At 45.4% G+C, this 141,772-nt stretch overlaps 3 protein-coding genes and 2 long non-coding RNA genes across 12 annotated transcripts; 4 read left to right on the forward strand and 1 right to left on the reverse strand.

Annotated features, from left to right (window-relative positions):
* Positions 1-22,623: 22,623 nt before the first annotated feature.
* Positions 22,624-60,823, forward strand: CPEB4 (cytoplasmic polyadenylation element binding protein 4). Of its 8 annotated transcripts, XM_077186359.1 has the most exons (10): positions 25,297-25,431; positions 27,759-27,884; positions 34,199-34,280; positions 48,702-48,725; positions 50,595-50,768; positions 51,768-51,857; positions 52,308-52,426; positions 53,237-53,351; positions 53,616-53,797; positions 56,439-60,823. In XM_077186359.1, the coding sequence occupies exons 2-10, from the start codon at positions 27,864-27,866 to the stop codon at positions 56,664-56,666; spliced, it is 1,035 nt and encodes a 344-aa protein (XP_077042474.1). In that variant the 5' UTR covers positions 25,297-25,431; positions 27,759-27,863; the 3' UTR covers positions 56,667-60,823. The 8 variants fall into 8 exon arrangements, 7 of the variants coding, with proteins under 7 accessions (XP_077042471.1, XP_077042472.1, XP_077042473.1 ...); XM_077186356.1 differs by lacking the exon at positions 27,759-27,884 and having other exon boundaries at positions 22,625-25,431; positions 53,889-56,581; XM_077186355.1 differs by lacking the exon at positions 27,759-27,884 and having other exon boundaries at positions 22,628-25,431.
* Positions 27,892-31,414, forward strand: LOC143695261 (uncharacterized). Its single transcript, XR_013184363.1, has 2 exons — positions 27,892-28,429; positions 29,838-31,414. It is a non-coding gene; the product is annotated as an uncharacterized LOC143695261 (long non-coding RNA).
* Positions 60,824-68,056: 7,233 nt separating the features above from the next.
* Positions 68,057-68,848, reverse strand: LOC143695264 (uncharacterized). Its single transcript, XR_013184367.1, has 2 exons — positions 68,338-68,848; positions 68,057-68,218 (listed from the first exon to the last, which is right to left on the reverse strand). It is a non-coding gene; the product is annotated as an uncharacterized LOC143695264 (long non-coding RNA).
* A 220-nt stretch (positions 68,849-69,068) lies between these two features.
* On the forward strand, positions 69,069-75,099 carry C15H5orf47 (chromosome 15 C5orf47 homolog). The gene is made up of 5 exons (XM_054643250.2): positions 69,069-69,511; positions 70,097-70,185; positions 71,612-71,714; positions 73,827-73,873; positions 74,253-75,099. The coding sequence occupies exons 1-5, from the start codon at positions 69,238-69,240 to the stop codon at positions 74,277-74,279; spliced, it is 540 nt and encodes a 179-aa protein (XP_054499225.2). The 5' UTR covers positions 69,069-69,237; the 3' UTR covers positions 74,280-75,099.
* Positions 75,100-84,317: 9,218 nt separating this feature from the next.
* NSG2 (neuronal vesicle trafficking associated 2) lies at positions 84,318-116,389 on the forward strand. Its single transcript, XM_054642867.2, has 5 exons — positions 84,318-84,473; positions 85,172-85,322; positions 97,712-97,831; positions 112,161-112,271; positions 114,596-116,389. The coding sequence occupies exons 2-5, from the start codon at positions 85,194-85,196 to the stop codon at positions 114,785-114,787; spliced, it is 552 nt and encodes a 183-aa protein (XP_054498842.1). The 5' UTR covers positions 84,318-84,473; positions 85,172-85,193; the 3' UTR covers positions 114,788-116,389.
* The last annotated feature ends 25,383 nt before the right edge of the window (positions 116,390-141,772 follow it).

Genomic DNA, 141,772 nt, shown 5'->3' on the forward strand with positions numbered 1-141,772 from the left:
ATCTAGGAAAAAATGAAAGCTAAGACTTTTAGTTAATGAGAAGAGTCCAGCAGTTTAGACTTCATGAAAAACACCAAATTCCACAAGACTTGCAGGAAAACTGCTGGGGTGTGAACCCAGCCATGTCCTGGGGAGGGCTGTGAGGAAACACTGCCTGGGCTTCTGCTCCTATGAAGTGAGGGGGAACCAAGAGAAAGGGCTGTAGCACTGGGGCAGCGGTGCTGCCCAAACCTTGGTGCAAAGGAGGCTGAATTATTGATGTAGCCCATCCTAGCAGAGCTTCCCAGGCTGGCAAATGCCCAGGCAAACCTTCCAGGCCAGGCTGGACAGGGCTTGGAGCAGCCTGGGACAGTGGGAGGCGTCCCTGCCATGGCAGAGGTGGCACTGGATGGGGTTTAAGGTCCCTCCCAGCCCAAACCACTCCGTGATCCCAATTCATGGCACCACCTCCCTCCTGCACCTGCAGCCAGTGATCCTGTGCTCCCAGGGCAGGAATTTACAGCTCAGCCCTGCTCTGCTCAGGTGTTCAGCTGCTGGTTTCCATCCTCAGCATCTCCAGCCCCGTTTCCTGGATGGCACCAGAGCCAAGCTGCTCCCTCCCCAAGCTCCCAGGCCATTTCCAGAGCTCAGTGCCAGCTCCCCCAGGTGCCCCAGAGCCCTGCACACCCCGAGGCTGCCCAGGCTCAGGCAGGGATGTTCTGTGCCCAACGAGGGCTGTGCAGGCAGCTCCTCATTTCTATGGTAACGCTGCTCCTGCTCCTCGCTGTGCTCACACAGCCCCATGCACCATCCCCAGCCTCTGTGACTGCACCACTCCCAGTCCTCCACCACTCGGGCCAGGATTTAGAAATGTCCCCTCTCCTCAATTCCTGTAGCAAGGAGGAAACAGGAATGCCCAGGCTATGGGATTTATGTGAATTCTTAATTATCAGAGGTTTTCTGGCCAGGAGTAGGGCAAGCAGAGCATGGCTTCTCCTTGGGACTTTGCAGGAGGAAAGAAGGTGATGGCTCTGCTACAAATGGACTGGTTTAGCCAGCTTTGGATTGTTTTGGATACACTCAGGGATGCTGCAATGACTCAGAGAAAATTGCTGCTTTGTCTGAGAGACACGTTTACTTCTCAGGGTAATGAGTTGATCTCCTCTCTGATTAGATTTCTCTGCAGTGCTCCTCACCAGTGGGTGTTGGCAGCCATGGGAGTGGTGGAAGGTTTAACTCAAAGGAGACAGCAGAGAGGAACCTGCTCTGCAAAGGGATATTAAAATAATAATAATTTTTTTTTTTTTTTAAAAAGAGCTTTAATTGCAGCTGAAGCTGATCATACATAACAGCCACCTCCTCCCAGCTTGGTCAGCTTCTTCAGCCTGAAGCAGCCTGATCTCTGTCAGCTCTGAGATCAGCAGGAAGCTGAGGTGGTTCACAGCCCTACCAGCACTTCCTCCAGCTGGCAGACATGGGTGTCCCCAGGGCAGCTCAGTTCCCCACACAGAGGGTGCAGAGAGCTCCCAAGGTGGGCTGGGAGCTGCCTCTGAGCAGGGAAGGAGCTCAGGAAGGGCTCAAACCAAAGCACATCCAGCCCTGTGGAGCTCATCCCAAGCTCCAGCTGCTGGGGAATGTCACTGCTGAGTGTTCATCTTCAATATTATGATTCATTCCAGAGCACGGGAGAACTTTGTTTCAGGCAAACATGACATAAGAGTACAGCTGGCTGAATAATAGCAGTGACATTTTCTACAGCAATTAATTAGAACTGAAATTCCAGTCGGATCTGCCCCTCTTCAAAGGCCTTCTCCAGGCATTCCCACACAGGCACAGAGTGCTTGCACAGGTGGAAATGCTGAGCTCACGTAGGCAAGGGCTTGCAGAGGAACAAACTTGATTTGGGGAGTTTTTCAGCGAGGGAAAACTCCCCAGCAGTTTTATTTCTCACGTTACAGAGCGGGAATGAATTCCAGCTGACACCTGAATATCAAATAATAATAATCAGAGGGTGAAAAGTAAATAGCTTGTGAAATGGTTTTGAATAATAGACAAAAGCACTGCTTATGCAGGGGTTGTTTCAAATGGAGGGAGAAAAGGGCTTCTATGGCCACGTCTCACAGCCTGTGTGGGACAGGCCAGCAGCGTGGTTGCACTTTCAAGGCTTCCCTCTCCCTTTCCCCATTCTTCCTCAAATTCCTCCTCAGCCCAGCAGTGCCCTGGGAACCTCAGCAGTGGTTTGGCAGCTGCCATGTCACCTCTTCAGCAAGGCTTGTGATCTTTACAGGGAGCGGGATACAATGCTTTGCCTCCAGCCCAGTTGTTTCTTCTTGCAAGAAAATAAAATTTGGAAGGACAAGATTTTCCAAAAGACCATTTTGGCTTAATTTTGAAAAAGGCACAGAAATGTCCAGGCCATTTCAACTGACATTTCAAACACATCTTTTTTTCTTCTCTTTTTTTTTGGTTTGTTTTTAATCTTTGTTTTGATTCAGGCTGACTCTTCCTTTAAAAATGTTCTGGAGTTTGGTTATTACGAAGTCCAGCGGGAAACATTTTTTTGCCCAGTGCCAAGCTGCCTCTTTATAACTTCTAAAATATCAAACAGAATCACTCATTTGTGTTTACAGAATTGTCAGCCATCTGAAAACTCCCATGCCTGATCTGGCTGTACCCACTCCTCTCATCCATCCTTGCCACATTTTGGTTGGGAAGTGCTGAGGCACCACAGCTCAACGGAGCCTCCTTCATTCCAAGGCACATTGGGCTCTGTTTGTTACAATAATAATAATAATAATAATAATAATAATAATAATAAAGGATTTGATCCACTTCCCTGGGAAGCCAGGAGTTGTCCAGCATTGTGTCTCTTCCCATTTCAAGCTACACCATTAAAGGTCTGAGGAATTCTCACTTCCCTGCAGTTTTCCCCCCCTGTGCTGCCCCAGAGCTGAGTCCTGGCTGGGCAGAGACTCAGTGCCAGCCTGACAGGTGGAAATGCTTTCCAATCATTCTCTAGAGGGGTTTTCTGGGAGCAGGCAGAAATTTTAGTCTCATTTCAGTCTCTATGTGGTACCTCACAATCCCAAATCCTATTACTGGCTCTTCTGCACCAGCAGAAATTGCCTCTTCAGCATTTCAGAACACAACTAGTGAGTTCTAGCTCTGAGAAAGAAAACAAGAAGTTTCATCAGGGTTTTGTTTTTTATTTTATTTATCAGAGATGATCCCTTCCTCTCACAAAATGCATCCAAGTCAGGATGTTCCCCCAAGCTCATCCTGCTGGGATGAGAGCTGTGCCTTCAGCTGAGGGAATGCTCCTCGTGGTAGGAAAAATGTTTTCCTCCCTGTCCCCCTCTCTGTGCACGTTCTCCCTGTGCTCTGACAAACCCAAGAGCAGCGAGCAGTGTGTGAGCACAGGGGATGTGTTTGTTCTCCTGCAGGGGAACAAATCAGAGATTAATCAGCCTTCTGCTTCTTTCATTGCCCAAGGAAACCTGCAAACCTTAAATAGCATTTGTGGTCTTGTTCTTTACGTTCTGGAGGGGATTTTTACAAATTGCTGAGCGCTTTGCTTTGGTGGGCAGGTTAGTTCATGTTGCAGCATTGCTGGCTGGGGCTGTCAGGGCAAAGGATCAATAGCATTTTCCACTGGGAATGTGCCTCCCCTCCTTCTCCTCCAGTCCCCTCCAGCCTTTCTGACTTTGTGGATTCTGGCTCCAAGGCAAGCAGTTCCCTTTGCTTTGGGAAGCAGCATCTTCTCCCACATAAAGAAATCAGTTTAGCTTGGGATTTTCAGTGCAGCCTAAGATGTGTAGGTGCCCAAACCCCCAAATTAGATTAATCTAAATCCCAAAGCAGCTCTGAAACATCTCTGTCGAGATTCCTTTTATCACTAAGGGACTTAAAAGCAGAATAAGTTGATGATGACTTCGGGTGGCTGATTTAATGCCTAGAATGTGTTAGTTGCTTGTTTTTTATGTATTTCAGTGGGATGGATAGATGCCTCAGCAGCAAGTGGATTCACCACTTGGTCTGCAGGGCTCAGACCTTCTCTGGTGTGAGAGTTTGGGGGCACTGAGACTGATGTGGCAAAGGAACAGAGCTGGTGCAGAGCAGGCCAGTGGAGCTGCTGCTCTGAGGCACTGCCATGTCCACAGGTGACACTGAGGTGCCAGAGGTGGGCACAGACCCCAGTGGGGCAGACCTGCAGGCTGGGGCAGAGCAGGGTGCTCGGCACAGAGGTGCAAAGCACCAGGAGAGGTTTCAGGAAGGATGAAGGCATGAAAGCCACGTGGGCAGGGCCAGGGGCAGGTGGGGAGAGCCCTGCTTTCCCTGCAGGAGTGTTTTGACAGCTGTGGGAGCTGGGAACTGGCAGAGCAGGGAGAGCTCAGGGCTGTGCGGAGCTCGGGGCAGGAGCAGCGGTGCCTTGGCAGGGCTGAGGCAGCCCCTGAGGCCAGCAGAGCTGTGCTTCACTGCCCAAAGCTTCCTCTGCAACCCCCTCTGCTCACCCTGCATCTCCCACCTGCTTCTCCATCAGCACTGCATGCCCAGTGCCTGGGTGGGAGGCTGTGGAGCCACAGCAGGAACGGTGGGGAGGCTTTGAACAGGTAATTCTGGTGCTGCTGGGGCACAAAGGAGGGGCTGGCTGCAGGCAAGCCAGCAGGCAGTTTGTGTTTGGGAGTGTGGGAATAGAGGAAAGGCTGAGATGGAACATGTGGCAGGAGAAATGACGTGGATTCCACGCAAGGGTGAGTCAAAGACTGAGACAAGGAGGAAGCTGAGGCTCAGACTGGTAAAGAAGGGACATTAGTGCCTTCTGCAAAATAAAAACACACCAGGAGAGAAGGTGTGGGGGGGAGGAGTGAGAACATCCTTGGGTTCTTGGCCTCTGAGGACAGTTGTCCTGTGCTGTCACCCAGTGAGTGAGGCCTGGCTATCTCAGGGTAGGAGTTACCTGTATTGAGGTGGGTAAAACCCACCCCTGTCCTAATAAAAGACAGAGACAAACCCAGAACCTCCCCACTGAGCATCTCCTAAGGCAGTCACTCACAAAACACTTTGTGAAGAGCTCAGAAAGTCATTCCCAGAGGCAATATTCCTCAGGGGACTGTCACAGCACACTCACTCATGAATCTCTACACGTAATAACAGGTGAGGAATGCACAGAATAAAGCTTTTTCTAAAGACAGCTGAGAAAAGCTGAGTTGTTTCAATGTGGATCTGCAGCTTTTTCACTCAAATCAGCAAAGCCAGCAAGAGGGCCTGGATCAGGACCATCCTGTTTGGAAAGCAGGGCCCTGGGAATGGGAGCAGGAACAGGTACATAAGCAAAGTGGAAATCATTACACTACAGGCTTGCATGAGCATGGCTTAAAGAAGGCATTCAGGTCAGCCTCCACCCAGGAGGGATCCAAGCACACACTGTACTGGGAAGGGAAAAGTCTGAGCCAACTATGTAATCATTCTCCACCTTATCATTGCCCCAACATGACTAATGAGCCAGGGACAGACTGCAGGGAATGAGGAACGTGGAAGCAGCAGCAAAAACAAAGTAGGTGTTTGCAACACCTCTTATTCTGAGCAAGTGCACTGAAATCATTGCCACAAAGCAGGGGAAACGACCCTAAATCAGGTGTTTGGGTGGTTTTCTAACTTGTCCCCCAAACTGGTTTTTATCCCACTGGGAGGGTGTGAGGTGAGAATGAAGGAGCTGTTATTGTAAACTCAACTTTGATCATCTTGTCTCGAGCCTTGGTTTGAAGCCCTTGCAGCAGACCCCAGCAGTGGAGATGAGGTCAGCCTGACAGCAGGAGCTGCTGGTTCTGTGCACCAGGTGCTCAGCACATCCACCTGGCTGCTGCTCCTGGTTTGGAGCCAGGTCTGAGGCAGGCAGGGCTGGGAGACCCTGCAGGGCCAGGCTGTGCTGTGCCTGCCACTGCTGCTCATCTTTCTTTTCAAGTGCTGGATCCCACAGGTCAGGGGGGAGATCCTCATCTCCAGTTATTTATAAAGTGTCTTTTGACAGAGCTGTGAGTGAGGGAGGACTTGGCTGTACTGTCAGTGACCAGAGGTATAAAAAAAGCCCTGGCTTTCAGGAACACTAAATTAACTGCGAAATAAATAAATAAAATGAAGAGCTCACTCTCGTTATTGTGCTGCAGGCATCATTTATTAGATGCTGCTGTGCTGTGGAGTCCTTATCTCTCCCTCCAGATAGTGTAAATCAGAACTCCTGTTGCTGACACCCCGAGAGCATTCTCATCTGTCAGAGATTTAGCTGCCCTTTCCTCGTGTGTTTTCCTGCAGAGTGATTTTTTATTTTCACTTTAACCCTCGGCGCTCTCATCATTCATGGCTTACGCTCTCAGCAAATAAAGGGCTGGGGAGGGATGCTCCAAGGTCTTTTGTTGCTGTTGATGAACGTTTCTCTCTGTCCTCAGTGAGAGCATCTCTGTCACAGGCAGATGCTCCAGCCACGCTGAAAATGTGCTGCTTTATGCAGGGCAGCCCACAGGTTCCTCCCTCTCTTCCCAACCCAGCTGCAGCCATTGAGTTTTCCCCCTCCCTGCACTGTGCCTTTCAATATTATTCCTTTAATGGGCTTAATGATTTTTCCACTCCTGAAACATGAATCAAACATACAAATTACTCTTGAAGGTACTCGGGAAAAGCTGTGGTTTTATTGAACTCTCAGGGAGAATCAGCAGCACCTCAGCCAGAGGCAGGAGGAGCAGATCCCACGTGAGGGGTGATCCATCTCAGCCAGGCAGCAGATTTGGTGATTCATCACTGTTTACCACCTTTAAACACATTTTCCATTCATCCTGATGATTTACTGTGGCAATGGGGCTAAAAAATCTACTTTAAATGAGTGGCTCTCAGACTAGCTGGACTCTAGGAAAGATGTCAACTTCTCTCACAGTGCTAAGGCACTTTGTGCAAAGTCCTAGAGCATGGGCTGTAAGTGATAACTCTGCTTTTGCTGATATTATTTAAATACTTGTGTGTGTGCATACTTTTATGGCCTTTCTCATTTCTCTCTTGCCAGTGGGTGTCTTGGCTTTATTAAAATTTATGTGTTTCTCCAAAGTCAATCCAATCTTCCCTCCTTTTGCCATCACACTCATAACATTCATAACTCAGCTGTAAAAGCTGTCAATAAGGAAACAATTGAGTTTTAAAGGGAAAAAGGGCAGTGCCTTCTTGCCCATAAGACTATATGCAAACTATCTGGGTAAAAGCCCCCGATTTGGACTGCAGCAAAGAACTTTGTGCCTTCCTTTCAGCAAAGGTCCTGAGCAAACCAATTTTCTGGATCTAATTTCACCCATTTTTAATCTGTCTGTGAAACAGAGATGTCCTCAGGTTCTACTGTCCAACCAGAAGGACAGAAAGGGACTTTCTGAGGAACTCAGATTAAAAATTAGAGTAATGTGCTGAGAAACAATCTGAGTTGTGATTGAGACATTCAAAAGTGTAAATTGATATAATTTTGGTGACCAGGGACTATGAAAAATTAGGTTGTGCCTGGCTCTCTTGGGAGTCTTCTGACAGCTAAACCACACACCTGAATGCAAAACCAGATGTGTTTGTGTACTCTGTAAATATATTTATTTAAACCTGTGGCTTTAATGAAGATAGAAGTGTACATTGTGTGTGTGCTCCATACATTCTGCACTGAGATACTCAGCTCCCATCTTAGTGCAAACAATAGTGCCAAAGCCCATTTTTCATGCTTGAATCTTTCAGAGACAGATTCAAATAGTTGTTTTGTGCCCAGAAAATACTACTCTCAGGAGATGGTGGGTCACCAAATCCAATTCCCTTTTATGGTGATTCTGATCCAGCTGTATTTAGCTCCCAAAATTGCTTAAAAATCCAAACAAAGCAACCCATCATTGGAGGAGAACTTCAGAAAGCAGCTCTGAAGCCTCCCAGCAACAACTGCTCCATGCTCTGCAGGTTGGAGCTGCTGTTTTCAGCACAGGAGCACAATCCATCACCAATCCCAACACCCAGTGCTGCAATTCCCTGCCCAGCTGCTGGGGTTCAGCAGGGTTTGACTGTTGCAACACATTTTGCACAAAGAGCGAGAGTTTGGCCTGCAGATCTACAGAGCCTTGGATGAATTTCAGCCCACAGCCTGCAGTAGTAGGAGAAGCCTCAGGAAAGCTGCCAGAATTAAGTCAAGGTTGCACAAGAAGTGGGATTTTGCTGGCCCAGCAGGTCAGATGTAACATCTCTACTGTCCTGAAGAACCATTTATTAGGATCCCAAACCCTCAGTTTGTTATTTTGGGTGCCAGTAGATGACCTGGGGACACTTGAATTACTTTGCTGCAGATTTATTGGGTGAACTGTGTCCAAGTCAGTTGGGTCAAGGTAGTAAAAGATGTTTAGAGGCTTGAATACAGTTGATACCAAGACAGATTAAATTCCCAGTTCCTGCTGAGGTGCTCACCTAATCTCCCTCCACTCCAGCTTGTCAGATGTGTCCTGCTTCATTTCCTTGCTCGTTTTTCAGAGGTTGCCAGGGATAAAAGACCAAGAGGCACCTGCTGCAGGGGTAAACAGCCATTTAGAAGATGTGTGTACAAAAGTGATCTGATAGATCAGAACTGATACAGCAGGAGGTGATAAAACCACATGGCAAATTGGGCTGGCCTGTAACAGATTGGGATGTGGCTACTTTTCCTTACTAGTGGGTGGACTGTAGAATAATTTGGGGTTTTTTTTCTTTTTTTTCCTTTCTTTTAAGCTGATGCTTTTAATGCTGTGATTAAAAGATTGTTGTCAGAATGAAAATTAATTACATGCAGTGCACTTGACCCAGGTATGGTGAGAACTTGGAAAACATCTCAGAGACATGCCTTTGGAATAGAGAGTGTTCAAAAAGCACCAGGACACCAACCCCAAGTGCCCTTCAAGAGAGGACCTGCCTCCAAAATATAAAATTGTGTTGACACTGAAGCTTAGCAAAGGTATTTGCAAACCTGTCAGCACGGTCTGGCTCGTAGGATTAGCTGCCAGTCAGGTGTCCTGCTGCCAACTCGTTAAATTTACTGATAATTGTTGATTTCCCTATGTTTTGGAATTAGCTGCATTCTGAAAATGTGGATAAAAGTGAGGAATGAATCAGATGCAGGAAGTCAGCAGAGTCAGCTGTGGGTAACATAACCTGGAAACACAATAGAGCTCAGAAATGGCCCCAAGGATATAGATAGCAGCTTTTATCTCCCTCAGATATAGGCCAGAGCAGCAAAGTTCAGATCTAGTTTTGGATCACTGAACTAGTTCAATATCATCCAGCAGGAACCTGACCCCAGCAGATTCCCTGTTTGTCTTGGGAGGGTTTTGGATCTGCTTCCCTTGCAGCTCCATCAGACCTTGTTTCACCCATGGCAAGTGTAAAACTGGGTCCAGATCTGCCATCCACAGAACAGGAAACCCACAGAGAACATCTTCTGCCTTTTCAGGAGGTGGAGTTCAGTCTGCAGCAATGGAAAACTCAGTTCTGCTGCTCAAACATTCAATTATTGCATTTCTGCTTATTGCTAGAGGCGTTTGGGACATCAATATGTTGTGGGTTATGTACAAACACAGGGGAAGGAATATTCTGGAGAAAGCAGAGGGGAGAGAAGGGTTAGGATGAGCTGGAAGGTTCTCCAAGGTAGAAAAGCCACCATGGCATGTAGGATGATTTGTGTAAGGCAGCAATGCATGAAGCTGTGGCAGAGGACACTTCAAATTTCAAACCAGAACTGCAGATATTGGACATTTCATGTTCCTGGTGGTTTTTTTGGTCCTGTCCTTTGCATGGCACACCTTCCATTTATTTTTCAGAATTTCAATTGTAAGCTTCTAATTTTCCCCCTCACCCTGCCTTTCTCTTATTTACATCCCAGAGATTCTGTGTTTCCCTGAGGGCTGACATGCCCTGGCTTAAACTGGAGCTGCCCTGAGGACGATTTTATATTTAGTAGCTCCTTATGAGCTGCTCTCATTTGAAGCAGCCCAGACTGCCTGATACAATATTTACTGCAGAAATCTCTCTTGCCTCTCCTGATTGCAGTCTAATGATAAGGCTGAGCTTGAGAAGGGGCCAGGGCCTTGCCCAAAGTGTGCCAGGGCAGCAGAGCCTTGCAGGGCACAGTTCCTACCCCCTTTATGCCTTCAGAGTAACCCACAAGATCCATGGTAAGGGATGAAATTCTGTCCCACAAAAATTGCTGCCAGGAGAGCACAGCTCTCAGCTTCTGTCATTGTACATCCAGGAGAGGCCTAACCAAGTGCAACCTCTGATATTTTCCTCTCATACGCTGATATTTTTCTGCATTTATTACAGGTTGGCCTTTTTTAGAGTGGTGTATTGATTTAAAGGGTTTAAGAGAGAGATGTCTTGTGCAGCAGGGCTACAAACACAAAGTCACCTGGCTTCTCCCATCCTTGGGGTGCCAGCTTTTAACAGGGAGCTTTCTGTGTCTCAGTTTTCTACAAAGCTCCTGGTTGGAGTATCCAGGTGCTCTGATCTGACTCTGGCCAAATCCTGGTGATGGTGATGGGCTGAGCTCTGACCTGCAGCTCTCCTCTTTCCCAAGTCAGCACTGCAGGTTCACAGGACAGTGCAAGACCCTCAGCTCTCCCTCCAGAGATCCCCCTGGGCTGCAGGCTGCTGCAGACAGTCCAATCCCTTCTAAAATATTCCCAATTTTGAGCCTGTGATGCTTTTAAGCCTGTGAGCTTGTGGGGGGAGGTGATGCATCACACAGAGCATTGCCTCAGCTCTGACATCCCGAGCCTCTGGAATAAAGGAACAGCACAGCATTGCCTCTGTGGAGAGCTCCCTTCCTGGAACACTGAGTGGAGCAGCGAGGTGCTAACACAGCCTGCTCTCTCCTGATTGTGTTCCTGGAAAAGCTGCTCCATTATCAAGAAAGTTCGCACCGACAGCACCAAAAGCCAACGAGGCTCTTGCTGGCCTTTAGTCAGATCTTACTCAGCAGATGTTTCACTTCCAGCTCAGCAGAGTGGGCACTGCAGGCACACCAGCTGAAATACAATCTCTGTGCTGGACAGACAGACTGCCAGGCTGTTCTATTGCAGACTAGGAAGGAATACAGAGCTGACAGCCCGGGCACTCTGCTCTGCACAGCTCGAGCTGCCATCGTGCTCTTGGCACTGCCAGCTTCTCTTTCCTGCTGAGAACGTTTGGTCCTTGTTCATTGTTCACAGCTGCTCTTGGGTTCCTCCTCCCCCACTCACCACATCTGCTGGAAAGGAGGATTTCCCAATAAAGGTGAAGAGGAGGGACTGGTACTCACGTTCCAGATCTAAATCAATTTAGCCAGCACTGCTCCAGCTAGGAAATCTGCTGCTGTTCTGTGCATGGTATAGTGCTGACAGACAATGCAGGGAGGAGCATTAACCCCCTGTGTCCCTTGCAGGAGGTTTACTATTCCAAAAGACATTTTTTTTCATTAAAGAAAAACCTTTAAGCCTAAAAGTCTCTTTGAGATCTCAGGCTGTCCTGGGTTTGTCCTTGTGAATGTGCCCTACAGAATCAGCACCAAGTGGGAAGCAGAGTGAAGTTTTGGAGGACCCTCAGGTTTGGGCCAGAAGTTGAACTGTCACCTGAAATAAATGCATATGAAGGGTTCCTTTTTTAACCTGTATTGTTCGTAGACATTTCTGAGTGTCCTGGGTCTGCCATTCACCTTATTCATGGGATCACTGGCTGCCTGTGACATAAGGAGGCTAATGACTGAGGCTCATCAGAAAATGGGAAAGACTCTTGTGTCAGCAGATCTGAATGTCAGGCAGGGCTTCCCATCACTTTCAAAACGTGAGAGCTGAAACCTCCCAGAAATTCCAGTGTGTGCTGCAAAATCCAAACCTCACACCAGGGTCACACCTGGGGGAAGATGCCCCTGGCCCTGGGCTTTCACTGCAGCATTTCCATTTTGTCCAAGGCCTCTGCAGCCCCAGGAGCCGCAGGCACTCCCACCACCTGTGTGGGGGCTGGTCTTGCCCTCAGGTGTGGCAGCCAGGGGTCCCTGGGTGTTGAAGGAACCTGTCTGGGGTGCCCAGGTGCAGTGCCAGGTTCCAGCTCCTCTCCTGCTGCTCAGCTGGAGGTAGATGCAAACATTGGGTTGCCAGCGCTGCTGCGTCACTGATACAAACAATTTTCATCAGGGCAAAAGCCCGGATGAAACCACCATGGCAACCAATTTTAAATAGAAACAATAGCCCAGCTCCTTCTCTGAAATAAAGGCACAGGACCCAGGGATCTGGTTCCATATTCCTACGGCAGACAACGCCATTTTTTGAGCATTCATATTTTCTGGGTTTTTATTGCATCTTTCAGAGCATCTCAACGAGCTGTTTGCAAATTCTGTGCAATAAATTCTGATGGAATGAAGCCATCTCTGTGGGGCCAGCAGCAGTCAGAGAGCAGCATGGTGGATAAAGCAAGTTCTTGCCAACTCCTTTATCTTTCCAGTTCCAGGATCTCTAAGTCTCACACAGAGAAGTCAGTCCAGTTTTTCCCTTGAAGATCTGCAAAAAACAAACAACAAATCATTAAAACTGAAAAGATGAAATGCTGAATCATGCCTTCCACTCTTTGGAACCCTGTGTTCCACTGAGTCTAATTATTTCAGACTTGCTACCTAAATCTTTGAGCAGTCTCTCCCAAGAATATTCACTATGAGAGTTGGAAAAAAATAAGTTCTGATGAACAGTCTAACAGGGGGACAATAGTTCTGGTCAAACTCCCTGGAAATTAATGTTGGCTTATCTCATAAGAATGGGATTTTATTTGGCCCAAACAACCTCAAGCAAAGTTGAAATTGCACTGAGGGCAGTACAGTCAACGAGCAGCTGAATGAGCGAAGAGAAACTGCCAGGAAATGTCAAACATAATTTTAAGCATTTAAACCAGTGTCTTTTGAGTATCTGAAATGAGATGAAAATGCATTAAACTCCAACCAGATCCCTCTCTCTCCCTTGTTGCAGCCAAAACACCCTGAACAGAGTCAGTGGGTGCAGAAATAAGAAACTACATTTTGCTTTTGCTTACATAGTGGGGGTTTACTATTTAAAAAAAATCAAAATAAAAAATGCCTGACCTACAGCACATTCTGGAAGGGCACATATCAAATATCCTCAGCTCTTAATCTAAGAAGGAACTTCAGTGCTCTGGCATTGTTCTCCCCTGTGCCATTCTTATCTGACACGTAGTATCAGTTGCCAGAAACGCTGTGGGTTTATTCTGTACTTTGTATTCTAATATAAATGGAGCTGAATAGTTGTCATAGTCCTCTGGGCAGGGCTCCTTGCTGCTGCAGAGTTTAATATTGAGGTTGGCAGCACGAGGGTGGCTGATGTAATCCCTTCCATTACCGATATTTACGGCACACCACGCTACAATGCAAAGGTTTGCAGACTGGGAAGATGTGACAAGCCAAAACGCCAAACCATTCCAAACTGAGCCTGGCCCTGCAGGGGTCAATTCCCCTCACTGGATGTTCACTGAAATGTCTTTTAATGCCTTCAGGAGCATTTGTGATGCAGAATTCAGGCATAAAGCACTGGTGGCAAAGTCCCCATTGCACACCCCACATGTGACTGCAGGTCTGACTTTAGAAAGAGCCAGTGACTCAGGATCACCAGCAAGCGCTGTCCAGAGTCACTCCTGGGTTTCACCATTCTCTGGCCAAGCATCACAAGCCTTGGTGCATTGTAACCCAGGGGCCAGGGGCAGCACAGAGGAGGGTTTGTTCCTCTTCCAGCAAACTCCTTCTACTCCTGCAGCAGCCCAGGAGCTGATATAGTGACCTGCATGAGTCAGAAAACTACGTGCTGCCTATTTGTGCTTTCAAAGTCCAGGATAATTCCTTCCATTTCTTATTTACCTCCAAGTTTCATCAAACCTGCAATTTGTTCCTGAGGGGCAGAGCAATTTGTTCCTGAGGGGCAGAGCAGGGGCAGCTCTGATCTCTGCTCCCTGGGAGCCAGGGAAGGGCTGGGGCTGGGCCAGGGCAGGGTCAGGCTGGATTTTGGGAAAGGTTCTTCCCCAGAGGGTGCTGGCACTGCCCAGGCTCCCCAGGGAATGGGCACAGCCCCGAGGCTGCCAGAGCTCCAGGAGGGCTTGGACAGCGCTCCAGGGATGCCCAGGGTGGGATTTTGGGGCTGTGCAGGGACAGGAGATCCCTGGGATGATCCCTGTGAATCCCTTCCAGCTCAGGATATTCTGTGCTTCCACAAAACCTCCTCAAGCAGCTCTTTCAGGTTTGAGGGTGGCAGCTGAGTGACTCTCCACACGTTTAAGAGCCCACTTCTGTCCTAGAGCTCTCCTGGAGGATTTGCAGCATCTCTTCTGCAGAATCAGCACTTTTGTTGGTCTTAATGGAGCCACTTCTTGTGGAAGACACTGGAAAGGCTTCGTGTGGAAATGAGTAATTTCTATTCCAGAGAATACAGCCCACCCTGCCTGGTGCTTGTGATCTGATGTGAAAATAACTCTGCTGGTGTGCTGGGAATGCAGCATGGTGTTTCCCACACAGATGGGCCCAACCCAAGGGTTTTTTCCCGAAATTTCTTAAAGTTCAAAGGAGGTTAGAACCAAAGTGCTTCCCTGAACAGTATAATTTTGTGTTTTAGTTGCCATGGAAGTGGCAAAATTGACTTTATCAAACAAATGCTCTTTGCCATACCATCCAATCAGTTTCTTGCCATTTGCAATGACTTCCTTGTGCTGTTGGTAAAAATAATGTTGCTTTTCCAGTATGTCGTGTAAAGTGATTTCAGCTGTGTTTTTTCCACTCCTGACCTCTGCAATGCTTGCATTTCAGGCAATTTTATATATTTATTGATTACAGGAGGTACTGTTCTAATTTCTAGGAAGCAAGAACATAGCCCTTAAATCATCCAGACTCTGAAATGTTTTAATTTCCTCAAGTAAATAGAGCATATTTTGCCAGGAATCTTAAATGTATGATACATGGATTTGATTCCACTTTCACATAGGTCTTGTATAACTCTCTTCACTTCAGTGAAATTACTCCTGATTAGCATTGAGAAACAGGTCCAGAATATGGGGAGGGGAGTGGGTTAATGCCATTTTTTCTGACACTGAGTGCTCTAAAAGCACTCTGAGACTGTAAACCATTACCATTTCTCAGTAAATGCCCTCTGAGAGGACTGGGGAGGACTGAGGAGTTTTTAACCAGTAAATCACCTCTGTTCTTTCACAAAAGAGTAGAGATTTAGCCTTGTCCACCTCATGGCTGTCTGCTGATTACGTGGAGTCGGAAAACCGGTGTTCTTGTCATCTGCTGTGACCACACTGCTGCCAGTGGGTTAATTCCCTTCCTGGCAGCCTAGGTCTGGTCCTCTTCCCAGGCTTTGCAGGTTTTCCTGTCAACCAGGAAGGGAAGAGTTGTACAGAAGAGCTCTGCAGAGGTGGATGATGTGCCTGCCGCGCTCGTCGTGCCTCAGCGCCGCGGCACCAAGGATGTTACTCACCAACGGCGCCGTCAAACGCCCCCTCCTCGGTGACTGCTCCGAGTTATGAGCACTCCCAAAATAGGGCTGGATTTTCACAGTGATAATTGAGAGCCATAACTTTCCATCAGAGAGGCTCTGTAGGTGGGAGCAGCAGCACAGACAGCAGTATCAACAGAGTCAAGGCTTTTTGTCAGGATGTTATCTAATTTTGTGGCAGTATTTATCCCATGATCCCATCAAGGTAGAGCCTTTCTTTAAGGGGTGTCTCCTGTGCACAATTTTGGACCCATCTTTGACCTATGTGAGAAAAACCCTATGGGGAGCTAAAAAACCCCGACTTTATGATGGCCCTAAGCCTTGGTTCAGGAAAATGTTCATATTCAGGAAGGGGTTTAAGCTTTTTGAACATTGTTGAATAGTGCTGGCTCCAGTAAGCTGATGACTAGAAAAAAATGTTCATGCAGGGTTTTGTTTTGCTTCAAAAGAACTTCCACTGCTCAGGAAACCCACTCATTAGCTCACTTCTGATGCAAATATCAGATTATTTAAATGCCAGTTAATAGCAGAGCAATATTCTCAGTCACTGGAAAAAATAATTGTTCTTCTTTTGGAGCTACGTGGCCAGAAAGGCTGAATCAAAGAACATTTATGGGTCACATTCTTATCTGGTGCTCTGCCACCTCCATCAAATAACACCAGAGCAGCACTGCAGCAGTTGCTGTTGAGATCAGAATCTGCATATAGAAATTGTGTCTCTCAAGTTCTAAAAGTACTGTTACATTTGAAGTCAAAGGGAAAAGAGAGAACAAATAACACAATTTACTGCTGCAGATTATTTTTATGCCTGTGTGCTCCACTTAAGAGAATACTCTGTAAATGACTTATTATCAAGAAAAGTTATTTGTTTGCACTAATCAAGCCTTAAACTTGGAGGCATAATACGGAACTAATTATTTTTAACTAACTAATCAACATGTTTCATTCATAAGTTGGGATTTATCAATATAGCACATGAAAGGAGAGAACATATTATTATTTCAATTTAGATAATATGCAAAAAGCAGTGTGTTTGTAATGACCTGCTTTCACTGAATATAATCAAGCTCCAAAGCTCTATTACAGGCTGGAAATAGCAGCAGCTTACTTTAATGAGATTTCTGGCTCTGGGCCCCAGCTGTTCTACGCAAGGCTCTCCCTTTGCTCTATGACCTACCAATATGTGCTGTCACCAGTAATGAGACAGGACCTATTTCCTAACATGGGGAAAAATTGGAAAGCACGAGTTCATTCTATTCTGAGGAAACACACCCTGTTCCCCCTGCAAGGCACGAGGAGGGCAACACTGAATATGCAACATGCCCCCCTTCCCTCGCCAGCAGAAATGTGACAGGAAACCCATCAGGTAAGGAACTCCAAGGGAAAACTGGAAGTCTCTCCTGAACTGCTTCCCTCAGCACACAGAGACCCAATATTCATTAAATTTATCCAGAATATCTTTGTCCCCTTCAAGGACCCCAGCATGGACCTCCCATTACCTGCAAGGCACAGGAAGGGGGAACAGTGGCAGCCATGGGCTCTGAATCTTATGGATTTTGTGGAATTACGCTCATCTCAGGGCCGCGTTGGGAATGTGCCAGGAGCCAAAGAGCTGCACTTAATTTGCCTAAAATGGAGCAGATTACCACTGCTCTCCTGTTTAATCATGGAGATGCAGTCTGGAGACTACAAATTCCAGCAAGCAATGCTCCAGAAGGAGAAAGGAGATCCAGGGGCTGGAGGTACTCTGGCTCCCAGGTGGAAAACAAGGCCAACCTCATTTTGATCTCTCTGAATTGGACTCCTAATATTGTTCTTTTTGCTTTTTTTATTATTATATACCAGACTAGTCAGAAATTCTGTTCTAGAAAATGTTTGATTAGCTACCATTTGGGGGGAAGGGAGGGTTATGCTATTTTTATTCTTAAGCTGTCACTTGAGTTCATTAACACTTTGCACGTGAATCTGGGTTTTTTAGGACAAGAAGCCTGTGTTTTCTTCCCCCGAATAACATTGTTAAGTATTTCAGGAATCTAAAATCCACAAACTATTTCTGTGCCCTGAATATAAACCTCTTTGGAAAAAGCCAACGAACATTTTAGACAGAAAATTGGAAGGCGTGCGCTTAATGCACTTTGAAATTAAATGATTTGATGCTTTTCAATTTGTCTTTTTGCCCTTCCCAAATACCCAAAGGCACTAGCCCACTTTGTAAATGAGCAGGCTATGAAATCTTACTTTGAGAAATGAAGGTGTCACTGAGTTGCAGTAAAAATTATACTCGGCACCGGCGTATTTCGCAAACCCTGACGAACTGGCCCCTGACACTGCCCTGCATTCCTCCTTTATTAAGAGGAATTAAATAAGCAGTTATTTATTTGAGAAGTGGAGGGAAAAAACTTCCAAACCCCGAGAGATTGAGAAGCTCAGTCTCCATGGGATAAACAGCTTCTTTCCCATGGAATTCATTGGATGGCCATCGCTCTCCAGGTGCCTCTGGTGGTGTCCCTGGACACGCTGTCCTTGCTCATCCCCTGGGTGCTTCTTCCCTCCAACAATTTCAGAAATAAGATTACAAAGTGAGTTTTCAAATTTGAAACTCTGTGCCTGTGTGGATTTTTTTTTTGTCCAGCTCAAGGAAGAATTCTTAAATGAGAGAAGAAAAGCACATTTGCAAAGGTCACATCGACAGATTTTGAAGTGCAGTGGTAAGAAAACCACAGCCTTTGCAACACTACCTATTTCCTCTTCTCAATTATTTATGTATTTATTGTATTTTACATGAGCCATGGAAGCTAGAGGCATTTTTGCAGTGTCAGGTCATTCTAAAGTACATGCCATACAAAGAATAGGCCTAGAAAATAGTTGTATGTAATATTGTTCATTAATATTACATAATTACTGCACACAAAATAGTTCTCTGGGCAGTGATAAGGATTTTTTTCATAAAAACTAAAGACTCCAAGGCAATGTATTCCATTAAAGGGTTGCTTAACATATGAGGGTATATCAATATATAGTACTTTCACCCAGCTGCAGCAAAATGATGAAGCCAGCTTAGTCAAATGAAGGCATTAGCATGTATAATGTGCTTTACACAAGAGTTAAAAGGTTTATAAAATCATACTTTGATATTGCAATGACCAAGCTGAGATAGGATCTAGCAAACAGCAGTTGCAGCTGCATCAGCACAAAAATGAACTGTTGGGTTTTCTCTGCAGTCTAGAGAACATTTTCTGCAGTCTTTGGAAATTGCTCTGGAATTAAAAAGTTTTCTGTATGTGTAGGCTAATATTAGCTACTGACAGCTTGCCTGGGGTTTTTAGTTCAGCCTTCCTGGAGCAATTGTTTAGGATAAATGTTGATGCAGCTTTTCAGGTCTGTTGGCTGCTTTTATTACCACTGAATGTGAGCAAGTCCTGTGTCTTCTATGATACACCAGACCTAAAGGAATGTGGAGGAACATCTGAGTGACTAACAACCCCATAAATGATCCCTTTGAATTTTAATATATCCCACTGCACCCTTCCTAAAATCCCTGTGCTGTAAGTATAGGGTTAATTTTGACTTTAAATTTGATTTACTAAACTGTGTTAATATGCTGTTGGGTGGACAAGATACAGCAACAATATTTAGTATAAAACTGAAGATCTGAACATCCTAATAGGTCTTTTGACATTCAAGAAAACATCAGTTGCAGTTTTTGAGACATAAGAAACAGCTGATAATTTTGCTTTCAGAAAAGAGATTTTTATCCTCTTTCTGCTCCTTTTCTTCTAAGGCAGAAGATGACTTAAATGAGACTTGAATTCTGTGTTTCCCCACCAACAGTGTGAAATAGATGCAGCAATCTGATGTTTCTGCAGCGTGAGCAGTGTCAGCGTTTGATGTTCGGGTGTTGAGTCACCAAGGGCTCACCTTTCCCTCCGGATGACACTGTGACAGCTGCAACCAGCAGATGCCTGAGAGCTGGCAGTGCTTTGATTTAAAAAAGAGAGGGCTGCTGGCAAGGCATTTTCACAAGGAGTTTCTTCTCAGCTCTGCAAGTCCTTTCACTTCTCAGCTCAATGGGACCTTGATTTGATAACACTGGGAGCGTATCACAAACAGCACATCTGCTGTGCCAGGATGAGCTGTGTGACTGAGCTGGAGAGCTGCTTCCTGGGGATCCCACTTGCTTTCAGGTTCAGTTTATCTGTGAGCTTATCCTACTAAATTATCATTAGAAATTCCACCTCTTGCGAGGCACACGGCCTTTTGAGCACACCTGACAAACTGAGGATGTTCCCCTGTGCTGTGTTTCAGTGGGTGTGGGGCACTGAAAGGCTGAGCAAACCACAGACCTCAGGGTGACCTTATCACTCTCTGCAGCTCCTGAAAGGTGCCTGTGCCCAGGTGGGGCTGGGCTCTTTCTCCAGGCAGCACTGACACAACCAGAGCACACAGCCTCAAGGGAAATATAGGTTGGATATTAGGGAAAAGTTTTTCACAGAAAGGGTGATAAAGTTCTGGAATGGCTGCCCATGGATGTGGTGGAGTCCCCATCCCTGGGGGTGTTTAACAAAGCCTGGATGTGGCACTGGGTGCCAGGGTTTAGTTGAGGTGTTGGGGCTGGGTTGGACTGGATGATTCTGAAGGTCTCTTCCAACCCAGTGATTCTGTGAATTCTGTGATTCTGTGATTGCTTCTGACTGACCAAAAGCAAGCACATGCATTTCTCTACATCAGTTCAGCCACACTCAGTTTTTCCTGTGACCTGAGTCACATTCAAGCATTTATTATGTGACATTCACAGCGAGAGTGGCAGAATAAAAACAGGCTAAGAAATCTAATCCTCAGAGGAGAGCAGTATGTTCCCACTTGGGGTTTAGTCTCACAGTGAAGAGGTTGTTAAGGGTTTTGTGATCCTGGAGATTGATGCTGGGGGGAGCCTGGGTAGAGCACAGAGCCAGTGGCAGTCGTCAGCTAAAGCTGCCTCATGATGGCAGCTGGAATGGCCAGAGGAATCCTCTCCTCCAAGGAACCCAGAAGAGTTAAAGTGCTTCCAGAAATGAATCCATTAGATGCTGATGGTGATTAGCAAAAAGTACTGGGATGACTTAAAGCACTTCAAGTGTCATTCAGACTGAAACCTCTCTCAGGTGAAAAGTGCTGGATACATCAGGATTGAGCTGCAGGGACCGATCCGGGGGATGTGGCAGCAAATCTGGGCATGAATCTCACCAGTGTTTGTGAGCAAATGCTACTGAGAGAGCTCCCCCCTTTCCTTCCCATTTCAGAAGTCTTGAATACTTACTTTTCTGGTGAAGGTTTTCCAATTATTTGAATCTTATGTTTAAAATTTGGTCCAAAAGTTAGGTCATGGCATAAGCTACAGCAAAATCAGTGTGATAAAGGGGTTAATTTGACTCTACAGGGATTTGAGCTTACAGCTTGAGTGATTTAAAAAACTGGAGCAACCTGGTTTACTGGAAGGTGTCTCTGCCATGGCAGGGGTTGGAACGGGATGATCTTTAAGGTCTCTTCCAACACAAACCATCTGTGATTCTGTGACCCTATTGTCCTCTCTGTTCTTTGAGACTCTCTTTACATCATCCAGCCACCAAAGTGAGAATTTCCTCACAGGTGGTTAAATCCACTTATGGACAACCCTGACTTTCTTCATTAATTTATTATTCTTGGTAAATAATGCCTGCAATCCCTGCACATTGGTCAGGCATTTTTCTCAAAGAGGTTGAATAAACAGCCATGAATCCTGCTGGGCAGCTGAACCATCCCAGCACTGGCCCTTGAGGAACCTCCCATGGTTTCAGCAAACAATGTTTGTCAGGCAAAGTGATTAAAGTCAGATTTTAGAAATTCTGCTCGTATCACTCCAGTCCATCTGCATCTACCCTAATGCACTGCAAGGGTGTGCCTGAAATTAAATTAAGGCCATAGACTCAGTCTTTCCCAAACTATTCGTGGAACAGCAATCTGCTGCTGGAGCCAGGTCCGTGGCGTCCGGACAGAAATGCTGTTAACCCTGAGCCATAAGATGATGATAACAACATTATGACTAGAAAAATGCAGAGGAAAATAATGCCCAGTATCAGATGAGCTCACAGAAGTAGCAAACAGTAAACAAAAGGGGAAATTATAACCCAGTCATTGCATTTTCACAATGACGTTTTCACTGACTGTAAACAAGGCCGTTTTCACATATAGAAACAAGGTGTCTGTGATTGCAGAGAAAAAGGTTTATTTAATAAAATTTCTGGGAAATACTTGGTTTGGTAAAAGTATCATCCAAATTACAGTCGTGTCTGACAAGGAGTCTGTGAGCAAAGAGGACAGCCCTCTACTAAGAGAAAACTTTTGAGGAAATGTCTCTGCATATTTCCTTTTAAACTTGATTTTTCTAATGGTGAACCTACATATACTTATTTAAATGTCACTATATTTTGATATTAATTTCTGAACTATATTTTCATTTGCATGCTGTAATATGTCGGTGTGCAAAAACAGCGCCCATCCCCAAAATGAATTAGTGTATAAACCAGATCTGTAGTAAACAGACTTTTTGATTCTTGCCCTTGGACTACTTAGGTTGCATGGACGGAATAAATTGTTCCCTGTGAGGGTGGTGAGGCCCTGCCACAGGCTGCCCAGAGAGGCGGTGGCTGCCCCATCCCTGGAGGTGTCCAAGGCCTGGTTGGACGGGGCTCGGAGCAACCTGGGACAGCGGGAGGTGTCCCTGCCATGCAGGGGGTGCAGTGAGGAGCTCTTTACGGTGGCTGCGAGCGCGGCCGCTGTCTGTGACACCGGGCTCCGAGAGTGACAGGTGACGCCCTGCCCTGCACAAACATGGCGGCCGCCGCGCTCCTCACTCCAAGATGGCGGCGCCGCCGGCATCCGCCTGACCTCCCGCCCACACCTAAGATGGCGGCGGCGCCGCGGGCGGTGCGCGCCCAGCCCCGGGGTGGCCGCCCCGGCCGGGGAGTCCCTGCCCGCACCAAAGATGGCGGCGCGGCGCCGGGCGGAGCCGGAGCCGGTGCCGGGGGCGGGCCGGGGGCGCGGCCGCCACCGCCCCGGAAGCGCCGCGCGGCCCCCGCCAGCTGGTTGTCATTTGGTGCGGCCGCTCGGTCCGGGCGGCACGGGCTGGGCAGCGGCCGCGCGGGGACCAGCGAGGCACCGGCTGCGGCGGCCGCCGGGGGGGTGGGGGGCGGGGAAGGCGGCAGAAAAAAACACACGGAAAAAGACGCAAAACGAGGCGGCGGCAGCGGGGGCTGCGCGCCGGGGACACGTCGCCGGCTACCGAAAGCTGTCGATCGCCTCGTCCTTCCAGCTCCCCGCAGCATCGAGCCCGCGGAGACCCCCCCCGGTGCGGCCGGTACATGAGGGGCACGGCCCGGCCGCAGCCCAGCCGAGCCGCCGCAGGGCAGGGAGCGCCCCGAGCCGCCGCCGGAGCCCCGAGCGCTGCGCCCCGAGACAGAGCCTGCCCCGACCCCGCCGGGCGACCCGGGAGAGCCGCTTAAACACCTTCCATGGGGGAGAGAGGAGCCCGGCCGGCCGCGCCTTCCCCTCCCTGCCGGAGGCTGCTGCGCTGCTGAGGTAAAACCCCTCCTGCCTTGCCCGGCTCGAGCGAGGGCGGGGGACGCGCGGGGCACCCACAGCCCGGCCCCGCTGGATGCCGAGTGCCTGAGGAGGGAGCGCGTTCCGGGGGCTCGCTGGGCTGCGGGAGCCGCGATTCCCGGGGAAGGAGGCGAGCCCCGCACCACAAAACACCTTCCCGGCAGCAGAGAGCGAGAAAAAACCTCCTTCCCCTTCCTCCTGCACAACTCGCTGTCCCCTCCCTTCCCTTTCCCGAACGGTGAACGCTGATTTCTGAGATGAAAACCTTCCTCCTCGGACAGTCAGGACTCATATGAAGGACACGCAAATATTGGATCATAAATAAGAAGCGAGTCTGGCGAGCTCAGAAACCCAGCCCAGAAGGAGCAGCATCAAGAATCCACCCTTCTCCTGCACAACTCACTCCCCACCAACACACAGAGAATACTGATTTCCTGAGATAAGATCTTACCCCTTTAAACAACCACACACGCACACACACGGTGTATATTATTGCTAAATATAATAGGTTAAACCCCAGCAGCACGGGATAAAGCCTCTTCTGCAACTCACTCCCCCATTTCACCCTTCTGAATGCTGAGATCCTGAGGTAAATTTTTCCCTTGTCCACAGCAAAGACTCTCTTTTTGAACAGGACACAAATATATATTAGATTATAGAGATGTATTAAATTATTCCAGATTTAAATCTATTTTTTGCTGCCAAGGGGTTGAGGGACCAGACGTCATTGTATTTTTTTTTTCTTCCCTCTTAACTCATTTATGGGCGAGTCAAGGCTGCTGAGGAGGAAAAAAACAGGATAGTTAGAATCTCTTTATCCTTATTTCCCAGAAGCTTATTCTCTCATTGCTGTGCATTTCCTTTAGAAAAAGGAAACCTCTTATTTTGTGAACCAAAGATTTATTTTTCCCTTCCTCCTGGCCAAAGGAAGGAAACGGACGCAAATTGACACCTTGAAATAGTCAAAGAGATCTATCTTTTGCAAAAAGAAAAGAAAAAAAATAAAAAAGCAAACATCTTTATCCAAATCTGAAATAAATAGCGTGGAGGGAGACACTGGAATATCTAGCGAAAACCAGGATACTTGCTAATCTTGCCTCACAAGAGGACAAGCTAAACACTAAACATCAACTTGTTCTTGCAGGGAGGATTCAAACCCTAAATATAATAAATGGGGGATTACGGGTTTGGAGTGTTAGTGCAAAACAACACTGGAAATAAGTCAGCTTTTCCAGTCAGATTTCATCCACATCTGCAGCCTCCACACCATCATCAAAATGCAACCCCCAGCCCTGCTGCTTTTATAAATAATAACACAGCTGCCAATGGCAGTAGTGCTGGGTCAGCTTGGCTCTTTCCTGCTCCAGCTGCCCATAATATTCAGGATGAGATTCTGGGGTCAGAAAAATCTAAAACTCAGCAACAGGAAAAGCAAGAGTCCCTAGAAAAACAGCAGCTTTCCCCTGGTCAAAGTCAGGAAGCAGGCATGCTCTCTGAACCTGAGAAAGCTAAAACTGAAGAAAACCAGGGCGATAATTCTTCAGAGAATGGCAATGGGAAGGAGAAAATAAGAATAGAATCGCCGGTTTTAACAGGATTTGATTACCAAGAGGCTTCGGGGCTCGGTACTTCGACACAGCCCTTGACATCCACCGCATCTTCTCTGACTGGTTTTAGTAACTGGTCTGCAGCTATTGCTCCTTCTTCCTCTACAATAATCAATGAAGATGCAAGTTTTTTCCACCAGGGAGGGGTCCCTACTGCCTCAGCTAATAATGGTGCTCTGCTGTTTCAGAATTTCCCACATCACGTCAGCCCTGGCTTTGGCGGTAGCTTTTCCCCCCAGATCGGACCCCTCTCCCAGCACCACCCTCATCACCCCCATTTCCAGCATCATCACAATCAGCATCAGCAACAGAGGAGGTCTCCTGCAAGTCCTCACCCACCTCCATTCACCCACAGAAATGCTGCTTTTAATCAGTTGCCTCATTTGGCCAATAATCTTAACAAGCCACCTTCTCCGTGGAGCAGCTACCAAAGCCCATCGCCCACCCCGTCCTCCTGGAGCCCCGGCGGCGGCGGCTACGGCGGCTGGGGAGGGTCCCAGGGCCGAGACCACCGCCGGGGACTGAACGGAGGGATCACCCCCTTGAACTCCATCTCGCCCTTAAAGAAGAATTTTGCAAGTAATCATATCCAGCTGCAGAAGTATGCACGACCCAGCTCAGCCTTCGCTCCCAAATCCTGGATGGATGACAGCTTGAACAGAGCTGACAACATTTTTCCTTTTCAGGTGAGCACACTCTGTTGTATCCATAAAAAAAAAAAAAATCTAAAAAACCAAAGCTCCCCAAAGAGCATTAAAATGCCCTGCTTGTGGGATTTCTGTGCTTGCAACTGAAAAAAACCATATGGCTAACTCAAAATGTCATAGTGGGAATGATCCTCCAAGCTGTGATTCATGGGGTTTTTTTTAACAGTGATGGTCATAAATATCTATTGCACACCAGCCATCGGTATTGGCCACTTTGCTTCAGCATAACACTTACACACAGAAATAGCCAATGGAGAAATTCACTGACAAGTATTTCAACAAAGAGGAAAAAGGAGAAAAAAAAAAGTGCCTGGTGGAGTATGAGAGATCTGAGGCCTTTGAAGGCATTCAGCAATGTACCACATCTGAGAAAAAGTATGGAGTGATTTTATTTGGTTTTACAGTATCACATGGGCTTGCAGTGCAACATAATTTTTGTAGCATTTTTGGGGGAAACTTCGCTTTCTACAAATGATGGTAATCAGTGCAGTTTGCTCTCCTCAGGAATGGCAGCAAATTTTGGTTACAGGCCATTAAATCAGCACTAAAAATAGATGTGGATGAGATCAGTTGGTGGTCTCCTGTATTTTGCTGTGGCCTTCTCCTGGCAGGAGGCAGGTTGTCTGGCAGCTCAGCCTCTCCTTCTGGGCTGACTTGTTATGAATTTGAAAAGAACTGTATAATGTTGAACCTAATTTGCAGTAGGAATTAAACCAGAAGTCCCCTTCTTTTCATCTGACCACCAGTCAAACCCAGCTTTTATGTGTGTGTGCGCTTTCTGTAAACTCCTTTAGGGTGAATTAAAAGACCCAAGAGTTCTTTTACATTTCCAGGGTTGTTTTTCAAGCTCTTCAAATGAGGGCAAAAGTAAAATTCTCAACGTGATTGCAGTATTTCTTGCCATGCTGCAAGAACCGGGGTGACCTACTTAAATACAATTTCAGAGATACAAACTGTGCAATGTGTCTCGTGATGGAAAGAAACAGAAATTCATTGAAGAGTGACTTTGTGGATGTGGGGATAGTTGGGTTCTTTGCAGACTGCAGGTTTTTGGTGGTGTGCAGGCCCTGCTGACAGCACAGCAGCTGCTGGCAATAACTTTCCTTCAGAGCCTTTTTTTTCTGCTGCAGTGCTACTGACTGGTTCACTATCAGGTAGAGCCCTTCCAAATTTAGAAAGCAGAGTAATAATTGATTTTAATGTCAGGATTTATAATGAATACAATGAAGCTGAGTCCAGCATACTCAATTTATCCAGTGAAAGCATTAGGAAAAGGGACCCAGCTGGAGCTGGTCTTTTTTCAGCCTCACTGCAGCGAGCCTTGGCTCACGGTTTGATTCACTCTGTACCCTGACACGTAGCTGATGTTGAGAGTGACAGAATGAGATCAAGTGTGTCCTTGCTGCTGTGTGTAAGCCCCAAATATATACACAGGCAGAGCAATGTGCTTGGATTGGCATCAAGGAAATTTCAGGAAACTGGCAAAGTCAACCTTGACTTCTGGATGGTGTTCCAGACACAGAATAGCAGACACACGTAGTTTGATCATGGTAAAGAAATCATTTTGGTGTAGCATGTTGGTGTCTGTTTACATAAACACTCTGATGGAGCTGTACATGTCAAGACCAAGTCTGACACTCCTTCATGCCAAGAAAAGGAAAGTGTGGAGGGAAGTGCTCTCCAGTCCTTTGCCATCACTTGTGTGAGGAAAAGGGCAGGGCAGCAGAGCAGGACTTCAGCACTGCAGCCCTAGAAAGATGCTGATTAATTTTGAAGCCATCTTGGACAACTTTTTTTTTTCTTTTGTAGAAAATCTTTAGCTCTTTTGGTCACTTTAGCTGAGTGTTGAAAGCACAGTGAATTTTTGAATCACTGGAAACAAATGATGTAAAATTTGACCTTTGATGTCTTTTTATTTTTTTTTTCTTGACTATGCTGATTCTATTCCTGACTCAAAGGAGAATTTTGCTTATTACATATTTGTGTTCATGCATCTCTCTCTGTCTTTCTCTCTCTCTCTGCCCCTGAAGTATCCTTGCTGATGCAATCATGTACTGGACAAGGCTATTTTGTTACTGGAATCTTCTTAGATTCCTGTTTAGGAAATAATTGAAAGCTGTCTTTGCTGCAGCAACATAATGGAGTAATTTGATACAACAATCCCTTTCATTTAATATTTATGTTTTGCTGCTTAAATCATTAACAAGTGGTGCTGCAATCTAGTGAAAATGAGTTTCTTTAGAAGGCAAAATGTAAGCCAGCAATTGCAAATATTTGGGGATCGCTTTCTTTTTTCTTTTCCTCAGAGGTTGTGTCTGTTCCAGAGCCTGGTGGCACACAGGATTCTGGCTGTGTTTTGATGGAAATCTTGGGGTGACCGGGACCAAAAGCTCTTTTCCTCTTTGGAGAGGATGGCGTCACATAATTTCCCTGTAAGCCACTGATGTGAACTCCTGCTCCCTTCAAACATCCCTGCCCATCCCATGGGATGAAATGGGTGCTCCAAATGGTGCAGATGAAAGGAAAATACTGTGGTGATCAGTTTGATAACCTTGCAATTTGATGATGCCTTGCCTTGGCACTGAGAGCTGCATGCAAACCCTGTGCTCTCTGCTCTGAGTGTTTTGCATTTGGAATCCTGTCTCCTGCAATTCCCAAACGACGCTGGCTGTAGGAACCTCTTGCAGGGATGGAACTGGCAGCAAGGTCAGAGAAGACTTAACCAGATCTGTTAATGAAATTAAGTTTTGATGTTGTGCTTTAGCCACTGGGCAGGCTCCCCCCTTCAAAGATCTTTTGAAAAGAGAAAAGCCATTGTTCTTTGTGTGTTCGTTTGAAAAGGAAATGGTCTCCAAATGAAAAAATGGTTCCTGAATTCAAATTAAAAGGCAAAAAAACGGAGTCTTTTGGCTCTCACAGCCTTCTATGAGAATTAATATATGAAAATGCTTTGAGTGTGACTGTGGCACCTTACCAAGTGAGTGATTTTTAAGAATAATTCCTTGTCCTTCTCTCCCAGCAGCACTGACAAACTTGGTGCTCAGTAATTGCGTTTCACGGCAGCGCTGCCTTCAAGATTGTTTTGGCTTTCCTTTGGCTGTGTACTTGCACTTCCTCATGAGTGGAACATCCTGCCTGTTATGCAATGCATAAATCTTGCTTTGATAGGCATTTCCAGCTTTCCAGATCTCATCTTCAGTGCGTGATGATGTTTTTTAAATGGCTCTCTGAAGGCACAAGCAAGTGAAGCAATAACGCTCAGCTTTCTGTAAAAATGCTTAAAAAGAATTTGTGTTTCTTCCTGGAATCAGGCTCAAAAATAACTGCCCATTTCAAAGAATTTTGTACATGAGAGCAGTTCATTGTATCCACTTGTTCAAAATGTTTTTTCCTTTCTTCCCCAGTGGCTGGTTTCCAAGTATATAACCCCTTCCAAATCCAGCCAGGGCCTGTGCCAGGGAGACTTGCTCTTCCCCCAGGCAGATATGGAATGTTTGAGAAAACACATTCGTGATTACAAAACGTGTTTGAATTCCGACCTCTACGTCAGCATTTGTTTGCCCATAGAAATGGCCTGATTTAAGAAGTGCATTAAATAAATTCACAGGGAGCTGGAATTAAAAAAATAGCCTCTTGAGTGAGTTTGTCAAACTTTCCTCTTGAAGGGATCTTGCAAATAAATTTCTTTACCATTCCTCTTTGTTTTAATGTTTGGGTTTGAGGAACCTTTTCATAACTCGTGATAGCTGGCTGCACAAAAAGAGCTTATTTGTTTTGCAGAATTTAATTTTTTTTTATTCTAGCAACAGCAATTATTCCCAATCATTTCAAGGTATCATTTGAAAACAGGGCAAATCCTTGAAGCTGGGTTTTTAAAGCCATTCCCCCATTCTTCTGCAAGTCCATCAGCTGTGCAGTAATTAGTGTTTGGTGTGCTGTTCCCCACAGCTACTGATCTGTGGGATTAGCAGCACTCTAATGTGGTATGACATGCACAAGTTAAGTGCTGTGGAAGTTAACACTGTTCTTGTTTTATAAACTTACTACTGACGTTCATACTTGGGCTTTGGCCCTCCTGGGTGTTTTTGACCTCAGGGTTCCTGTTTAAAGAGAGCTTTTGTTAAGAAGCTATTTGAATTATGTTTGTCTTTTTCCTAAGATTAAAAGGGAGTACTCTTATTAAGCATTTTGCTTTGAAAGTCGCAGCCCAGCAAAGAGTGAGAATGCAAGATATTGTGGAAAATCATTGTGGAAGATGCATGACAAACTTAATGTGCAGCTAAAATAGAATCACACATTACAACCATTTCCAGTAAAGGTTTGTCATTTTTAACACTTAAAAAGTTGGACTAAACTTGGTGCTTTGTGCCACTTCATTTTTCCAGCTTTCTTATTGTTCCCTGGTGAAACTATAAAAGATGATCTGGGCAGAATGCAGCAACATCCTTTCAGGAAAAACCTGTTTATTCAAAGCCTTTAATTCACTGGATCCTGGACTGGGAGCTGGAATACAGGCTGCTGGGAAGGAGGAGAAGCTTCCCCAGAAGCAAAATCCAGTCCAAATTTGTGTTGCAATTGAAAGAGAAATGTGGAAGTTGTGTTTATGATGATAAATATGGTGATACTGGCTCTCCTGTGCCTGAGCCACGTGGCTTTGGAGTTGTGGGAAATGGGAACAGGGTTTCAGAAAGTTTCAGGCTTCTCCTGCTGTAATTAAGGTACAAATGTAGCTGTGAGGTTTTTGATTTGCACAAATGTTCTGGTTGGACAAAGATTTAAACATCTAAAACAAGCCCCACTTCTACAACTACACCTATTCCATAAATGCTGATCAATAAATTGCTTAATGCAATGACATCTTTTGCATTATTATTACTGATGCCTTAGACTTCAGATCAACCTTCTTTTAAGAGATCAGGCCCAGCCTTAGCTACCAGCAAGTGTTCAAACGTTGATTTTTGGTGCAATTTGGGATTTTCCACTGGGAGGCCCATCCTGGGAAGTGCACTCAGGTTCTGGCATCTTAATTATTCAGGTGAAGGTAATGCTGTGGGTGCAGACTGAATATAGTGACTTTATAAAAAGTTAATAGTTAAATTAAATGTGAATTTTTCTGATGTGCAGGGCAATGAATGCATGGTATTTTTAAATTCAAAGTATGATACTCCTGTGCAGGAAAAATTCCTGTGGAATTTCTTTTGCATGGGAGGATGACCCATTGTATGTCAGACATGTTATGCACCAAGTGACTTTGTTTTAGGGATGAAATATAAACAGGGATGAAAAATGAAGTTAGAATAGGGATTAGAATTTAATTGTTTTGTAGGCAGAGATGGCCAGGGCAGAGTTCACAAATGGTTTGTTGGTTATTGTAGACATTTACAGGCTCAAAACTAATTTTTCACCAGATCTGGAGTCTGTCACCTCTTGTACATTGTGCAAACAGCTCTGCTTATTCCAAATTATGTTTAATGAATCTCTTCTGGGATGTTGGCTGAAATTTTCAACACAGTCATGTATTAAGACTGCAGGTTGATTTCTTTCTTTTTTTGGTTGTTTTGTGGCTTTAGTTTGTTTAATTTGCTTTGTGCTTTGTTTGTTTGGGTTTTCTTTTTCCAATTTTTTTATTGTGTTCTCATGTTTAGCTGATGTCTGTACGCTTCAGTTCTGTTTCCCAAGGGTAAAGCTGTGTAGCCTTTGAGCCCTCTGATAAATCAACATTTTAGATACCCTAAACAAACTTGTGTAAAGCCAAGTTCTCTTGGAACCCAGGTAAATAATATCAGGCTGTGGTTGCCACGTTTTGTTACTGAATTGTGCACGCTCTGCTTTAGTCCAGGGTAGTCATTATTACCCCTGTATATTTTCTTTATCAATAAATAAGTGTAAAGCAGCAATACAGCTCCAAAGTGCTGTAACTTTGGGAATTGCTCCATTAAAACCATCACCATAATGTTTTTAATTCTCTCTACATGAAGTCTTTTAAAGAAAACATTTTTTTCCCTAAGTTCAGTGTGGTTTATCTGGTAAATAAGCAATATGTATCTGAGAAAAGCTCACATTTAGCTACTGGTTTGTGATCAATATTTAGATTATTAGAGCTATTTTTGGATTCATTATTAGAGCTATTAGATGGATTAGCTAATTTTTAGATGGATTATTAGAGCTATTTTTGGATTAGAGTTTTTGGGATGAAATGCAGAGTTATAAATTTCTTCAGGGGTTTGGCCACTCCCAGTAACCTTCACCAGCCTTTATTTTTAATTTAGGTGCATAATAAATGGATACATTTCAGATGTGGTTCTGGTAAAATGTCTTGCCAGATAAGACTGATGAAATCTGTGCTGCTGTTTTCAAAGGAGTTTCACTATAAAAATTAAATTAATTTGTATAAAATTCTCAAAACTACCAATGGTGACTTTCTCTACTAATGTTCAACCTGTCAGTGCAAATAATCAACTAAATGAATGGATTATTATTTTTTTTTAATAATAATAATAAGCACTGTGCAGAGCTGTGACCCAGCTGAGCTTGGCACCTTGGCTGGTTTTTATTTAGGCCTGACATCTTTTCACAGGGTGGATGCACAGAGCTCCTTATCCATCCCAAGTTTTGGCCATTCCTCCTTTTCCTGGCTGGGAAATATCACCATTTAATCTGTTGTATCACCGTGCAGGGCTGTGTTTTAAAGTGTTTGCAGTGGGATTTGCAGCTTAAGGACCTCACCCTGAAAAAGGGAGAGCTTGAAAAGGAAAAGAAATTCCTCAGCACCAAAAGCTTCCATTGGAGAATGCACTTCCTTGTGAGCCAACCAGTTCAATCCCATTTTTTCCCTTCAAATGTTTAAATTCTCTGTTCTCAATATTAAAAATGAGCATTGCAGCAGCTCAGGCCAACATGACACAGATATTTTAGAGAGAAGAGAGTTGCTTCAGGCTCAGGTGCTCAGCTCAATACACTGGGAATTACTTGGCCTGGGTCGCTTCCTTTGTGTCTCTCACACAACTGAAATGTGAAGTGCCACAATTCCACAAAGATTTGGAATTACTGAGGTTCTGCACTTTGTGAAATTTGAGTTTTGTAGCTATTCCTGGGGTGGCCTTGAGGTTAACACAAGAATTCAGGAAGGAGAAGCTGCTGAGGGACATCAGGTTTGCAGTGAATGCTCCCACCTGTGTTTTAGGCTATTTTGGTCATTTTGTGAGGACTGCTGGAAATGCAGAGGTTGCCTTTTAATATCCATTCCTCAGTTACTCAGCTGCTGGATCCTGATGGATCCAAAACCTGAGGGCTTGTACTCACTCCTGCTAAGGGACTTGAATGTAACTAGAGTTTGAAATAGGTAAGAAATATCAATGTTTCAATGTTTAAACCAATCCAATACATTAAATCTGCTAGGACAGGCAGAAAACTGTAGGAAATCTCTGAAAGAAAAGCACAAAATTGAAGGATTTGAATGCTCCTGATATTTTCTCTAAGGTGCCTCAATTATCTTGTAATAGAAATGACCACGGAAATCAATCCTGTGGGGAGACAGGGCAGTGCTGTGCTTTTTATAGCAAATTTGATATTTGCTAGACCTAATAAAGGAACTGGTTCCAAGCTCTGGCCTTTTTAATGCTATTTGAGACACAGCACATCCGGGTTGGAATACGTGGCGTGTTCTGTCTCAGTAATAAACTGTTCTGAAGAGAGGAAAAATACCAGGAAATTCGATTGAAAAATGGTATTTTTTAGTGATCAGAATGTAATTTACAACTTGGAAATGGATCAGGCGCTGGTGAGTTCCTGCTCTTGGAATAGTTTGAGGTATTTAAAGTCCAGAATGGGGGATCAGTGAAATCAGGAATGGCCCTTGCAACACGCAATCACTGCTGCTTCAGCACTGAAATAAAGCACTTTATAACTCACCACTGCCTTTAAAAAATATTCCAAGCTGGATCTGTGTGCTTTGGAGAAATTTCAGCTTCACAGCCAGTGTTAGGGACAAAAAACACACTCAGTGCTGGAATAACAAGGGTTGTGGAGAAGGAGTCAAGAGCAAAAATGCCCAAAATTTCTCTTTCTTGTTTGAACAGAGACTTCCCAATGCCTGAGCTCAGTTCAGAGAGGATTCCTTAGAACAGGAATGAAATAAAATCTTTAAAGCTGATGGTAGAGACAGAAAGAAATTAAAATCAGGGTGGATTAATGTCATTGTATAAATATCTATCCAATTCCAAATGTATAAATACACAGAAAGCGTGGATATGTGAATAATATTGGGAATTAGTGTGACTTTTGCCTCCCTTTTGGACCTTTTATGATCCTGTAAAGATTTCAGAGTTTACAAGAAATTTCAGTTTTTCTGAATTTCCCAATTAAATTAAAGCAGTGCCAGGGTATTTTACATTGTGTTTTGCTTTTATCACATCAGATTTGTACTGTGTGGGATTTATTGTTTGATTGGAAAGTCTGACCTGGGCATGTGTAAAATGATGGCTTTGGTTAATAGGAATGAGAAATAATTGGTGTTAGACTTCATTGGTTATGATTAGATTATTCTAGATCAGATTCATATTTAATAATACTGTAATTGTTAATATTCCTCTATCAGAGGAAATTTGTAATATTCCTCTATCCTTTGGTATATGGTTTTTGCTTAATTCTGCTGTGGTTATGTAGAAGAAAGTGGAAGTTTTTGTGTGGAAGTTGTTGTGTTTCAGGTGCTCAGTTTAACACTGGCTGTGTTTGTGTTTTCTTGCAGGATCGCACGAGGACTTTTGACATGCACTCACTGGAGAACTCCCTAATTGACATAATGAGGGCTGAAAATGATTCACTGAAAGGTAAATTTAGACAGAGACTATTTCCTGCAGCACATAACTGGGGAGAGGGGCTTACTGAAAATAAGAGACTGCAGTTGTGGGTAGGAAAAGTGAATTTCCCTTGTGCACCTGATGGGTTTTCTGGTTGTGTGAATGAAGCAGTTTCAGCACTCAGCTTGTCTGTGCTTGTCCAGAGCAGTGCAGAACACAACCACAGCCTGACCTTTTTGTTATTGGTCAGGGGTTTTGATCAACTTCAGGAACCTTGTGCAGCTCAGCAAGAAGTAATTTTTTGCCTAACAGGGTTGTTTTCTTGATGAACTCATAGTTTTTTCTGTCTTGGGAAGGAATAAGGTTTATTCATTCATTCTGTCCTTTGAGAAAAACCGATTATTTAGTCTTTTTTTACCTTCTTGGAACCATTGGGAAAGGAAAAGGGAGATTGAAATTATTTGGGATTTATCTCTTTTTTTTTCCTTTTGTTTTTTGGCAAAGGTAGTCGTGCTTTGGAAATATGTCAGCTTACAAAGTATTCACAGTATTGTCTACACATAATTTGGTCTGAATAAAAACTGCTTATGGTCAACAATTCAGAGCTGTAGTTTCATGTCCTGTAGGATGAGTAATCCATTGCAGTTCAGTGGTTACATGTATGAGTGGAGTAGTCAAATTCTCACACACACTTCTTATCTAACCACTCACTTTTGTTACCAGTCATGAGACCACTAAAAAAAAAACAAACCTGCACTTGTGGTTTCTGCAAGTAAATTCCTTTTGATATCAAGGCTTGTGGTGGTAATGAAATCTGACTTGTTTTAATAGTGATTCTTGCTCAGAAGACCAACCTTTGATAAACTGGCAAGAACTTGTGTTTGTTGCCTTCTCTGTGGTCTGGAAATGCAACTTGAGTTTCCCATCCCCAGAGCTGTGCAGAAATTCAGTGTGGGGAGAAACACCACAGAATATTTCCCTGTTGAAATGGCAGGGAGAGCCTGATGTGGATGAAAGTGATGCCAGATGAATTAAAACCCCAAAATTCCTTCCCTCTTTATGCACTGGGGACCAGGTTTTTATTAGTGACAAGTATTAACAGCTTTTATTTGATTTGTGTTCTGTCTGGCAACATCCTGCATCCCCAGAATTGCATGTAGAACCAAGAGTGAGGTGTTCTTCCTTGACTGAGCACCTGGATTTGCCCCAAAACTTTCTATCCAGCTGCCAGGCACTCCCAAACCAGGTTACAGCTCTGAAATCTGGCCCAAGGTGACGTGGCCATGGGATAAATAAAATCTCCCTTTAAATCGGAATTTAACAATTCAGCTTCATATGTATTTATGGTCAGCTCCTAAGCAAGGGTACTTCTGAGAGCAGCTTGATGTTTAGTTGAAATGCTTTGGAAAGGTTCTTTGCAGTTGAAATATTTCTTTTTGAGTGCTTAGCATGTTTCAAGAGTGATGGAATAAGTATGTCAGCAAGGAATACAAATAGTTCTGACACGCATTAATTCCTGCTTTAGCCTGAGTGTTAATCCCCTCTGCAAAGTCATCTGTGGCTTCTCCAAAGTTCTGTGTGCCTTGTCTCACCCTGCTTGAGGCCCAGGGATAGCAGTCAGGTCCTGGGCTGGCTCAGATTCCTTGTGAATTATTCTGTTTCCCAGTTAACAGTTATATAACTGCACAGAAAAAAGCCTCAAAGCCCAGATGAGACATTTAAGTGACTCTCCATAAAATACTTTGTTGTGAAGCCTCATTTTTCAAGGATCTCCTCAGCAAGAACATGAACTTTGCTTCCAGAAAAGTGTGCAGTGCCTGAGTTTGGCTGTGCTGCTCTGGCACAGCACTCAGTGACTTAATTCCTGTCGGGTATTTAAGGAATGGATCCTTATTGAAGCCAGCATCCGCCGGGCCGTGCTAACTGCAGAGATCATCCCTGCCTAGGGTGGGGTCTGCAAGGAGAGGAAATACCTTCAGTTAAACCAACTGATACAGCTGGAAAAAAACTGTCAACTGCTGGGACAAAACATTCCTCATCAGGCCTGGAGTGGGGCTGCTGATCACGAGCCCTTTGTGTTTATTTTCCATCTGCTAGCACAGATCCTGTCTCATGTTTTCTCTTTTCTTGCCCCATCTTTATTTAAAACTCGGATATAGAAATCTTTAAATACGACAAATTATGGCTGTCAGCTCCAATCTTGTTTGCTGTTTCAACCACCTGCATTTAAATCAGCAGCAGCAGCTCCATAAGAAGTTTTTCAGTTTGCATTTTAAATGGGTTAATCAGTGCATGCAGTGCTTTGAACTAAAGTTGGATACTCTCAGAAAGGAAAAGCTTCTGGGTTTGAGACTTTAAAAATAGCCTGGGCAAGACAGTAATAAAACATACTGTGGAGAGCAAGCTCAGAATGGCATGGAAATAATTCAGATGATCTAATAGGTCTCATTGCTATCTTGTGAGAGGTTTAATCCTGCCTCAGCCTGAGTTCAGTGTGTAACACTAACAGCACCCCCTTCACATTGTCAGGGACTGCCAGAGAAAGAGGAACTGTGTAAAATACCCCTTCAAAACAACTGGGAGAATGGGCATGGTAAGAGACACCAGTCCCAGTTTGGAACCTGCTGTCTCTGGGACATCATTTCCATCTTTAAATGACATGTTCAGAGCAGCAGGCTGGGAATTCTGCAGTAAAATCAGAAGCAGGAATTCTTCCAAATGTAACAAAAATCCATCCATGGTGTGTTCTTTGTGACTGAGGTGATTAAGCTGTGCTAGCATTGGATTTGTTTAGGTCAGTAATTATTACATTCTTAGGTTGTCTTGATGTATGGCATAAATCATATTTTCTGCATGAGGTTACAAGGAGAATCTTACAGTGATTCAGTACATTCAGCATTACCTTTTAATGCTTTGAGTAGGCATTTTACCATTCTCTCCCCTTCTTTTAAGGTATATTTTTATCCCTGCTCAAATCCTCTTCCTTTGCTGAGCAGCTGCCATTTCAATATGTTATTTTTATCCAGCCCAGTGAGTGTGCTGCATGCTGCACAGCCAATGTCAGCCTGCAGAAGCCTTACCCTGGAGACTTCATTGCATCTTCTTTACAATGAACTTGGCCTCCCTGAGCTGAGCCTGGGACCCAGAGCCTGATTTTTGAATCTGGGTCTTCCAGATGGCAATTTGAGCTTTACTGTAATAGTAGTAGATTGACTAAATATTTCCTTGTTAAGTGACACTGAAATGTCTTTAAATGCTTTATGACTGGTTTGCTAGTGAAATATCCAATATTTCAGTTCACATTATCAGGTTATTGCCTGGAAATGATGCAAGGTGGGAGGGATGGAAGCAGCAGGCCAGGACATCTGCTTCCAGCACTGCAAAGCCCTCCTGTAAAATCTGGGTGTGAACAGCTCAGTGTCTGCAGGAATCCTGTGGCTGTGACACAGCCTGAAAAACTGAACACACTTCTGCACAAAAGGAAAGGGTTAGGAGTGCTGTAAGGCTGAACAGCAGCCCTAAATTTTAATTTTGAAAAGGCAGAATGCTGCAAAGTTGCACCATTCAGGGTTTCTTTGAGCAAGCAGAGAGACCAAGCTGTATTTTTAAATCATCAACCTCTTAATATTAACCTGAAAAATCGTGGCAAAATTGAAGAAAATATGTAAACCCTGTAAAATGTTCTTTGAGGAAAGGGATCCAAATAGTTTTGAGAGCTTTTTTGAATATTGGATAAGAATCTGAACTGGTTGGTTTTTTTTCAAGCTGTATGGATTATGCAGCATATTTATAATAATGGAGTAGAATGGGACATTTGGGTTTCTGTGTGATCCAGAATATTAATGAGAAACTGCTGAGAGTCAGTCCCAGTTGTCTTTAGGGAAGTTTAGGGTCCTTTATATATGCACAGGACAAACTCTGACCTCTTTTAAAATGTAAAATAATAATTTGTGAGGTTTTTTACAGCTGCTGTGGTGGTTGCACCTCAGACTTTGGGGTTGATCTCCTTGGCCAGAACCTAAGGGTTGCTCATTTGCAATTTTTTCATGTATCCAGCTTCAAATAAAATGAACAAACCTTTCCTTTCAGGCTGTTCAGGTTTGCCTTCATTTTCTTTGGAAACGGATGAGTTGATGAGTTACTGTGGGAATGTTTCATTCTCAGGATCTTCCTGGATTTTACCTCTTATGCCAGGAAGGGCTAATGGCATTTGCAGGCCTGAGTGCCTCTTAATTAAGAGGAAAATTAATTGTTTTACTACATCAAAATATTGCTGAACTGGGTCTAAGAGCACCAAACTCCAGCCCATGCTGAAGGAGCTGGGATGAGGGAAATTTTGTGGGAATTTTAGTTGAAATCAGCTGTTCCCATTCCTGTTGCAATCCACTGATTTCAGGTGGATTAAGGTAGAAGTATTAAAACTTTTGCTATTCTACATTCTAAAATATTAACAAGCAAGGGCCCACTTTCTTTCCAAATGCATCTAATATTCAAAATTTGGGGGCAATATTCAATATTTTTATTTTTTAATTAAGTGGAGTGTTTGTTGAATTTTCCCTGCCTTTCCAATATTTGGGATTTATCACTGCTTTTGTTTAGAAACAGCCAACAATCTTGTAAGAGAATGAAATCACCTGGGCAACAAGGAAGGGACTAAAATCTTCTGTTAAGAAACACTGAGATCAGATTCACAGATTGGATTTGAACCTGCCACAGAAGTAATGGATACAAACCATACATAATGTATGATTTTACACTCATTACTTCCTAAACTTCCCATTATTTAAATGGGCATTTGGGTTTGAGGCTTCCACAAAATTGTTCAGAAGAGATGCTGGATTTGGTGAGGATTAGAAAGGTAAAAGTGGATTGGGAAGAAGAAAATCATGTCTGAAACTTGCAAAAAAAGAGGAAAAAAGGGGAATTGTTCTTAGGTGGTACACAGGGAGGAAAGATCTCCAGTGAGGAGAGACTCCAGGAGCTGGGCCTGCTCAGTCTGGAGAAGACTGAGGGGGGATCCCATTAATCCCATAAATATCTCCAGGGGTGTCAGGGGATGGGGCCAGACAAGAATTCCTGAGCAGCTGAACCTTTCTGATAATAGCTGTCTGTTACAGAAATGCTGGTTGTGACAAGGCACATATCAAACAATCATCAAACAACTCTGGTTTTACTTCAACCCTGCAGGATTTCTAGGTGGGAAATGTTGATTTATGCTCTGTCCAAAATGGAGCCATTTAGCACTGAGCCACAGGGTATTGATGGAACCACCCTTTGAGACCAGGAAATTCCTTTTTCAGCCACCTCAGAGCAGTACAAAAATCCCAGGGTTTTCTGATCTTAATCCAATTTGGGCATCAGATTCCTGTGCAATTCACTGGAGCAGACCTGTGTTTTTGTGTCCAGTCATTTCTCCCAGACCCCTTGCCTTGCTGTCCCATCTCCAGAGCCTGCTGGAAAATGAAATGCCTCTCATACTTCTCAGACAAGATATTTCCTTGGAATGTATGTGCTGTAAATGATGTGGCAGTCAGAGCTCTTTAAAACACAGCAAAACATTGAAATAGTGCTGAATATTTTCATGTCTACCTCGGTGATTTGATCTTCACAAGTGGCACAGCCAACAAAATCGTTCTGAATGCCGTGACAGCAGCCTTGCTAATCTGATTAAAACCTTTCTAAGGTTTTCTTGCTTTCTTTTTTATATTTGTGGCCTCGTGAAATTAATTCCATCCCCCTTTTTTTTTTTTTTTTAGAAGTGTGTTCAATCTTCTGCTTTGTTTAATGTCACTGTCCACCAAGTAGGTTTTGGTTTGGGTTTGGTGTTTTTTGGTTGTTTTTTTTTTTCTTTTCTGAATTCTTGCTTTGATAATCTCTGACCATTCTGGATCATCTTCAAAGCTGCCTTTAATTTGGAGCTGTATTTCATGAGTGGTGTCTGTTCCTTGTTTTAGAAGACACTGAACTCTCCTGCCTCCCTGCCCAAACTACCTGGCTTTTTGCTTTTTGCTCACTTTGTTCACTTCTTGCCTTGATGTTGAATCGTTTGAGTCTTTTGTTAGCCACGTTTTTGCATGATCTCTGCTGTCATGTTTGTGAGCCTTGAAATAGCATGAAAGAAGCAGGAAGAAAAGCCTGAAGTGCTTTTCTTAAAACTGGAGTTAAAGAAGAAATGGGTGTAATGAGAAAGGGGATGAGTTTTGAGCAAAAATAAGGAGGTGAGTGCTGAGGTGTGAGTGTAAAAGGGAAAAATTTGGCCCTAAGAAAGTCATAACTTCTTTTGTCATGGGCAGTCGTTGCCAAGAGTGACTAAAATCTGAATTTTGCATCCATTATTTAAGATACTTCAAGAAAGAATCATGATGCATATTGATTTTTTTTATCAAGTACCCACTTATTTTAATCCAGCATTAGCTAGAATGATAACAACTCTTGCTGAGGTGACTTTGAAAACACATTTTAGAGTGGATTTATCCATCCTTGGCTCAATGCTTGGTGTGTTGGAGTGCAGATTGGTCAGCTGGGAGGAGGGCAGGTTTTTGCACTGCAGTGTTGATGGCTGGGCTGTCAGGTGAGAGCAGCAGTGGCCCTGCTGCCTCCACACAGGCACGTGTCAAATGAGGTGCAGGGAGAGCTATTTCAGCTCTGCTCAGAAATCCCATTAGCAGGAGTCCCAGCTCAGCACTCACATTGGGTGTGAGGAAAGGATAAATGTTGTGCATGGAATGTGGGGATACTTGTATAAATATGTACGTACAGAAATATGTACTTGAAGAAATCCTGCTGGTGCCTGGTTCTGTGCAGCACTTTTGAATCCAGGCAGGGGAAATGGGGATTCTTTTAAAATAATGTTTTCATTTTCTCTTCCCATTTGGATTGGGTGTGGGGAAGTGTGTAGTACAGTTTTGTCAGATGTTACTGGAAAATGAGTGTCCTACCTGTGCTCTTCACTGGAAAAATGGGGAAATGTTCCAGTGCAGAGACTTGAGTGTGCTTCATCACAGAACCATGGAATGGGTTGGGAAGGACCTTAAAGTCCATCCAGTGCCACCCCTGCCAGGGCAGGGACACCTCCCACTGTCCCAGGCTGCTCAATTCCCATCCAGGACTGCTCTGGGCCCCTGTGCCAGGGCCTGCCCACCCTCACAGGGAGGAGGAATTCCTTCCCAGTATCCCATCCATCCCTGCCTCTGGCAGTGGGAAAGCATCCCCCTTGTCCTGGAGCTCCATCCCTTGGGAATTGTCCCTCTCCTTGTTTCTTGTTGGCTCCTTCAGGCACAGTTAGGTCACCCCAAATCCTTCATTTCTCCAGGCTGAACAATCCCACTTTCCTCAGCCTTTCCTCATGGGTTGCTGTTGACTTGCTTGTGTTCCTGTTCCCTTCTTGTTTGGGAGTGAATCAAGAGGATGGTTAAAAAAGGAACCAAGGCCTCGTGTTGCATTCCAGGCTGTCTTGTGATCATTCCTTCCACAGACAAAAATAAGTTGCTTTGAACCTATTCTTGTACTTAAGGAACTGCAGGTTTAGATCATGCAGTGTAAATCCAGTTCTTGCAAATCACAGGCAGGTGATGCAGGAAAAAGGCTGGACAGAATTCCTGGTGCAGGAATTGCTGATGGGGTGGACAGATAGCAGAGCTCCTGGGGGAAATGCTGCCTATAGAGAGGCCAGGAGCACAGTGACAAACCATGACAGCAGAGATTTGGGAAGGTTTTACACCTTCTCAGAAGTTGTTCAATAAATTCTCTGCTAGGTTCAATAAATTGTTCTTGTCACTTACAAGATAAATTTTATCTAGCAATTTTTAGCATATGACATCCTTTGCTCCTGTCAGAAATGCTGTCATTAATGAAGTTACCACGTTTGAAGTAGTTTTGTGGCTGAGAAGCTGATTCCTGTAATGCTTTTCCTTCTCCCAGCTGCAAACTCTGCCTTTCATTCCTTATTTTTCAAGTGAATACAGTAATAATTGAAGTGTTCAAAAGATAAATGCTGCCAATTATTCCATATCATAAACTAGAAGATGTATTGAGGCAAAAGATGGGATGTTTTTATAACTTGGTGTCTATTCTCCAGCAGTCATACATGAATATAAAATAAAGCTCAGTGCCATGAGCAGCAGGGTGCCTGCTCTCCTGAAATACACTATAATTCCAACTAATATCCAGTCTCCAGCTGCTGGTTGTGCTCCATGATTTGCTCCTCTGCTTTTGGTTTCTTATCTCACACTCTATAGGGGATCCTGGAGTAGAGTTGTAATCAAATACATACAATATTTAAAGCTCCCCACTTCAATTGATTTGCAGTATCCCACTGGAATATAATTGGAATTAAGGAACAAATATTGATCCCTGGTAGACAAAGCTGGAGCTGTGTCTAGGATTTGTAGCAGGTTGGTTTAGGAGATTTCTCTGTGTTCTGCTGTTTTATAGCAAAGAAGGTTCAAAGTTACCTTTAAAGCTTCTGTAGTTTGGAGATGAAGGAGACTGAATTGGGTTTGTCACATTTCAGGGGTAGTTAAGTGGTGGTGGAAATGGAGGAAAATCCTGTCTGGAGGTGCCTTCAGTGCAGGGCCCTGTTGGTGTGACAGAGCAGCAGAGCAGTGACACTGGGGCTGGGTTTAAAGCCCTCACACAAACTGAACTCGGGGTTTCCAGAGTTCCTCTTTTTTACCCCATTTCACCTTCACCTTTAGGCTTGAACTGTGGAGTGCCCATCCCTGGAGGGGTCCAAGGAAGGCCTGGACGTGGCACTCAGTGCTCTGGGCTGGGTGACAAAACTGGCATCAGTCACAGCTTGGACTCAATGTCCTTGGAGGCCTTTCCCAACCCAAATGATTCTGGGATTCAGTAATTCTGCAAGCATGTCCAGGGCTTTCTGGCTCAGTTGCCCAAGCCAGGAGTTACTGGAGCAGGATGTTCCCTCCTGTCCCTGCAGTCTGGGAATCAGGGGATCCCAGGGGCTGGAAGGGATCATCCCCTGCCCAGGCAGGCTCACCTGGAGCAGGTGGCACAGGGACACATCCAGGTGGCTTTGGAAAGGCTCCAGAGAGGGACAAGAGTGTGGAGGCTTCTTCCCAAGGGTAATTCTGTCCTGGCTGTGACTGCCCCATCTCTCAGTGGGGCAGATTTTCTTCAGGCAGATGAAAGCCCTAAAAACCTTGCAGCTCATTGCACAAGCCTTGGAAACAGCCACTTTCCTTTCAGTGTTCTCAGCCTCTCTCCAGCCCTGCTTATTTGATGTAGAAAGTTGTCAACACTCCCTGTTTGCAGCTATTATGCTGAGAATCTGCTTCCTGCCACTCACTCAGGTTCTACCTTTCTACCGTGTGAACCCAATTAATTCAACATAATCACAGGTAAAACAGTGTTATTTACCAAAGGATTTTGCAGGATGATTCTCCACAGGGTTTTTGAAGGAAAGAAACCTGTTTGCTTTTTGTCTCTCAGTTGTTTTGTGACAGTGACCTGGAATTGAAAATTAAAGATTCTAGTCAGACCTGTACTTGAGTGCTATGGAATAACAGAAACTTCATTTTGTTCCTGTTCTTGACAGAAGGAATGGTAAATACTTGTCTTCAGGCATCTGGCTTTACTTGAAATAAAGCATAATATTTGCATCTACAATAGTACTCCTGTTTTTCAGCATTTGTTTGGACATTTTGGACATAAGGTAGAGCTGTATTTAACAACATGTTTTTTTTAAATCTCTTTTTACATTGTGTTTCTTTAAAAGTAAATTAAGAGGAAAAGTAAAAGTTTTGGCAACTCTGCTGCTTAATTTTGCAGATTTAGTAATTCCAAAGGTGCTAATCCTTGGTTTTACTGTGCAGCCAAATTTAGGCTTCTTTGCTGGTTTCATGCTGACTTTGACATTGCTGAAAGTGTGTCAAATATACATTCTTCAGATGTACACACAGAGCTGCTTCATTTTTGTAGGACTGTTTTAAGATTAATAAAATATTATTGGAAGAGTTTTCACTCTTTGAAGTTTGGTAGCGTTTGAAATCCACAAAACAGGGAATCTCTCATATTCCCTTTTAGTGGCTTGGTTTAGAAAACCATTTTTAGGACAGGGATCTCATCTGACAGTGTCAGAAATGGCTGGGACTGTAAAATGCAAAGTTCTGACATGGAATACATTGACTGTCAGTGCAGATTCGTTAGCATTTTGTTCAGTTTATTCTGTATTGAGAGAATTTCTCCTGGATCAGGTGTCCTGGGCTGGTGCCATGGAGGGGCTGCTGTCCCACACTCAGCATGCAGTGATTCCACATTGTGTGCTTGGAATAATTTGCCTGGAATGAGATTAAGAGCCTGAAGCGGGCAATGCTTCTGCACACGTGCAAATGTCTCAGTTAACACTCCTGGAAGTGCTGCCTGATCCTTTTGTGGTTTAGAACTGAAATCAAGGAATGTGTAAAAAAGAGAACCTTTTTTTGCCTGCCTTAGAACCTCAGAGTGCTTTGGGTTGGAAGGGACTTTAAAGGTAATTTAGTTTCATCCCCCTGCCATGGCAGGGACACCTTCCACTGTCCCAGGGTGCTCCAATGCTGTCCAGCCTGGCCTTGGACACTTCCAGGGATGGGGCAGCCTCAGCTTCTCTGTGCCAGGGCCTCCCCACCTTCACAGAAGATGAAATTCTTCCCAAAATTTAATCTAAACCTTCCCTCTTTCAGTTTGAGGCCATTCCCCCTTGTCCCATCACTCCAGCTGAGGACAAACACAACTTTTCATGACATTATCTGCTTTCAAGCTGAAAATGTCATCTAAGAATTAAATGGTAAGGGTCTATTCAATGGAAAGAAATATTTCTGTGTGTAATACATGCAGGTAGATGAGATTTTCTATGTTCTGATTTAACAAGTGTATCTAGCTCTCTGCAAAATCCCTGCTTGGGTCTCTGATAGAGCTTATTTAACCAAATATGCATTAAATGGAGATGTTCTTTAGAATTTTCTGAACTTGTCTTCCCTTGGTTTGCTTAAGGAGATGTTTAATTTGTTCCCTGGTGAAACAGGGCTTGAGGTGACCTTACAGAACCTCTTGTGAAATGTCCTCTTACCTGTGGCAAACATGTGATCCATGTGAAATGTGTTGTGAAATACAAAGTGATGATAAAATCTCATTCTGGAGTGAGAACCAGCCCTGCCTGCTCTCAGAGAGTACTGGGGGGGAAAAGGTACTAAAATATTGGAGTTCATGTTTGTAATGGCCTCGTGCACAGAGTTGGCAATCTTGATAGAATTGCAAAGTACAGTTGAATGTAAAACAAATGTAGGAAAAAAGCTCTGCTGGTATAATGGCTAAAGCAGATTGTGCTGCAGTTATTTTTCTAGAATTTAAAAGTAAAATTCAGGCAAGTCAAAATGTTTTCTCTGGTAGATTCAAGGATATCCAGCTCACTTTTAGAAATAATCCTGTGGAGCTTTGATATTTCTGTTTCTCTAAGTTATGTCCTAAGGGAAAAAAAAGCCTGGCCCCAAATCACCTTTCCAGTTTCAGTGAAAGCCTGAAACTCTCTGATATTGGTCATATTTACTTTCCAACATAAACAACTGCTCACCAATGGTAGTAACAATAGAGAAAACCTTATTATACCCCTTAAAAAAAAAAAGAAAGAAAATCTGGCATCTGGCACTTCTCTCCATTTATGTAATATTTAACAAACAGCTGCTAATGGTATAAATACAAAATACAAAATACACCTGGAACCAGCAGGAGCCAGGTGCCCAACCTGGGCACAATTTGTGCAGCACAAACTTGGAGCAAGGTTGGGGATTGAGTGATTTAGGATCCCTGCAGCATTTTTCAGGGTTTTTCAGCAGAATGTGCTTGTGGTTATACCCAATGTGCTGACAGGTTTTGTGATGCTTCTTCCTCTAGAGGGAAGAGAGCTCAGCACATTTAACTGGAGGTATAGACACAAAATACATGAATTTTAAAAAAAGAAAGGAGAAAGGGAAGGGACCAGGAGCCCATTAAGTGTCTCAAATGAGGAGAAGACAAATAAAATCTGAGTGGGTTGCTTATTCCTGATGTTCCTTAAAATGAAAAGTAAAAGCAGCAGATTTTTGCAAAAGATCATTGACTTTCTCTATGGCTTCATTTCCAAGACAGAAATAAAGGGAGGGCTGAAGGAACAAAATAATTGAAGCAGCTGCTAATAGCATTTTAAATTTCAGGCTGATTTTATTGGCAAAACATCTCTGCATTGGTTATTAACGAGCAGTTGAACCAGTTGCATGAACACTTTGTATTTTTAGGTTTTGTAGCAAAATTCTTGCTCAGATCCCTCACGAGATAAATAAATCTTGGGCCCTTTATGCAATTATCTGAAGCACTGAAGAAATGGGGAAGGGAAAAGCAGCTTTGAGGAATCCAAACCAAGGCTGCAGTTGTCTCATTTCTCAGCAAAGGAGGAGCAAGTGTTGTGATGTACAAATTAAACCTTTTCCTGTGTTGGTGGCAGTTCAAGGCTTCATTTGTGCAGCAGCTTAGCTGGGTGCTGGTGTAGCAAAGCCTTCTCTTAATCTGAATTTCTGAAAGCCAGAAGGGGGGACTCAGCTGCCTTCCTGGCCTGCCAAGAGAGCATTCCTTGCCTCAATGCTGTTTGGATTTCGCAGAGTTTCACATTGTGTGAAATTAATGGCGTGTGATGAACCCTGCATGCAGGGAGCAGAGAAAGTTTGTATCTGTGCTGTGCTGGGCCAGTTTATAAACTGTGGCTCCTGAGAAATGTTTTGAAATGTCAGATGTTGGTATTTTGTGGCTTAGATGTGAAGCAAACGCTGAAAACAAGAGGCAAATTAAGAAGAGGAAGAGGAAAAAAAAATCATAGTCTTTGGTTCTCTAAACCTAGTATTTGGCACTGGAAATAATTCCTAGCTGGTGGCTGAGCTTTTTTGGGGTGTTTTTTGTCCTGGTAAAGGAGCAAAGTCCTCTTGTGAGGAGTGGCTCAGGTGGGGAGGCTGTGAGAAGTCCCCTGGCCTGAGTTGTGGTCTCACATCCACAGTGCAGTCGTGTCTGGGTGCTGGTGCCAGCAGGGAGTGTACAGAGAGGAGGAGGCTGTGTGGTTTTGTCAGTAATTCAGAAACCACAAGCAGGATTTTTCTGGCTTTGAGAGTGCTTGATGTGCTCCAAAACGTGCAAAGGCTGCTGGGCTCAGGCAGGGACACAGCAAGAGTGCTGATGCTCTGTCATTTCCTTACATTTCTCCTCTGAGGACTGTATCAGCCTCCTGCATTTCAAAATTCCAAATGACCATGGAAAAACTGTACTTGGAAAGGCCCTCAGCCCTTAAGATTCTCCCATAAAACCTTTGCCTCAAGAATATGCTCCAGTCTGAAGACCAGGGTTTTGTTAATTTGTGTTCTTGGTGTTAATTGTGAGTTTCTACCAGAAGAGTGAAATGATCTTATGGATGTTAAATAATCATGAAGTAAATTGGATTGATACAATTTTTATTTGGAAAGAGGAAATGACTCCTGTATTGTTGTGGTTTACAAATATTTCAATGCTTTAACTAATTGCCGGCCTCAACTTTGAATGGGGAAGCAAAATCAAACACATGATGTGCTCAGAGTTTCTCACAGCACTTGCCAGGAAGAATCCAAGTTTTGAAAACACTTGGCCTGCTTTCAGAAAGAGATTTTAATGAGATTAAAAGAGAAAGAATGTGCAAGTTTGATTAGAAAGTTTGGCCGTGCTCTGACAATGGGTTCTTGCAGGCCAGCACAGCAAATGCTGTTGTTTGTAGGGGTAGAATTGATTTCGTCTGAAACATGAAAAGTAGGAATGAGTGGGTAACAAATTATTGCAGCACAGTGTCCTGGGTTAGTGTGAGAGAATCCATCCTGCTGGACACACTGCTGAGTCTAGAAGGCAACTTCAGTGGCCCAGTTTGCTCCCTGATTTTTCAGTTTTTCAGCTGGTCGTTTGCCAGTCAGAATTGAACCAAGGATTTTGTGGCTTGTGCAAAGCAACCTGATTTCAAAACAGCAAGTGTCACACCACTCTGTCCCTTCCCTTGTGTCAGGGCTTCTCCTGCAGCTCAGGTGGAGAGCAGTGTTGGAATATTCTGGAGCTTGGCAAGGCAGGGACAGCCTGGTGCATGGGGAAAGACCCATTTGCTTATAGGCACACCCCCAGGAATAGCTCAAATAAATCAATAAATGTGCAAATTCAGGGCTAAAATTGCTTCCAAAAGTCTCTTGGGTTATCCACATCCACTTGCTCAGGCTCCTGTCACCGTGGTTTATCAGTAAGTAACAGAGCTGGGCCGAGGAGGCCATGGGGGGTGGGAGGGGCAGCTCGTGAACACTTCTTTGAAATAACCTGGATCTGCAAAGGCTTGAGAATCACTGAGTCAGTATAAAGGCAATAAAACGAGGTCTTTTGGTCCTTATAACAATGATTGAAAGGCTGTTTTCTTTCTCATTTAACATGCAGCAAGGACATATGGGAGAAGGCGAGGTAACAATATTCCTCTTTAATTTTCTAATGTTGACAATGTCTCATGGGAGAAATAACATTCAGTTTTTACTAGAGGGCAAAGTCCAAACTTTAAGCTTATAAGGGAGCAGTTTCACATACATTTACATAGTCTGCATGCCATAAATCAGCATTTTAAGTGGATTAGGGAGTACCTGAGCTGAAATGATCACAGTGGACATCACCTGGATGGTTTGTGACCCTGGGGGGCTGTGTTGCTGTGTTTGTGTGTGTGTGTGTTATGAATGCCAATGCTGGAGGAGTTTATTTTGGGAATTTTTGGTGCTGATGGAGCATAAATGCAGTGAGTGTCTGACCTGCTGGGTTCAATGTGTGTGTGAAGTTCTCCAGCAGCAGCTGAGGAGCCTGGGAAGGGGAGTTAGGTTTGGGAATTGCTCCCTCCCAACAATACCTGCAGGATTGGGGTCTTAAGAGATGAAACAAATCCCATGTGCAGCAGTTCCTTAGGAAGAAACAAGGCTGAAGTCAATATTACAATATTTTTATCATAGTAGGAATGAGGTTTGCCCAGCTACAGAGAGAGGCCTGATTATACTTGACTGTTATTTTTATTAAAGGTGTGTAAAAGATATTTGAAATTCGAAATTTCAAATAAGGCAACCTGACCGAGCCTTCCATTTTTTATTCATAGAAATTCTATGGACTGTGGATTTTACTACTTTTTTTTTTTTCCTTTCAGCTTCTTAGCTGTTTTATTTTTGTCACAGAAAATGTCTCTATCTTGGTCAGATTTTCTGTTTTCAAGATGTTTTCCTTTTAAAAACCAATTTCTTTCAAGGGGAGGAAGCAAAACCAGGATAAATTAACCTCACCAGTACATTTCTGTGGTAGATTGGGATGAATCCTGAAACAACAGACACAGTGTATCACATCATAGACAAAAGGAAATGTATCCTAGAACTTGTAGCACACCTCATTACTTACTCTCCCTATATATATTTATTCCTAAAATGCTCCTTAAATGAATAGAAGTCTCAGTTTGCTGTGTAGCAGTTGAATATTGGAATTAAAGAGGGAATTCATGGCAAAGAACAGCTCCTGTGCTCTATTTATGATATTATACAGTGGCATTTATAACAAAGAACCTTATTTAAAAGAAATATTATTAAGGAACTCTCTGATAAAGGATTGTCATAGAAAGATGTTGGACTGTGAAGGGAACATTTCTCATTTTACAACATTTTCTCTTAGAATAAGCCCATTAACAAAACTCTCTTGTAAGACTGAAGCAAAGTTGTAGGGGGGACAAAATTTTCAGTCTTTGCAGTAAATGACAGTGCAATGTTTTCCTCAGGTTATTTTTGTTATTTACTAGTGGGTGGTTTTTGATATCTTTTGTTATCAGGTAATTTAAATGTGTAATATATTTAACTGGTAGAATTCTTGTTTTCCCATTTTCACCTTGAAATTTTATCTGTTCCCTGGAAGAAGCTGTTCACTGGAAAATGGAATAGATGGCTTGATACTGTGAGAGCCCCAGAAACCAAATTGGCTGTTCCCTTCCCTTTTAATGCTTTTTAAAAGAAACCTCATTGGAAACACAAAATATTATGGAAAGCATTCAGCTCGAGCACCCGTTAGAAATCCTGGTTTGTTATGAGGAGGAACCTTTCCTCTGAAATGAAGCATTTGAGCTGCTGGATGATGCTGGAAACCGAAAGGGTGCAATGAAATCGAGAACATAACTGCTCATTCAGAGGGCAAATCACTCCCAGTTCTGCTGATGCAGCAACTGGTGCATTTTCCCCAATTATTCCAACAGTGTGCGCTTTGTTCTGTTAGTATGGTTTTTTTTTCCCTGTTTTTCTTTTTTTCCAACCCCCTCTTCAGGTCAGTCCTCGCTGTTCCCCATGGAGGATGGGTTCCTGGACGATGGCCGTGGGGATCAGAGCCTGCACAGCGGCCTGGGGTCTCCCCACTGCTTCTCGCACCAGAACGGGGAGCGCGTGGAACGCTACTCCCGCAAGGTCTTTGTGGGGGGGCTCCCTCCCGACATCGACGAAGGTAAAAACCCCACCCAGGCCTGAGCCTTTTGTCTGCCAGCTCAGGGATGGCTGCTCTCCAAGCTTTGATATGGAAATGGATCTTTCTTTCGATGAGTTTAGGCCGTGCGGTTGTTCTGCCACCAAGAAAAAAAAAATCACGCGTCCGCGCATTAAACTGACTTCAGCAGGGTAAAAAGTACAAAAGTGCAAAATTAAACTAGCCAATATCACCTGTGGAAACACATAAATCCATTGCCCCAGATGTCCCAGCAGCAGGAAAAGCTGCTCATAGTTTTGTAAGGTCTGTGTGGGGCAGCAAGTCCTAACTCTGTGTTTGGTTGCTCCTGTGCAGTTGAGGTTGTTTCCATCAATGATTTTTGTCCTGTGGTGGCTCCTGACCTGTGCATGGTGAGAACCCAGACAGGAATGAATCTGTGCAGGGCATCCTGAGGCACCAGGGTTTTGTGGTGGCTCATCACACAAATACAGGTGGCAGAATACTTCAGTTGTTATTAAAATGAAATTGAAAGGTCAGGTGCAGGTGTTGTGAAGCTTCCTTTCACCACAGCTCTGTGTTCTGTCTGTATGAGCCTGCTGGGATAGTGGTTAGAAGAAATGCAGCAATAAAGCTGAAAAGTTTTTTTCTTAATCACAGAATTATTTTAATCCCCACTTTTTTGTGTCAGAGCATCTAATGCACTGCTGTGACATGGTAACCTGAATTTCATGTCACCCATGAGAGCAGTTGACTATTATAACAGTATAGATGCAGTGGCTCAGTTCCTGAGAATTAGTGGATTATGAGCTTTTATTTATAATTATCAGTGAAAGAACAGTTTGAGCTTTGGCCTGTCTTGTTTTATAAGGAGTGTCACAAAGATCCTCCATCAGCTACTGAGCACAGCAGTGAGCTGCTGAACCTGGAGGGTCACAGAATGTTTATAGGATGAAGCTACCTGAAATCAGTGCCTTTCAAATGCCTTAAGTTCAATGTATTTTCCCTCCTCTCCTGTTCCAGATGAGATCACTGCAAGTTTTCGGCGCTTTGGACCTTTGATTGTAGACTGGCCGCACAAGGCAGAGAGCAAATCTTATTTTCCTCCTAAAGGTAAATACTGCAAACCAATAAGATGAGCATTTTAGAATAATTTCTTTGTGATAAAGCACAAGATTGGTCTGACAGTGACACAATGTTTAGAATTTAATCCTTGTGATTGTTCTAAACTGGTGAAGTTTCAAATATAGCTTTGCAGTTATTATTCACTGGAAGAACTCTTCCTTAATGTCCTGTTTTTCCTTTATTCCATTTTCCCTCTTTCCCCTGTTGTTGTACATGTAGTAACAGCTTTTTAAAGGCACTAAATGCCTTCCACAGCAGCTGGGAAGGATTTGTCCCTTAGGTGAAAAACCAGAGCACTTGTGGTTGGAAATAAGTGCTGAGACACCTTAAGTCTTTTTCTCTCCTGTGTTGGAAGCATGATGCCAAACCTAATTCTGAGTGAAATTCTGATCCTGTTGACAAACAGCAGCAGTGATGTTTGTGTTTTCCCTTGGCCAGGATATGCATTTTTGCTGTTCCAAGATGAAAGCTCTGTGCAGGCACTGATTGATGCATGCATTGAAGAAGATGGAAAGCTCTATCTCTGTGTTTCCAGCCCCACTATCAAAGACAAACCGGTAGGTGCAATTGTCAGGGCCTGCACAATTCCTGGGTGATAATCACAAATTGGGCTCTTCACATGCAGTTTTTTCTGTCTTCAGAATGTTAATGTTAAAATTTCTTTAAGGTGTCAAATTAAGAAGAGAAAAGACCAACTTACTGGTTTTGAACAAGACATAAGAAAGTTTTTTAGTCTAGTTACAATGCCTATTTTTATCAGAAAAAATTGTATTTCCACACAGGTATTTTTTTGCTTGCTAATGATGAACATGTAGAATTCATACTATCTGAGTGTTGTATATAACAGATAAACCCTAAAAAACATACCATGGCATTGAACTGTAAATTATTAATATACAAATGATTGGGGGGATAACACAAGTCTGTCAGTAGTTGGGGAGAATTCTGCTCTAGTCCTGTGCTTCAAACTTTGGCCAGCTGTAACCAAATAGAAAGCAGCACAGGAGCCAAACAGGCATCTCTGGAGCCTGCTGCACTGAGATAAGGCTGGGACAACAGGAGCAGTGCAGATCTGTGTGACCAGGGGGGTTGTACAGCACAACTCAGTCATGATTAAGTAAATGTGTGAGCAGAGGGTGAGGGTTTTTTTCCCCAGAAATTTGGGTAACAAGGAAGTGATGAAATTTAGCATCCTCAAATGGTCTGTCTTAAGAGAGCTCGTTACCATTCCATTTTGCTGACCAAGTAGAGTTTAGAAAGTAGAGCTGTTTAAGAAGTTTTCTTCTCTGTAGGACTCTGTTGTAATTTATATTACTGAGACACTTTGAATTGTGAATGGTTAAAAAAACCAGGCTTTTTGTCCATAGGTTCAGATCCGGCCTTGGAACCTTAGTGATAGTGATTTTGTTATGGATGGTTCCCAGCCTCTTGACCCAAGAAAAACCATTTTTGTTGGTGGTGTTCCTCGGCCTTTACGAGCAGGTACACACTGCAGCACTGGGCATGTTGGATGTGCAGCCTGGTTTGGGGAGCACTGGGGGAAGCCAGCCTGGAATTCTGAGCGTGGTGACACAGTGGGGGACACAAACCATCCTGAGGCGGTGCTTTGAGAGAAACGAGGCAGCCTAGAGCCCTGTTTGGTTTTGCATTGTGGTGACACAGTGGGGGACACAAACCATCCTGAGGCGGTGCTGTGAGAGAAACGAGGCAGCCTAGAGCCCTGTTTGGTTTTGCTTTGTGCTGCAGTGGAGCTGGCGATGATCATGGACCGGCTCTACGGAGGGGTTTGCTACGCCGGCATCGACACCGACCCCGAGCTGAAGTACCCCAAGGGGGCCGGGCGGGTGGCGTTTTCCAACCAACAGAGCTACATTGCTGCTATCAGCGCCCGCTTCGTCCAGCTGCAGCACGGAGAGATTGATAAACGGGTAAGGCCTGGTCCCCCCTGCTCCTCTGCCCATGCCCTCCCTGCCTCAGAGGCGTCCCTGGAGTGTTACAGCAGGTTAATCCCGTTTTTAGTGCCTCTCGGATGCAGCACGGGATGGAAACGGAGTGGTGGGGAGCTGCTGGTGCTGGCACGTGGGAGGTGACTGTGAAAAAGGCTTTTCTCGAGTTGCTGAGTGTAGTGGGAAGTGTGGCAGCTGCCTTGGCCTTTTCCAAGAATATTGAGCTCCTCAGATGCTCCCTCTGCAAGGATTTGGGGATTTTGTGAGATGCAGGGAGGGAGGTGCCTGCCACAGCTCTTTCTCCTTTGGGAGAAGAAGCAGAACCGCTCCAGTGTGTGCTGGGTGTCCAAGAGCATCCTGGTAATGCCTTGTAAGCTTGTTACTGTGCCCTGCAGCCTTGCAGTCACCCTCCACAGCCTGTGCAAAGGCTGTGCTTGCTTATTTCTTTCCTTTATTATTGTGTTCCTTATTATTTTAAATTAGAGCAATATGCCAAATGGATCAGCGCTTCACTTTCTGCCCTCTTCATCTCTCTAAAATGTAACTGCCAGTTACAGTGATACTCAGACCACAGTTTTGGGAAACTCAGATGCTCACATCTCCTCTTGTAATTCATCCTTTGTCTCTGGATTTTTCCTACATGACTGTCACTGCTGATCTTAATTTTAAAGTTAATACAGTGGAAAACCTCCAAACTTGGCTGATTAGCCCATTATCTTTTCACTTCTGCTTTAGTTATAAAGCAGAAGAATTGTAACAACAATTTGACTGTGGGCCTGTGAATTGGAATGTCTTTGTTCTAATCTTGGCTCTGAAATAAGTTCTGTACAGCTTTGAACAAATAATTTGGGCTGCCCTTGTGCAACTTGTGCTTGCATAAGCAGACACTTGGGTGAATAGGTCCATTGAAGCTGGTGGGACTACAAATTTAAGTAAGTACTTGTAAACTCTGAAAAAAAATTTTGCAATCTATTTCCCCTTCCTTCTCTCCCCCCACTCCCTATTTCCTCATTTTTTGTATAGTTTTTGTGTGGGGAGATAATGCTCAGAGAGGATTCATTATATGAGAAATTGGGTGCATGAGGGAGGTAAAAATACAGCAACACTAGTTTTTATTAAAGTTCTATTTATTTTTAGTTTTCTAATACTGCTTTTCTGCAAAAAGAAAAATAAAATTAGTAAAAAAAAAACCAGTAACAAGAAAGGATTTCCTGTAAAATTAGGCAAGGAGTGCTGCTAAAGGGTGTGCCCTGAGATAATGCACAGGAAGGGTTCAGTGGCTCGGGCTCCCACCCTGAGAGGGCCTGATGGAGCTGCTGTAACTGAGACTTTCCCTGGAGCTGGGAAATCCTCTGTGCCCAGCTCAGGGAGCAGTTCCAGCCCTGTCACACTCAGAATTAATGTGACAAGGACACCTGAGCTCTGCAGTTTAGCCTCTGAAGGTGGCTGAGCAGAGGGAACGGAGCAGAATCACCACATGAAGGAGGCCTGTGTGGCACCTTTGTCCTTTTAGCACTTGGAGAAGGCAACACTCCTCAAAAATCCCCAACCTCCCACTGCAGAGCAGATTAGAGAAATGGGGAATGTGGTGTTAGTAATATTTGCCTGCTTCTGCTCTTGTACAAATTGACTGAGTTGGCAGGGCAGGGTTTTGGGAAATGCAACTCGAGCACTGAAAGAGGAGAAAAACAGGTCATTAAAAAGGCTGCTGTGCTCTGTCTGAGCAGTTTATGTGTCCTGTAAGCAAAAATGACATCAAACTACTGCAGAGCCATCTGGACTGTGATAAAATTGGGTGGGTTGAAAAACCCAGCAAGTTGTGAATGTCCTTATTTGCCTGAGGTGTGTCTGAGGCCTGTGAGGTGCAGAGGGGAGCAGCCCCAGGCCAGATGCAGAGATAACAGCAGAGATACCAGTCACAGCCTGGGCGTTTGAAAATGTTGGTGAAAACATCACATTCAGTGAGCTTCAGAGAAGGTTCACAAACCCTTCTAGAGCAGGAACTTGTACCTATATTTATTTCTGCTGTTCTGAATTCCTGCCCATCACCTGGCCCTTAATGCCAGCAGCGTAGGAGGGCATCAGTCCTGTGGTAAGCCTCTCATTTGATCCCAACAAGATCAGGTGGATTTCCTTTTGCTGAGAGGACTAAGCCATGGAAAAAATACAGAAATGAAGTGTTTATTTAGAGAGTAAATGAATTGTCTTAACACTGGAACTTCAGACACACGTGCATATTTAATCAGCAGTTACAGTGTTGTATAAACAGTTTCCATTCCTGCCTGAAAGGGACAGAGCTTAATTGGGAATCAAAAATAACTCCCATAATGATCCAAGGTTTTGTTGTCAGTCAATAGGTTGTTTCTGTAAATCAGTGACAGCAGGTATCAGACTGATGGTCAGCACTGAATTCTGGGGTTTTTCTGCAGGATCAAAGAGGGGGTAGAAGCATTGAAGTGCCTGGAATTTGGGGTGTTCAACAGCCACGTCCAGGTGTCATGAGGGGGAAATCTTGATTTTAACATTCCCTACTGCATAACTGCTGTCTACCCTGCTAAAACACGGGTGTGGGATTAAGAATTTGCACTGAAGAATGACCAACTGTCTCGTTTTGTGGCTGCAGGTGGAAGTTAAGCCATATGTCTTGGACGATCAGCTGTGTGACGAGTGTCAGGGCGCCCGCTGCGGCGGGAAGTTCGCCCCGTTCTTCTGTGCTAACGTGACGTGTCTGCAGTATTACTGTGAATATTGCTGGGCTGCTATCCATTCCCGGGCTGGCAGGGAGTTCCACAAGCCCCTGGTCAAGGAGGGAGGGGACCGCCCGAGACATATTTCATTCCGCTGGAACTAAAGGATCGCTCATTTGCAGGCCTCCAATTAAGTGCACTCTTCTGTTCCTCCCCACCCCGCCCCTCACTCACAGCATGTCCTTTTGTAGTAGTCTGTAATTTAACAATAGTCTAATGAAAGAATGACCTATAATGGGTATTTTATAGAATCTTGTCATTGAAAACTGTATTGGGAACTCCTTTTCGTATCGATAACATGTTGCAAGTGAGTTGCATTCTCTTGTCTTTACTACCGAGAGAACACTTAATTTCCTGCAACGTTTTCTTAGAGGAGAGAAAAAAATATTAAGAGAAGAGAATTGAAACAATAGAGTATTTTGGTTTTTTAATTAAATTATTGTTAATAAAGAACATAATAATACTTTTATTAAATAACCGTGTAACAATAACACTATCAGTCTGTTCTGACACTTTTCCCCCAGGGAAGCCTGTTTTTGCCTCTCTTTTTTATTTTTTTTTTGGTTGTTTTTGGATTTTTCCAGCAACAAATGAAGTTAGCATTTACCTACCAACAGGAAAGAGCATGTTTAAAGCAACAGAAATGCATGAGCAAAGTTGAAGCAGCACTATAATAATGATCTTTTTTTGTTTGTTTTTTTCTTTTAAACTCTTTTAAGGGTTTTGAGGCTGAAATTTTAGCTCGGTGTGTATCTGACCGTGCCTCTGGCTACCACCCACATCCAAATTACTAACGAGATAGGCAGAGCTTACTATATTTTCATCAAAATGATTACATTTTAAGAATTCCTGAATGTAAAAGTTGAGTAAAGTTACTACTGAGGGGGGAGTGCACTTTTTTTTTTCTTTAAGAGAACTCAATTGTCTGGTTACAGCCCTAGATATCCTACCAAAGCTAGAGTAATGACAACTAGTGAACTGGCATTTCCTCTCCTGAAGGATAAATATATAGATTTTATTTTTGATGGCTATATATAACTCTATATCCTAATATACTAACATTCATCAGGGGCCAGCCTTTGCTCTCCATTTTGACGTGAAAAAGTAGAAAACCTAAAGATACCTCAAGGATATCACTGATTTTTACTGGAGTTTTGCTATTCCATTGTGGCACACAAACTCAAATTGGCTGCTTATTGGTTTCCCATCTTGGCTGTAAAGTCAGTTTTCTATCCCCTCAAATTTAGCTGTAACAGAAGGCATGAACCCAAGGAGTTCCCAAGTCCTGCTCTGCACCGCCGGCCGAATTGTGTGCACGGAATGGTGCAGGTGTGCAGATGCCTTTCTTACTCTTCCTGTAGAAAGAATCCCAGCTCAGATCCCAGCTCTTCAGAACTAATTGTGGGGAGATAAAGACACGCAGGTGGAAGTGCCAACATCGCCAATTAACGCCGGCTTTATTGGGACTCAGTCCTGCCTTGAGAAGCATCAGCCCAGGACACGCGAAGCGAATGCTGACGAGTGGGTGCAGAGGGTTTAGTTTGAAACAGATGAATGAAGGAGTAGTTCTGAAAATTTATTTTTAGTACTTTTCAACTAAATGCCCTGGCCAACTTCTCCACCAAGGATGTAGCAGTGTGCAAACAAAGTGATTCTGTGGCAATCTCTGCCCGGCCCCAGGGGCCTGGGACCACCCGAGAGTCTCCCAAACCAAAGATTTGCCCTGGCACTGCTTGGAAAACATCTGCTCCCTTCAAAGCCCCCCTCATCCCTTTCCCCCAGCCCCCATTATCTTTATGAGAAGCAGTTTTTCTGTTCAATACAGGCTTTAATGAACTGATACCTTACCAAGTTCCAAAGGTCAAAATGGAGACATTTGCTGTCTATTAGTCAAGTATAGCAAGGGAGCTGCTTTTACTGAAATCCCTGAAAATATTGACAACAGTAATGCAAATGCAGAGTGCTCTTGTGTAGATTGTCAGGGACTTTTTTTTCTCTGAAGTACATAATTCTAGTTGGAATGTTCCTTTCATTTTTTTAATGCTTGTAGGTGGCTTGGGGTGTGCTATTGTGCCGATCCTACCCAGCAAACAGGTGAGGTGGGTTTCCATTACAAGAAAATAACACTGTTTGAGAACTAGCTTTGAATAATAATTTTTTCCCTTTGTACATGACCTGCTGAATTTCGGTACAGTGTTTTTGTAGCTAACTTATTTTGTCATGCACATAATGTATATTTGTTATGCACTACTTTTGTATATCTTGTTTTTCCAACAGTGAGCATTTTTAGGCACACTTTTCACTGACGGGATATCTCTTTATGCAATACCTCAATTTTTCATATTGCAAAGAGTAGCTTTTTGTACTTTTATTACTGAGAGATCTTCATATACTTCATTTTTTAATATAAATAATTTTAATAAATTTTATTTTCTTATATTCTGCTTTTTATACATTTCAGTGCTCTGCATACATTTTGAATTATGGATGTTGTGCACTGGCAATGCTATTTTAGAATCTGCAGAGAAAAGAAAGCATGTTGCTTAAACATCTTAGCCCAGCACCAGGTATTTGGTGTACATATAATTTAAGAAATAGTATATGTAAAGTTGAGAATTAAAGAAGAAAAAGCATGAAAGTGACAAATGACACTTGTCTTTAGACCCATGAAATTTAAATGCATAAATATAGTGTAGAAATTTAAAAGTCAAGAACCATCAAAATTGTCTACCGCTTCTTACTGAGTTTTTAAAAATTATACACAAATGCAGACGTTTTTGGTGAATGTTTAGCCATTTTTATTATTAATAAAGAATCGATGTTAGGTGTTTGATGCAGAACCGTGTCTGCTCTTTTAAATTATATTTAAAGAATAAAAGAGAGCCTGCTAGGTGGCAGGCATGTAATGTTAGTATGCATGACTAATGTAAGAAATCGTTATTCTACTAATATTCACTTGTGATTGTGTGACAAGCGTGTTTACAGATCCTTTGGTTACACTTCGATTTACAGGGCATAAACAATTCTCTCCATTACTCTGTGCTTCAACAGTGCTGGCCCAGCCTCCTGATGGCACGGGGCTCTCTGGGGTTACCGTGTAGCCCCAGGCTCATTAACGTGTAATTAGCTACCGGTGGGGGGGGTGTCATTAATGAGCAGCGGCGTTCCCCGGGGGAGTGACAGAGTAATTCCATGGTTATTTTTGCAATGTAAAATAAAGTGTTTCTGATTATTTTATATGTAAAGGAACCCCACTGCCCCGTGCTTTTTTGGTATAGTCTCTACTTCTCCATACACAGACCTCTGCAGAATGCAAATTTCAACCTTGCAGTGACTGAATTTAGCGTTTTATAAGGATGCTGTTGGAAAGACTTGATAATTCACCCCTTGTGTTTTTGAAGAGTTCAAACCTTCTGTTCAAAGGTGATTTAAAACTTGAATGTGATGGATTGTGGCAAGTTAACTTCAAGTTATGTGCAATACCTATTTCAGACTTCTGGAAGATCTTTGCAGTGTAATTCTTTGTTTTTAATTGCAGACATTTAAAAATGTCATTTTCTACTGTTCTAGTAAATCCTCTTTCTTGCTGGTGTTTCTAAAGAAAAGAATCAGAAATCAATCTTTCTACTAATGTAAATTTGAGATTATTTTTAAAAAAAAATGGAATAAAACGTTTTGGTCATTTGCTTTATTTTATTATCTTATTTTAAAGCTACTGTGATAGCATTGTAAGAATTGGGACAATATTGTATTCAACTGTTTTATTTTTTATATTTTTAAATTTTAAAGTATAATTAGTTTTTATAATTTTCATCAGATTTTTTTGTTATATTTTTTGGAAGTGAAACTTTTAGCAAGTGGGTGTCTAGTTTTTACTAATCCCTAATATGTTTTTCCCCCAATGTATTGCTCATATTATCAGAAGGAAAAGTTATTTAAGTATGTCAGTTAATTGTACTACTTGGCTGAATTTCCATATAGTTTTTACTGTGTATGGGGAGGTTGTAGTATTTATTATAGCATTTTAAATAAGGGTAATTCATTTTTTATTAAAGTCATTTTCACGTTTAAGTTCATATTTTTGTATGTTCTACTCTAAGTTATATAACACAAGTTACTTTTTTTAAAGAGTTCATTTGTTGAAGTGCTAGTGAAAATTAATGTTATTAAATAGTTTGCAAATGACTATTTATACCAGTATGCATATAATTTTTAAATATTTGTAATGTGAGATGTTGAATGAATAAAACTTTTAACTCAATGTCTCTCCTTAACCTTTTTCTTTTGAGCTTCCTGTAGGAACTCCTTCCTTTGTGGCCGAAGCTCGTGGGGCTTGGGGAGGGGATTTTGTTGGGCTGTGTGGGGTGAAAGAAGGGCTTTAGGTTCTGGTGTCAAATGCAGCAAAGGTTCCTTGGGGAGGTGAAGATGCAGCAGGTGAGGAGAGAAGCACCGAGGCACAGGTAAACCCACCATGGTTAAAGCTCATCCAGTGCCAGCCCTGCCATGGCAGGGACACCTCCCACTGTCCCAGCTGCTCCCAGCCCCATCCAGCCCGGCCTTGGGCACTGCCAGGGATCCAGGGGCAGCCCCAGCTGCTCTGGGCACCTGTGCCAGGGCCTGCCCACTCTGACAGGGGAGAATTTCTTCCCAATATCCCATCCAACCCTGCTCTGTCAGTGTGAAGCCATTCCCTGTGTCCTGTCCCTCCATCCCTTGTTAAAGGGTCTCTCTGCATCTTTCCTTCAGCTACTGGAAGGCCACAGTTGGGTCAACCAAATCCTTCTCTTTTCCAGGCTGAACAATCCCAGCTCCTTCAGCCAGAGAGAGATCAGAGGCCACTGAGCAGTGGGACAGAGAGAGAACCAGAGTGGGGCCAGGGCAGAGCCCAGCAAGGCAGGGACAGACAGGGAATCCTCTTTAATTGTCTCACGCTTGTGATCTGACAGTAACACAGGGAAGGCAGCTGACATTTTAGAGAACTTGCTCGTTTCAGCCTTTAATTTAAAATATCTAAACTTGAAATCTCTGGAAAGTCTCGTGAAGAGTTTCTACCCTACAGATCTGCTCTTCAAGGACTGTTCAACAGGTGCTTAAGGAATCCCAGAGTTGTGCTGTTAATCTGGAGAGCCATCACTGAAGGTATTGTGGTGCAAATGCTCAGTGGATGGTGAGTCTCCTTCCTTTGTGTGGTGCTCCGGGAAACGCAGGTCCTGCAGCTCTGATGGGATTAGTTCTGCCAGTGCTGATCCCTTCACTTGCTCCTGCCTTCACCTGGTGCACGTGGAGCAGCTCCTGCTTTTGGAAATGGGTTTTTAACAGGAATGTGCAGCTTTGCAGGTGGTTCCACACAGATATTCCCAACTCCTGGCCATGACTGAACAGAAAGCTGGGATGCTGGGATCAGGAGTGGCTGGAGGTGCATTGCCTGCCCAGTGAGCCAGGAATGCCCCAGTGCTACCAGACACCCTTGACCAGCTCCAGCTGTGACTTGGCTGGGAAACTTCATCCCTCTGTTCCCTGCACAGGGATTGTTGGGAAATAGCCACAGTTCTTGACATTGTTTTCAAGTGCAAATGGTCTTTCGAACAACATGGGTTTATTTATGTGTTCATGCTTTTTCACAAGTGTGATAGACTTGAAATCTGGTCCTGGAGCATGGAAGGTTTGAGGCTTTGGATGCTGTGGTGGTGGAACCAGCAATGTCCTTCACAAACACGGCACCCCCTGCCCGACTCCAAAGTCCTGCAAACTTAGAGAGTTTCTCAGGATCCAACATCTGATTTACAGTTGGGGATTACAGTGTATATTCATTCTAGAATTCTCCTATTCTGAAGATTGCAGAATACTTGGTGAATGTTTAAGTTTTCTTACTAGGCAGAATCTAAAACATTGAAATCAATAAGGGGAAAGGTCTGGATCATTCAAAACTCCAAATAATCTCTTGGGAGTGATGGGCTGATTCTGAATTGCTGGTAAGTTTCTTGGGCAATAACACAACAAATCCATTTTGGCTTTCCCTTTGCACCGAAGCTGTAAGTAAATGCTACAGGCAGACTCCAGAAGATGGAGGTAAGCCCTGCTGGGTGGAATTCCAGAATTCCCAGTGTGTGATTCCCAGCTTTTTCCTTCCAGCACGGCTGCCCCCATCACAGTCCCTGGGAGCCCTCTCAGGTGCCACTTGCTGTGAAGGAGCTGCCACATTCCAGGCTGGTGCAGGAGGTGGATGGACCCAATCTCCCCCGGGTTTAGAGGCTGAGCTGATCTCCAGGAGGGCTCTGGGCTCTCAGGTTGTTGTGGGACACTTCCTGCTCTGTCCTGACCCTCCAGCTGCTGCTCCCAAAACGCTCAGTGCAGCTCCAGGGAATCTGGGACGAGACACAGCCTCGGAAAGGGGAGATGAGGAGAAAAGCTGCCATCCCTTCCTCTGTGTGAAATAAGCTGATTCAGTTTGTCAGAGTGAAAAACAGCCTGTGGGATAAGAATATCCTCACAGCTGTCTGTGCACTCAAAGGAACTGAAGGGGGTGAATCAGTGCTCTGAATACACCACTGAAAGTCTTCCTGCACCCCCGTGCTCTGATTGATGCTGTCAGATATCACCTGTTTTCATGGCACAGGAACTATAATTTCCTGACTTCTTGTAGGGCTTGTCAGAGAGACAATTTGATACTAAATGCTGGTTTGTTTGAATGCATCTCTCCCTAAGGGAAGCTGCCTCTGTCACTTTGTTTATGGAGCGTGGGAGACCGTGTTCTGTTAAGGTTCCTCCACAAAATTTGCTGGTCCAAAGTTCTCAGTCCTTCTGGTATACATAAAATATAGAGATGCATTAAGTCAGTGCTTGATTGCATTTTTCCTCCTGAAATTTAATTTGGTGAGTCATGAAAGCTGAGATTAAATCCTTTGAGCACAGCACAGGTCAGGGATGACTGTGAGGACACATTTTTGGGTTTGTATTATTCTTAATGTTTAAAATGGATGCAGTTTTATTGCTGTCAGCTGTGGGGTATTTTTTCATCCCAAAACTTTGAGTTGCTTTGCTTTTCATGGGAGTGAAGAACATTGGTTTTAAATGGCAGTGATGGGGTAGATGCAGTGGACACACACTGTATGCCTCAATAACTGAGACCAGATCTGAAATCCATGGACGGAGAGAAATGCATTAAAAAAAAAAAAAATCTCTGCCAGCCTTGTCCAACCCAAGGCTTGAAAAGAATGTTTGCTTGGTGTAAATCACCATCTGACATCACTGCTGACTCACAGAGCAGGATCAGTTTGCTCAGGGATTGTTCAGGCCTTGCTGTGCATTAAGTTGTCACTTTGGCCAAGTGTCACTTTGTAAGGCAATGCTTGTGGCTTTAAGCTGATGCCCAGTGCTGGGCTGGGTTGGGAGCACGTTCATGCCGAGTGTTTCTGAGTTTAAATGGGATTCCTGACGTTTCTGAGGCACTCTCCTGGAAGCAGCAGCCCCCAGCTCTGCTGCAGTGGGCCAGCTGTGCATGGACAGATGTTGCTCTGTACACACTGGCAAAATCAGCTCAGTTCTTCACTCAGGGGAAAGGGAATTTGCTCAGGCGTTGCTTTTGCAGGGGGTGTCTGTGGAGGAACGTGAGGGCAGAACAAAGCAGTGACTGCTTCCATTTTCTCTGCAGAGGAGCAATCCATGGAGACAGAGCCCTGCTCTGCTCCTCTTCTGGCAGCATCCTGATGTCTCTGGGGGAGAGAGGGAGAGAGGGAGGAGGGAATGCTCAGTGCCATTACAGGGTGGCCTTGCTGCTGAGAATCCCAGAACCTTTTGGGTTGGAAAAGACCTCAGTGTCCATTGAGTCCCAGCTGTGCCCCAACCCCACCTTGTCCCCAGCCCAGAGCACTGAGTGCCACCTCCAGGGATGGGCACTCCTGCAGCCAGGTGTGTTGGTGGTCACACTTTGGCCTGGGATCCCATTGGATCTCAGAGGAGAAGAAATTGTGAGCTTTCTGTGCCTGGTCTTGGATTATCTACATTAATGCTCAATCTGGGGATGATCTAGTGATTTTTGCATTTTACATCCTGCATGAGCCAGGATTCTTTCAGCATCTGGAGGGTTATGGCAGATAGGGCTGAACTTCCTCAGCTGTGTGTTCTCTCAGCATCTAACTGCACATTCCCCTGAATAGGACAGTTTTAATCTTTAATATCATAGTCTCTGCAGCCTAAAACTTGGAAAAGTTTCCCTGTCTCTGATTTGGAAACAAATACCAAGAACTTGCACATTTAGTTCATTTTTCATGTGGAAAATGAAATCAGTGTAAGCGAAGTCCTCACCTGCCTTCTGCTTCATCCACTTGGCTACCAGCCTTTCCTGCAAATCAGGCTGTGCATTCTGGTGTAATCTCAGGGCTCATTTGGTCTCCTTGTTTTCCCCATAGTTTTATTTCCAATTGGCAATCTGTTGAAATGCTGTAACACAAAGTTCTGCTAAGCCAGGGGTTTTGATCTCCTTGACGTGGGTTTTGTTGTAAAGCCCACGGATCTTCTCAGTGATTTGGAAATCTCTCCAGGGGAGGCTCAGGCTTTTATGTAACACAGTTTATAGTCTGCTAAATATTTTTATGCACAGCATGAAGAGATGGGAGAACTGGCTTCTCCTTATGAGTGGTGTGGAGGAAGGGATCCCATGTGTGTGGTTTGTAAAGCAGTGGGACCTGGGCAGGTTCACTGCTGTGAAATGCAGGTGCTGTTCCATTTTCTCTCTCTGCTGCCCCATGACTGCTCACACAATTTACTGAGAGTCAGGCCAAATGATGAAAGAGGTAAGAAGAAGCTGAAGGCAAATTCATTGCTTTGACTTAGCAGAAGTCATGACTTTTGTTTTTATAATGATTCCTGGTTACACTAATAAATGGTCCCCAGTGCCTTTTGTGCAGTAACCACATACTAATGAAATCTCTCACTCCAGTGACTTATTAAATATTCTGTGAAAATGAAGGTGATAGAATAATTGTTTGTGCTACTGCTGAGGGTATAATTAACAAGGTTTGAGTGTAGCTGTTGTCAGAATGAGCACGCTTTTCCCTGGTCAGTGTCAGAGTCCTACCTCAGATGTATTCACCCTTTGCAGTTCATCAAGGTACTGTTACACTTAATGAGCAATGGCCTTGCCTGAGTTGTGTTGAATTTTAGGGTAAGTTTAGGTGAGATGTATGGAAGGAATTGTTCCCTGTGAGGGTGGGCAGGCCCTGGCACAGGTGCCCAGGGAAGCTGTGGCTGCCCCTGGATCCCTGGCAGTGCCCAAGGCCAGGCTGGACAAGGCTTGGAGCACTCTGGGACAGTGGGAGGTGTCCCTGCCATGGCAGGGCCAGAATGAGATGATCTTTAAAGGTCCCACCCAACCCATTCTGTGATTCCATGAATTCCGTGGAATCATGTGAGTACTTTCCACTGCAAAGGATGCTCAGAGAAACCCAAATTTCCCCCAGCAGCAGGAGGGTGGGTTTTGTCAGGGAATCTCTGACCATGCATGCAGCAATGTCCCAATGTTCCTTCCTTCTCCTTGGCACGAGTTGTAGGCACCAAAAGCTGCCTAATTTTGAAAGGACTGTCAGGGCTCCTGGATGATGACACATCCTTGGCCAAAGCAAAACTGAAACAATGGAATTCAGGAACCCTGAGATGGAGGAGCTGCCCTTGCAGCACACAGCAAACACACAATGAGGTGCAGGCTGAAAGCTGGAATCTGGGCTATTTTTAACCAGACAGTTGCAGCTGTGGTGAAAAGCTGAGATGTTTGCTCAGGGTGATTAATACAGAGATAGTGGCCAGCTGGTAGTCAGTTCACACATGTGGAAAGGTGGGTGAAGAGCAGCGTGCCACTAAAATAGCTGAACTTGACAGATCTGCAGAGAGATTTTAGGTGGCACTGATTTTTCTGGGTAGCAGCAGATCCTAAAAAGGATCTGAGCTGCATTTGCATTTGAGATCAAAGTGCTGGCAACGTGCTGTTGGGAAAAGTGGACAAAATGTGCCCCACGAGGTCTGTGTGTTTGCATTAGCAGGGTGGAAGCATTTCTGTGAGTACAGGTGCTGAGAAACCACTGCCTTGGCAGCCGTGGTGCCCCGAGGAGGCCGGAGGAAGGAAGCAGCTGCCAGCTGGCACAGGCAGCTCCTGCCCTGGCAGATACAGCAGCGAGTGTTCCTGCACAATGCCGAGACAGTCATGGAATGAACACGGGGCTCTTTGGGGTTGTGTGTGAGCATTCACTGGGGGGTTGTGGTGTGGGCAGCACTGCAGCTAAAGAAGGGATTTCTTTACCAGGGCTTTGGGATGGATGCACCTGGGGAAGTCTGTACGCCAGGACCAATTATTAATGAAGCTTTTGGTTTTAATATCCCAAACTGAACTCACTGGCTGCTGCCTCACTGGTACAGTTGGTTAGTGCAGGTTTTGACAGAGGAGGGAGTCTGGGTTTGTGGAGGAGTGGAATTGAGAATTGTAGAATTAAAGAATATCCAGAGTGGAAAGGACCCACAGGGATCATTGATCCAGCTCCTGTCCCTGCACAGCCCCAGAATCCCACCCCGGGCATCCCTGGCAGCGCTGTCCAAGCCCTCCTGGAGCTCTGCCAGCCTCGGGCCGTGCCCATTCCCTGGGGAGCCTGGGCAGTGCCAGCACCCTCTGGGGGAAGAACCTGTCCCGAATATAGGAGGTCACAGTTGATATTTGAGGTCACAGTTGATCTCAAGGCTCCTGACCCGGTGGTTGTGTCACACCTAAACCTCCTTTTCAGCCCACACCCTTTGGAGCCTGCAGGAGATGCCCTTTTATAACTGGGAAACAAGGAATTACTCTGTCAGGCCGTGCCTCTGCGAGTTGTTTTTCCTCGTCGGCGGCTGCATACGCGGCACGCCTTTAGCGGGCAGTGTGTACAAGGGCCGGCGATCCAGGGACGCTGGGCAGGCCGCGCTCGCTGCCGGCCGGAGCGGCGGCTCCGGGCAGCGCCGGTTCCGCGGGAGCGGCCGCCACCTGGCGGGGCCCGCCCGCACTGCGCCGGCCGGGCCCGGCGCGGGAACCGCTGAGGGGGGAACAGCTCCGGCATCAGCGAGTCCAGCCTGTGCCACATCCCCACCTTGTCCCCAGCCCACAGCACCGAGTGCCACCTCCAGGGATGGGCTCTCCAAACCTCCCTGGGCAGTTCCAGTGCCTGAGCACCCTTTCCATGGGGAAATTCCTGCTGATGTCTACCCTGAGCCTGCCCTGGTGCAGCCTGAGGCGGTTTCCTCTCATCCCGGATGCCCACCTGGCTGTCCCCTCCTGTCAGGGAGTTGTGCAGAGCCAGAAGTTCCTCCCTGAGCCTCCCTTTCCCAGCTCCTCCAGCTCCGTTCCCTTCTCTGAACACACACAGGGACCCTCAGACTCTTCAAAGCCTGGGGAATGACCACGGTTTGCTTTGCATCCATTCCCGAGGGCAACGCCATTCATGCTGCCAGTGCTGCTGAAACAATTAGGAAAAATAGGTATTTTCATAGAATTTTTTATTTCTAATTTGCAAACAGAACTCTGGGAAGTAATCTGGAGCAGTATTTTAGTGACAAAGAAAACATCAGTGGGACTTGATGTAAATTCTTCCCTGTGAGGTCCCGGCACAGGGTGTCCAGAGAAGCTGTGGCTGCCCCATCCCTGGAAGAGTTCAAGGCCAGGTTGGATGGGGCTTGGAGCAACCTGGGACAGTGGAAGGTGTCCCTGCTCATGGCAGGGAATGGAACTTGATGGTTTTTAAGGTTTCTTCCAACACAAACCATTCCATGATTCTATGACTTGAGTTCTTCAGTGGTTTGAGAATGCCAGTTGTCACCATCCACCACCAAACAAACCCATGGCTGCAATGGGACACCAAGCACCTGCATGGGCTGGACGGACCCGCCAGGCATCCTTGTCAGTGTCACACATCTGTTGCTGCCTGAAGGACAAAAAGGTATTTGATGTTTCATTATTGTTCTGCACGTGGCTAGAGTGGGTACGCTGCTTGGAGAGGAAATCCCTGTATCAATGCAGGTACTGCAGCAGCACCCGCACCGAAGGGATGCCAGGGTTCCCCCGCTGTAGAGACAATCAAGACATCAAACAACCTTCAGCCCAGAGCCCCCTTACCACTGGTACAAACAGATCAATAACTTGCATGAAATATATCAATACGTGGCTTCAGGCAGCAGCAATGTGTGCTAAACTCTAGCACTGGACCCAGGGACAGGGGGACATGCAGCCCCTCAGTCCCCGGCTCCACTCAGTCCCCGGCTCCACTCGCCGACCCCCGGCTCCCCTCAGTCCCCAGCTCCTCTCACCAAGCCCCTCGCTGCCCACTCAGTCCCGGCTGGTCTCACAGCCCTGGGCTCCTTTCACTGAGCTATCCCCAGTTCCCCTCACAGACCCCCCGCCCGACTCCTCTCAGTCCCCCGTTCCCCTCATTGACCCCTGAATTCCCCTCACCGACCCCTCAGCCCCGGCTCCCCTCACCGCCCCCTCTGTCCCCCGCTCCCCTCGCCGCCCCCTCAGCTGCGGCTCCTCTCAGCCCCCGGTTCCCCTCACTTAGCCTCAGTCCCCGGTTCCCCTCAGCCCCCGCTCCCCTCACCGACCCTCGTCTCTCCTCACTAAGCCTCAGTCCCCGGTTACCCTCACAGCCCCCAGCCCCGGTTCCCCTCATGCCCGCGGCCCCGGCTCGGATGGAGCGCGGCCGCCGCGCCCGCCCGCCCGTGCCGCTGGTGTACGTGAACAGCTTCGGCTCGCACCGCTGCGGCACCGTGATCCGCCTGGGCCGGGGCTGGCGGCAGAACCCCGGGCAGAGCCCCCCGGGCCGGGCCGGGGCCCCGAGGGCCGCCCCGGAGCCGCGGGCCCGGCGCAGTCCCCGGCCGGGCGGCAGCGGGAGGCGAGCGGGGAGCGGCGGCGAGGCGAGAGGCGGCAGCCGCACCAGCAGCGGTACGTGAGACCCCGGGACAGCCCCCTTGCGTCGGGCTCTCTGAGGGCTGGAGGTGGCTCAAGTGTTGTCTTAATTATACCAGGAATAGCGGGAACAGCAAAACCCGGGTGGGACGGTGATTCTTCCCCTGTTCTGGGCACTGGCGAGGTCACACCTCGATTGCCGTGTCGAGTTCTGGGAAAGAGAGGGAATTAAAAGCTCCCAGAAGCCTGTTGTCTAATGTGTGGGTGCTGTGTAGTTTTGCAATCTGTTTTGTGGTGTTTGAAAGATGTTCACTTGCCCCATGGTTATAATGGAGTAAAGAAGAAGGGAACAAGCTGCAGGATGTAAAGTCACCTGTAAGGTGACCAGAAATAAGGATCTCTGTGGAATCATAGAGTGGTTTGGGTTGGGAGGGACCTTAAAGACCGTCCAGTTCCACCCCCTTCCTAGGGACACCTTCCACTAGACCAGGCTGTCCAGAGCTCCATCCAACCTGTCTTGGGCACTTCCACAGCTTCTCTGGACAACCTGTGCCAGTGATCAACATCTTCCTTAGGAACATATTGTAAATACTCAAAAAATGCTTTCTAAACTCTTTCCAGGTGACCCTCGAGAGGCTAAGGCTGACACCTTTGACTTTCCCATCCCTTCAAGAAACGTTGATAAAGCCATTAAACGAAAGAAGAAAAAGGTATAAAGTGTGGCAGCTCAATTAGCTGCCTTGGCATTTGAGAAAGCTGCTTGTTCTCTGTGTGTGAGAGCATGAGGGAGATTAAAAGATGGAATTGGTAGCCTGTTACTGAAAACCTTACTTACAGAAAAGAAAAAATGGTATTATCTTCCCTCTCTGGAGGCTTTAAAATTCTGGCTCTTATTCAATAAAGCACTTAAGTGTGTGCTTACCTTGAAAAATGAGAGTATGCTGTTGACTTAAAAAGCCTGTACTGAAATGCTTTGCTGGATTGGGGCCAGGGTGCAGCACACCTTGGGGTGAAACCCAGCAGGAAAAAGCTCTGCAGCTCCTCTTCCTCTCATGTTTTAAACAAAGAAATCCCACGGGTTACAAATAAGCAAAGGCAGGAACCCGAGCTATTAACACCATCCTTGGAGCAATGCAGAATTACTTTCTGCTTCACAAATGTGTTTCTGTTCCTGTTCAGTAGTTCGACAAATGCTTGAAATTTTAAGAGGAACATTTGTTAAGCAGTAACTCATTATGAGATCCTGTAATGTGTGAAGTACAAGTAATCAGCTGGACTAGAACAGAGCCGTGTCGTAGATACTTGATTTAAAAACAGCAAAATGCTACCAACTGCAGAGGAACAGCTAATAACATCCTGGAATATGGCTCTCCTGGTGCATTGAATAGTCTTCAAAAACATGAGGAATATATAGAATGTTTTAGCAATAAATGTCCTCAAGAAGGGAATTATCTTTAGATTTAAACAAGTTTCTCAGATAAGGTCCAGCAAAAGTCCAAACATCAGTGTGTCTACAGCCATTTCTGTTTGTTAGGCCACCTCTGCCTGAATTCTTTTGTCCACAATTCCAATTTAATCTTTCCAATGCACAAGTTTGAAACGTGCCCACTACGGACAGAGCTTTATGCCTCTAAAATAGAGGTTTTCAGCATCTATAAAACAAATTAATGTGGAATTGATATGAGATAGGCAAGAGCATTGCTGTTCTGGAATCTGAGTTTGGGCCTCAGATGCTGCTGCTGAGGGACCACACGGGAAACTTTCTGCTCCTGGAAAACTACACAGTCTTTTTTTTGCCCCTCATTTTGGATGACCTTGAAAAAGCTTAATGGCTCTACACACGTTTTCATGAGCTTTGCTTATCTAGAAGGGCACTTCTCAAGTCCTGGATAAACACAAGAGTTCTAGGCAAGAAAGGAGGTGGAGATCTCATGTGAAAAATCATGGAGAAATTTATGTTTCTGACTTTTAAATAGAGGTGATTCTTCCAAATATCCCACATCCCTTTTTCTCTTCTTTCCCAGTCCTCAACAGAAAAATCCAGCTGGACTTCACAGTTATTGTGGGGAGTTCAAAGTTCTGTCCTATGGATGTTTTAATGCAAACTTTTTATATGCTTCACATTTTATCTTTCAGTCCAAAGTCTGGCACAAGGTCTGGAAAGTGATTTCAAAAATGCTTGAGGAAAATGAAAGGTTCAGAAGTCGACTGTTGACCTGCAGCCAGTTTGATGGAGAAGGTAGGAAATGAACTGAAAATGTTTTATTTTACTGGAGAAAACAAATTGTTAATACAAGTGAAGATCCCAACGTTTAAGGTCCCTTCAGCTGTTTTTTTTTGGTAGTAGGTTTTACAACTCACAAATGGAATTCATTCCATACTTTAGGCACTTCCAGCTTTTTTGGAAAAAAACCCTTTTGTTTCATGGAGGGTCTTGTATGTGTTAATTTGGAGGAAGGATGGTGGAAGTGTTTGCTGCAGCCTGACATTAAAGATATGCACATCAAACATCTGCAAGTTTTTCTGAACATGTGAAATACATAATTAAACTTATTCACAGATGGGTCCAAGGCAGTAGTTGTATGAATAATAATTTATTTTTTCACATAGGAAAATAGTGGTTGATTTCATACATACAATAAATAAATTAGATACTCCCCAAAGGTTGCTGTAACACAATTTAACAAAACCATGGAACATGTTCTCACTCTGTGCCCTGAATGCAGCTCTTTCATTACTGGAAAATGACTTGGGAATTAAAACTGGTGCTCTGCATTCAGCCAATTTCAATTAGAGGCATTGTAGCTGCTGCACAATTTAAGATAATACAGTGTATGCTTACAAATGGAATTGGAATTTCTGGCTTCACAGTTGGATGAATTATTAGGAAAAAGAATATACTAATCCATGAAGAGCTACCAGGCAAGTTTAAAATGCCACTTTCAGCCACAGCACTTTTTCTTCCCTTGCATTGGTGCTGATGGAAATTTTCCACATGGGGGCATGTTGGGGTGAATCCCAAAATGTAGGACCATTCCAGGCAGTGTCTGATTTGGTAAATGTTGGATTAGATTTCCACACACATGACAAGAAAATACACCCTCAGAAATCTTCTTCATGAGAACAAAGAGGTGCAGTTCTGGTTCAGAATAGAAATCTTTACCCCAGTGGATGTTATTGAATAGGAGAAATTCCACTGAAATATGCTTCAACAACTTCTTCTGCAATTGTTGTGCAAATATTCTGCATTGTGTGCAAAAACACTTCTTCTGTTGGCTTTAAACCCAATTCCTGATTAATTCTGGAATTACAACACGATATTAATTATTCATCATGTGCTATTCATATTCATATTCAAGGTTCCATTGGCCTCTGTCATATTTCTGTGCTAAGAGGTTCCAATGTAATAAACCTCTCCTCCCATGGAAGCTGTTCCACAGCTGAGATCATTGCAGAAGTGTGTGTGCAAAGCTATTCATGTATATGCTGGACACATATCTATGTGTAAGACACACACATCCATGGACATGTAAGACAGTGAATTTAAAAAAAATCTTCCTGGATTTGTCTGTTTGATTTCAAGAAAAAGAAGAAAAAGTGTCAAGAAAAAAGGAGGAGAAATCTTTACTAGGTTATTAGATTTCAAGTTATTGTAAGAAAAAACCCTCAAATTCTGCTTATATATGATTTCCTGGGTGAATTTGCCATCTTACCCTAATGGCTGCTTTTCTGTTTGTGATGGATCACCATGTGCTGTTTAACCTTGGATTTATGGACAGGGCCTGTCCCCTTTTCAGCCACTCATTTCTTTTAGAGAAAGAGCATTTTCTTTATGTATAATTTCCAGTGACTTGAAAAACCTCACCAACCAACCAATCCTCCTCCTCCTCCCCTCTTACTCTATTCTTAATTGTAATTTTACCCCCTTTCTCAGGAGCTTTAACTGAGAATCTCCTATTAAGTCCTATTTCAGTGAAAACCATCAATTCTAATACCTTCTTTCTAATTAGCAGATTTTACACAACATCAAATCTAGGAGATAAGTCTGCTATTGATCTGAATTTTTCATTAATCAAGAAGCAAATGGAATAATTCTAGAAGCTATTTAGATAGGAATCAACAAGTCTGAATAAACTGGGTTCATTTTTATCTTCTTTTTTATTTTCCCTAGATTAATAAATCTAGAAAATTAATGCTGCATTTTATTGCCTCTATAAATAGGTTTTTTTGAGAGAACAAAAGTCTACTTGAATTTTAATGCTACCTATTTACTTCTTGGAATGTTGCAATTAAGATTAGATTCCATGGGACTGCAAATGATGATTTTCCTCCACCTGATGTTCTCCTGCAGGCTCTGACAGGATCCAGAGGTCACAGAATGGGGCATACCTGGACAGGGTATGTAGACAGCCTATCTAAAGGCCAAAAAAAACCCTAAAATATTAAATTCATATTATTAAAAGCATGCACTGATCTTGTTTAATGTTACTATAATAAGTGCCAGCTATATTCTAAAGTATTACTGACATTGAGCTCAAATATTTTCAAGATTTCAGATTTGGGGCCAGAGCAGCTCCATCCTCACAGGGATCCTCTGTGCTTTGCCAGGGCAAAGGGAGGTTTTTTGCCTTCTTCTCGAGCTAAATCCTTCCCTGGTGCTCTAAAGTACAATCTGAAGAATCTGAACAGTCTTTATTTGCCCCACTTGATACAGAGACTTTTTTTAAAATATTAATGGGAATGTACCAACTCGCTTTTATCACTTTTTTCCCTCTAGGATGAGTCCATCTTTGGCTGGGTGTAGCAAGAAAATAAAGGAAGATTCAGCCCAAAAAGGAAATAGAAACAAAGTGAAAGCTTTTATTTTGATCTAGTTCTTCCTGGAGTCAGTGCAAGACTGCAAAGTGACTTGAGGGAGCACAGGTTCTCTGTTGTTTGCTTGGTGTTTGTGCTTCTGCTGTTTAAGAGGTTTGTTTTTACAGTGGCTTAAACAGCTCTGTTGCAAGATATTTATCTCAAGCCATTAAGTCTAGTGTTTCACTGAGCTATTAGTTTTAGAAAGCTTTTTAATGAGCATAATATTGTGACAGTTTTCTTGCAAAAGAATAGATACACATTTACTGTTGTCTCAGTATTTATATCTTTTATTTTTGTAGCTTGTCAGAATAATAAACACAAATTCAGTAAGGCAGAACTCCACACAAAACATAAACCCCACTTTCCTTTTTTTCCTGGTTTGCATAAATTTGACTTTATGATATTAAAATATTACACAATAACCCTCTCTGTTCTTTCATCCATTTATACATGAATCTCAGCAAGTATTTGGAATATGAAACCAGGTGAATGTTTTCTCTCTCTGTTCATCCTGAGGCACATAATGGTACCATTACAATCAGGAGGTGTTGTTTATCTACCTGACTTCAATAACACAATATAATTTTCTTCTGTTCTGCAGCTTAATGCTTGAACCCTTGATTGACTGTTAAAGCCTTTTAAGCCAGCAAATTGTGTAAATGGAACATGAAAACTGCATAAAAATAGTTATGTATATGGGGTTCATCTGAGGAGTAAAACATTCACCTGTCACAATGAGACCTCCTTGCTTTCAATAAAAGGATTGTTTTCTCCTGCCATAATGTCTTGGTGTTTGCAGATATAATGACTGCAGTGTCAGAGTGTTGAGCTTTAATAACATGCTGGTGATGGTGTCATTAGGCAGCAAAGCACTTGGAAAGGTTTCATCTCTGTTTTCTTCATGGTAAAGCTGCAAGTGTGGAACTGGAATGCACCTTTTCAGGGACAGCTGCAGGTTCAAGGTTTTCTTCTGGTTTGTGGTTGGGTAATATTTGGATTTTACTTAAAATAGTTGACATTTCAGCTTGGAAAAGGAAATGAGAAAGCAAAGTATTCAATCAAGATGTGATCATTTTTCTGGCAGAACAAAAATGTCATAGTTCTTTGGTATTTTCAAAACACATGTTTAGAGTCACACGTGGGATTTTGGGATGGTGGGGGTGGGTTGAGGGTTTTTTTACTAAATGAGATGATCTCCATGTCCCCACAGTTCTATCAATGAAATATTTGCACTGGGAATATTTAATTTATAATCCTGGTTTGTAAATTGTAGAGTTGTTGCTCTAACTTTTCTCTTCTTGTAAATTGTAGCTGCAGTTGGTGCTTTACTGGCACAGACTTCAGGGGCCCTGGAAACACTTTTCTTCCAGATGCATAATTGCTACTTTAACAGGATAGATGAGGTGCATTAACCTAAATCTCTGCCTGAAGTTTAGCCAACACATTAAGATTCTTTGGATAAATACAGACCTCTGTCTGTGGGGCTGTTTTAAAAGAAATTATAAAAGATAAGTATGGCCTTAAATCATCCCTATGTACCTCCTTCAGTCTAAAGGCTCTGTGTGGTGATGATGAGATAATTAATTGGTTGGGATCTACTAATCCAGACTTTCATTTGGCAGCACTTTGAAAGGCACTTAAATTTTTCAAATCACTTTGGGCCAGACCAGCTGTTGCAGTGGGGAAAAACTGCTGATTCAGGTTCAATTTTTGACTTTTTGGGTAAGGAAGTCTGGCTTTCTGCTGTAGTGACCACATTTCAAAGGTACAGTTGGGAACAAAGGTCATCAGAGCAGTTAAAGTGCTGGAAAAAGGGCCTGGAGAAGAACCCTGCAAACCAGATCACCACCCCAATCCACTCAGACCTCTGTGCATTCCTTTTTAATTTGTGTGATCATTTAAGTGTAAAATGCAAAAGAAATGTAATTGCAGTGGTGCATTAAAATATCTCCAAGTAAGTAATGTGCTCAACAAGGAGAAAAAGGGTTGGATAAACATGCAAAAATTCATTGAAACCCTCTTTGTTAAAAGGGGTGAGAAGTAAATAAAGGACCTTCAGGGCACTGGATCACAGAGTAGAGGTTCAGAAAAGAACTGATTCTTCTCTGAAGACCTTAATCTTCACTGAGAGCCAAGAGCAAGTGTCACACTGTCCTGCTGTGGCTCCTGGGCAGCACTGCTTCTCCTTCACATGCTTCAAAATGCAGATCAGTTACCTGAAGTTTTTAATAACAAATCTCCCTTGGAGTGTGAACTGAAGCAGATGTGCAAATACAGAGGTCACACTTTGTCTTTGCTTTGCCCTGCTCTCAGTGCATAATTTACCTTCCTATACAGAACACAAACTCCAGCTTATTCTCAAAGTTTGACATTTCTTCATCTCAACTCTGTGAACAGTTGCCAGGAGATCTGAGGAGGCTCCTTGTGGTACAGAGCTGGAAGGGAACAGCCAGGTCACACAGCAGCCAAAGGCATTGCTGCTGAATTTCTGTTTTTGTAAATAATGGTGTCAGACACTTACCTCATGATCCAAAAGCTGGTCTGGACAAGCTCTTTTCCCTGTGTGTCATAAATACAAAAGACTTGGGATGAAGGTAAGCAGTGGAGAGTAAAGCCTTAGGGGTTTGTATCCCTGTTCCATGCTAGCTGGAGATTAATTGGTCCAAGTTCAGCTGGAAATAGCACATCCTGATATGTTTTGGTTGGAGTTATCCCATTTGAGGAGTTCTTGCCTGGTTCCTGGAGCAGCTCAACCCAGGCAACTCTGCCTTGGAGCTCTCTGTCCAGGGCCTGGGGGCTCCAAACTCCAGCTGGTGGCCCTGGGCTGCCCCTTCCAAAGGCTGTGAAGCTGAAAGCTGGCACGTTCTGGGAGCTGAGCTCCACAGTGATTTCCATGGCTGGAAGCCCTGGGAGCTTGGCTGAGGTCAGACTGCTGGAGCTCCTGCACTCCCTGCTGTGGGGCTGTGGCTCTGGGCAGCCCTGCCAGGGTGTCCTCAGCACCCTCTGCACAGGAGCCAGGGAGCTTTGGGAGCTCCCTCAGCTGCTCTGTGCTGCTGCTGCTGCTGCTGGGGACGATGTCACCGATCAGCTGCAGCCTTGGGAACTTGGGAATGGTGTTTTGGTGTTTCTGAAATGACCCTTCTGGGAATTCTCAGTTTGTGGGCATTTTCAAAAGGGTTTGTTTCCTGCTTGATTTGGCCCAAAGCCACCAGTTGAGATAAAACCTCATTTCCTGCAGGCTGGAGGCTTGGCTTGCCCAGCAGCTCCTCTGCTCGTGCCCCATCTGCTCTGGAGCTGGGATGGATCAAATTCCTGAGTCCCACCAAGTGAGGCTCTGCTGAGAGTCCCATGGCCTCTGAGGTTATCATAACTAGGCCATTACAACACAATCAATCACCAAGGTTAATAATATTTCACTGCTGATTCCTTCCATGAAAAGATTTCAGCTCTGAAGCAAAACTTGAGAGCAGGATGTGGAGTTTCCAACATGGTTTGATTTTGGGAAAGTAGAAGGTGACCTTTATCTTCACTGAACATTTACATCCAGTAAATGTCTTTGTCTTTAGGGCCCTCCCTGGTAGTCAATGTTCATGTTTTAACTTCAAAGCTCCTAATACAATTTTGCATGGACTCTGACTAAGGAATAGCCTTCAGCAGGCAGCTGAATTGTAGTTTTCTTTTTCTTTGGGAGGGGGAATTGACTGAAAGCAAATTTTGGGCATATATGACATTTTGCCTGTGCAGTAGGCCCTTAAATATAAAGCAAAACAGAACTTTGATTTATAGCTCTTGTGAATAACTCTCAGTGACATGGGCAGGTTTGTGTATTATGTTTCTTTTCATTGCATAAGCACTTATATAATTCTGATGGTTGGAATTTGCATAAAAACCAAAGCAGCCATGGATGGGTTTAACATCATGGGCTTTCCAGCAAACTGAAGCAGCAGCAGAACCTATGGTTTAAGAGGAGTTTTACTTTAGGAGGAAAAGAGCAAGTTTTATTGAAGTATATTAAGCCACAGTGGATTTTTAATAAATATTCACTGGAAGTTTCTCACTCATTAGTGACGGCATCAGACCCCTCTGATCTGAGGCAGAAAAATTCACATTTGAAAGCTTCAGCCTAGGGAAAATTAATGTGGGTAGCTGCAGTTTCATTTTATTGGGGGAAAGTTATGGAGGCCTCTAAGGGAAAAAGGCATATGCCTTGTTCCAGGAGGTGATCACCTCCTGGAAGATGCTGAGTGCTTTGACCTCCCAGTGACTGTGGCACCTCTCTTATCTGTTTCTTGAGCTGAATATGTGGAGCAGATTAAGAGAGGATCTCTCCTTCTTTCTCTAAATTTGGACTCCACATTTGTGTCTCACCTGAGGTGTTCAGCTGAGCTGTGGATGCTGCTGAGCTGGGCTGTGAACAAATCTGATCTGTGTCATCTCCCAGGGGTCAGGACAGGATCCTCCATGCTGGGAATGTGTGAGATTTATTGCAGTCCTGCTTGAGGAGGCACAGAGGCAGATTGAAAGAAATGTGCAGGAAGGCTCAGGGTGGCACTGACAAATGTTCCCTCTCTTCCAGAATCTTTGTAATCTCCTGGATTTTGAAATGAGTAATAAACTAACATGGCTTTTCATTTTCCCCCCTGTTCTGTATGATTGTTTTCTGGTTCCTACTGTGTGTGACAGGAAGTCAGTGGTGCTGGTGGAACTCTGTGGAATGGATGAACTCCTCACAGCAGTGACTAAGAGTAGTTAAACCCAGCTCAGAACAGACATGGTCACTTTTTACACCTCCTTGTATTTAAATTCCTTCAGCTACAGAAAGGGTAAAAAATTTAGTATGATGCTAAGTTGTCTGTGATCTCCCAAGGACAAGAACACTGTACTGGTTTTCACTGCTGTATTGGACTAATTTTGACATGAACTCAGGTGAAAGTTTGAGAAACAAACACAATCTCTTGGTAGAACAGTCTGAGGTGGATGATGTTACTTCTCGGATTGCCCTGTCATGACTTCCTGAAAACTTCTCCTCACTCAGTGCCTTTAAGTTTTGTGTTTTCTCTTCTTAGTAACCTCTACTTCCTGTTCACACATTTTCCAGTGCTTTCATTGAAAGCCTGGTCCCAGATTTTCAATGTATGAAACCAGATAAAATATTGTTCCTTCTACTAATGAGCAGGAATGTTATAGAGAAAAATGCTTGGTGTGCAGGAAATGTATTTTATGAAGTGAGACAACAAGTGTTTCATAGATCAAGGAGCAAGTGAGTAGAATAATATTCATTAACATTGAAGAGAAGTTAATTTATGAGTTCAGGCTTGAAGTGGGGAGAGGCTGAACTGTGCTGTGACTGATGTTTTGTTTACAAGCTGCAATGAAATGAAATGTTCATACCCAAGCCCTGTTACCCTCCTTTCTTCCTGGGCTCAGCTTCACTTGGGCTTCACCTTGGGCTTCAGGGGGATCTCAGCTTTGGCACCTGGAGCATCTCCTTCCCCTCCTCCTGGGTGTCTGCAGAGCTGTTCCTCTCACACATTCTCACTCCTCTCTCCTGCCTGCAGCTGTGCAGTTCTACTCTTAAATCTATTTTCCAGAGGTGTTACCCCCTTGGACCCACTCTGTGGGACATGAGGGAAGCTTCCAGCAGCTTCTCACAGAAGCCACCCCTGCAGCCCCCCTGCCACACAAACCCAGAGCATTAATAATTGTGGGAGACTTATGAAAGGAATAAAGAGAGGCATATATTTTTGTTGACAGAAGAAATATATTGTTTATTCCTCTGGAGTCTCCTGTTGCTCATATTGCTGCTGTGTCTTATTGCCTGTCACTGAGCTGTGCTGTGTGGGCGGAAATGTCAGGCTCTGAATTGGCTCTGTAAGAAAATCTGTGTGTTACTCTGATTTCTCATACTCACTTGGGCTTGCTTTAATGTTGTCCCTACAGAATGTTCACTTTTAGCATCTTGCTGGCAACTTCAGACATCTATTTCTGCCATGAAGCATCCTGCTAAGTAAATGTACTCCTGGTAGTGTCTTTATTTGTTTGTTTGTTTGTTTGTTTGTTGTGAGAGAGGGATTCTGCAAAGAAGTATTTTCAAACTGAAATGGGCCACACTGACCTGAAGTAGTCACAGGGCTGCTCAGTCTCATGGAGGAAATGGAAGTTACTGGATGTAATTCCAAGGGAGGCTTTGGAGATCTCTCTGCTCATCTCCCTCCACCACACTGCCAAAATTCTCAGATGGTGCCAGTGAAAAAGGTTGCTTAAAATGTGCTTCCACCCTGAAAAGTCAAAAGGTAAAAGCAGCATCTGCTCATTTTTCACAGGGTCTTGTGCTGGCACTCAGAAGTAGAAGGCTTTTGGGAGAAAAGTGGTTCCTGGTGCCAGTGCTGGGGTGCTGGCCATGCTGAGCTGGGTGCTCTGGGTCACATGGAATATCTGCAGCAGAGCTGAGCTCTGGTTTTAGTTACCAGGAGATTTGCAGCTACAGGAAAGGTGTTTGTCAATGGGGGCACTGCACAAGAGGCAAGGGGATTCCTCTCATTGCCCCTTGGGTTTGTTACCATGAAGAGTATTCAGGCATAACCAAAAAAAGTTAATATATTAAACTCTGTGAGTTAAACTGAGTAGAGGTGTGGAACGAGCAGGTAACCTTATTTGCAATCTTATTTTTTCATGATGCAACCCCAGTTTCCATGGGTTTGCACAGGTGGCTCTGGAGATTTCACATCACTGTGTTTGTGAAGTGTTACTTAAGACCTCTCTGAAGTCAGAGCAGCAGCTTAGGTGTCATTAATGTAATATTTTGGCTAAGCAGGATATTCATTGCCAGTGTTGACGTGAATGAAAATTATTTGGCATTTAGATCACAGGATGCATTTGAAAGCTATGAAAGACATCACTTTGCATTTCAACAGAGCCCTCAAGTTGGTAATTACCAGATAAAGGTGGAAAACCCCAGTGCCATTTTCATGGAGTTGCAATGCAATGTTTCCTTTGCATTATTTAATAATTTTTCCTATTGCCTCCATTAAAAATAGCCATTTTGCTGACAGAGGAGCTAGGGTAGTTCAAATCCATATGTTCAATGGGAGGTAAGTATAGATCTTGTGGAGGGTGAAATCACTTCAGATCCTATAATGTAATATACTGGAATTTGGGGAAAGAGTTGCTGTAACTGCACTGTCTTGGTTGGAGTACCTGCCCCTCTGGGAGAGGCTGATGGAGCTGGGATTGCCAGGCTGGAGAAGCCTCTTCTCAGCTGTGCCCAGGGACAGCAAAAGGGACAAAGGGACTGAAACACAGGAAATTCCATTTAAACATGAGAAAATCTACTTTACTGTAAGGGTGACTAAACACTGGAACAGGTTTAATCCCAGAGCATTTGTGTCTCCACCCATGAGAGTTATTCAGAACCCAAGTGGAAACAGCCTCCTGTCCTTGCTGTCCCTGCCTTGGGCACAAGGAGAACCAAATGCTCTCACAGGGTCAGGGTCTGGGATGAGACCAAACTTCTGGCATCACTTGCAAAGTGTGGGCTCTTGGGTTTTCTTACAGCCCCCACATTTTGAAGGTCCTCCTGATCATCCTGGGCCAAACCAGCAGAGGGACATGAGAAAAGGACTTTGCAGGGTGCATAACTTCCTGCATCTCTGCACAGATCCTATCCCAGGTGGGCATGGATGGCTGATTTCTGGTATTACTGCAATATTTAAGCATTATATCACAGTAATTTAATCAGTAATCCTTAGTGAATGGGTTTTTTACATGCTTCCTCAGACCTATAGAGCCTAAATGCTACACTTTCCCTATCTGTGGGATGCAGCCTGCCAGCTTTCTTCATAGGCATCTCTCCCTGGTCTGCTCTGCTGCAGCCTGGAGCTGTAATTTCAGTGGAAATCTTGTTCAGTCTTGAGCTGAACACACCTCTGATGGATCAAATCTAAGGGGATCCTTGCTTAAGAAATTATTCCTGAATTTCCTGAATGTGAACTCCCTTCTCATGTGAATCATTTTTTTCCCCCAGATATTCTGAGAACATCAAAAAACTACCCGCCAAAAATTTGTAACACTCCAAGCAAAAGTTGTTCAAGGTTAAGTTGTATTTGTAGAACCCAGAAAAAAACCTCTTGGGTGAAATTTACTGTAGAAGTTTGGCCTGATCCAGAAATGTGATAGAGAAAATTCCAACCCAAGCATGAAAAACTGGTGAAACTGTTGGAAACAGGGTCTTTAATGGGCCATGTAAGGTGATGTTAGTACCAGGTAGTTTTAGCTGCCCTTCTCTACTCCCTTCTCTCAGCTGTTCCCTCTGCACTGTGAACAAGCTCTACCACTGCAGTCAGCACTTCCCCTCACTCTGCCAAAATACAGCTTTAAATGAGTTTTCACAAGTCAATTCTAAAAGGCTTTATTATGGAAACAGTTCACGCCTTCAAGGAGTATATTTAGGTCTCGTGAAAAATGCCAAGTTTCGAGCTCTGGAGGCAAATTCTAAATTTATAAACAAATCAGGCTGAAGTCATCCCAAAGTATCCCGTGTCTCCAGGAGGAGTGCTCAGCCTCCCACTGCAGGAGATGGTGGCTGTGGTCCTGTCCTGCCATGCCAGCATTTGAGAATCACAGAATCCCTAAGGCTGGAAAAGACCTCCAAGATCATTGAGTCCAGCCATTAACTCAGCACTGCCAGGTCTGTTAAACTGTCAAACGATTTTTGAACACCTCCAGGGATGCTGATTCCACTGCTGCCCTGAGCAGCCTCTCCCTGGCCACCCTTTCAGTGAAGAAATTCTTCCTAATATCCAATCTCTTTCTAATGTCCAATCTCAACCTGCCTTGGTGCAACCTGAGGCTGTTTCCTCTCATCCTTGTTGGCTGGGAGAGGTGACTGACCCCAGCTGGCTCCAGCCTCCTGTCAGGTACTGAGTGGGCACAGGGGAGGGTGCCTGAGGGCCAGGAAGCTGAAAAAGGGATTGGGAAACCTTCCCTGTGGGGACAGGGTGAGAAAATTGGGATGTTCAGCCTGGAGAAGGTTGTGTGGAGACCCCAGAGCACCTTCCAGTGTCTGAAGGGGCTGCAAGGAGAGGGATTCTGCATCAGGAACTGGAGTGGAAGGACAAGGGGAATGGCTTCACACTAAGGGGAAATTTAGATTGGATATTGGGAAGAAATTGTTCCCTGTGAGGGTGGGCAAGCCCTGGCACAGGATGCCCAGAGCAGCTGTGGCTGCTCCTGGATCCCTGGAAGTGCCCAAGGCCTGGCTGGACAGGGCTCAGAGCAACCTGGGACAGTGGAAGGTGTCCCTGACTATGGCAGAGGGGGGAACCAGGTGATCTTTAGGGTTCCTTCCAACCCAAACCATTCCACAATCCCATGTCATTGTGTGACACCCACACACAATGGAACACACTCCCATTGTGAAGGCCAGAGAGCTCAAGGACCAGACGGTGACAGCAGGGCTCTTGTCGCCGTGAAGCCGCCCAGCATCACCTCCGCCGTGGAGCTGTCCGTGCCCGGGCAGTGCCGTGGAGCTGCCGGTGCCCGGGCAGTGCCGTGGAGCTGTCGGTGCCCGGGCAGTGCCGTGGAGCTCTCCGTGCCCGGGCAGTGCCGTGGAGCTGTCAGTGCCCGGGCAGTGCCGTGGAGCTGTCGGTGCCCGGGCAGTGCCGTGGAGCTCTCCGTGCCCGGGCAGTGCCGTGGAGCTGTCAGTGCCCGGGCAGTGCCGTGGAGCTGTCGGTGCCCGGGCAGTGCCGTGGAGCTGTCGGTGCCCGGGCAGTGCCGTGGAGCTCTCCGTGCCCGGGCAGTGCCATGCCGCTCTCCGTGCCCGGGCAGCGCCGTTGAAGTGTGGCGGGTGCCGGTGCCCCCTCCCCGGCCATGGCGGCACAGCCGCTCCCTCACGCGCGCGGCCTGCAGGGGGCGCTGTGCGCTGTGCGCGCGGTGCGGCCGCCAGGGGGCGCGCGGGGCCGCGGCCATGGCGCTGAGGGCGGAGGGGCGGTGGAGGTGGGGGGGGAAGGAGCCGCCGCCCCGCCCGCCTCAGTCACCGGCGGAGCCGCAGCGAGCGCAGCGCTGTCCCTTCAGCACCGCTCCCCCCGCGGACACCGCGGGCTCCACACCGGCCCCGCCGCCGCCTCTCGCCGCCTGCTTGGCAGTAAGTAACGCAGCCGTGCCCGCAGAACCCCCGCCCCGACCGCCGGCGCTGCCGCTCCCGGGGAGATGGGATGGGGAACCCCCGAGCGCTCCGGGATGTGCAGGGGAGGGGGTTCTGAACCTTCAAGGGGGGGCTGCAAAAATGGGAGAGGGGTATCAAAAACCTTCCAGGGCTCAGTGCGAGACGCGCCGTGTCCCCGTGTCCCGCTGCGTGTCCGTGGTGGTGGCGGTGCTGGTGACACTCCCGGTGATGCTGGTGACACTCCCGGTGATGCTGGTGACATTCCCGGTGGTGCTGGTGATATTCCCGGTAGTGCTGGTGACACTCCCGGTGATGCTGGTGACATTCCCGGTGGTGCTGGTGACACTCCCGGTGATGCTGGTGACATTCCCGGTGGTGCTGGTGACATTCCCACCAGTGCCGGTGGCTCTCCCGGCGCTTTGGGATCCGCCGTGTTTGGGCTGACAGCGAGGGGTTTAAAGGCTTTTTTGTGGGATTTAAAGGTTTTTTTTGTGGTGTTCAGAGGGTGTTGGTGGCGTTTAGAAGGCGCTTGTGGGGTTTAGAGGGTGTTTGTGGGGTGGCTGTAGTGAAGTGACATTCCCTGTAACCCAGGCACCTGAACCCAAAGCGAGCAGGGCAAGGCAGGAATTGTCGCCTTCCCCTGCCCCGGTGACATTGCTCATCTCCCCCGGTTTCAGGTCTGGAAAGCCGGCTGCAAGGATGGTGAAGCTGGGGAGTAATTTGAACGACAAGAACAACAAACCACCATCCAACGAAGATGGTTTTCAGACAGTCCCTTTGATCACGCCTTTGGAAGTAAATCACCTGCAGTTCCCGGCTCCGGAAAAGGTAAAACAAAATCAGAATGTGCTCCTGCATGGTTGTGCACACGGACGTGCCCCTGGCTTGTCACTGGGCTCTGGCGATGGGAATTGTGGCACATTTATTCAATAAATAAACAGGGGTTATCTTTCACTGTGTGTTTATCTGTTTAAACACGGCAAATAGGCACGCAGCAGTTCCCCCAGTGCCCTCCCTCCTCAAAAAAGAACCCCAAATATTCCTAAATACAACGGGGAAAAAAAAGCTTGGTGTGTTTCTCTTGCAAGTGCTGGGGAAACTGAGGAGCAGGGTGCAATCTGTTATTATCAGTAAGATTAATGGCCTGCTTTGAGAGGAGGTAATGTGATAACTCTGCCGAAATAAGCAGCTGTTTTAATTATGCCGGTTAAGCTCCGTTTTCTTCTCTGTGGCTTTGAAAAGCTGATTTCGGCGCTGAGGATGCTGATTTCTCTGGCGAGAGTGGCTGAGTTCCTGGGGCACAGCTCAGGGACCCGTTTGGCCCCGAGCAGGGGACATTGTTCTCCCCTGCCCTCTCAAGTCTCTCACACCTGAATGCAGCACTAAAACCCCCAGGAATGTGCGATTGGCTGCGGGTTGTGTTGGGATTTTTTGGCCGCAGCGTGAACTAGGAAATCTTTTGTCTACATCCCCGTGGGGATGATGCATATCAGTATAACCTGGTGAGGACATGATGAGACTGTAAAAATCCGTATTCCCCAACAGCCCTCACCAAAACAAAGCCTGTCTGCAATGTAGTTCCCAGATACCACAGAGGTGGAGCCAGCCCACCCCAAGGTACAGACAGAATGATTAGATCTTGCAGGATAATGGAATAACAGCAAAATTAACACTGATGGTTATTGAGCATATATCCTGCTTTTACCGTGGTACAAAATGAATTTTCCCTAAATACATTAGGAAAACACGGTGATGGATGTGATAAACCTGTCTAGGTAGACAAACCGTGTTTATTTTAGGATAGAGCTGACTCAACTGCCTTGACATCCTGGGAGCCAGAGCTGTGCCAGACAAAGGAACTGGTCCCATTCTCCACGTGCCTCGTGGCAATCAGGAGCAACTTGGCTGCGTTCGGGAGAGTTGGACTTCTGTGAATTGCTGTGAAACAGAGGCTAAGCCAGCCCTGCTCTGTGACTCTGATAAATGAGATTAAGCAAAATAATCCGGGCGAAGCAATATGATTTGTCATAAATGTCTGAAAAGTTTCGGGGAACCGTAGGTGTGTAAAAGTCGCTCCTTTGATGCCAATGCAAAGGGCTCGTTGAGCTCACCCAGTGTCACATGGCAATGTGGAACTTAAATGACTTGTGGAGCAGGTGAGACATGGATTACCCGACAAAGATCTTTCCAAGCTGATCGAGTGGTAAGAGTGTGTTCCAGTTGCCTGTTGGTGAGCAAACACTGGTGTGGATCAGTGTGGTGTGATTCCTTGCTGATTTTTCTGTTTAAACATGCCCACATCAATAATTCACGTGTTGTTAGGTTACATTACCTTCATTAGCATATATTACTGCCAATGCATCTACCAACATCCATATTTTTCTTTGCTGGAAGTGTGGGCTGTATCTCCGGGCGTGCTGAGCGTGATTCAGAACTCATTAGAGTCAGAGCTATTGATTTCTGCAGGCTGTGGTTCATCTCCTCCGTGCAGCAGGCCCGCAGTTAACAGGCTGGAAATCCCTTCACCAGGAGGAGAGGTTATTTATGATAAAAGCAAAATAATTCACCACCTGTTTCCTTTGCTCTCTGTAGAAGGGGTTCTGGTGGGGTGAGTTCACCCCGGGGCAGAGGGGCTGTTTAAAGAGCTGCTAATAAGGAGCTGAGCCTCAGGTGAAACGCTTGGGCAGAGGTTAAGTGAGAGGGGCAAATTGCAGCTTTGTTCCTGAGAAAGCAAAGCTGCTGCTGAATTCAGGCAGGCTGTCACCTTGGGGAGGAGTGGACATGGCCTTCAAGTCTTTCAGGGTATGTTCTTGTTTGGACTTGCCTTGCTGTCAAGAGACTGGGTTAAGAAAACACCTAAAATTGACTTTTCTCCCCGAGCAGTTGATTTTTAGCCGGGGAGAATGAGATCTTGAGGGTTCCTGTGCCTGGTGCATGGGATGCTGCAGGAGCCAGCAGAGCCTGACGAGCTGCGGTGTCCCCTGTGGGGGGACATCTGTGGTGTCCCCTATGAGGGACAGCTCCGTGTCCCCTGTGAGGGACAGCTCCGGTGTGCCCTGCAAGGGACAGTTCCAGTGTCCCCCGTGAGGGACAGTTCTGGTGTCCCCTGTGGGGGACAGTTCCAGTGTCCCCCATGAGGGACAGTTCCAGTGTCCCCCATGAGGGACAGTTCTGGTGTCACCTGTGAGGGACAGATCCGGTGTCCCCCATGAGGGACAGTTCTGGTGTCCCCTGTGAGGGACAGTTCCAGTGTCCCCCATGAGGGATAGTTCCGGCGTCACCTGTGGGGGGACAGATCTGGTGTCCCCCATGAGGGCAGTTCCGGTGTCACCTGTGGGGGGACAGATCTGGTGTCCCCCATGAGGGACAGCTCCGCGGGGCTCTCGAGCCTCGGGGCTTTCCTGCGATCTCCAGCCTCGCATCCTCGGCACTCCCAGCGTGCATTGTCCTGGCAGCCCCTCTAAGTGAAACATTCAAAAAATCCAACCCTGCTGAGTATTCCTTCCCCTTTCTGGGCTTCTCTTCGCTGTCAGAAAGGATCTTCATTTAGGAAACTCTGAGGTTTTGACCTGCATCCAACCCTGGGGTCAGGGCAATCCAGGGTGCGTCAAAGCCAGGGCAGGGAGGTTTGGGTGCAGCTCAGGGCTCTGTCTAGAGGAGGAGTAGTAACAGCTTTGGAGAGTGATCCAAGAGTGTACAAGGCTTGTGCTGGACAGCCCAGCTGCTGTCTCTACAATAATGCCTTCACCTGGTGTGTATTTGCACGTTCTGTTCCTTTATAGGTTTTTTGTTTCAGTTGAGTCTTAGATACCTGCATGCAAGGTAGGAAGAACATCAAACCTGTTGTTTGTTGGATCCCTAAAAGCAACCCACAAAGCCTGTGGAATCTACAGACTGAAAATTGTGGTTTAAGAACCTTCAATTCTCGATTTTTGTCTTTATCTTAAGGACATTTTTGTAGCTGAATCACTTTGAGAGTCACTCAGAGTGACTCTCAGCATTAACCTCTGTAGGTGTTTCACCAGAGCTTCCATCATCTCTTGCCAAGTGTTTTTTGTTTCTGGTTTCTCTGTCACAGAAAGGATATGGAGATAGAATTAAAAAATGAGGCTTTTTCTGATGTGATGTAAAGCCTGAAGTCCAGCTCTTTTCAGATAGTTCTTTGAAGAAATCATATTGGGGGTGAGAAAGGAAAACTCTTCAAGGTGTGCTTAAATTTCCTGTCTGTCCTTTTGGGGGTGCTTTCCTAACAGGCTTGTTCTCCAAAGCACTGAGAGCTTAGCAGCTCCCTCTGACTTCTACCTTGCTGCTGTTGGAAAAATGCAGGCAGGATTTCAGGAGGCTTCAGTTTGGCAGCCTTTCTTTTTTAAAATTGCCACTGGAATGTCTTCTTCCTTCTCCCACCAAAGCAGGATGTCCCCTCCTTGTGCTGCTCCTCCTGCAGCATCAGCATTCTCATCCTTCTGTCAGCACTTGTGTGGCTGCAGGGAGATAAACGGGACCCAGGGCAGGAATTGTCTCCCTTAGGTGCTAAGCCTGCTGTGCATTTATATTTTATTGACAACCTTCAAGCATTTCCCTTGCCCCCTGTTGGAGCAGAAGGCAAATCAGGTGCTCCTAAATCATTTTTGCATGGCCTTTTTGGAGAGATCCATCCATGTAACACTAATAATAGCCCCATCAACAATGAAAAGCCCTTGACCTGGCTTTTTATGTCTCTGAATTTCATTTCTTCTGATTCAAAAAGCAAAAAAAAAAAAAAAAAACCAAAAAAATGAAACAAAAAAACCCCAGAAGTCTTTTATCTTTTAGGACCAAAGGGAAAAAGAGGAGCTGTTGCCTTGTTTTCCAAGGCATAGACAAACAGCTTCAGCTGTGATTGTATCCTGGCAATGATAATGCTGAAAGATGTGCAGCTTTTCAGGGACCATTCTGTTCACTGAAATGTGAAATGAAACCAACAACTGGGGACCCCTTGGTCTCTTGGCTCTTCAGTGTAATCCATCAGGAAATGCCTCTGCTCTGGCAGTAAAATCCTAATTTTACATAACACAAAAGTGCATGAAAGCTCTTGTCAGGCTGTAAAAAACATCCACACCTCTTTTGTGATGAAGGCTGCAGAAGGCTTATCATGTGGTCCATTGTTCTTTATTTTGAATGCATCAGGAAGCTCGAGAATTAATTTCTCTAGTGGCAAATTCCTGCCACAAGCCCAGGAAAGCAAAAAAAAAAAAAAAAAAGATGTAACAGCTCTCTTCAAATGCTTTCCCCACCCTCTGTTCCTGCCCCTGGCCACATCCCTCTCTGAGTGGCTGAGGCCATTCATTTACACAGAGTTCCTGGACATCAGGAGGGTCCCTGGCGTTCACAGCCTGTCCCTGTTGGTTTAACAGAAAATAACGTTTGCTCCTGGCCAGCTGAGCAGGAATAATTCAGAGTAGCTGGATGAGTGCTCCTGTACCTCGGGGACTGCTGGCAGCTCAGTGCTGGGTAGCAGTGTCAGCCTGCCCTCTGTGCAGCCTGCAGGGGCTGCTTTGGGGGCTGCTGCTCCTGCTGGGGCTGCAGGCAGCCCAGCATTCCCGGCTGAGCATTCCTGGGAAGCTGTGGGAGCTCTGCAGGAGCCGGGGAGAGGCTGCTCCTCTGCTGCTGGGGCTGGTGGGATGCAACAAAAGGAGGGATGGGGCAGGGATAGTGATGAGGCAGGGGGAGGGAGGAGGAGGATGCAAAGGGAGAGAAAACAAGGATAAAACAAAGAAAGGGAATAACAAATAAAAAGGAACAGGCTGTCTTGCCTTTCCCCATCCTTTCCTCTCTCCACTTGGGATACTCTGCCTCATCCCCATAAATAGCAAAGTCTGAGCCTTCTTCTCATGCTCCCCTCCTACACTGTGCAAATTCCTTTGTCCTCTGGATGTGTATATAGAACCCGTGCTCATTAGGCTGTAATAAATCCTTGCAGCATCCCACTCGGGCAGAGCAGCATTTGGGGAACCTCCTTGGTGTTGTTTGCAGGATTTGCACAGCCCTGCTCACGTCCTTGGCAGCTCCTGCTCCTGTTTGGATGTCACTCTGTGCTGGCCTTCCTCTCACACACCAACACCTGCACTAGGGCCGTTCACAGGGTGCTCACAGGGTGCTGGGGCAGCTTCTAGCAGCCTCCCATCATTCAGGGAATGTGCTGCTGCAGCAGAGCTTCACCCTGAACATCCCAGAATCTGTGTGGCCTGGGCAGAAATCTCCCTCCTTAACTGCTCTGCCATCAGTGCCTGAATTAGGGGCTTGAAAGCTGCCCGGGTTTGTGAGCTCCATTACCTCTCTTGAGTCTGCACTGCAATTCCTGGAGCTGCATCCTGCAGAAACAGCAGGGATGGACTCAGGAATGGCTCCTGGGCTATGGAGGCTTGGCTGAGCCTGTTCTTTTTTCTACCATGAAAGCTCACTGCTGAGGGTGGAAGTGACTTCAGCAAGGTTGTCAAAGGAACCCCCCCATACCAGTTCCTTACTGGTCTGGAAAAGAGAACTGGGCAGGAATCTTGGCTGCTGTAAATCAGGGCAGCTGAAGGGAAATCAGTGGAGCTCTGCTAATTCAGCCTGGCCAATTTGTGATTGATTCTTTTGACTGCTTTGCTAAACCCTCTCCTGGATGAACCTACTGAAATCCTGTGCGTTCCTGATGGTTATGGGCACGCAGGGATTTGTAGGGGGACTTGGCTGAATAAATTCTGAGCCACTTTTGTTTGTGGGGCTGTGCCTTGCCCTTCTCAGCTGCTTTCAGCTCCCAGTGCAGCCTTTGCATTCTGTGCTGCCTGTCACTGGTGATGCCAGGGCTGATTACATTTGCTGTCTTTGTCCTTTTGCAATGTTCCTTATGCCTGGAATATCCTCCTGGCACTGAGTCAGGAGAGCACTTTTTTCCTACCACCCTCTGTGAAACTCATTTCCAGCACAACACCCATTAGATGAGCTGATAGGGGTAAAAAAATAGCAGAGTACTGACCCTGGCTTTCTCCAGGGACTATGGATTTGATCCAAGGCATCTTTTTCTTACTTTTTTTTTTTTATTTTTACTTTGTTGCTTGATATTTCAGGCACTTTATGTATTTAAATAATGACTAGGATGCCATTACCTACATCCCAAATGCCAATTTTAACATCAGCCTTTGGGAAGCCTGCCTGCTGAGATGTGTCCATCCTGTTGATTTGGAAGCAAAGCTGCCATTCCTGTAGGATGGGTCATAGCCATAATCATTTCAGGAAGCTTTAAAGACCTAATTCTCCAAAAATCTGGGAATCTGCAGCATGGGGATTGCCAGGTAATCTGAGATCTGTCTACTTTATCCATTTTCTGGCAGTAGCCAGGGCAACAGTCAGGAGGAGGTGCAGGAGATGCTGCAGGGAGCTGCTCCTGCCTATCAATGTTTCATCCTAAGCCTGCCAGAGATTGTTTTAAGCCCTGGAACATGATTTTCCCATCTCCTTTCCTCTATTCTTTTAGTGCTAAGTATTTTAACTTCAGCTGCTGTTGGCAATGTGCACATCTCATTTGCTCTTTGGAGCTGGCTCTGGGTGAGGATTAGGCTGGAGAATCGTGTGTGCAGGTGCTGGGTTCTGGCCACTGCTTGGCTTGGAGCACACAGGGGATGAACCTGCCCCAGTCCCAGCAGGTTTAGTGCCAGCTTTAGGCTGGGGACACCTTTTGCTGTCACCTGGTCCCTGCTGCGCCCTGAGGTCCTGCTCAGCTGCTGGAGCTTTGTTGGGTAACAAAGGAAACCATGACATTGGTGCCAGTGAGAAGTTGATATTTCCCCTTCTGTTTCTGCAAGGAGTGGAGAAAGATGTGGAAGGGAAGGAAGCTGAGTCTCATTTTCATTTAAAAGTGAGCCTGACGAATCCGCCTGGAAACGGGTGGGGGTGTTACAACCATTTTGTGGGACTACAAAGTCCAGCTTTGAACTTGGAGGGAACCTTTCTCCTTGGTAGCAGCAACACATTTTGTTTATCACTTCTGTCAATCTGACAGCTCCTCTGACTGAGAGACTCTTCATTATTAATAATCCCAGGAAGTCATATTTTAAATTTTTATGGTTTGCGCTTTGCAGCACCTGAACCACAATATATTACATGCACTGAGGCAGTGGAGTGGGAATTACAGCAGGGCTGCATGTCCTTTTCCAAATGAATAATTTAAAGTTTTCACAATGCCAGTTATGTTAAATATTATTACTCATTTCTTCAGGGAAAACCATAGAGCTCAAATGCAAATATAAAGTGGCAATAAATGATGTTACATTTAGCCAGTTGGAGACAAGGCTCAGAATTCATATCAGTTCATTTTCTGAAACACTTACTTCATCCCTTTGCTGGAAAATCCTTTTCAAGGTTCCATGCTTAATGGGATATTTTTCAATTTGTCACATTTCACATCTACTCTGCTCCTTCCTCCTCGCAGCAAATGCTTTTAATATAGCCCACTTGGTTAGAAGCTTGCTTTCTTTTCCCTTTCAGCAGCCCAAATCCCTGGATTTCCCAGCACTCTCCCACTGTTTACCTTCTCAAGGTTGTGGATGATGGATTTCCTGCTGGTGTAGGCAGACTCTCATCTGTTGTTTCTCACCTCAGCACACCTATAATTTTCCAAAGCATCGCTACAGAGAGGGTGCATGGTCCTGCATCCATTAAAGCTGAGGAAAGATTTCCTATTGATCCCAGTCATGGCACTGGCATTAAGCCTGGAATAATAAGAGCATTTAGGTTTGGAACTCAATAAATGTATTAGCAAACAGCATCATTAGAAACATCTTGTGTGGAGCGGGGTGGTGGATGTGGCTCGTGGTCCTGTTGTGGTGGGGTTTCACAATTTCCAGGCCATTCCCTGCAGGCTGCTCTGAGCTCTTCAGAAGTGTTTGAGGGACTGGAATGAGGAACCAGAAGATCCAAGGAAGAGAACAGAATGTCAAAACCTTTCCAGACAGGGAATGTTGCTGCATTGGTGACCTGGGATGGCTGAGGGGCACAGGTCTGCAGAGAGCTGCCCTTTTCCACAGGTTGTCTGACTGCCTTCCCACCCCATCGTCCTTTGCTAGCCCCTAATCCCAAAAATGTCACATTTATATGGAGAATCTGCTGGAGCTGCCATTCTCTCTCCTCAGTGAAGGTCTGAGAAAACAGTGCATTGTGAGCAGTGAACCAGCCCTGGTGTGAACTCCTGACTCAGCCACCAAGTGGGACTCAGCACATTCCTGAGATTCATTTTTTGGTCTTTTTTCCCTACTCCTCCATGAGTAATATGGGATGCTGGGGTCATGCTGTGTGCAGAGCCCTGAGCCATCGATGAAGAATTGCCCAGGATCCCCAAGCATCCAGGTGGAAGTGGCTGTGGGAAGGAGCCTGAAGCCAGCTCCATAGGCCAAAGCCCTTAAATGCACACTTAACTTGAAATATCCAGCTCATCCTGCTGATGTTAATAGGACTACTTGCATGCTTAAGTGCTTTGCTGAATTGGTGGTTAATTAGCTGAAATTCTAAACAAACCTGGTTAAGGAGGAAGCTGCAAGGACTGCAGTGAGGGTTTCTAAAATTAGATGTGACTTTTTGCTGGTCCATAACCTTTTCTCTCTGCTCATATTCTCACAATCTGCAAACCCCATCTAGGAAGCAACTTTGAACAGCTTTATTTTGGATGTAAGATGAAGAAAGTCCCAGGTAATTTATTGGTGTCCCCTTTACTGCACAGCAATGAGCAGCTCAGTTCCTGCAGCTTGAAGGTGCTGGGAAATGGTGTGAAAACTTTAAGAACAGATCACAGGAGCAAGATAATCTGCAGGGAGATTCCCTGAGCTAAATCCATCTGGAAGTTCCCCTTTAGAGCATCTTTTTTCCAACATCCCAGAGGAGGGAAGGAGATGGAATTTCTCTCCAGGACCCCAATTTTCCCCTCCCTTTCCCTGATTTCAATCCAGAGCAGTTCCAAGCCAGCAGAGAGCAGCCAAGGAGAGGGGCTGGGGATGATTGTGGTGCTGTGGGCTGCAGTGCAGGGCAGCAGCTCAGCCAGGAAAGCTGTCCTGGAGTGAGATGGATGTTCCTTGTTCCATGGGAGCGGTGGGACCCGGGCTGGCTGCAGCTGCTCGGGGCAGGCGCTGATAAACGAGCGCTGAGCATCGCCCCGACTGCCGACTCAGGAGCTTTTATTACTCCACGTTCAGCAGCAATTTGGGTGGAATTTCTGCAAGGCTCCACTGCCAGGAATTTTATTTTTTTATTTTTTTTTTTCCTCTCGCTGACAAAATGGAAAAAGAAGGTGGAAAAGGAGTGATGGCAGGGAATGGGGGAAGGCAAATCTTTCCCACCCAACTCAAATCAGAAGGCTGGAAAATGAAAATGGATCAAGCAAAAAAAAAAAAGAAAGAAAGAAAGAAAAAAGGCTAAAAATGCAGAAAGGTTTCTTTAGAAGATTGATTATTCCTTTTCTAAATTTGCACTTTTAACTCTGCAAGAGTGGAATCCATATCCATGCTCAGGCTGATTTATTTAGCCTGTGGGGGACTGAGCAAGAAGGAGCTCTGTTCTCCTCAATGTACACCCCATGCCCTCAGCAAAATTGCATTTTTATCGTTGCTGCCACTATATTGAATGGTGCCCCCCACTGCAGGTTTTCAGTTTTCTGTTTGACCTTTGTCATTTGATTTCTGTGCTCTCCTCTAAAAAGGAGACTTCACTGCCTGCCCTTTCTGCTGCTGAGTAATTCCAGTGGGTGTCTGACAAAGACACTTCTGGAGAGCAGGTTTTTAACTTCTGCCTGCTAAAAGCCCTTTAGCAAAGGTGCTTCTTCCCTCTTCTACCAAAGCTTTTTGATACCTTTGCAAAACACTGCCCAGGGTGACTGGCTCTGTGCACACTCATTTCACTGCTGGTACAGTCAGCAAATTGTGTTTCAAGTACCTTCTGATCTGGCTGGGGCCTGAGCTTGATTATTTATCCCCAGATGTGACAGAATTGCTGCTGGACCTGAATCTGATGCCTGGTGAAGGAAGGGCTGTGTGGGTTCGTTTTCAGACTCTGTATCCCTGCAGACAGCATTATTCAAACTTTCCTGCTTATTGGAGAAATGGAACAATTAAAAAAGAGCCATAACAAAATTGGTGTTGATGATGAAGACAATTAAATTATAGCTAGAAACAATGAAAGTTTTAATTTTATTTTTTTCTTATGTTCTGCCGTTCATTAAGACTCAGTGTTACAATTTGTGGAAAAGCTCTCATATAAATTTTAAAAATCGTCTGCTGCTAAGATTTATATCAAGCAGGGAGCATGAATTTGGGAGAATTGGATATTGTCTGAAAACAGAAAGAGAGCAATTCCTAAACCCTGGCTGGCAGGTGCTGCTGGCTGATGCTCCGTCATTTTCTGTCCTGGGTGTACAGAAGGGAGCAGAATGAAGGCTGGCCAGCTGCACTGGGTGCATTTCCCTCCTTTGGAGGGAGAAAATGAGGTCATGGCTTGTTTGCAGCTCAGAGCTGACCTGGGCCACTTTGCCTTGGCTGCAGAGGGAGCTCTGCTTCATTTTGCCCACAATGTGCTGGGCAGGGTGGGCAAAATGGGGTTTGATCCAACAGTGGGTTCAGAGCAGGGTCAGGATTCACCCCAAACCTGCCCAAGCTTGTCCCTGTTGGTCATTTCCCCTCTTCTGTGTTGTGTTGTTACAGTTTTTCATTAATAAGGTATTAAATGGTTTAACTGGTTTTTGTTACAAGGTTTTTTAAGGCTAAACGATCTAATTAAGAAATGACATTTAAATTATTTTTTCTTTTAACTCAGTAACTAATTACTTGAAGTCCACAGTGCAGACTTTTCTGTCTAATTACAAAATATTATTTAAACTTATGAAGAAGAAGGAAGAAGGTAAAGAAGAACAACTTGCCTCCACCCTAAAATTTCTATCTTGTTTCATATATGTTAACAATCTATCAACTATTTTACACACGTTTCTAACCTATTTTTAACAATTTATATTACTATATTCTAAAGCTTCAAATTCTACATTTTTAACCTTGTGATATTACACATTTCTAATTAAGTACACACTTGTAATCTTAGTGTTATCAATCAATTTTGGAAGTTTTTTTAACGCCCTCAGGTTAAATGTAAGGTTCTCTTGGGAGTCAGAGTCTGTCAGTACAGAAAGTTTAAAATTTTTAGTATCTAGAACTCTAACATTGTGTCATCACAAATCCTGAGCTCCCAGCTGCTCACAGAAACACATTTGTGTGGCTTTTTATCCCTTCTTCTCACCAAATATTAATATTGCAAATGCTCCTGTAATAAATACTATTGAGAGGGATTCGCTGGAGGATGTAAATATTCATCAGTCTTTAATGATTTGCATTTGAATCCAGAAAATTGGCTTAGGACTCCTCAGTGCTTTTCTCTCCCTCTGATTTCCACATGCATTAAATGCAGGAGGATTAAATACCTGGGGTTCTCTTTGGTCCAAAGCAGACTTTGCTGTCTCCATTTGGAAATAAGTCCTTGATTAGCTGGGAACTCAACCTTGTGCTTCACTTAATCTGCCCCAATCCTTCTCCATGGTTTTGTTTCTAACTAAGAGCTTTAGGATCACTCTTGTCACTCTCTTCTGGAGCAGCCTCCACTCCTGGAGTTTCTCATTTCCACCAGGCTGCAGCTCAGAAGGGAGAGCCAGAAAGTGGAAGGGTCTTCTGCACTGGTGTAAAGCACCTCATTTTATAAGATTAGTAGGACCTGGATTAATCAGACACACATCTTAGGGGAAAAGCCAAGGTGATAATACAAGATAAATATTGATCATCTGGAGCCTGAATGAATGAGACTCCAAATGGCCTAAATTTAAATTGGCTTCAGCACAACTTGTTTGGACAGAGCTTTTAATTAGTGAGGCTCTTCTTTAGGATGGGCAGTTCTTCTGCCTGTTGAGCAGGATATAAAAATTAAATACTCCTAAACAAAAGTGGGTGTCAAACATTTTGCTGTCAGCTATTTTAAGGCTCAGTGTGATAAGCTCACTGTCCTAGTTCTGTGTATCTGCTGATTTATCTGCCTCTCTTATTCCTGAGGGGGTGATGGCTTGTGTTCATTTATGGTGCTTGTGTAGGTCCAAGGGATGGTTTAGATGGAAAAGCTTTGATAACAACTCAGAAGTCTCTGCTGTGGGCAGAAGCCTCAAAAGTGTTGTTATTTTCCAGGTAATTGTGAAAACAAGAACAGAATATCAGCCTGAGCAGAAGAACAAAGGAAAACTCAGAGTGCCCAAAATTGCTGAATTCACAGTCAGTTTCACTGATGGGGTAACAGAAAGACTAAAGGTAAGAAATGGTTGTTCTGCTGCCTTCTGATGCAAATTCCATTCGTTTTAAAATAACTGAATCAAAGTGACAGGAAAGACATAACAAATTTAACACTTCACTCATCACCAGGGTCAAAGAGAGGTTTATCTGCATGAGTGTAAGGAGTTTTTTTTAGGACAGGCATGAAAATACCTTCTTAGTTACATCTCAAGTAGAAAATGCTTTTCTTTCCCAAGAAAATGATGAAAATATATTCCAGCCCAAACTGAAAATAAACCAAGTTTGAATCCTTTTTCTTCCCAAAAACTGGTGTTTAAAAATAATTTTTAAAAATCTAAGTGAAGATTGGTTGAAACATTTTGTTTAGCATTTTAAAATTCCTTTTGTCTCCTAGCCAGTCAACCCTTTTCATATTTAAAATACTTTGTTATCATTATTATATTACCACAGATTAAAAACTACTTCAAGATGCATAGGAAAAAAGGTATTAGAGAAGAATCCAAGCATATCCTGTCCTGTAAGCAGTTTTGCTGCACAGGAATTGGAATTTTCTGATGGAAAATGTTTCCTTGGGAAATTTTCAACAGGCTCTACTCAAACATGGAAAGAAACTCATGAATTATTGAGTGCTGTCGGTTCCTGTTGACTGCAGCACATTAGAATGGCTCAGTTCCTCCTAAAATTAGACTCCAAATGTGTAGCTGCCAGTTTTCCCTCCCTTTGCACTGGGAAGACCTGGTGCTTTTTCTAGACCACAGAGCATGGCAGGGGTAGAAATGGGAGATCTGATTGCTCATTTTCAAAGTCAGAGGAAACATCAATGATTTGGAGTAGAAAACAGAGAAAGTGGGCAGTGCCCAGTGACATTCCTGCTCCCTCCACATCATCATTTACTCTTAAGAGTTGTGGGAATAAATGTTTATGGTTCTTGGCTGTTTTATTTTTCCATGAACATCACAATTTGATCTAAAATTTCTTACCTCCTGTTGGTACTTACTGAATTCTTCCCCGAGCTTCTGGTGTGTAGTAACTATTTACCACCAATAGTAACTCTTTATTGTACCAGAGTAAAGTGAATTAACCACGGTTAAATCCCAGTCTTGGAAACATTTCCAGTGTCCCACATAAATCAGAACTGGGCACGATGTGCCTGAAAACCAACAATAAATTGAGAGTCTCCTGCACCGATGGGTTGGCTTTAACCTGCAGTAAATGGCCTTGTTGCTGTTGTAAATTCTGGTGCCTCACTGGGTATTTAACTCTCAATCCTGCAGCCCTGAAGGGTGTGAAAGGCAGAGTAAAGCCAGGAAAGATCTGGCTTTGTTATTTAAAAAAAAACACTCAAGAACATCTCCTCCTTGCACACCTATAGCTCATGGATAAGTCCCATTTCATCTGCTCCTTCTACTGAGTATCTTGTTTTTCCCATTCAAATTCCCAACTTGCTGTTGCATTCAAACCTCTCCTTTGATGGATTTTTCCTCTTCCCATCCTGTTTTTGGTGCAGTTTTCTCATTTCACAGCTTCAGCTGGGAGCCCTGGCAGAAGTGGGAGTTGGGCCTCTTCCTATAGAGCCTGGCAGCATCACAGTTTCATTTTTGAGCTATTTCCTTTCCCTCAAATCCATACCATTTTCATTCTCTGCTCTTCAATGTCAACTTATCCATCAGGCAGCCTCTGCTCTAATGCTGGATAAGGCTCTAAGCCTCTCTCTGCCTGCTTTTCATAAGGCTTCCATGTATCCCATTAAATTTGTAGTATTATTTCCTGACAAAATGAGCTGAGATAATAGCTAATATTTATTACCTTTTGTACTTTTTATTGCACCACATTTTTGTCTCAGTGCATATTTTTAGTGAAGTTATTAAAAACCCTGCCCTCTGGTTATAAGCTGCCCTATTATCTGCTACTGATGAAATCATCTTACATTTGTTTTTTTGTAAGAGCAAATCACAGTAAATACTTAACTTCTATGATCTCATTTTGGCTACGTTTTTAAAAGCTTTAAAAAAGATTATGTAACTGTGATCATCATATTCTCTTTTGTCCTTTTGAGGGTGGAAAAGCCCTCCAAGACCATGGAGCCCAAGCTGTGACCCCATCCCCACCCTGTCCCCAGCCCAGAGCCCCGAGTGCCACCTCCAGCCCTTCCTTGGACACTCCAGGGATGGGGATCCAGACCCTCCCTGGGCAGTTCCAGTGCCTCAGCCCCCTTTCCATGGGGAAATTCCTGCTGGTGCCACCCTGAGCCTGCCCTGAGCCCCCTTTCCATGGGGAAATTCCTGCTGTGCCCACCCTGAGCCTGCCCTGAGCCCCCTTTCCATGGGGAAATTCCTGCTGTGCCCACCCTGAGCCTGCCCTGGCCCAGCCTGAGGCCATTCCCTCCTGTCCTGGGCCTGGCTGCCTGGGAAAAGAGGCTGCAATCCTGTGGTTTTGTGCTACAAAAGATCAAGATATCTGGAAAAAGTTTTGAGACCACGTGAACCTGCCAGCCAAGTCCACAGATGCCCTTTTCCCTGCCTTTTGGGTATCTTTTATTGAAGAAACTAATGAATTATTAGACAACTTTCTCACATGAACAAGCCCAAGCCAGAATTTAAGCTTATGCTTGCATATTTTTCATCCATGCAGAATAGCCCAGATCTGAGCTCTTTAATTATCATAAAGAAGAGACTGTCCCTAGGCAACGGCTCTTATTTCACACCAGCTCTTCCAGGAATCTGAGCTAGCTCCTGCCTCTTGTCACATCCCCTAATAGATGAGATTATGATTCTCTCCAGCTCAGCACACACTGTCCTGGAAGTTTGACCAATTAGGCTGATTCTTCAGCTGCATGAGTCAGCCCATACCTCCTTTATAAAACTGTTTAAATAGTTGTGTGTAGATGGGCTACGAGAAAATGATGTTAAAATAACCTTATGGCTGAGCCATCTATACAGAAAAGAAATTTCTTTTCTCATTTTACTCCTCCACAGAGAAGCAAAGAGAACATTTTTCTAAGCTGACAGGCAGTGATTTATAGACCTTGCCTTCTCCAGACTGCTTCCACCTTTGGAGTGTGTTCCTCTAGGAGGTTTTTGAGCTGCAGAGATCTTGTTCTGCAGTAGCTCTGTGAGCTGAGGTTTCCCAGGCTGAGGGGCAAGGGTGGCTGCTCTTTGCCTTTCATTTCCAGGGCTTTGAAGGGAGCTCCTGTTCCTGGGCTTTGCCATCCTGTGACAACACTGAGGTGCCTTGGAGAGGGTTTGTAGACGTGGCTGTGACTCCTCTGTGGGGTGACAGCTCTAAAAACCAACAATAAATTGATAGCCTCTGCCTCTGAGGCTTCCTGCTCCTTCTCACCAGTGATGCCCCACTAGGCATCTTTAAAGAACAATCTCTCACATATGAGTAATCATTCTGCCCTTATTTCTATCAGTACTGAAAAGAGATTGAACCCCTTTTGCTTTTTAGGCAGATTCCCCACCAAATGAAGTCTTGTTAATTCTGGAGAACAGGGTTTCACTGACTCCTTTTCTCTTCCAAGCAGCCCAGATAGCCCAGAAATCACCCAGCAGCATTGATTTATTTGGATAGCACCAGAAGAGGTCTGGAGTGGCCTTTCTGTGTAGGCCTACAGAGCATTGGGTGACACCTGGAACTGCTGGCCCCTTACTGGTTTTATACAAACTGGTCTCTGTTATACCAGTCTGAGCCCTTTCTCACCACTGCCACAGAACTGTTAAATATTTCCAGGAAGGTAATGATTTATTGACTGTTAGCTGAGTGATAGTTACCTCCATAGTTATCTGACTTCTCAAGCCTTCTACAGTTCTTTCCTCTTCATGGATCAATTTCTTTTAAAAGTTTATGTTTTCAGAGTTGGAATAATTAAGCTCAGTACTTGTCTTTAACAGAACAAGTTGGGAGTGGGTGTACGGGGGAGAAGTCGATATATTTAAGATGTTTTTTGCAAGCAATTTATCTACCTGGAGAAATCATCTGCCAGTATTGATGAAGACTGAGAACTTCATTCTTCTTGCTGCAATTTGGCAAGATGCATTTTCAGAGTCACTGGTTGTGTCATCTGTCCCTGTTGAGTGTGCAGTGACAATTATTTCTTATCATTGGATCACCCCTCTCCTCCCTCCACCCTGAAACTGCTCTGCCACACGCAGATCCAGGCACCAGTGGATGTAATTCTTGCCCACACTTTTCATCAGGTCCTTAAAATGTAGTGGAACCCATTCAAGTGCCTCTGTTGTTGAAATGCTCATACTGGAACAATTCTTTTCCTCTGACTTAATGTGGAAGATTTGGAACAAAATCTCTTTGTCTCCAGCCGCACCCTACAAAACAATGATGCAAGAATTGTTCGTGATCAAACCCAAGCCAATACCTGAAATGCTTGGCTCCTGATTAACAAAGATTTTTCTGGGCCAGGGAATAATTTCCTGTTGGTAACAGCTTTGCTGAATGGAAGGTGCTCCCCTGGTGCCCCCAGTGGAAGGTGAGCCACCAAATCCCCAGGGAATTCACACTTTGCTGCACACACAGAGCCCCAGATGTGCCATTCCTGCTCCCCCTTCCCAAACTTCCCATCCATGCCATGGATCCTTCAGACTCCTCCTGGGGTGTTCTGCTTTCACCTGAAGGCTGTTGCTTTATGCTGATAGCTCCTCCTCTAACCTGCAAAGAAATCCCAGAAAAACGGCTGAGGCTTTCCATTGTCCATTTATAGATGAATAAATTTTAAACTCTCCTTTAATTGTTGAGTTCCCACGGGGCAGGAGCAAGTCCTGGTGAAAGGACTCCCTCTGCTTCTCAATGCTATCAGCACCAGCGTTGCCATGGCAACTGCCACATCCCATCGGTTATCTGAGCTGGAGGGGCCCTGGAGGATCCATTACCCTGCTCATGGCAGCGGCGCCCGGGGCTGGACGCGGGGATCTCTCCCTCTGCTGGGAATTGCTGCTGCTGCTTTCAGCACCCAGGAGAAGGGGGGACAAGCAGAGGATGTGGCAGGCACAGGGAGCAGCCACTGGCCCCAGCAGCAGGGCTGGAACCAGGGTTTTCTCTGGGACCTTGCACTCAGGGAGGGTCAGTAGGAAGGGGTTGATTTGGGAGAATATTCCAATATTCCCTCCCTCTGGGAGCTCCCAGCTGCCTCCAGGCAATCTCCTCTCCCTGTGGATGCATTGGGTGAGTTCCTGCAGGGCTTTCAGGCAGCTCTCACTGCTCCTAAGTGTTCTCCAGACTGTGGTGGATGATCTGAGAGTGGAGCCAGAGCTGCCTCTTTGGAGGCTGAATATTTCCAGTGCATTCAGAAGGTCACAGGTTCTCTTTTCCCAAAAAAAAATCACTGCCCAGCCCTGCCTGGCCTTGATGCAAAGTCTCACCTGCGTGGTTCCAGGCTCTCACTCGTGGTGTGCATGCAAGCAGGTGAGAAATGGTGCTCCTCATCCTTCTGCCTGGGCTCAGAAATCCTTCCTCTGGGGATTTCTGAGAACAGGACAGGCCACATCTGTCCCAGTGCTCTCCCAGGCTGCAGAGGCAGATTGATGGAGCCGTTGGTGATCATCAGTGACAATCAGGAGCTGTGAGGATGAACTGAGTGGGGATTTGTGGCTCAGCTGCCAGGGAACAGATCTGTCTGATCACAGCCCCAGGTATTGTTATAAACCCTGCAGGTTTTCTCTGTCTGGGTAGGAGTCTGGGGGTTTTGTAAGAACTCCCAGCTAATTCCTTAATTGTTTTGTACAGGCAAGGGCCCAAAAATGTCATGTCTGTGTCTAAAACACACAAGAAAAATCTATTTTGATTTAACTGGAATGCTCTCTACTGGCTCAGGGACCACTTAACAAAGCCAAGGAAAAAAACCCACATACATTTTTTTAAATAGGAAATGGACCATTCCTTACAGTGCATTCTTGTTTTAGGTTAGTTTTACACACATAGATACTCTTTTACAAAGCCAGGAAAAGCCTTGGCTCTATTTATTTTTTGCCATCTGTAAGCATTAACAGAATAGTCAGCTGAAGAGATTTGTTCAGTCTTGGTTTGGACTTTTTTTCCATTTAATTGATTTTTTGGAGAGAAGAAGAAAGATAATTTTCTGCAGAAAACCTCTAAAAGTGGAAGTCACAGAGAATATTCACATGCCTAAATTTTTGTGGGGTACACTTGCTGAAAGTTCATTCTTCAAACCAGGATATATTGAAGGAAAAAGATTTACAGAGCAGAAACCTCAACTGACTCTTGGCTTTGGAGCAAAATGCTTGAAAATGTTTCCATAAGTGACCACATGGAGATACCCTTGGTGCTAATTCCAGGGTGTAATTGCAGTTCCCACTGGGCCTGGAGGATTTCTTACACTGCATCTCTGTCTCCAACACATTCTGCACTTACCTCTGGCACCCCACAGGAAATCTGAGTGTTGGGCAATTTTCCTGTCAGCATTTGAGGCGAAATGAAAGATATTTAATGCTGCTGTGGCCACTGTACCAAAAGAGACCAAGCAGGATGGAGGAGCAGGAAAGAATTTTCAGCTGAGTGAAACCAAAGCAAAGTTTATTCCCTGTTGGGAAGTGCATTTGGAGTCTTGTAGCCAGACCACTGAATGCTAAAAAAAAATAATAACCAAGGAAGTGCAAATTTCAGTGACACAAATTTCTGCATGCAATGTTTCAGTGTCTCTAAAGCAGCACAGGCTGTGATTGGATGTTAAGCAGAGCTGAGCTGCCTCTTGTTGGTACTTGCAGATGTTTTAAAGCCTGTTGGGTCGGATCCACAGCTAATGGAGCTGGCCTGGTGCCTTTGGAGGCAGCCTAATCACCTCGATTACTCATTTCTCTTGTTTGCTTTTAAAAGAGTAGCTCTTGTAAGTCATTTGCAGCAATAAAGCCTCATCTTTCTAATTCAAAATGGAAAGGCTTTTAATTCTTAAGTTACCCAGGGGACACTTTGCTCACCAAGTCCTCACTTTGTTCTCCTATAAAGCACCCACATAATAAGTTTTTAAGGAGAAATGGGTGTACTGAACCATGAATGCAGAAATATTATTTCCTGCCCATGATGGGAGACATAAATGCTGAAATACAGGTGAATTTGTTTCCCTTCTTGAAGGAACAATCTTCCAAGTGGTTATTTTCTTCAGGCACAAGAGTGCACTGAACAGAGGTGCTGTAATTCATGCAGGCCTGACCTTTGGCAGAAGGTAATTTCACAAAGCAAACGCACCTCAGCTTTTCCCTGGAGCCAGCCTGATCCTTGGCTCTGACAAGGTGGTGGTCTTTGGGCGTTTTTGCCTCAGAAAAAGCCAAGGTTTGGGGAATTTAGATGTTTGCAGCTGTGGGTGGCTCTGGCTGGGGTTGTCTGAGTGGGGAGTGAGCTCTGGAGCTGGGTGTGGAGGGATGTGGCAGGAAAAGGCAGTAGCAGAGCAGGGAACACCAGCTGCAGTTCCAGGTGTGTTGCCATGAGCTGATCCCTGCATCCATCCTTGCTCAGGGCTCCCAAAGCTTTCCCTGCACCAAATCCAACATCAGGGAGGCGTGAGAGGGACGATTTTGCGTTCATGAGACTGTGCAGAGGTTGAGTCCTGGCAGGCAAAGGGCAGGCAAGGAGACAGTTTATTGATGACTTGGTTTATCTTGTGTTCCTGTTAATGCATTTAAAAAGGGCCTGTGATGAGCTGAGGCATCCATTGCCATGTCCCACGTGGAGTGACCAGAGGAAATGTCCCAGCCAAGGCTGTGCCAGGGCAGCAGGGAAGGGCTGCACGTCAGGAAGCCTTGGAGAGGATGTTTCTGTCTGCTGCAGTCCCACTAATTGAAAAAACACCTCAAATTAGGGATCTGGAAGGAAGCCTCTTCCAGCATTGCTCAGCTCCTGCAATGGGCTGCCAGGTGTACTAAGGATGTGGCTTTGGGAAGAAAAGCTCCTTTCTGAGCAGTTCTTGAGTCACCCCCTTGTTTAATTTGGGGGCTCTGCTCCATTTCTTATGGAGGTAACAGACACAGAATCACTGAATGGCCTGAGCTGGGCAGGAGGGGCCTGAAAGATCACCTAGTTCCAGTGGGAAGGCTTCTGACAATTGGAAAAAAAAGAAAATATTCTTATAGAAGGAGGGGAAAACCACCTTTAAAAACCGGTCTGGTCTGCCAAGACAGGGCAGTATTTATTTGGGGCCATGTATTTATTTGGTGTTCCTAGAAACAACATCACCCCACCTCACTCTACCTGCCTGCTTGATGGAGGAATTTTTATGGCATTAAATAGCAAAAAAGAGAAAGCAAACCCAACGGAGCTTTTTATTTACCTAAATGGAAATTCACTGATATTCATTGCTGAAGCAGCTTTATTTAAAATGGCATTTAGAACTTCCATAAGGAATGGGGGCTTGGAAACAGAGCCATGAATTTTCCATCCAAGGGGTTTGACTTGGCACAGGGAGATGTCACGCAGCCCACAGCTGGCACCAGACACTGTTAAAAAGATCTGAGGCTATTAGTGCCTAAACAGCCACTAGAAATTATATTACATGGTGGAGACTGGCTAATATAATTGAGCCAGCTAGTTATTGTGTGCATAATTTAATTATTTGACAAATTGCTTAGAAACACGGTGTGCTCCTTCCACACTCGTGCTGCTCTCACAGCTTTAGGAGATGCAGAGCAGAGGAATTGCTGCTGCCTATCCTGGAAAAGTGATGTTTCTTTGTAAGACCTGCAGACTTGGAGAGGTTCTCTGGTGTTGTCACAGTGGGCTGGGGTGGGCAGGGATGGGCAGAGCCCAGGGGGACAGGCTGGGAGGGGAATTGGCTCCGAGACAGCCAGTGCTGTTTCAGGGGCACTCTTCTGAGGCTTTGGGATAAATGAGCCTCTCTGCACTCTGTGAGTGTTTTGGGATTGCATTGCTGGGCTCTGGTGGCTGAAAGGAACCCATGGAACAGTGGAGCAGAGACTCACAGAATGGTTTGGCTTGGAAGGGACCTTAAAAATCACCCAGTGCCACCCCTGCCATGGCAGGGACACCCCCACTGTCCCAGGCTGCTCCCAGCCCTGTCCAGCCTGGCCTTGGGCACTGCCCACCCTCACAGTAAATTTATTTTTCCTAAAATCCAATCTAACCCTACTATCTGTCATTTTGAAGCCATTCCCCCTTGTCCTGTCACTCCAGGCTCTTGTAAAGTCTCTCTCCATTTTCCTTGTAGCTTCTCCAGGTACAAAAAGGCCACAATTGTGTCACCCCAAAGCTTCTCCTGTCCATGTGAACAACCCCAGCTCTCCCAGCTCCATCCCTCTGATCCCCTGGTGCCTCCTCTGGATCTCTCCAGCAGCTCCAGGTCCTGCCTGGGCTGGGGTCTCACCTGAGGGGGCCCAATCCCAGCCCCTTCCTGCTGCCCATGGGGACCAGCCCAGGAGCTGATGGGAGAAGGTCCTGGCCCCCAGGATGATCCCATCCTCATCTGTTCTTATGAGAACTGGGGCCAGATTGGTTTATGGTTATGAAATGTAAGTTAAAGGACCAAAAAATCCCACCCACCTTAGACCTTGATTAAGAAACCTCACAGCACTAAGGAGTATTTTATTATATATAGCCCTGAAAATGTAGAGACATGACTAAGGACATTTTCCTCTTACAAAGCATCTCCTAAACAATTCTTCTTAAGAATCTGGACACCATCTGGAATAAAGCTGTGCTGTAATAATAAAGAACAAATCCTACATCTCCTTGAGCAGTACTAAGCAAATCTGAAGACCCAATTGTGTCACTTTTTTTTGCAGTTAGCCTTCCAAAATTTCAGAGGCAAAGCTGTTGCCAGAAGATCAGCAAAATCAGCAACTTATTACAAAAATATTTTTAACTGTGGGAAGTAAAATGACATTTTTGAAGAAGAGCAGTCAGATCATTTTCACTGCCAGGGTAGATCAGGGTGTCTGGGTGCTGGGCAAGGCACCAGCAGCTCTTTGACAGAGTTTGAACAGTAGGGCAGCTCTTCCTGGGGTGACTTTGGGGGATAGCTCATCACACCTGCTCCATCTCAGTGTCCTGGCCCCCTCCCTGCTGACACACCAGAGTTTCCTTGCAATAACAGCCTGGATTTGTGTGTTTGCACTTGGATTCCATCCTGGGGTACACAGAGGCCACCAGGCTAGCTGGATTTCCAGGAGCTCCTGATCCTTTAACTGTGCCTTCCAAGTGGAAATGTGATGGTGTCAATCTTCCATCTCATTATCAGCTGAACAAGTTATGGCATGAAGGGGAAAAAATTGCCCTCCTGAATTTTTCATTGTCAAGCAGAAATCCTTATAATGGATTCAGGAGTGCATGGATGTGTTTGGATGCCCTTAGATGATTTTGTGATTTTTTTTTTCTGCAAGTTAACTGGATTGTCAGGGACTGATGGGTTTTCAGGTGTAATGGAATTGCCATAAACTACAGGAAAAGCTTTGCTACCTCTCCAAGCACAGCTCTTAAGCCCCTCTCTGAAATAACCTTGACAGAATTTCCGCCAGTTTTGTTCATAACAAATTTTGCCTTGTTCTTTGCCTTTCTTCTTCTACAAAGAGAAAAATTAAAACCAAGAGAACTTCTTCAGCTGAATTGCCTATTAAAGGTCAGAAAATTTCCCAATACCCAGCAAGACTGAAGGTATCTTGTAGAACCAGACATGGCAGCAGCAGTGGGATCCTTTCCTGAGAAACTGGAATTTTGTGAAGAGGCTGAGAAGAGTGCAGGAACAAAAATAGGCAGCAGAGCCTTCTGAGATCCCTAATTCACATTACAGCTGTAGAGAGTACGAAAATGGTGCAGAATTTTGTAGGAATTTTTCTGTGATAAATGATTTTTATCTCTTCTCTGGGCCTGGCTGCTTTTCCTGTAGGCAGCGAGAATTTTCTTGGTTGGCATCTTCTTGGCTCTGCTCCTGCTTTAAGTGTATAAGCAGGGAGAAAAGTGTCCAGAGTCAAACACTGATTTACCAAAAATTTAGAAATAAAATTATGCCTGGTATCTAAGAAGTGCCACCCACTCTGAAAGAGGGGAAATTTAGGTTGGATGCTGGCAAGAAATTCTTCCTTGTGAGGGTGGGGAGGCACAGGGTGCCCAGAGCAGCTGGGGCTGCCCCTGGACCCCTGGCAGTGCCCAAGGCCAGGACATTGGGCTGGGAGCACCTGGGACAGTGGAAGGTGTCCCTGTCCATGGAATGAGATGATCTTTGAGGTCCCTTCCAAGCCAAGCCATTCCATGATTATATATATTATATGAATAAGGATTCAAACTGTAAAAACCTTGCAATGGAAAAAAGCTGTTAAATAAATGCCCTGCTGTTTGGATGTGCCATTGTTCTCTGGTTGCCTTTTAAATAAGGCTTTGTACTGGAGCGAGAGAGGGAAAAAGGGAATTTTTGATGAAAAAGGAGATCCTGGGCAGCTGATAAATCAAAGAGAGCATGGAGGATGCTTCCATGGGCTCCATGAAAGCCAGGTTAGCTGGAACACCACTGCAATTAGGCATCCTCTGCCTGGCACAAAACCTGCTGGCACCTGATCTCCTGCTGCCTGATGGGGATGGATCCTTTTATTCATCACTGCTGTGTGAAAATGCAAAAAATGTTCTTTATCTGTGGGAAAAAGGAGAACCACCCCAAGTGTGCTGCTGTTGATGGGAGCTTGATCCTTCATGGATGTTAAGGGCCTCTCCCACATTTTTTGGAGGATGGGGGGGAATGTTTTGGTGTGGTAATGATGTTCTCTCTTCTCTGTTCCCTCTAAAGGGAACCTTTGGGGGAATCATGTGAGATTTTTGAGGAGAGGGCAGGCAAATCCCCCCCTTCTTCCACACACTCGAGCAGTCACATGTGACAGATTCATGCCTGCAGCACTTCCAGGTTTTATCTGCTTGCTAAATTTTATTTCCCCTCTGTGAGTGTTTATATTGCTCAGAGACTGCCAAGGTTCGTGTTAATCATAAAAAAAAAAAAGTGGAGGTTTATTAGGTATTGCAGCTCTGTGATTCTTTGGTGTTTGAATGTTAATGAAGCTTTGTATGCTCTGGAATAGTTGGAGAGGTGGATCTTAGCTCTGGCATGCCAGAATATCCGGGGGTGGATTTCTCTTCCCTTTCCTTTGGGTTTTAACATCTTACATGACATTTCATCTGGAGCAATTTTCCACCATTTATCAGCAGGTGTAATATTGTCACAGCAATTCTGTGAGTGCAGGAAAGGCAGGAGGGTGAAAATGGGCTCAGTTACAGCCTGCAGGGAGGGGAGAGCTCAGCACAGGGCCATGATCAACTGGGTGTCAGCACTTGGCCAGAACAGAGGGGAATTTGTTATTTTTAGGGACTCAGTGGGAGGACAAGAGGAAAGAACCCCTCAAATTGCAGTTCTAATGGTTATTTCCATAGGCTGTGCATGCACGTGGGATTTAGCAGAAGAGCCATGAAGAAACATTTATTCTCACTGCAGACAGCTCAGTTCTTTCTTCTTCTGAAGGCTGAGTTTCAAGCAACATTTATTTTCTCATTGCATATTTAATTTGGGGCACAGTAGCCAGACTGGAGAGCTGAGCATTTCTTGTTTCTGAATTTCTAACCAGGGCTGCCCCTCAGCATTGGCTTTGGTAGAACAAGATGAACATCTTGCTCTAGTGCCTTCAAATTGACCTCAAAGGACACTTGTGCCATTGTCATTGTGGTTTAGTAGCTACACTGGAATTACAGGGAATACCAGGCCCATCAGGCTCCCCTTTTAAATGAGGAGAAGATCATGGACATATGTTCTGCAGGAGAAATGCTCCTCCCCACTGACCTGCCAGCAGGATTCTGGTGGCTCTTTATGGGGAGGGATCTGTTTTTCCCAGGTTTCCTGTTGGAAAAAGCAGAGTATATTTTATCCAGGAAGTCTCTCTTTTTTACCATACCAAAGGGACTTAACTTTTTTCTTTTTTTTCATGTGTAATACAACTTCTTTTGGGGACACAAATCATGTCAAATTCCATTTGCATCTGCCTTGAATCCAGAGAGCCTTTATCACCATGAAAAGGGACAAAGGGACAGAGTCCCCCAGGTTGGGAACCCAAGGGCTGCCATGAAGCTGCTCTGAAATATTTCTGTCCACCCCTCAGAGGGGGCACTGAGAAGAGGTGGATCCCAAATTTTCTTGGTTGGATTGGTGCAATTCATACAACTGCACTCCTTTAGTGCCAGATCCCTCTGCAGCACTCCAGGACTCCCTAACAGAGTTCTCCCAGGTCCAGCAGTAAATTCTGCTCCCTCTGTTGCTGCCTTTGGCTTAATTGACCCATTTTGCAGCAGATGAGGCCCCAAGGAGAGGTTAATCCAAGCAGGAACATTAAAAGGCAGGTCTGGGCTTCAGTGAACTCTTTGTCCTTGGCAAAGCCTCTTAGCGCCAGTCTCACCTTTTTACCTTTTATTCTAAAATATTCTGAATTAACAATGAATTCAGGAATCTCTCCTGCTAGATAAGTCTCCACAGCTCTCTCTTGCCTGAGGTTTGGATGTGATGGGGTTTTTTGGAATTATGGGACCAAGAAAGCTTTGAAAGGGGAGGATGGGAGTGTTTGACAGCTCCTTGCTCAGTCCTTGAGGAACAAACAGCTGAGCAAAAATCAGTGATCAGGGCCCCCATCCAGGCATGGAGTAGGGACAGAAAACTTGCTGTTGGATGAACTATTTAGGAAGGACCTGGAAAAGCTGAGAGAGGGGAGCTCCAGCAAAGGAACAGACTGGGTGACCTGCTGGGCAATGAGGGCAGGGGGAATATTTGAACCCCAAAGAGGGAATTGTGTCTGGTACCTCCAGCAGCAGCATCTGCTCTTGGGCATGCTGTGGGGCTTTGTCAGTATTCAGGATATTTTCCTTTCACAGAGAAGGATCCCCTTTCTCCTGCAGGGCACAATTTATCCTGGTGGAGTTGCCCAGGAGGCACAAAGGGATGTGAGCTACAAAGGCCTCATTGCTCCTCCCTGTTCACTGCTCTGCCCCCAGAAAAGTGGGATCTGGTCACAGGGCACTTCATCCAACACATCAGACCTGGAATGGGCATTCTGCCTGCTGCAAGGTCCTGCTGGGCCAGAGCTGAGAGCACCAAATACTACAGCAAAATCGATACATTTGCAATGGGTTAAAGACAGGAATGTTGGAAGTCTGTGGGGGGGATGGGAACGATGTGGGAATCCAGGATATTGGATCCAGCATTCAGTCAATTACCATGCTTAGTTAAGTACTGCACGGTGGAGTGAAGGCTGCAGTCTGTTGGAATGTCTGTTCCTATAAGTCATTTAATTATGAGGTTGCTCATATGCCATTTTAACATATGTACAGTAACATTATCCCTCTTTTCTAGGTCACCATCCTCATAAGCCTGGCTCTTGCATTCCTTGCCTGCATAGTGTTCCTTGTGGTGTACAAAGCCTTCACTTACGACCACAGTTGCCCAGATGGATTTGTTTATAAGGTAAGGAACTTCAGAAGGATGAATTGCCTGAGCTAATGACAGGCTCTAATTGCCTGCATGGTTACAGCCCAGGCTGCTTTTTTTTTTTTTTTTTTTTTTTTTTTTTATTTTGACCAGGCCAAACAGAACATTTGGCAGGAATGTGTTGAAATGGAAAAAGTGTTCTGGGAAATGTGGACATGCATCTGCCTCCATCAGCTACTGTTACAGTGTAATTGTTGGGATTAGCATTTGGTGAACACTCTAGACAGATGTTCAGCAACAATCCCTCATATTTGTGAATGGATTTATTGCAGCTGGGATCCTGCATTTGCTTCCCACACTCCCAAGTAACTGATGTTTGCTGGCATACATTGTAATGCAAAGCAAACTGCTGCAGTGCTGACACTGTCCTTTGTGAAAGAAATCCAAATTTGCCCAAATAGTTCACTTCTAGGTGCTCTTGAGCCTTTATCAAGAGCAAACCCATGTAACAATTGCTAAAACCCAGTGATTTTGTACTGAATATTCATAGAACTGTTTGCCTGGTCTGCTGAGATAAAAAAAAAAAAAAAAATTGCAAAATAATTCACTGACTTCTCAGTGTGAATAAACTCATAAATTCACAGTAGTCTTGACCACACTGGGGAGAATATGTGAGCTGGAAAATAGAGTAAGAAGTTGGTGTATTAATCATTGTGAATTACTCTCTTAGGTTATATAAAAAGGGAGAATTGGGATTGTTCAGACTGGAAAAGAAAAGGTTTTGGGGTGACCCAGTTGTGGCCTCCAGTACCTGAAGGAGCTACAAGAAAGATGGAGAGAGACCCTTTACAAGGGGGGACAAGGGGGAATGGCTTCAAAGTGACAGAGAAGGTTTAGTTGGATATTGGGAAGAAATCCTTCCTGGAGAGGGTGGGCAGGCCCTGGCACTGGGTGCCCAGAGCAGCTGTGGCTGCCCCTGCATCTCTGGCAGTGCCCAAGGCCAGGTTGGACAGGATTTGGAGCACTCTGGGATAGTGGAAGGTGTCCCTGCCCATGGCAGAGGCTTGGAATGAGATGAGCTTTGAGGCCCCTTCATGGAGTTGTGAATTTCAGAATTAAATCCAAACCTGAGCCTGTGAAAAGAGCTGCCCCATTGGGCTGTGCCTCCTGCCATTCATTCCCAGCCAGGTGCTCACCCCACAGCTCAGGGGAACACTCACTAACAGAGAGAGCAGCACAAAGCAGCTTTGCTGCTTCTGCCTGTCTGGGGATGAATTCTGGCCTGGGACCCGCAGGTGAGCAGGGCTGCTCAGCCCAGTCTGCCCAGTTTGGTCCCTCCCTCATTCCACAGCCCCGATCTCTGAGATCCGCTGCCATCTGTTGCCAATAGCAACAAACAGGCTTGGAAGGCCAAGCCCGGCTCAGTGCTCTCCAGGGCAGCTGCAGCAGAGTGAGTGCAAACAGGAGCCCTGGGAGCATCACTGGTGCCACCACCGGTGCCATCACCCCATCACTGGTGCCATCACCGGTGCCATCACCCCATCACTGGTGCTATCATTGGCGCCATCATTGGTGCCATTGTTGGTGTCATCGTTGGTGTCATCAGTGGTGCCATCACCAGTGCCATCAGTGGTGCCATCACCCCATCACCAGTGCCATCATTGTTGTCATCACCAGTGCCATCACTGGTGCCATCACTGGTGCCATCACTGGTGCCATCACCCCATCACTGGTGCCATCACTGATGCCATCATTGGCGCCATCATTGGTGTCATCAGTGGTGCCATCACCGGTGCCATCACCGATGCCATCACCCCATCACCGGTGCCATCATTGTTGTCATCACCAGTGCCATCACCAGTGCCATCACCGGTGCCATCAGTGGTGCCATCATTGGTGTCGTCACTGGTGCCATCACCCCATCGCCAGTGCCATCACCGGTGCCATCATTGGTGTCATCACCAGTGCCATCAGTGGTGCCATCACCCCATCACCAGTGCCATCATTGTTGTCATCACCAGTGCCATCACTGGTGCCATCACCGGTGCCATCACCCCATCACTGGTGCCATCACTGGTGCCATCATTGGCGCCATCATTGGTGTCATCATTGGTGTCATCAGTGGTGCCATCACCGGTGCCATCACCGATGCCATCACCCCATCACTGGTGCCATCATTGTTGTCATCACCAGTGCCACCACCAGTGCCACCACCGGTGCCATCATTGGTGCCATCACCCCATCACCAGTGCCATCATTGGTGCCATCACCAGCGCCATCACCGGTGCCATCATTGGTGCCACCACCAGTGCCACCACCGGTGCCATCCCTGTGCTTGTCTCTGTGCTCTCCCCTCCCAGCACAAGCGCTGCATCCCCGCCTCGCTGGACGCCTACTACTCGGCGCAGGATTCCAACTCCCGGGGCCGGTTCTACACCGTCATCAGCCACTACAGCATGGCCAAGCAGACCAGCTCCCGGGCCGTGTCCCCCTGGCTGCCCTCGGGCTCGGCCAGCCACGACAGCAAGGCTGCCAAGACAGAAGGGCATTAAAGGCAACGAGCTGGAGCGGGAGGGCGGGGGGACAACACCTGGGCGTGCCCTGCAGGGCAGGAAGGAACCTGAGCCAAGGGCAGGAGCAGCTTCATGGATATTTTTCTTTTTTTGTGCGTTGTTCTCGTTGATTTGTAACCGAGTTGAGCTCTTGTACAAAGGCATGTTTGATGTTGACTGTACCTTAACGATGTAAAAATATTTTTAAATCATTGCTTAACTATTTGTTAGAAAAATAAATTAAAAAACAAAAAAAGCAAGTTAGGTAAACAGCCAGAGAGGGTAAAAGCAGCAAAGAGAATCCCACCAAGTTTTGTCAGTGCTGGAAAGCTGTGACAGAGGCTCCACATGCAGCGAAGGAAGAGCTGGAATCCTTTCAGGAGGGATAGAGAGAACCTGGTACAGAGACATTGTGGTGCTGTTTGATTTGCCAAAGGGGAGATATTTTGCTGTCAGATTGAATCCAGTGTCAGTGTTCATTCACTGACAGAGAAATACAAGCATCCCTTCCTTCCCCAGACATGCTCACGTGCAAACACAAACCCTGCACTCAGCCCCAAGGAAATCCAGAAAGTTCCTGGTGTTCCTAATGAATGCTGCTGGTCCTGGCCAGGCTCTGAGGCTGAAATCCAGGCTGCTGTTGGAGATGGAGCAGGATGGGAGCAGGCAGAGGCTGCTGTAGTGAAATCTTGAATAAACTTTTGAGCACAGGACTCAGAGTCAGAAGTTCAAGGACTCTGCTTCTGCTTCTGGCAGATTCCCTGCATGAGCTTTGGCAATTTCCATGAGGCTTCATCCTTTGGGACCTCTCTCCTGAGGGTCCCCACAACTCAAAGAAATGCCATTATGATCAGAAGAGCATCTCAAAAGTTTGGATAGTATTGAGCCTCTAATTTTCAGCCCCTGATTTTCCCATTAAATGGGATGCTCCTGCTTCCCTCCTCCAGCTCCTTCAGCATTTCCTGTCATTCCAGGTCACTAGAGAGAGGTAAAAAATCAAATCTCTGCTTGCAAACCCAGAGCAGACCCCAAGTTTACTCCAGTCCTGGCCAGAGTAACACATCCTCTCCCCACAAATGGCACTTGAGGTTAGTGCAGGCTGGTGGGATTTAAAAACCCCCAAGGATTCTCTTTTCCCAGAGCTGCAAGAGCAGAGTGCACAGGCAGTGCAAGGCTCACCTTGTCTGAGCTGCTTTTTCAGATTTTTGGCTAGACTGGGATGGAAATTAGGAACTGGCCCCTTCTTCCCTCGCATTGGGCAGTTTTGTCCTCCGTGTCAGAGACCCTGGGCAGTGTGTGAGGGCAGAACTCCTCAGTCCTGCAGGCATCATGATAAATAACTGTATAGTGTAGCTAAAACTGTAGTGCCAAACACCATTGTCTGACTCCCTCTCCTCCCTTCCCTTTCCACCTGTAAATTCATTTCTCACTCAAAATGTACAAACCACCCCCTCCACCAACAACCCCAACTCCAGCAAAACCACGGAACAGTTTATAATTTTGTGGTGTATTTTTTGTCAGTAGGTAGCAGAGACTGAAGTATTTTTTGGTGTAATTCTTGAACTTTTCTGACGGGATTAAAATAAAGTTCGATGTGACTGAGAGTGGCTCCCGTGGGTTTTCTTGGGTGGCATTTGTGTGGTGCTGCCAGGCACAGGCTGCTCCTTGCACCAGCCCCAAGGTGACTCTGGATTCAGGAGGCATTTCCAGAGCTTCCCATTTTCCCCTTTTAATGCCTGGATTTTAATCCCTGTGTTCTCACCCATTTCCAATAGGAAAACAGTGATTAAACTGCAGCTCATCTACTCCTTTACAGTGGAGCTCCATTCCATTTTAATGGGAATTCCTTCCCATTTTAAAACCAATGAATTACAGGAACTTTTCCTGGCAGCAATGTCCCTCTTACCATCTTTTCCTGATTCAGGCACTCCTTGGAATGGGGGGTTAAAGGAAATCCAGCTGGCACACCAAGGGCCACAGCTGAACTTTGGGAAAGTTGAGCTCTGCACCCAAACTCCACAGCTTGATTTGTAACAAACCCACAGCTGTATTCATCTCACATGCTTCAGAAAGCAGATTGTGTTGCCTCAAATCCTTTGGCTCTTTGAAATGGAATGATAGCCTGGCATTAAATTGACTCATTCCCAAAGGCTAAAGAACATTTTGTAAAACCTTCGGATAGCTTTCCTTCAAAAAAAAAAAAAAAAAAAGTGTATTCAGAGTTGTGAAATTGAGCTACCACAGGAGAGAAACCACTCTGGTGTTAGAGGTCAGCACTGAGTACTTGTGAAATATATTGAAAGGATCCAGTGCTGTGCAGGATTGAGTCAGGGGATAATTTAACCATGCAATTCTATTGCCAGTCTCCCAGTAATGCTCTGTGTGTTTACTTGAATCAGAAAAACCCAGGAATCGAATCACTTGAATTAAAAGGGTTCTAGCTATTACTAGATAAGTGAGTCAGTGGGGATAACCATTCCTATTTAATAAGGGAAAGATCAAAATCTGTATAGAGCAGAATGAAAAAAAAAACAAGAAAGACTCAGGGGGAAAGTAAAAGAAACCAAACTCCTGCTGCAAGTGCCACCACTGTGAATATTGTTATTACAGCTCCTGTGCAAGCTGCAGTTGAGCTTCCACGATTCAGCCACGTATTTTAATCACAGGAACAGGGAGAAAATTGGAATTGTAGTGCATCATCTTATTATTTCAGTCTTTAAAAGCCTCCTTCAAGGCTGATAGTGAGTTTTCAGCTCTGATTAAGGAGCGTGTTGGGGGCAGCCCGGGCTCATCAGGGCTGTGGGCTCTCTGTGCAGCCTTGAGGGGCTCTGCAGAGCAATGTTCTCCTGAGCTGTGCCTGCCTGAGGGCTCAGCCCCAGCCCTGCCTCCTCTGAGCAATAAAGAGCCCTCCCTGTGCCCCTCTGTGCTGGCCAAGTCCATCAGCCCCAGCTTCCCAGCCTGTGCCCGACCCTGCTGCACCAGGGATCTCTATGGGTGACCTTCTCCCTCATGGCAGAGTTTGAGCTCCCCCAAAATTCCCCCGGCCTGGAAGAGCTGTCAGTGCTGCAGGGTGGGTGCTGAGCTGTGTGCCAGCCCCCCTGGAGCAGTGGGAAGGGTGGAAGGAGAACTGGCAGCACAGGGATGAGCTCAGCTGGCAGGACCAGGCACCCTGGGCAGGCAGAAATCCTGGGGAACAACTGGCAGGACAGGCGGGGAAAAACAACTCCAAAGGTGTGGTGGTGCCATGGTGGAACTCAGCTGAGAGAAGGGAAGGGAGAAACTGCCAGAGCTTGAGGAAGATGGAGAGCAAGAGAAAAGGAGATTGGCACCAGGCAAGGCGTGGAAGCAGAGCTGCTTTTGTGCTGTGACCCCATGACCCTGAGCCACTGCATCCTCCTCCCTGCTGGAGCCTGCCTTGCTCTGCAAAAGCCTCTCCAAACATCTGCAGTGCCCTGAGGGGAGTGACTGACTCCAATCCTCCTGCAAAACCGGGGCAAAGAGGGAAAGGTGCCCCCAGGGCTGGCAGGGCACAGTGGCACAAACAGCTGAGCTGTGTCTGTCGGTTCTGGAGGTGACTTTGTGCTCTGGGTTCCAGAGACGGCTCAAGGCGCTGCCTGAGATCAGAAAAGGAGCAGGCCCTGTCCCTTTGCATGTGATTTTTTATTCCCTTTATCCTCCCCCGTGCTTGCCAGCTGTTTCTGGTTTGTAATAATACCTCCAGTGATAAGTGTAAGGGTCGTGCACTGAGCTGTCTACAACCACATTTTATACGATTAGTCAGGGGTTTTAAAGCACCCTAATTATTACAGTCAGACCGGATTAAGCCATTCCTCTAATAGATTTTCAGTTCCTGTAAAATAGGCCAGGGAAAATGACTTACTGGAGGAGATGGGGGAAGGAAAGGCTCTTTCCTTCCATCTCTTTGGCCTTTGGTTTTTTCAAATGCCAGCAGTGGCAGGGGCACTGCAGGGATCCCACTGGGAGTACTGGGGCAGGGCTGGGGTCTCTGCCACTCAGTTCTCCTTTTCACCTGCACTGGTGCCCTTTGAGAGGCAAAAAAAAGTCAAATCCTTTTGATTTAAAATGATAAAATAATTTTTTCACTGGGAGGGTGGATGACAAGTCATTTGAGAGATTGTGGGTTGCTTCCTCTCAGGAAATAATCCACAGGAATCCAGGAGGGTGGGAAGTGCAGATCCTCTGTGGCTGAACTGCTGTTGCTGGGGAAGGCTGGGCAGGATTAGGGCAGGATTTGTCCTGCAGCAGGCAGATGGTGATGGGGAAAAACAGAGAGAGGGGACGTGGAAAAGCCTCTTAGCAGCAGGGCACAGAGTTCATCCTGGCACAGGCAGGCCCTGCCCTGCCCCAATGGGATCGCCTGGTCCCAGTCCTGATCCCAATCCTGATCCCAATCCCAATCCCAATCCCAATCCCAATCCCAATCCCAATCCCACTGCAGGGATCTGTGTGCTGGGTGTGCTGCCTCCATCCAGAGGCAGAAACAGCAGCCCTGGGCCTTCCCCTGCTCTGACACTGAGTGTGAGCCCCTGGGGGGAGCACGAGTGGGAACCTGGGGCAAACAGAGCTGCCCCTGAGAAAATCCTGACCCCACACAGACAGGTCTGGACAAATCACCTGTGGAGGGTTCCTGTGGCATCAGGGAGGGATGATGGCACCGTCCCTCACTGCTCCTGCCCCTTCATCCTCACAGGCTGTGCAAGGACAGCATTCTCCAGCACACACAGGGCTACCAGAGCCGCCCACCCTGCTGGGGCTGTGAGGCACCACAGGCCCTGGAGGCCACAGCTCCTGCCAGAGACTCCTGCAGTGCAAACTGAGCACAGCACACGGCAAACCCAAGGGAGGATTTTCTGGGGCAAATGGGGCAATGCCAGCGGCACTTCCAGCAGATCCCAGCCCCTGGGGCAGGCAGAGGTGACATCCAGGGCCTGGAGCTGGGGCTCCACCTGTGCCATGTCCCTGCTGGTCAGTGTGTGCCTCCCCACGGCCTTGGAGCCCCCAAATCCAAACTCCCAAACCTTGCAGTCATCAAATTTGTGTCCAGACGAGGCAACAAGGCTGGTGAAGGGCTTGGAACACAAACCCTGTGAGTGAGGAACCCCTGAGGGAGCTGGGGGTGCTCAGCCTGGAGGAAAGGAGACTCAGGGGTGCCCCCATCACTCTACAGCTCCCTGAAAGGTGCCTGTGCTCAGTGGGGCTGAGCTCTTTCTCCAGCAGCAGTGACAGAATGAGAGGACACAGTCTGAAGCTGCACCAAGGGAAATACAGGTTGGATATCAGGAAAAAGTTTTTCCAGCAAGGGTGATAAAGTTCTGGAATGGCTGCCCAGGGAGGAGGTGGAGTCCCCATCCCTGGGTGTGTTTAACAAAGCCTGGATGTGGCACTGGGTGCCAGGGTTCAGTTGAGGGGTTGGGGCTGGGTTGGACTCAATGATCTTGAAGGTCTCTTCCAACCCAGTGATTCTGTGAATTCTGTGATTGTGTGTGATCCTGTGAATTCTGTGAAATTCCTTCTCCACTCTCTGCTCTGCAGGCCCGGGGGAGCAGAGCCAGCCCAGGCCAGGAGCTGTCCCTGTCACCTGTGGCAGCAGCAGCTCAGGGCTCTGCTGAGCCCCCCCTGCCAGCCCCACCCGCCATGGCCACATTTCAGGGCTGGCTAAATTGATTTCTGTGTATATTTTGTATGCCAGGTTATTACAATTACTCTTCAAGATCCTTTGGGATGAAAGGCTATTACAGAGATGAAAGCTCATTAACAATAAATATAAAGGGTCACAACTCCCCATAAAAATGTATTAGAAACAGATTTTAGTTTGGAAATGTAAATATAGCATTTGGCAGCAGGCTGGGCTGGCTAGTCTGGTGTGCAAGAGAGTTCAATCCATGGGGAAGATGGGGCTACTTTTATAGCAGAATTACTGGGTGAATTATGGAGTTTTGGCTCACTGGAAAAACAACTTCTGGCTACCATCAGTAAAAAAAAAAAAAAAAAAAGGAATTGTTGCAATGGGGAGGAAGAAGATTTCTCCTGCTAAAAATAAGATTTTTGTGGTACAGCTGAAAAATCTTTGGGAATTTACAAATATAAATGATGAGGGAAAAAAATAAAAGATGAAGGGAATTGAAGGGAATTTTGAAATGATAGTGGTAGGAATGAAAGTACCTAAGTAGTGAGAAAAAACCCACCTTTTTTCAGATATGTTTTCATAAATTCATGTATGAAGGGGAAGCTGAACCTGGCTTTCCCCAAAAAACATTTGAAGCCCCAACATTCCCAACACTTTTTTCCCTTTACCTTCAGCAAATTCCAGCTGCCTCACCCAGCCAGGGGTGTAAATAAAACGTCCTGGGTTGACTATATGATGTTTTTATTTTAATAAAAAAATAAATATATTTCTTTTATGAATAAAACCATATTATATTATATTATATTATATTATATTATATTATATTATATTATATTATATTATATTATATTATATTATATTATATTATATTATATTATATTATGTTATATTATATTACATTATATTACATTATATTACATTATATTATTTCATATTATATTATTTCATATTATATTATATTATATTATTTCATATTATTTTATTTTATTTACTATATAAAACCATCATATAGTCAACGCAGGACATTGAGCCAGGTCCCCTCAGCTGCTGCTGGTGACGGAGCCTGGGGTGCCAGGGCTGTCCCTGCGCTCCTGCCCTGGGGCGGATCCTTGGGGAACCTGTGAGCAGTGATTTGGGGACAAGGACTCAACCACAGCCTGCACTGGCAGGGGCTGGGCAGGTTTCAGGTGGCACAAACTCGCTGGAGCAGATTTTTAGTGCCTGGGGTAAAGGATATTGCACAGGATTCCTTTTTCCCATCTCCTCCTGAGACTGAAGGTCTGGAGGAGCCCAGGCGAGGGAGCGAGGCAGGTTTGGGGTTTTTGCAGAGGAAAAGGCTCTGCCAGCAGCCGAGGGTCCCAGGGGCTCCAGCTCAGCTGGCTCAGCTCAGTTCACTGAGGTGCTGCAGCCGCTTCGCGTTTAAAGATGCAGCATTCCCTCCCTCCCTGCTCCACGCCGTCCCTGGAGAAGGAATTTTTCGGGTAGATTTGATCAATTGGCACAATCGCCGAGACCTTCAGATGAGTCATTCAGACGTTCGAGTCTTTGGCTGGTACAAATTGCATTAATCTGTGCCGCCCCTCCCTGCAGCCCACCCCAGGATCTGCTCCCTCCTGTGCCTCGGCCTGAAATGGGCACAAAAAGATGTCAAAAAGGCGAGTGAGACATCAGGAGCGCTGCTCACCCCCCAGATTTGCTGGATGGCTCTTGGGGTCAGGTTTGCTGGTTCCCCTGGAATTACAGGCATTTAAATGATGTTGTACTCATTTTTTGGTGATTTTCCCTCCTTTTTCCCCCCTGAAAGGCAGGGAGGGGTCCCTGGGGACAGTGAGAGCACTGAAGTGCCACCAGCCCGAGCTTTGGTGCCTATTTAAAATCAAACAGCGCCAATAAACGAGCCAAGGCTTTCATCTGGGTGCGCCGAGGGTAATTTCACTGCTCACAGGAGGGAGGATCTCGCTGTAATCACTCGAGCAGGGACTACACAAGACAAGCTAATTACCTTCAGGGAGAGCATTTCACGGGCTGGAATTGGGCAGGGGATGGCAGGGGGGGATGCTGCTGCTCCTGCATCCCTGATTGCCTGGGACGCTCCTTTTGCTGGGAATTGCCTGCTCGGAGAAATAAACCCGATTGCAGGAAAGCAGCACTGGGGCCACAGCTCGAGGTTAAAGGGACAGGTCGGGCTCAGCGCTGGAGGGATTGTGGCTCCCAGGGGCTGAAGGAGCCTTGGAAGGGCTGGGTTGGGAGCAGGAGCAGGAGAGGGTGGCTGGAACAGCCCCTGCATCCACAGCAGCCTGCCTGCAGGGCACGGAAAATTTCATTCTGAATTCTATTTCTCTGGGCTGCTTGAAGACCACTCACTCCACTGGAAAGAAGCGCACTGGAATTGAGATTAAATGCTCTGTCTGTTTTGGTTTATTTTATTTTCCTTCCTTTTCCCTGCTGTTTGTTTTCCTCCCCCGCTGCTGCACGGTTCCACTTGCTCTGACAGAAATCACTTCTGCCTTCCCCTGGTTTTGTCAGTCTGCTCTTCCTCCCCTCCTGGGATCAGGATTTAAAAACATCCCGAGGAACAGAAGGCAAAGAGCCCCTTTTGGTCACAGTCCTGATTCCTTTAGACACATGGGGATGAGAAATCACAAACTCTGTGTCTGCCCCAGACCATTCCCTCAGGGCCAGATGCCCTGAGCAGGGATTTTCCTAAACCAGGCACAGCCTCTCTCTCCTTTCCCTGCTGAAAACCAGGCCCAGCCTGCTGAAAGCTCTCACCTGACGCTGGATTTTCTTCATTTTGACTGAACTTTTTAATATTTGTGAGACACAGAATGACTATTTCCATCCCCATTTAACCCCAGGCCACCAGATGCATCCCTTTAGTTCTGAGGGCTGCTCACAGCAGGAAGCTGAAGGAGAGGCTCCTTTTCCCTTTTCCCTTTTCCCTTTCCCTTTTCCTTTTCCCTTTCCCTTTTTCTTTCCTTTTTCTTTCCTTTCCTTTTCCTTTCCCTTTCCTTTCTCTTTCATCCCAGGATCTCATCCACCTGGACTGGGAATGCCATAAGAACAAGGTTTGGCTCCAGAATTGAAAAAAAAAAGAAGAAAAATCCCATTTAACCCCCATAATTTCACACTGTCTGGCTGGCGAAAGGAGAAAAGAGTTTAGGGGAGCTTTTGTCCTGCTCTAAGACAGGGAGGCAGCTCTTGGATGCATTGAGATCAGCAAAAAATCCTCCATTGACTGAAACCCCCCAGATTTCTTCCTGCCTGATTTCCAGATATGAAATAACTATTTTTAAGTAATTCCAGGTGTTTCAAATGCTTCTCTTTGGCTCCTGCTTGATGCTGAGAAACCTTGCTGCAGGCTTCGGTGGTAAATTGCACAAAGGATTTATTTTTAGTTTTACAAAACATTTTTCAGATTTGTTTTTGGTGCCACACACAATGCCTGTGATGAAGCAGAGTGGCTGAAGGAAATTTTCAGCTCCTTGTAAGAGTCAGGATGCTTTACCCCCAGCTTCCCTGCTAACGAATTCCATGCTCATCCCAAACACAACGAGGCAGGGTTTTTACTCATTCCTGTATTCCCCTTCAAAATTGGCTTGCTAAATCCCCTTGTAGCTCTCTGTGTATCCTAGCAGTGCTGAGGACCAGGTGAATTCACATTAACAGAGGAACAGGCCCTCTGGTTTTTAATAATTCACACCATTGATTTCCCCCCCTGTCTGTATTCCCGCAGTCACCTGCAGCTTTTGCAAATTATAATGTAAACCCAAACTGGGCTGCACTCAGATCTATTTTCCTAATACAGCCCCATCATTTCTGCCCTCCAAGGTCCCTTTATGCCACCTATAACTCTCTTTAATAGTTTTGTCCATTTTCTGCAATCTTCCTGCTCGAGAGCTGAGAAAACTGAAAGGAAATGATTTAACTTGGAGAGGTTTACAATAAAGAGCAATTATCCCTCCTGTTCATTAAAGTCTTTTTATTCTCTGCTCTCAGCACCTGCATTTTGTGAAAATACCAACACAAGGTAACAGAGCAAACACTTTGATCCCATATTAATTGCATTAATGCTCAAGGTTAAACCTCTGGCATTCCAGGGGGAAAAAGCTGAAAGGATTTCTTCTGATGAGGCCTGAAATGACACATTTCCCCTGACCTTGCTCTGTTTGCTGCAGTCTCCAACTGACTCGTGAAAAATTCCAAGTTTATGGAATTTCATGGAATCTCTCCCTCCTCTTTGCCACGGCAAACCAGGATGTGCAGTCCCAGCACTTTGGGAAATTCTGCAGGAAAACCTCCCACACCTTTTTTTTTTTCCCCTCCTTTTTTAGAAGAACAGCTCATTTTTATTCTTTTTTTTTTTTTTTTTTTTGTTAAAGTCTGAAAGTTCTCAGCGATTCCACAGCGGGAGGAGGCGGTGGAAGGGGGTACAAAGTCGGGGGAGGAGCTGGGGATGGAGGATGTTTCTCTGACACTTTCCTTTTCACATCACCCTTCTCCCTTTTCTCCCAGTGCCGGAAAGTTTAGCGCTTCCACCCACTCCCAGCGAGGGGTTAGGAAAAAGAGAGGGTTTTGGGGTTTTTTGGGGTTTTTTGGTGGGGTTTTTTGGGTTTTTTTGGGTTTTTTGGGGTTTTTTTTGGGGTTGTTTTTTTTTTTTTTTTTTTGTTTTTTTTTTTTTTTTTTTTGTGGTTGCCTTTTGTGAGCCTGTTCTGCCTTGTGTGAGCCCTGATAAAAATCAGGATGAGCTCCGGGAGATTTAAAAAAGCGTTTGTGCTTCTCTTCAATGGGGGATGCCCCAAATGTCCTCTGGTCCCTCCCATTTAACCCCAGTGATGGAGAGGGATGGGCAGGAACAGCCTGGGCTTGGACTGGGGTGGGAGAGCCCCTCCTGGGACACCCAGGGATGGGGACCCAACCCTCCCTGGGCAGTGCCAGTGCCTGAGCCCCCTTTCCATGGGGAAATTCCTGCTGGTGCCCACCCTGAGCCTGCCCTGGCCCAGCCTGAGGCCATTCCCTTTTTATTAGGAAAATTAATCCACAAACACCAGAGGTTTATGTCCAAAATATTATTATTCCAATAAAGGGAGAGGCCATGGGGCATTTCCCCAGGGATCTCTCAAATTTTTGGAGGATGCAGCCTCCTTTTTATCCCAATTTCCCAGCCACATTTCCCTTCTCTCTTTCCCCATTGGCTGAGGGACTTGAGAGGTTCAGACTTCCCCAAATGCCCTGATACCAAAGGTTTCCCTCTAATGCATAACCCTGCCTTTTAATTTTTAATTCTTATGGGATTTAGGGGTTTTTCCTCCCCATTGTTTCTTTCATCTCTCAATGTCTAATTTCGTTTATCAGCAAACCTAAAGTTTATTTGTAAAAGCAAATATCAACACCCCACAGAAAAGGGGACCAACCTGATCCTGACAGAATTCTTGTAGGGAAGCAGCCCCAGAGAGCTGTGCCTGCCACGGGTGAGGAACAGATCACAGAACCTCTTGGGCCATTACAGACCCAGCAAACCAAAAGTGCTGCAAATTCTGCCAAGGCTAATTCAGCTCTGATGCATTAAAATAAAAAGGGAGAGAACAGAAATAAATAGGCCCAAAGTCTCTCACACAGCAGCTCTGAGCTATTGCTTTTTTCTACCATCTGAAATCTTATTAACCTGCAAGTTGTTGAGGGTTTTTTAATTATTTTTTTCACTGCACTTTTTTTTTTCTCTCCATTTCTTGGTTTGTACCACAGCCAAACGACTCTGGGGTGAATGAATTCCAAGCTTTTGAAGTAGTTTGTAAATGCAGTAGAAAATAGTTGTAAACTTAATTGAAAAAGGCAAGAAGAAAGCACTGTGTGCCTTTTTAAAAGGCATTGTTCCCTGGCAAGATCAAATGGACATTCAGCTCATTTTGCATGAAGGAATTAAAAAGAGGAAAGCAGAAACCTCTTGGGCTTTGTTCTGCTGGCCCAGGTGAGGGGCAGACTCTGCTTTTTAGGACAGAAATTCCTCCTGTCCCCTCTTCTGTCACCATTTCCCCTCTTCCCACCAGCTTATTTTACCTTATTTTACTTCAGGAAGTGTAAAATAACCCAGAGCATTTGCTGTTTGCAGCTCAGTGCTGCACAAAAACAGCTTTCAGGTCACCAAGACCCCCCTGAGCAGCCAGCAGCTGTTTAGAAGAAATTTTGCAGTGATGCTATCACAGAAATGTCAGGTAGCAGAAGCTTTAAAATGAATGTTTTAAAGGGGTTAAAGGCCATTTTCAAAGATCCCCATCAGCTACAGACCCCAGACATAAATCTAGACCCAGATTTCAACTTCCCTCAGTTCTAAATTAACTTTTTCTAAGGACTAATGCCTCTATTTTTCAGCTCAAGTACTTCCAGGAAAACCAGAGTCACAGAAAATTGCAGAAAACCTTAGGAGGAGATACACAGAGCAGTCTTGTCATGTCTGCAGCACTGAAAAGAACATTTTCTTTTTGTTGTTGTTGCTAAGATCTCCTTAGATTTGAAATAGGAGAAAAACAGAGCAGGGACAGGGAGGAGTCATTTTGGCTCTTCCCCATCACTGGGCTGGGCTTTTGTGTCTAGAGAGGCTTCAAAATTCAGGGCAGGAGAGAGAGAATTGTGAAGGGAGGAGGAAACATGGAAGGGTTTTCCCTCTGTCACCCTGAACTCAGTGGAGAGGGCTGAGGAGCTCCTGGGATTTCCCAGGAAATGGAGGGGAAATGTTTCAGATTTCAGGCCCCTTCCAAGCCCAGCCATTCCCCGACTCTCTGATGAACCAGAAATGCTCTGCCAGCACTGTGGAAGCTGAATTTGGCCAATTTTCCCTGGGCTGCTGTCACTGCTGTCTCTACCTGAGCCAGAAAAATAAGTCCTTCTCTTCCATCACTCACCCCACTAAAGGCCAAAGAATTTCTCTTTTGGCCACAAAAATCCTTCCCCAAATGCCCCCAGAGCCTCCTGATGCCCTCAGGGGCTCCTTGGGGTGTGAGAAATGGCCCCGAGGGTGTGAGAATTGTTAAAATTAGAGGATTTGGGGATTATTGATAAAGAAGGAAGTTTGGGTTGAAGAGATTTTATGTTTTTAATAATTTCGTTGATCTTTTTTAGGCCATGAAAGCGCGGAGATCACTGGGAATTCTTTTCCTTCCCTGACATCTCCATTTCCAGGAGGGGCTCAGTGACCTGGGGACAGAGGGGGACAGGGAAATCCCCACAGAGGAGCCCCAGGGCTGCTCTGCCTCCAGGGCTGGCCCTGTCACCCCCTGGCACCAGCCAGGGCCTCCCTCCTGCCGCAGCATCCTCAGCACTCGCGGCCACACGGGGGAAATGGATTTGCAGAGAATTTTCAAACTGGATAGAAAGCTCACAAATACAAATACAAATACCAATACAAACCATGTAAACCTTCTATTGAGCTTTAAAAATTCCCTACAAATCCATTTCCCACAGCCATATTTTATCATTTGTTTGGTTTTTTTCCCCTGATGCTGATCAAATCTATTTTTCCTGTTGTGAGTGGAGGGGTTGCCTTTGGCAACATCAGCATTTGATGTCCCAAAAATGGGACGTGGAAGAAGGGCCAGTTGGCTGGAGAACACCTGGGTGAGCTTAAAAATAAAAGGTAAAGTAGAAATTTTGGCTTTCCAGGGATGCTATTCTGCACAGGACTTGCGTGCTACAAGATGGAACAGGCAGTGCATTTTTAATCTGATAAATAATCTGATGTCCCAGATTCCTCCTGCAGAATGAAAATGAGTAAGACTTTTAGGATCCTTTCTAAATCAACATCTTCAGCTTTTCTAAGCCTCCCATCACTGAACTGTCTGGATGCCAAAATAAATAATGATCCTTTCTCCAGAGCATCTTCATAAGACTTCAAACATTTACAGAAATAAAGAAAATAAACCTGGTTATTGTCTGAGTAATCATTTGTTTATTGATGGAGACAAGTCTGCTCATTTTTCTTGCTCTCTGGTGATTAGATTATGATAAAATGTGACATTTAGTGATAAATTTGATATGGTTGGTTACATACAGTTTAAAAAAGGGACTATCCAATTATTCTTTCCTGTGCTGGTGGAAGGCTTTGGCCACCTGTGCAGGAGATTGCCACAGCTCTGCAGCAAACAGCAGCCCCTTCTCCAAGCAGCTGTGACAAATGCAGAGCTCACAGGTGCTCCCTGGCCCATGGATATCAGTTTTGGTGTCTCCCTTCTCATATTCCAGCAAAACCCAGAGCCCAGGCCAGAGCTGTAATGAGAGCTCTGCTCTGGCTGGGCAGGGGATGAGAGTGGGGACAGCCAGGACAGAGCTGGGAGGGCCAGAGGAAACCACTGCACACCAATGAGGGCATTAGCTGGGAATAACCCACCCAAAGCATCACTTGGAAAGAGATCCCTAATGGATGCCAAAGAAAAATTCCCAAAGAGATCCCAAAGAGATCCTGAATGGATCCCAAAGAAAAAAAATCCCAAACAGATCCCTAATGGATGCCAAAGAAAAATTCCCAAAGAGCTCTCTAATGGATCCCAAAGAAAAATTCCCAAAGAGATCCCAAATGGATCCCAAAGAAAAAATCCCAAAGAGATCCCTAATGGATCCCAAAGAAAAATTCCCAAAGAGCTCCCTAATGGATCCCAAAGAAAAATTCCCCTTTCTCAGGGCAGAGCTGAAGTTTCTGCATTTTAACCCAATTTGAACCCAAAGCAAAGACAAAGTCATGCAGAGCTTGCAGTGAGGATTGCTGGGCACAAACTGCACCAGAGCAATGGTGGGGAGAGAGGATTGAAAACTTCTCTCACTCTCACAGCTCCTGAAAGGTGCCTGTGCTCAGCTGGCACTGACACAACCAGAGCACACAGCCTCGAGCTGCACCAAGGGAAATTTAGGTTGGATATCAGGGAAAAGTTTTTTCCAGCAAGGGTGATAAAGTTCTGGAATGGCTGCCCAGGGAGGTGGTGGAGTCCCCATGCCTGGGGGTGTTTAACAAAGCCTGGATGTGGCACTGGGGGCCAGGGTTCAGTTGAGCTGTTGGGGCTGGGCTGGACTCAGTTGTTATAATTCAGGAACACACAATCACAGAATTATTCTATGCAGGTGCTTTTGCTGAAGAGCTCTGGGTGTCAGGGGTACAGACCCAAATCTGACTCTGCCATGGGTTTGGGATGAACACGTTTTTATACCCTTAACTACACATTAATTATTAAACTTATATTGTTCTATTGTATACATTGATGCCATCCAAGCACGGATTTTTGTAATTTCCATCAAACTCCCCAAACATGGTTTATCATGATTCTTGTTACAGTTAAATAATAATTATATCCAATTACCAAACAATCATATCATTTATCATAGCCATTAAATGATTGTACAGGTGCAGTTTCACATGATCCAGTAAAACCTAACATTTTCCCAGGGTCTACCAGGCCTGACCTTTCTTTTCAACCCTCCTCAATATCCCACCATTTTAGAAGCATTTTATCCCCATACTGTCACAATGATCTTGGAGGTCTCTTCCAACCCAGTGATTCTGTGAATTCTGTAAATTCTGTTTGTGTGATTCTGTGTGATTCTGTGATTCTGTGAATTCTGTGATTCTGTGTGTGATTCTGTGATTCTGTGTGATTCTGTGATTCTGTGAATTCTGTGTGATTCTGTGTGTGATTCTGTGATTCTGTGTGATTCTGTGATTCTGTGAATTCTGTGTGATTCTGTGTGTGATTCTGTGATTCTGTGTGATTCTGTGATTCTGTGAATTCTGTGAATTCTGTGATTCTGTGTGTGATTCTGTGATTCTGTGATTCTCTGTGATTCTCTGAATTCTATGATTCTGTGATTCTCTGTGATTCTCTGAATTCTATGATTCTGTGATTCTCTGTGATTCTGTGATTCTGTGATTCTCTGTGTGATTCTGTGATTCTCTGTGATTCTCTGTGATTCTGTGATCCTCTGTGAATTCTGTGTGATTCTCTCTGAGCTACAAGGGATCAGCTGCTCAGCTGTGCAAGGATAAGAACAAATCCCCAGGGAAGGAAGGGAAACACCCTGGACATCACTTTCTGTTTTACAACAGTATTTGCCCTCTGGAAAAAGAGACATCCATGGCCAGGCCACCCTCCAAACCATCTGGCACTGCTCTTTTCTGTGGCTGGCTCCTCCTTATTTCCCAATGGCTCTGGTCTATTGAGAAAAATCATCTGTACCACCAGGATTCTCCTGCCATGAACATGAATTTTAGGATGCAGCAGCCTCTTGGCAGGAACAGGAGGCATCTGGGCCAGCCAAGGAGTTCAACCATCCAAACGAAGTGATTTGGATTAGTTTCAATGAGGAAAGAAACCAGCAAAGCCCCTGAGGCTGCAGGGCACGGGACAGGCTCAAAAGATGGCATGTAATTAAATTCTTGGCTGAGAGGAACATTTGCCTTGTCCTTCTCTGCTCCTTCCCCCGGGGCAAAGAGCCCTGGTAGGAGTTTGCCTGCCCTGATGGGGCTTCAGAGTTCTGGATCAGCTCCTCATGCTTTGTTTGCTGTGTTTTGGTGTCCAGGAGGATCAGGCTGGTGTTGGAATGAAGGTGCCTGGTGCTGGCTGTGTCCCTGTGTCCCTGTGTCCCTGTGTCCCTGCCTGCCTTTGCTGCAGCCTGAGAGCTGCAGGATCCTGCAGGAGGGCAGGATGGGCTTGGCTCCCCTGCTGCTGCACCACCTGCATCCCCCAGCGTGGACAGGGAGCATCACCCAGAGCCCTCCTTGCACGGGGCACTGCCCTCTCATCCCTGTGCTGCTGGCCTGAGCCCTGCCAGCTCCCAAAACAAGGGAAAATTTAAAACTCAAAAACTCTTTGAAGAGGGCAGGAAGATGCCTGTCCATGCACAGTGAGCTGCCAGCCCTGGGGTCCTCCCTGAAGGGCTCATTCTCCCTCAGGAAGGATTTCTTCATGGAAAGGGTTGGCAGGGGCTGCCCAGGGAGGCTTGGAGTGCCCATCCCTGGAGGTGCCCAAGCGTGGGGGTGTTCACAGGGGTCTTAGGATGAGGGAAGAGATGAGAATGTTGACTCCATGATTCAGAAGGCTTGATTTATTATTTTATGAGATATATTATATTTAAACTATACTAAAAGAATAGAAGAAAGGATTTCACCAGAAGGCTGGCTAAGAATGGAAAAGGAATGATAATAAAATCTTGTGACTGATCAAGAGAGAGACACAGCTGGGCTGTGATTGGCCATTAATTAGAAACAACCACATGAGACCAATCCCAGATGCACCTGTTGCATTCCACAGCAGCAGATAACCATTGGTTACATTTTGTTCCTGAGGCCTCTCAGCTTCTCAGGAGAAAAAATCCTAAGGAAAGGATTTTTCAGAAAATATCACGGCTACACCCAGGGAAGGGCTGGGGACGAGGTGGGGACGGACACAGCTGAGACTGGATGGCCTTGGAGCTCTTTTCCAACCTCCCTGACTCTGGGATTCCGTGCTGTGAGCAGTGGGACATGGGATTGACCAGCAGTGGAAGGGGTCAGCAGCCTCTCCTCTTTGCCAGGTGTCAATAAAACACCTGAGAAAGCTGCCTGGGAGCTGAGTTCTGCTGAGCTTTGGGCAATGAAACCTCTCTGGGCAATGAAACCTCTCCTGATGTTTGCATCCCATCCCTTCTCGTGTTTGACCTGGAATTACAGAGGCAGCAACACCCAGCATTTGATGCCTTGGGGTCTCTTACAAGTGCAAACAGAAAAAGAGAGACCTTGCAAAGACCTCAGAGGGAAAAAAGCCAATAAGAAAAAGCAGCTGTGAGTCCTTGAGGAAGTGGAATGTGAAAGACCAGGCTCCTGCCACAGCACAGAACTCTGATTAAACTGTGATTCCAGACTGAGCCCTGCTCTGGCACAGCCAGGACAGCAATTCCTGCCCCAGGAAATCCCAGGGAGGGACTCAGAGGCACTCAGAGAGGATTTTCCCACTCTGAGAGGAGAGGGAACCTGGCAGGGGCTCTGCTGCCACCAGGAATGGGAGCCAGAGATGCCTTAAACAGCCCCAAAGAGGGAAAAGCAATTACAAAGTGCTAATAGAGAACCAGCCAGCATTTAATGGCTCTTCCCAGAGATCTTTGAGCATCTCTCCTATCCACATTTCTCAGAATTTATTCCATTTCTTTCATTATTCCTATTAATTCTGAATTCAGTGCCAGCCTTGGCTCCATGGGGGATTTCCAATGTTTTGACTCCTCACATCATCAACCTGCCTTGGAAATGAGAGAAATTCCTTGCCAAATATTTTGTTTTTATTTAGTAGAGGCCAGAAATAAAAAAGAAGAGGGAGGAACTGGGACACTTTCCTTGCTCTTGTGACTTTAGGGTTCTTTGGAAAATCAGTTATCAAGAGGTAGCTTTTTTGGGGGAGATTCAACTGATATTCCAATGTTCAATTAAGTTCATTGAAAGAAGATTAAGAGACAAATTTATCCCAGTTTGTGAGTGCCTACACAGGGAGAACATTTGATACAAGAGCATTCTTTACAAGCAAAGGCATTGAGTTACCAGCTGAATTTACCAAAATTAAATTAGAAATAATTTTTTTTTTTTTTTTTAACCAGGGCACTTTACCATTGTAACAAGTGATTGAGACAGTCAGGAAATCCTGATTTAGGTCAGGATGAGGTGAATGCTGTGCTGTATTTCCAGAGCTGCTCAGGGTTAGGGTTGGGAAGTGTTGACTGTGGGACATGGATGGGGAGGGACCCCAAAAATCCCCCCTTGGGCAGGGAGGGACCCCAAAAATCCCCCCTTCCACTATCCCAGGGTGTCCCTTGGAAAGATGGGACCTGAATCCTCACTCTGGAGAGCCTGGGGGAGCTGGTGGGGAGGTCTGATTGTATCACACAGAACCTGAATTATTCTGTCAGAGAGATGACACTCTCCAGCCCTGACAATCCAAGGATTATCCTGACCAGAAACATTGACTGCAAGGAAATTAAAGAGAAAGTGCAAGACTCTTTCAGCCAAGGTCTGAAATCCTAACCAGTTCCCATCCTAAGCTGCAAAACCAGGAGATTCCTTTTCTAAGCAGTACAAACCACTGGGAGCCATAAATCTCTCAGAAGGGAACTCATTTCCCCCCTAATTTACATCTTATCTGCAGTCCACTGTCTTCCCTTTCCCAGCTTTGGCACCGAGGTGCAGCAGTGATGTAAACATCAATATTTTAATGTCAAAGAAGAATACAAAATGAAATTGAATTCCAGTAAGTGTAAAGGAAATACAGCAATGGCTCTCCTATTGAATCCTCTGCAGATTCCAGATAATGGATTATTCAGAAACCTCCAGCTCATAAAAAGGTGCCCTTTATTCCTGGAATTTGATGCACTTCTCCCTTAAACTGTGATTATTTTCTGATTCCGTTTCCAAGTAGATTTTGACACAGTGGTACAATTTCCTTATCTCTCTCTTAAAAGTTGCTGCACTGGGCTGTGTAAATGAAAACAGCAGCATTTTCCATGTGGATTTTCCCTCGTCTGTGTGATGTTTATTAAAAAGAATCAATCTGAGGGACACTTCCAGCACAGCAGAATGGGAAATGCAGCTGCTCCCTGCAGGTGCTCCCAGCTGATAAATGAGCCCCAGTGCCTGGCCATGCACAGCAAGAGGCTTCAACATGCAGGAGAATCATCTGGAACTCCAAATGCCAGGCTGGGAACACAGCAGAGATGAGGAATATCTGGAATAGGTGCAGACTGATGCCAGCTCAGGCAGAAATCATCACTTGGCTGCTCCAGCACCTCCCAAAATCCAGTGTGCACACAAACCTCCCCCTGCCTGGGGTGGAAAGCACCAGCCCAGGGCTTTGGGGGTGTTGTGTCCAACATGAGGACCTGTCTCAGTTTGGGTCTCCCTTGGGGATCTCATGGAAACCTGGTGCAACTCAGAAATGCAATGCAGAAATCTCCTGCTGCTGTCTAGAAGGGAGAATTTGCCTCTCACAGATCTAGGAGTTCCCTAACCACCCAAGAGTCCCCCAGGTTTATGGGGAGGTTTTGTCTCTAGAGCATTTTTTTAGATATAAAATAAGGGTCCAGATTGATTTCTCACTTAACAGCACAGAAAAATCACCCAAAGGCTTTTAATTTGGTTTTTTTTTTAAAGGAGTTTTAAAAACCTCTGCTGCCTGCAGTGCAGCCCATTATTCTTGGAGGATAATCCTACATGAAAAGGGGAGTGACTGGATGTCCTCACAGGCTTTTCCCTCCCTTGGCTTTTATGATCTTTGCCCACTGATGTTCAGAGTGGCTTTGGACAAACTGGACTTTGAGAGCTCCATTTCCATTTGGGAAATGCTCACTAATTTGACAGGGTATTAGAGGGCTTAATTAATATTGCAGCCCTTTGATAGGCTCAGATGTGAGGCCATCCAGAAGAAGGGGTTGTAAAGCAGATAAAACCATCAGCTGTTCCTTTCTAATGAACTCCCAGCCCTGGGCAATGGGATTGGGCTGCCTTGGTGCCTCCAAGGCTGAAATCCTCTGGCATCCTGGTGACCTGTTAGTGCTCCTTGGAGGAGAAAGCACAGCCAGGGCAAGCTTGGTGTGGAATAAGCTCCTGTTTAATAGCAGAGTTCAGCAGAAGCTGCTCACTTTGCAGGAGATAATTGACCCTAACACAGCTCCGTGCCTCCGCCTTTGATTTGGGCCACACAAGTGAATTTGTGGGCAATTACAGAGGGAGCATGAAGACATAATTGAGGGTTAGGAAGGGGTGGACACAAAAGGAGCAGCTCTGGAATTAAAGAGCACTGATTGACTCTGGCTGTGGGGACACAAAGAAGCTCTCAGCTCTGCAGGGGAACTCTGGGGTTACCTGAGCAGGTACCCCCAGCTCTCAGAGACCTCAGGGCAGCGCAGACACAGCATTCACATCTCACTAAAGGCATCAAAGAGCCATTTTTGGGATGACTCAGTGTTCCTTGAGAATCCCTGAGCCCACAGCTGTCTGGAACCACAGCTGGCACCACTGCAGGAGGGCTGAGCCACCATTGAATGTCACTGCTGCCACCAGCCTGACCCACAGGGGGCCAGGTGTGTTCTGACTCTGACAGTGGTTTGTTTTCTCTCTTTTTTTTTTTTTTGTACTATTGCATTTGTATTTTTAATTTTCCTAATAAAAACTGTTTTTCCTATTCTACAGGAGGGCTGAGCCACCATGGAATGGGGCTGTGCCACCACCCTGACCCACAGGGTGTCAGGGCCTGTCCTGACTCTGTCTGGGTTATTTTGTATTACTGTATTTTTATTTTAGTTTTATTTTTTCCCTAATAAAGAACTGTTATTCTTGCTCCCATATCTTTGCCTGAGAACTCCCCTTAATTTCAAAATGATAACAATTCAGAGAGAGCAGGTTTGCATTCTCCATTTCAAGGGGGCTCCTGCCTTCCTTAGCAGACACCTGGCTGTTCAATCCAAGACAGAAATACACCACCCAAAGGAGGAAAATCCACTGCAAAAGCAGCAGTGTGTCAAAAGTGAATTATGGAAATGGCCCTGAACAGCCACAGCAGTTCCACAGAAACATTTGGGGAACAAGAACACAGCAGAGAGCAATGGCAATAACAATGCCCAGAATTGTTTCCACCAATATCTATTTTTTAAAGAGAGCCATTTTAGTTCTCTCTTCGCATCTGCAAACAGGAGTTGAATTGATGATAAATACAACCGGAGCAATGAAAAGATTTTGCATGGCATTCTCTTATCTGCCCTCTCCTCCTGCCTGGGAGTGGCAGGGAGATATTCCCTACACCTGAACTGCAGATGATCCTGGGCCCAGCGAAGCGTGGCTTGTTCAGAGACACCAGGAGGCTGGGGAGGGACAGAAACCTCTCCAGTCACTGAGGGATTGCCAGCAAGGTTGTAGGGAACCTGTGCAGTTTCATATTTCACTGGAATGCAATTTCCCTGCTGGGATCTCGGTGCACTTGGCGAACATTGATGCTGAGAGGCACAGGGGGTGATGGGGAATTGCCAGGGATGAGTTCTGCTGATGTTCCAGAGGCAGAGAGGGGCTCAGGGACCTGGTGAGAGGCAGCACTGGGGATCAGAGACAGGAGAGAGGGAGGGCATGATATCAGAGAGGGGGGATGTGATATCAGTGAGTGTGGATGTGATATCAGAGAGGGGGGATGTGATATCAGAGGGGGGGGGATGTGGTATCAGTGAGTGTGGATGTGATATCAGAGAGGGGGATGTGATATCAGTGAGTGTGGATGTGATATCAGAGAGGGGGATGTGATATCAGAGAGGGGGGGATGTGATATCAGAGAGGGGGGATGTGATATCAGTGAGTGTGGATGTGATATCAGTGAGTGTGGATGTGATATCAGAGAGGGGGATGTGATATCACAGAGGGGGATGTGATATCAGTGAGTGTGGATGTGATATCAGTGAGTGTGGATGTGATATCAGTGAGTGTGGATGTGATATCAGAGAGTGTGGATGTGATATCAGAGAGGGGGATGTGATATCAGAGAGGGGGATGTGATATCAGTGAGTGTGGATGTGATATCAGTGAGTGTGGATGTGATATCATCAGTGAGTGTGGATGTGATATCAGAGAGTGTGGATGTGATATCATAGAGGGGAAATCTCCCCAGGCCTCAGTGAGAGGTCTGTTGATGTCTCAGGATTTTAGCTTCTATGTTTTCCATCTATTTGTAATCCTGTGATTCTTCAGGGTGTAACTAGTGAAATGGTTATGGAAATAGTCCATGTGAAATATGGTTAATATGAAATAGTTGTTTGTGGAGTTTACATACATAGTGTGAGCTGCTGCTCTCCCATTTTGGGCAGACACAACAATTCCTCTCCAGGCCTGGCAATCAAGGACACCTCACTGCCTCAGGGACCAGAAATTAAACAAAAGGGAGTTGGGGGAGCAAACCTGGGGTAAATGACTTCATTAGCTGAAGCTGTAATTGTAGGATTAACCCCCAATATGCAAATTAACCAAAATTATAAAAGTGTGAAAACCCACGACCCATCATCCAGTTTTGGGTGCAGCTCCTGGAGGCTTTGTCTGCTCAAATGTACCTGAAGATCCTCCAATAAATAGAAATGCTTTTTCTTCCCTTAATTTTGTCTGGCCTGTGTTTTTAGGTAGCCCCAAAAGGGATCAGTGTGTGCAGCTGGACAGAAGGAGAGGCTGCCTCAGGGCCAGGAGCAGCCACTGCTGTGCAGCCTCAGCATGACACAGAGTGTTTTAGGCATGGGGGATTGTAATAATAATAATAACAATAACAATAACAATAACAATAACAATAACAATAATAATAATAATAATAGTTACTATAATATTTTTATTCAAATATAGTTATTATTATTAATGATAATATGTTTATTTTCTTTATTTTTATTTTTATAATTTATTTATTTATAATTTATTATTATTTTTATATTTTTATAAATATAATATTTTAAAATATAAGAATTATAAAAGTAATTTTTATTATTTTTTATAATTTATTTATTATTTATTTATATTAAATATATAATATATATTTATATATAAATAATATATATTTTATATATTTTATATATATTTTATATATTTATATATATAAATATATTTTATATATTATAAATATATATATTTATAATATATATATTATATTTATATTATTTATTTATATTAAAAATAAATATTTTTATTTATTTATTATTTTCTGGATGCATCTGGGAGGTGGGTAAAGGGCAGCAGGGCCTGCCCAGGCTTCCCCAGCCCTTCCCTGGGAGCTGTGAGTGCTGGAGCAGCCCTTGCATCACCTCACCCTCTGAGTGAAGTGTGGAACCCACTGCTCTGGGTATGGGGAGCTCAGTGCCTCTGGCTCTTCTCAGGAAATCCCATTCCTGCTCCTCCTGCCTCTTCATCACAGAAACCCCTGCAAGCCCAGGGACCTCACCCTGGCCTTTCCCACTGGCATTTACAGCCTGAGGGCCCCTGCTCCCCTTCCCCCCTCTCCCGAGGTTCTCATAAGCCCACGAGTGTGCTTGAAACCCCAAATCCAACCAGGCACAAAACCAGCTAGGCCTGAGCTCATGTTTAGGCAGACAACCCTGCTACCAGCATCAGCTGCTGTTTGCCTCCTCCAGGGGCTCTGCTCCTCCGCCTGCACGTTTGGTTGGAGTAGGAGCCCTCGCTCCAGAGCAGAGCCATTTGCTGCTGCTCTCTCAGCAATTCAATTTTGCCCAATGTTGTGGGGAACAGCCTGCCTTGAGAAGTGAGTCAGGGCATTACTTTACTTTTACCAGTCTGCTTTAAACAAATATTAGAGAGCAGTGCTCCCCTGGGCCCCATTACAGCAAACAGCAATTTTCAAGCAAGCTCCAGAGCAGATTGCTGCTGAGATGCTCCTGTGCTTGTAGGATGTCTATTATGCACTTATGGCACTTGTGAGAGGGGTGATGCTGGGCAAAATTTCACTGGCCTTACCCAGGAATCCCAGAGTGCCAAGCTAATAAACTCTGCACTTCCTCAGAGTGTGCAGGGACTGTGTGTGTCCCACACAAACTCGTTTTTCATTTCCTTCCAGAGTGCAGAGCTGGGCTCCTGTACAGATCCCTCTGCACAGTGGCAGCACACGGGGTGTTTGCTGTCCCTTCCTGTCACACAGCTGTCCCCTGAGCCCCCTGTCCCTCTGGGAATGTCACAGACATCTTTCATGAAGAATCCTCTCATTAGGATCTCTTCTCCTGAGAAGCTGAGAAGCTTCAGCTTCTCCATGTTTTGCTGCTTTGGGATGTGATCTGGAGAATTGTTTACCCAGCATGTGAAATTGTTTTTACTTGATGACCAATGACAGCCACCTGTGTCGAGGCTGTGAGCAGTCACAGGATTTTATTATCATTCCTTTCTATCCCTTGCTGGCCTTCTGATGAAATCCTTTCTTCTATTCTTTTAGTGTCATTTCAATATATCATTTTGTTTTATAATAGATATATAATATATAATAAATATAATAAATATCATGTCATATCATATATATCATAAAATAATAAATCACCCTTCTGAAACATGAAAGCAGGATTCTCATCTCTTCCCTCGTCCTGGGACCCCAGTGAACACCCCCACATGGGACAGCCTGAGGAGCAGCAGCATCCCCTGCTCTGAGCAGCATTTCTGCATTTCTCAGCCCTTTTCCCCCACATTTCCTTCCCTCCCTTTCAGTCCCCTCCTGCCTTTTCAGCTTCTCTGCCCTGCTGGGTTCATGCCCTGCAAATTGTGATGATTTCCATCCAAGTCAAGCCCTTCCCCACCCTTTTCCCATCTCACATCCCCAGAACATTTTCCTGCCCTGGGCCCTGCTGGCGTGGCAGGGTCTGTCTGTCCTGCCCAGTGGGGTTTGCTGGGACAGACTCCCTGCAGCAGCTCCAGGAGGGGAAATTCCCCCTCAAAACTCAGTTCAGGCAGGGAAATACCATTCCTGCAGATCAGCTCCTCCCTCCAGCAATGGACAGCTGTTTATTAGACTTCCAAAGCTGCAGCTGAGCTCTGCTGCACCAAGGGTCTCCCCAGCAGAGCTCAAAGGAAAAAGGGTTAAAAAGTGACTTTGTAATGAGACCCTCACACCAGTTAAACCTGCCTGTTCATAATCAGCTGCTAAGAGGGGTGAAAAACTGATCTGGGAGAGAATTCCCAGCATTTCTGATGTGTCTTTCCAGGGTGAGAGCTCGCAGAGTTCTCCCAGTTATTGGCTGAGGGGGTTTGGCAATGGTGGGCTGGAGTCCGGGGCTCCAAAACCATCCCCTCATTCCAGGCCCAGCTCTTCCCCCTGCTTGGAAGCTTGGTCTGGAGTGAAAGGGGATTCCAGGAGGGATGAGAGCATTCCTGAGAGGATGGGGAGGGGAACAATCTTTGGAAGAGTCTCCAGATGGGGATCAGGGCAGGCAGCAAACCTCAGATGTGTTTCGTTGGTATTCTGGAGACAGCAGGGCTAGAGACTGCACAAAATTAATTTCAAACAGGAATTACAATTGGCAAGGCAAAACGAGAGAGTTGGAGAGAGTTTGGGGGGGGCATTTGTCAGCCTAGAGCCCCAAGGTTGCGCTCGAGCTGGCGACAGAGCGAGCACAAGAAAAGCTGAAACAAATGGATCAGACAACGAGATCCTGCCACAGGTACTCAGCAGTAAAAGGCTTTTCATGGTGGAAAAAGGGAGGGATACAATGGGAATCAAAGGAAAAGCAAAACTCCTTCCTGCTAAACACAGGCTGGCAAGGGAGTGCTGGTTGGGATAAACCCTGCCTGTCCTTCCCCAGCCAGGTTTTTGCAGCAGTTTCCTCCTGAAGCCCCATTCCCTCCTTGCCTGCTGCTGGGCTGGCACACACAGGGGCTCCATCCTGCCAAATTTGTCAGTCTTGACCTGCCAGTGTGATCTGGGGGAAATTCTATTCATTGCTGAATAAATAATGCATGGGCAGCCATGCATTTTTCATGCTAAGACTTTTAAAGGCCGCTGTAGTGATGCATGTAAATTCAATCTCCCCCCCAACTCCTTTCTCTGCACACTCAACTGCTAAATAATTATTAACATCTGACTCAGGCAGGCTGAGGGCTGCACCAGCCACAGAATCCACTGCTGCCTCCACTCCACCCTCCAGAAAGTCGAGGAGAGATAATTCCAGGCAACAGCAGAGCAATCTGCCTCTTTGCCTCTTTTCCTCCACCTCCCCTGCTGGTTTGTTATTTTGTTTTTTGGTTTTCTTTTGTTTGGGGTTTTTTTGGGGGAGCATTTTTTTTTTGTTTTTTTTTTTGGTTTTTTGGGGTTTTTTTGTTTGTTTTAGTTTGGGGGTTTTTTCTCTTTTTTTGATTTGACTTTTTTGGTTGTTTTTTTTTTTTTTTTTTTGCTTTTTTGGTTTGGTTGGTTCGGTTTTTTGGGGCTTTTTTTGGGTTTTACTTTGGTTTTTTTCTCTTTTTTGGGGGGGGGTTTGTTTGGTTTTTTTTTTATCTTTCTTGTTTGGGTTTTGGTGGGTTTTTTATTTTTTTTTAAATTTCTTAGTTGTTTGGTTTTGGTTGTTTTTTTTTTTTTTAATATAAAACCCTGCAAAACCACGTGTTCATGAAGTGGAGCAGAACAAAGGGAGCAGCTCGTGGATTTGACATTTTCCTGGAAGCACATTCATCCCTGCCAGAGAAGCAAAGCTGGTGCCTCTGTTTGTAGCTGGTGGCCAATGTGTGACAGGGACCTGAGGTGGCCACGGGGCTCAGACAGGAGCAGGGGGGAGCAGAGCTGCTCCAAAGGGCTCAGCAAGCACAAATCTGCCTGGTGGAGGTGGCAGGGGGATGTCAAACC

The sequence above is a fragment of the Agelaius phoeniceus genome, chromosome 15, assembly GCF_051311805.1.
Source record: "Agelaius phoeniceus isolate bAgePho1 chromosome 15, bAgePho1.hap1, whole genome shotgun sequence".
Lineage (NCBI taxonomy): Eukaryota > Metazoa > Chordata > Aves > Passeriformes > Icteridae > Agelaius > Agelaius phoeniceus.

Excerpts from the sequence above, each read along its gene's own strand:
- CPEB4 (XM_077186355.1), top strand. The coding sequence starts at position 24,310 with ATGGGGGATTACGGGTTTGGAGTGTTAGTGCAAAACAACACTGGAAAT. Across the intron at positions 51,858-52,307 it reads ATCTTATTTTCCTCCTAAAG|GATATGCATTTTTGCTGTTC; the intron begins GTAAATACTGCA and ends TCCCTTGGCCAG. Across the intron at positions 53,798-56,438 it reads ACGGAGAGATTGATAAACGG|GTGGAAGTTAAGCCATATGT; the intron begins GTAAGGCCTGGT and ends TTGTGGCTGCAG.
- C15H5orf47 (XM_054643250.2), top strand. The coding sequence starts at position 69,238 with ATGCCCGCGGCCCCGGCTCGGATGGAGCGCGGCCGCCGCGCCCGCCCG. Across the intron at positions 69,512-70,096 it reads CGGCAGCCGCACCAGCAGCG|GTGACCCTCGAGAGGCTAAG; the intron begins GTACGTGAGACC and ends AACTCTTTCCAG. Across the intron at positions 71,715-73,826 it reads CAGCCAGTTTGATGGAGAAG|GCTCTGACAGGATCCAGAGG; the intron begins GTAGGAAATGAA and ends GTTCTCCTGCAG.
- NSG2 (XM_054642867.2), top strand. The coding sequence starts at position 85,194 with ATGGTGAAGCTGGGGAGTAATTTGAACGACAAGAACAACAAACCACCA. Across the intron at positions 85,323-97,711 it reads AGTTCCCGGCTCCGGAAAAG|GTAATTGTGAAAACAAGAAC; the intron begins GTAAAACAAAAT and ends GTTATTTTCCAG. Across the intron at positions 97,832-112,160 it reads GGGTAACAGAAAGACTAAAG|GTCACCATCCTCATAAGCCT; the intron begins GTAAGAAATGGT and ends CCTCTTTTCTAG.